Source organism: Scyliorhinus torazame, chromosome 9, assembly GCF_047496885.1.
Source record: "Scyliorhinus torazame isolate Kashiwa2021f chromosome 9, sScyTor2.1, whole genome shotgun sequence".
Lineage (NCBI taxonomy): Eukaryota > Metazoa > Chordata > Chondrichthyes > Carcharhiniformes > Scyliorhinidae > Scyliorhinus > Scyliorhinus torazame.
Genome location: NC_092715.1, coordinates 262,284,554 through 262,428,732, shown reverse-complemented (window position 1 = coordinate 262,428,732; position 144,179 = coordinate 262,284,554). Strand labels below are relative to the sequence as shown.

General features: G+C 49.2%; 2 protein-coding genes across 2 annotated transcripts; one reads left to right on the top strand and one right to left on the bottom strand.

Moving 5' to 3' along the window:
* Window positions 1–36,817: 36,817 nt before the first annotated feature.
* Window positions 36,818–39,091, top strand: LOC140430104 (transmembrane protein 215-like). The gene has a single exon (XM_072517620.1). It carries the CDS (start codon window positions 37,096–37,098, stop codon window positions 37,717–37,719), a length of 624 nt encoding a protein of 207 aa, XP_072373721.1. The 5' UTR covers window positions 36,818–37,095; the 3' UTR covers window positions 37,720–39,091.
* Window positions 39,092–49,996: 10,905 nt separating this feature from the next.
* On the bottom strand, window positions 49,997–130,653 carry LOC140430102 (atrial natriuretic peptide receptor 1-like). Its single transcript, XM_072517619.1, has 23 exons — window positions 130,292–130,653; window positions 129,845–129,950; window positions 126,693–126,825; window positions 117,234–117,357; window positions 116,580–116,684; window positions 112,705–112,807; window positions 102,355–102,494; window positions 102,154–102,226; window positions 98,420–98,558; window positions 95,362–95,448; window positions 87,217–87,360; window positions 84,268–84,389; window positions 83,568–83,709; window positions 83,009–83,057; window positions 79,222–79,326; window positions 78,994–79,113; window positions 76,438–76,531; window positions 76,183–76,270; window positions 66,418–66,557; window positions 63,847–63,999; window positions 63,603–63,701; window positions 51,880–51,971; window positions 49,997–50,842 (listed from the first exon to the last, which is right to left on the bottom strand). The coding sequence occupies exons 1-23, from the start codon at window positions 130,352–130,354 to the stop codon at window positions 50,642–50,644; spliced, it is 2,622 nt and encodes an 873-aa protein (XP_072373720.1). The 5' UTR covers window positions 130,355–130,653; the 3' UTR covers window positions 49,997–50,641.
* Window positions 130,654–144,179: the final 13,526 nt, after the last annotated feature.

Genomic DNA, 144,179 nt, shown 5'->3' with positions numbered 1-144,179 from the left:
CATTTGAAATGAGATACTGACTGAAGAGGCAATAGATACCGTTTTGAAATCCAATACAAACTTTCAGATCTAAATTGTCTGACTTGTATAAATGTACATGAATGCAGCACTTTGTGTGACCTCAGTACAACCCGAAGTGAGTCACAACCAATTCATTACTATTAAAGCTGTAACATAGGCAAGGCAAAGTTACGAGCAGCAAGGCCCCACACAGTGATAATTAAAAAAAAAAATTAGAGTATCCAATTCATTGTTTTCCAATTAAGGGGCAATTTAGCGTGGCCAATCCACCTACCCTGCTCATCTTTTGGGTCATGGGGGGTGAGACCCACGCAAACACGGGGAGAATGTGCAAACTCCACACGGACAGTGACCCAGGGCCGGGATCGAACCTGTGACCGCGGCGCCGTGAGGCAGCAGGGCTAACCCACTGAGCCACCGTGCTGCCCTCTCGCACAGTGATAATGACCATATACCATTTTAATGATGTTACCTGAGGGATGACCTTTAGCCAGGATTCTTCTCACCTTCAAAAACAGCGCTGTCAGATATTTTACACCAACCTACGAGAAAGATTGGGGCCTGTCCGGTTTAATGTTGCATCCGAAAGTTGGAGCAGCACTCCCTCAGTGCTGCACTGGGAAAGTCGTCCCGGATGAATGCGTAGCGGCCGTCGGGAAGCCCGGCGGAGGCCTCTCCTGGGATATACTGGCCGCGTACAGTCCTTATTCCGGTGGGACCCGGACACTAAATCACGCGCGTCTGCAGATCATGGGTCCAGTCCTTTCGATAGCTAGTCCGGTAAGGTAACCAACCGTCACTGGAAAATGTCACTGTGTGGCCAGTTTTTTCAATGCTCAGTACCATTAGTTTTTTTTTGTGTGGCGGTGTGGGTGTGCAGTTTAGCGGGAACACTGGACAAACCGTTACGTCACCTGTGCCGGCTCTTTGGAAATCTCTTTCGTTCGGTATCTCTGAAGTACCACAAACATTGGAGGAAGGTCTGCAACAGCAGAAATGTGGACGTGTTAACGATGCAAAGCAAATGCGAATCTTTTGACAACCTCTCCTTCCACATCCCAAATCTAACACGATAGGGCATTACACTTACTTATGTAAACAACTGACTACGTTTGTAATCTGAAAACACCCGCGTACTTCAAGATCAGACGTCTTAGGCCTCTGAGGGAATGCAGGGGGAGATTTACCAGGGTGGTACCAGGGTTGAGGGAGATCAGCGTGGAGAGACTGGAGCTGCTGAAGTTGTTCTCCTTAGGGCAGGGAAGGTTCAGGGGAGATTTAACAGAGGTATTAAAAATCAAGAAGGGGTTTTGATGGAGTGGATGGGGGGATGGTTTCCGTTGGCAGGAAGTCCAGTAACCATAGGACACAGATTTCAGAGAAATAGCAAAAAAAGCCACGAGATGGATGAGGAGATTTATTTTTATTCAGTGAAATGCGATGCGGGAAAGGGGATCGAAGCAGATTCATGAGTAATTTCTAAAAGGGAATTGGATACACTCTTAAAAAATAAAAATTTGCTGACGACGGGGCAACAGCAGAGACGTGGGACTAATTAGATAGCTCTTTTGGAGAGCTGGCACAGGGATGATGGACAGAATGGCCTCTGCCTATGATGCAAGTTTCTAAAATTTGAAGCACTGATATGGTCATTCATCTCATTAATGTCGGTGGGATTACACTGTGCGAAAATATTCCTGCAAAATGACCATGGGCTGGATTCGTCCGCCCTGCCCACCGCAAGGTCGGCACGGGCGTGACGCGGACAACGGAAAAGTCCATTGACCTCGGGTGGGATTCTCCGGTCGCCGGGCGGACAAGGCCAGAGAATCCAGCCCTATGTTTCGAAAGTGAATCATTGGCTGTGAAGCACTGTTGGGTGTCCTGAGATTGTGGACGGAGCTACACCATTGGTAGCCGTCCCTTCAGGTGTCAAGGCCTTCATCTCTGGAATTCCCTTCCTCAATCTCTCTACGTCTTGCTCATTCCTCCTTTATAATGATCCTTAGGGTGAGATTCTCCGGCCTGCCCAACTGCGTGTTTTGAGGCGTCGTGCCGTTCAGCGGGAATTCCCATTGGAGTCACTCCATGCTGCCGGGAAACCTGTTGCAGCGGGAATGCGCTGCCAGCGGAACCATAGAATCCCGCCGGTGTGAACAGCTGGAGAATTCCAGCCTTACAATCTACCTCTTTGACTGGGCTATTGGTCACTTGCACCTGTTGGTGCAGGCGCGATGGGCGACAGTGCCACAGTGGTCAGCACTACTGTGTCACAGCGCCAGAGACCGGGTTCGATTTCGGCCTCGGGGTGACTGTCTATGTGCAGTTTGCATACTCTTCCCGTGTCTGTGTGGGATTCCTCCGGGTGCTCCGGTTCCCTCCCACAGTCCAAAGATGTGCAGGTTAGATGGATTGGCCACGCTAAATTGCCCCTATGTGGGGTTACGGGGATAGGGTGGGGGATTGTGCCGAGGTACAGTGCTCTTTCAGAGGGCCGGTGCAGACTCGATGGGCCGAATGGCCTCCTTCTGCACTGTAGGGATTCTGCGATTCGATGACCTACGGAAGGACCTAAAGAGAGAGCTAAGAAGAGCCAGGAGGGGACATGAGAAGTCTTTGGCAGGTAGGATCAAGGATAACCCTAAAGCTTTCTATAGATATGTCAGGAATAAAAGAATGACATGGGTAAGAGTAGGGCCAGTCAAGGACAGTAGTGGGATGTTGTGCTTGGAGTCCGAGGAGATAGAAGAGGTGCTAAATGAATATTTTCCGTCAGTATTCACACAGGAAAAAGACAATATTGTTGAGGAGAATACTGAGATTCAGGCTACTAGACTAGAAGGGCTTGAGGTTCATAAGGAGGAGGTGTTAACAATTCTGGAAAGGGTGAAAATAGATAAGTCCCCTGGGCTGGATGGGATTTATCCTAGGATTCTCTGGGAAGCTAGGGAGGAGATTGCTGAGCCTTTGGATTTGATCTTTAAGTCATCTTTGTCAACAGGAATGGTGCCAGAAGACTGGAGGATAGCAAATGTTGTGTCCTTGTTCAAGAAGGGGAGTAGAGACAACCCCGGTAACTATAGACCAGTGAGCCTTACTTCTGTTGTGGGCAAAATCTTGGAAAGGTTTATAAGAGATAGGGTGTATAATCATCTGGAAAGGAATAATTTGATTAGACATAGTCAACACAGTTTCGTGAAGGGTAGGTCATGCCTCACAAACCTTATTGAGTTATTTGAGAAGGTGACCAAACAGGTGGATGAGGGTAAAGCAGTTGATGTGGTGTACATGGATTTCAGTAAAGCATTTGATAAGGTCCCCCATGGTAGGCTACTGCAGAAAATACGGAAGCATGGGATTCAGGGAGATTTAGCAGTTTGGATCAGACATTGGCTAGCTGGAAGAAGATAAAGGGTGGTGGTTGATGGGAATTGTTCAGACTGGAGTCCAGTTACTAGTGGTGTACCACAAGGATCTGTTTTGGGGCCACTGCTGTTTGCCATTTTTATAAATTACCTGGAGGAGGGCGTAGAAGGATGGGTGAGTAAATTTGCAGGTGACACTAAAGTCGGTGGAGTTGTGGACAGTGCGGAAGGATGTTACAAGTTCAGAGGGACATAGATAAGCTGCAGCGCTGGGCTGAGAGGTGGCAAATGGAGTTTAATGCAAAAAAGTGTGAGGTGATTCATTTTGGAAGGAATAACAGGAAGACAAAGTACTGGGCTAATTGTAAGATTCTTGGCTGTGTGGATGAGCAGTGAGATCTCGGTGTCCATGTACATAGATCCCTGAAAGTTGCCACTCAGGTTGAGAGGGTTGTTAAGAAGGCGTATGGTGTTTTAGCTTTTATTGGTAGAGGGATTGAGTTTCGGAGCCATGAGGTCCTGTTGCAGCTGTACAAAACTCTGGTGCGGCCGCATTTGGAGTATTGAGTGCAATTCTGGTCGCCGCATTATAGGAAGGATGTGGAAGCATTGGAAAGGGTGCAGAGGAGATTTACCAGAATGTTGCCTGGTATGGAGGGAAGATCATATGAGGAAAGGCTGAGGGACTTGAGACTGTTTTCGTTAGAGAGAAGAAGGTTAAGAGGTGACTTAATTGAGGCATACAAGATGATTAGAGGATTGGATAGGGTGGACAGTGAGAGCCTTTTTCCTCGGATGGTGATGTCTAGCACGAGGGGACATAGCTTTAAATTGAGGGGTGATAGATATAAGACAGATGTCAGAGGTAGGTTCTTTACTCAGAGAGTAGTAAGGGTGTGGAATGCCCTGCCTGCAACAGTAGTGGACTCGCCAACACTAAGGGCATTTAAATGGTCATTGGATAGACATATGGACGATAAGGGAATAGTGTAGATGGGCTTTAGAGTGGTTTCACAGGTCGGCGCAACATCAAGGGCCGAAGGGCCTGTACTGCGCTGTAATGTTCTATGTTCTATGATATCTCCTTATGATCACTCTTCCATTGCGCCTTGTGATATTCTGCAACATCAACGGCGCTATATAAATGCCAGCTGCTGTTGTTGGTGGCGACTATTTACGGGGAAATAGGATTGATTACGCAACTACCAGTGCTAATTATGTAACTGGATCAGTCGCAATGATTTTGATGCCACTCCCTCGTACATCTTCAACCTGGTGCGCGTTTAGCCCCAGCTTGAAAACTTAGGTGGGAGAAGGAAGACAGAGTAATGAGTTAGAAACTTGGTGGGGTGGGGTTGGGGGGCAGGGAGGGGTGGGGGGGGGGGGTGCGGCGGAAGTCCTGCCAATGATTAATATTAGGCTATACACAGAACTCGTTGATCCTTTTTTTGTCCTGCTTTTGTTGGGCATGTGTCACTTTGTGGAAGAGCTCTGGCATGAGGAATACCCTCGAACTAATCTGATTTCAGGAACTGGACCGGTGGTGGAGGAACCCTAGACACGGTCCTTCATTTCTCAGGGGCTCGCATGTGTTGCTAAAACAGATGGTGCTGAAAGGGAACTCAGTTTACAGCTCCTATGGCAGCTGTCAGATAACTCAACACAGAAAACTACTCTGCTCTTTTCATCTCTCAACCCGTCGGACTTAACTGATCTTAACACATGCCAGTGGAAATTACAGGGATTCTCAAACATAGGAAGTGAGATATAGCTTTGGCACCAGAGAGTTTGCCCAAAGAACTGTTCAGCTCAAAGGCTGCCACTTACTTTGCGCCCACCAATGAATGGGATGTCTGGCCACATCAACTGATGTGTGATTTTTATTTTTATTTGTAAATCTTCCGTTAATAAAATATCTATCTGGCATTTTAAACTGAAGACAACAACTCGATGGGGGAGATGATGGCTTAGTGGTAATGGCACTGGACCTGTAATGAATCCCAGCTTGGTTCACTGTCCGTGCGGAGTCTGCATGTTCTCCGCGTGTCTGGGTGGGTTTCCTCCGGGTGCTCCGGTTTCCTCCCACAAGCCCCGAAAGGGGCGAGATTCGCCGGCCGCCCCAAAGGTGCGGAATCCTCCGCACCTTCAGGGGCTAGGCCCGCCCCAGAGTGGTTGGCGCTTCGCTGGCCGGCGGGATAGGGGCCTGGCGCCACGCCAGCCGGCGCCGAAGGGCCTCTGCCGGCCGGCGCGAGTCGGCGCATGCGCGGGGGCACCAACGCGTGCTGGCGTCATCACCGCGCATGCGCACATGGAGTCACTTCAGCACCGGGAATGGCGCATGACCACGGCCTCCGGTGCGGAAGGAATAGAGTGCCCCCACGGCACGGGCCCGCCCGCGGATCAGTGGGCCCCCGACCGTGGGCCAGGCCACCGTGGGGGCACCTCCCGGGGCCAGATCCCCCTCCCGACTCCCCATGAACCCCGGAGCCTGCCCGCGCCGCTAGGTCCCGCCGGTCAGGGACCAACTCCAATTTACGCCGGCCGGATCGGCATAGAATGGGCGGGAGTTCGGCCGGAGAATCCGGAATGCCCCGGGGCCCATTGAGTCGCGCCGGACCCGCCATTCTCCGAGGCGGGCGGCGCGACGCCCGCCACGCCGGTTTTTGGGGGGCAGGAGAATCCGGAGGACAGCAGGGGCGGGATTCAGGCCGACCCCCGGCGATTCTCCCACCCGGCAGGGGGTCGGAGAATCCCACCCGTGCTTATTAGGTGAATTGGACATTCGGAATTCTCCCTCTGTGTACCCGAACAGGCGCCGGAATGTGGCAACTAGGGGCTTTTCACAGTAACTTCATTGCAGTGTTAATGTAAGCCTACTTGTGACAATAATAAAGATTATTATTATCATACAGAGGTCCTGGCTAAGGCTCTGGGGACGGGGGGTTCAAATCCCCCCACTGCAGCTACTGGAATATTAACTTCAATTCATAAATCCCGAATGTCTCAGCGATGCTGACCACAAAACTATGATTGACTGTTGTGAAAACCCATCGGTTTCACCACGGTCCTTTAGGGATGGAATTCTGTGCCTTAACTCGATCTGGCCTACATGTGACTCCAGACCCACAGCAACGTGACTCTGAAATGGACAAACAAGAATTCAGGCACTTAATCAGCTCAATGCGTAAGAGTCTAAACCCGTGTAGCACAGTCAATCACTCACGAGACGGCATGAGAAGGAGTCGAACGATGGCTTTATTACGCAGACTTGTTCCCCAGCAGCACAGTTACAGAATGCGGCTGCTGGGAGACCCCGGGCTCTTATACTCCGCCTTACTGGGTGGAGCCAGTAGGCGGCTGATCCAATTGGGACCCAGTGTCTATCCACCAATAGCCTCTCGGCATCACAGGGTACCTTAATACCCCTAATACATACCATCACATTCACCCCTTGTTAAAAAAGAACCCGGCGGAATAGTGGGCCGTATGGTGGTAGGGGTTTACAGAGTCAGTCCTAGGATGCCGCTAACATGGCGGCTGTGCTCCGATATCAACTACTAGTACTACTTACAATGCCGCTTTTACTGAACAACCAAAAAAAAATTATTTACAGAGGCATGCTTTACTATACTGATTCGATGAGTCGAATGGGTGCCCTGGTCATCCTCGCCGATCGTCTTAGCCCCGGTGGCGATGCAGGCGCTGGTTCGGGCCCCGTCGTCTCTGGGAGCGTCACGATGCCTCTTCCCACTCCAAAACCCCTATTCGGGGCTGGGGGAAGGATCGATCCACCCGGGAAGGGGTCGGCTGTGGGGTGCGCCAGTGGGAGGGAGGGGCTGATTGGTGTTGGGGGGAGGGGCGGTGTGGAGCTCCAGATGGGGTGACTGGTGTTGGGGGGGGGTGGTGGATCTCCGGCAGGTGCCAGGTCCCGCAGGGAGACCGTGTCCTGTCGGCCGTCGGGGTACGCCACGTAGGCATATTGAGGGTTCGCGTGGAGGAGATGAACCCTCTCGACCAACGGGTCCGATTTGTGCGTCCGACATGCTTTTGGAGCAGGATGGGTCCCGGGGCTGCCAGCCAGGTCGGAATTGACGTTCCGGAGGAGGACTTCCTAGGGAAGACAAGGAGGCGTTCGTGAGGTGTTTGATTCGTTGTTGTACACAGCAGCGATCGGATGGAGTGGAGGGCGTCCGGGAGGACTTCCTGCCAGCGGTGAAACTGGGAGGCGTCTGGACCGTAGGGCCAGCAGGACGGTCTTCCAGACTGTTCCGTTCTCCCTCTCTACCTGACCGTTCCCCCGGGGGTTGTAGCTGGTCGTCCTGCTGGAGGCGATGCCCTTGCTGAGCAGGAATTGACGCAGTTCGTCGCTCATGAAGGAGGACCCCCTATCGCTTTGTATGTAGGCAGGGAAACCGAACAGTGTAAAGGTGGTGCAGAGGGCTTTAATGACCGTGGCCGCGGTTATGTCGGGACAGGGGATGGCGAAAGGGAACCGGGAGTATTCGTCAATCACGTTCAGGAAGTACGTGTTGCGGTCGGTGGAGGGGAGGGGGCCTTTGAAGTCCAGACTGAGGCGTTCAAAGGGACAGGAAGCCTTTATCAGGTGCGCTCTATCTGGCCGGTAGAAGTGCGGCTTGCACTCTGCGCAGATCTGGCAGTTTCTGTGGCGGTCCTGACCTCCTCGATGGAGTAGGGCAGGTTGCGGGTCTTTACGAAGTGATAGAACCGAGTGACCCCTGGGTGGCAGAGGTCCTCATGGAGGGTTCGGAGACGGTCCACTTGTGCGTTGGCACATGTGCCGCAGGATAGGGCATCGGAAGGCTCGTTCAGCTTTCTGGGACGATACAAGATCTCATAGTTATAGGTGGAGAGTTCGATCCTCCATCGCAAGATCTTGTCGTTCTTGATCTTGCCCCGCTGCGCATTGTCGAACATGAAGGCCACCGACCGTTGGTCAGTGAGGAGAGTGAATCTCCTACCGGCCAGGTAATGCCTCCAAGGCCGCACAGCTTCCACTATGGCCTGGGCCTCCTTTTCCACTGAGGAGTGGCGGATATCTGAAGCGTGGAGGATGCGTGAAAAGAAGGCCACGGGTCTGCCCGCTTGGTTGCGGGTTGCCGCCAGACTTACGTCGGACGCGTCGTTCTCGACTTGGAAGGGGAGGGACTCGTCGATCGCGTGCATCGTGGCCTTTGCGATATCCGCTTTGATGCTGCTGAAGGCCTGGCGGGCCTCTGTCGACAGGGGAAAAACCGTGGACTGGATTAGCGGACGGGCCTTGTCTGCGTAGTTGGGGACCCACTGGGCGTAATAAGAGAAAAAAACCCAGGCAGCGTTTCAGGGCCTTGGAGCAGTGGAGGAGGGGGAACTCCATGAGGGGGTGCATGCGTTCGGGGTCTGGGCCGATCACTCCATTTCGCACTACGTAGCCGAGGATGGCTAGACGGTCGGTGCCAAACACGCATTTCTCCCTGTTGTGTGTGAGATTCAGGGCGTTCGCGGTCTGGAGGAATTTGCAGAGGTTGGCGTCGTGGTCCTGCTGGTCGTGGCTGCAGATGGTGACGTTGTCGAGGTACGGGAACGTGGCCCGCAAACCGTACCGGTCAACCATTCGGTCCATCTCCCGTTGGAAAACCGAGACCCCGTTAGTGACGCTGAATGGAACCCTTAAAAAGTGATAGAGCCGCCCATCTGCTTCAAAAGCCGTGTATTTGCTGTCGCTCGGGCGGATGGGGAGTTGGTGATAGGCAGACTTAAGGTCCACCGTGGAAAAGACCTTGTACTGTGCAATCCGATTGACCATGTCGGATATGTGGGGGCGAGGGTACGCATCCAACTGCGTGTACCTATTTATGGTTTGACTATAGTCTACGGCCATCCTCTGCTTCTCCCCGGTCTTTACAACTACCACCTGAGCTCTCCAGGGACTATTGCTGGCCTGGATTATGCCTTCCCTCAGCAGCCGCTGGACTTCTGACCGGATAAAAGATCGGTCCTGGGCGCTGTACCATCTGCTCCTAGTGGCGACTGGTTTGCAATCTGGGGTGAGGTTCGCGAACAGGGAAGGCGGATCGACCTTGAGGGTCGCGAAGCTGCAGATAGTGGTGATAGTAGTGAGTGGGGGTATAGGGCCGCCGAATTTAAACGTTAAACTCTGGAGGTTACACTGAAAATCCAATCCCAGGAGTGTGGCAGCGCAGAGGTGGGGAAGGACGTAAAGCCGGTAGTTCTTGAACTCCCTCCCCTGCACCGTGAGGTTCGCGATGCAGAACCCTTTTATCTCTACAGAATGGGACCCTGCCGCCAGAAATGTTTTTTGATTACTCGGGTGGATCTGGAGAGAACAACGTCTTACCGTATTGGGATGTATAAAACTCTCCGTGCTCCCAGAGTCGATCAGGCAGGGCGTCTCGTACCCGTTTATAAATACTGTCGTTGTTGCTGTTTGGAGCGTCCAGGGCCACGACTGGTCCAGGGTCATAGAAGCCAGTCGTAGTTGCTGCATCAGGGCGTTTTCTTCAGGCCCCGTGGGGCCGTCCATCTCGGAATCCCGAGACGTCAGCCAAGATGGCGACGTCCACGGGTCGCACACGGTCGGGGGTGGCCAAGATGGCGCCGCCCATGGATCGCACATTGCCGGAGGAGCATGAAATGGCAGCGCCCATCCCTCCCGCATGGAGTCCGGGACCCAAGATGGCGGTGCCCGTTGGCCGCACATGGATTGCTGGGGGGTTTGAGTTTGGGGTTCTCCCCCAGAGATTGCTGCTAACCCCGGGCCTGGCACACTGCTAAAAAGTGCCCCTTTTGGCCGCACCCTTTACAGAAGGCCGAGCGGGCCGGGCAGCGCATTCAGGGGTGTTTCCCCTGCCCACAAAAGTAGCAGCGGGGCCCCCCCGGGTGATCTGCCGCTCTGGAAGCACAGGCCTGTGGGGGGTCCCAGGGGTTTGGTCGCGGAGGGGGTCCTCTTTGAGGTCTGGTGCGTCTCTTTCCAGCAATTGCTGCCGAATTTGGGATGAAAGCATACCTGCCACAAACGCATCTCGGACCAGCAGCTCTGTGTGTTCGTTAGCTGAAACCGATGGGCAGTTGCAGTTTCTCACCAGTATTAACAGCACACTGTAGGATTCGTCCAGCGATTCCCCGGGGATTTGCCGTCTCGTCGTGAGCTGGTGGCGTGCGGACCTGGTTGACGGGCCGAACGTAGATTCCTGTCAGCATGGCGAGCGCCGCCTGGAAATCATCCGTATCCTCTATGAGAGTGTAGATTTCAGGGCTCACCCTGGCATGCAGGACCTGGATTTTCTGTTCCTCTGTAGGTATGCCGGGGGCCGTTCGGAGGTATCCCTGAAAACACGCTAACCAATGTTTAAAAGTGGCCGCTGAGTTTGCCGTGTGGGGGCTGATTCGCAGACACTCCAGAGTGATTCGGAGCTCCATGTCCTTTAAAGTTTGCGTAATAAATTGTAGCACAATCAATCACTCACGAGACGGGATGAGAAGGAGTCGATCGATGGCTTTATTACGCAGACTTGTTCCCCAGCAGCACAGTTACAGAATGCGGCTGCTGGGAGACCCTGGGCTCTTATACTCTGCCTTACTGGGTGGAGCCAGTAGGCGGCTGATCCAATTGGGACCCAGTGTCTATCCACCAATAGCCTCTCGGCATCACAGGGTACCTTAATACCCCTAATACATACCACCACAACCCGTGTTTTATCAACCCAAGAACAGATTTCAGAAGAAGATTCCAAAGAATAGTCATATTGCACTCAAAGTGTTAGCTCCGTCTCCTCCACAGATGCTGCCAGACCTTCTGCATATTTCCAGCATTTTCCGATTTTTATATCAGATTTTCAGCATCCACAGTTTCCTTTTATTTGCTTCAGCTAAAGAGATTACCTGATCCTTGCACTATTTCCATCAACTTTCAATTTAATCTTTGAGGAAAAGATGCAGCGAGGTGGGGGGGCCATCATTTAATCACCAAAGGCGCCTCTTGATGATGTCATTGGGCACGCCATTACAACTACATCCTACGATGTGTAAATGTGTTTTAAAAGGCTGTCGGCAGACAGGTTCTCTGCACCCAGGAGGCCCTCCAGGTTCAGTTCACTAAAGGTTCCTTCTACTCCTCTTGGCCCCACAAGCATGCCATGGCCCTTCACACCCCAGCCCATCCCATCCCCCACCCCTGACTCCAATCTTGACTTACCTTGCCATGGGTGGCTCCTGTGCAATCTCCCTCAATCCCCCCACGCCTCCCTGCCAGTGTCATTCCCAGGGACTCAGTGGCCCAAGACCTAAAATCTCCTCGACCTCCCGTTCTAACGGTGAGGGGATGGTGGTTGCGGACAATGGAGGGATGGGTTAATGCTGTCTGCTTCGCGCCAAACCCCATTGCTAGCACCCTGATTCCCATCCTGAGTTACAATTCAAACTGGCGCGAGGAAATTGGGACTCTGTCCCCCAAAATGCTGTAAGAACATAGAATACAGAAGGAGGCCATTCGGCCCATCGAGTCTGCACCGACCCACTTAAGCCCTCACTTCCACCCCATCCCCGTAACCCAATAACCCCGCCTAACCGTTTTGGACACTAAGGGCAATTTAGTGTGGCCAATCCACCCAATCTGCACATCTTTGGACTGTGGGAGGAAACCGGAGCACCCGGAGGAAACCCACGCAGACACGGGGAGAACGTGCAGACTCCGCACAGACAGTGACCCAGCGAGGAATCGAACCTGGACCCTGGCGCTGTGAAGCCACAGTGCTAACCACTTATGCTAGCGTGATGCTGGGGACTGATTGAGAATTTCAAAGCTGAGGTCGATAGATGTATATTCAACAAAGTGCATTGAAGATTATAGAACCAAGGTTGATATGTGAAGTTAAAATACCGATCAACAATGATATAACTGAATGAATGAACAAGCACGAGGCACTGAATGGTCCCCTCCAGAAGTGGATGAAATAGTTTTGCGAATGAAACATCAATACTTTCTATTAAATATCAAAAAAGCATGAAAATGTCTTGTAGTTGCAGAAAGTTGCAGCAAATTGCATAAAATGTTGTTGGATTCTTTACAAAGATGTTCTGATTATTATATTAGTCATTTATGGAAAAGTTACCAATTGTATAATGACTGATTACATTGGTTATAGCGACAAGGGAGCTAAAGGGTTAAGTAGAAAAATGCACATTTTCCACGGGGAGTAACATGAGAATTGAGGATCATGCTGGACAGGAGTCAGCCACACAGACCGTCAAGTCTGCAATTCAATACAATCATGACTGATCTGATCTTGGGCTCAGCTCCACATTCCTTCTTCACCCCCCACCCCCAACGCCCCCTTAACACATTACTCCCTTTTCTTTTTTTTTTAACAAAACAATTTTAATTTTGGCATCACAAACAACAACAGTATAAAAAGTGTACAAAGAACAATAAACAGTGCAAACACTGACACCCGTCCCTCCAAGACCCACCTATCTAACCCCCTATTCTACGCTACCCTAGCCCCACCCCCCTCCCAACGCCGCCCTCCTCTCTGCTGACGATTAATTATCCGCGAAGAAGTCAATGAATGGTTGCCACCTCCGGGCGAACCCTAACACTGACCCTCTCAAGGCGAACTTAAACTTCTCCAGGACGAGAAAGCTCGCCATGTCGGTTAACCAGGCCTCCGACTTCGGGGGCTTTGAGTCCCTCCAAGCTAATAATATCCGTCTCCGGGCTACCAGGGAGGCAAAGGCCAGAACGTCTGCCTCTTTCTCCTCCTGGACTCACGGATCTTCCGACACCCCAAAAGCCGCCACCTCTGGACTCATTGCCACTCTTGTTTTCAATATTCTGGACATGACTTCCGCAAACCCCTGCCAATATCCCCGAAGTTTTGGACACGCCCAGAACACGTGGACATGGTTCGCTGGTCCTCCCGCACATTTTACACACCTGTCCTCCACCCCAAAGAATCTACTCATCCGGGCGCATTACTCCCTTTTCGATCAAATATCTGCCTAACCCAACCTTGAATATATTCAGTGACCCTCTGTGAGAAGAAAGTCCTCCTCAATTCCCTCTTAAATAGGAGAAAACCTTATTCTGAAACAAGTGTCCCGAGTTCTAGGTTTCCCTCACCAGGGGAAATAGCCTCTCTGTATCTACCCTGTCAAGCTCTCTTAGAATTTCATATGTTTCACTAAGTTCACCTCCTATTCTTAGAAACTCCAATGAGTATAGGCCCTACCTGCTCAGCCTATTCTCTTTTTCATATTTTTTATTTTTATTTTTCCAATTAAGGGGACATTTAGCATGGTCATCTTTGGGTTGCGGGGGTGAGACCCACGAAGGCATGGGGAGAATGTGTAAACTCCACACGGACAGTGACTCGGGGCCGGGATCGAACCCGGGTCTTTGCCGCCATGAGGCCGCGGTGCTAACCACTGTGCTGCCCGGCTCAGGCTATTCTCGTAAGACAACTCCCACATCGCCGATAATAAACCCAGTAAACCATTTCTGAACTGCCTCCGATGCAAGTTAATTATGGAGACCAAAGCTGGATGGGGTACTCCAGGAGGAGCAGGGCTCCCTTCTGACCCACACCAGGCCTCTTCCAGAAGTCTGTTATTGCCCACCAATCACCACTTCCCGAACTTCCCTCTAATCCATCTCAATAAGCTTTGATTGGCGACCCTCCCTCTCTACCCCCACCCCCCCTGAATCCCCCTTCCCCCCCCCCCCCCCCCCCCGGTCATGCCAGCAGGATAGGGCCAAGGTTCCTTGGTTGTGCTGTCTTGCTGCTGGTCCATTGAGCTAACCTGCTAGCCAGGAAAGGGGTGGCCAAAAATTATCATGAGGTCCGGCCATAAAATCTGAAAAGATCCTCCGTGTCCTGTAGCCACCCCCCCCCCCCCCCCCGCCTGCCTCCCCCACCCCCTCAGAGCCCCCATCCAGGGACATACAATCTCTCTCTAGAAGGTCTTGAAAAACAACAGCCTAGCCGTCGCTCTGACGATTGGGCGGGAAGTCAGCAAATTCTGCGGAACGATGTGGGATGTTGAGGCCTCCAGTTACTGTGGAGAAGGGAATTCATTTCCACAGGTGGGATTTCCATCCCGCTGCCAGCGAACCTGCCACGGGGCTGGGGGTGGGTGGGGGGGGGGGGGGCGGTTAACCTTCGATGGAATAGGAAGATCCCACTGGTGGGAATGGCCAGAAAAATCCACCCGCACGTTCAGGATGTCTGACGATGGCTTTAAATACATTTCCTTTGTAATTAATTGCAGTTTTGCTTTAATATGAACCAAACTGAACCAAATCCAAATCCCTGATCTAGTGTATCTACTGAATTACAGCTGTCAAAGGAAGCTGTTGTAATTGTACAGCTACGGCAAGCATGTGCTGCCAATTAGAACCTTTCCCAACGACGCTGTCTCAACCTTCCAAGTAATTATCACAGGCTTGTTCAGGTCAGTGCCCAGTCTCAATGAGCAGACTAATTAGTAACTCAATTCAAAGCGAGTAATCATCTATTATCCTCGGTATCAGCTGTGCAGACACTCTGATAATGGGCGCGCTGGCAGTGGCAGGGCAGTAAGTGGTCACCCATCAGAAACTACAATGCAGGCCGGCACTTATAACATCCCTGTGGTTGTCAGCAATTATTCACAGCCAATCAGAGCGCAATCGGACGAGAACTGCGTTTGAGCCCCGCCTGTTTAATGGTGTAAAAATAGGCCCAGCCTGCCCACATCGGGTGCCATACCTTAGAAAGGATGTGGAGGCGCTGGAGAGGGTCAAAAACAGGTTTACCAGAAAGGTTCCTGGGATGAGAAACTTCCCTCATGGGGATAGAGTGAAGAGACAGGGGCTGCCCTTCTTGCAAAAGAGAATGTTGAGAGGAGATCTGATAGACATGTTCAGGAGGGGCCTGGGTAGAGAGATACTGCTCCCAGAAGGGCCCGGAGGACCAGAGGACACCGATTGAAGAGGATTGACGAAAGAACCAAAGGCGACATGAGGAAAAACCTGTATACCCAACAAGTGGGTATACAGATTCTGGAATTCATTGTCTGTGAGGACGGGGGAGGGCAGTTTCAATTTTGGCGTTCAAAAGGGCATCTGAGGGGAAAACATTTACAGTGCTACTGGGAAAAAGGGCCAGTGAGTGGAGCTGGCAGAGTTGCAGAGAGCCGGCATGATCATTGTAATGATATGTAGACAGACATGTTACTAAAGGGTTAATCACAACACTTAGCTGTAACACTACCACTAGAGGGCATTACTAGATCCACTATATAACTGAGTTCCCAGAAGCTCTAGCCCTTTTTCCATGCAGGAGTTACCAGAGAGCAGCAGTGTAGCAGAGGGGATCTCAGCCTAGACACCATGTGTAGCTTAGATACAGTTTGTACAGTTCATTATCCTTACTTTATTGCTAGAGTTAGTTCAGTGGAGTGTCAAACTCATATATTAGTTTTATCGTTACTTAATAAATTCTTTCAGTTTACTTCGAAGACTCGAGTGTTCTTCAACATCATCTACCATTAGTAAAGGCATATATTACATAAACCCAGTAATAGAACATGGTACCAGGAGTAGCGATATAATATAATAATTATGACAGGCTGAATGGTTTCCTTCTGTGCTGTAACCATTCTGTGATTCCGTGTTTCTATAAAGTGACCACCCTCATTACTTAGAACTCTCTAACTCAGCCTTGAACATGTTCCGTGAATCAGCCTCCACTGCTCACCAGGGTGGAAAATGCCACAAATTAGTGGCCCTCCGAGAGAATAAATTCTTCCTCACCTCCGTCGTAAATGGATGACTCCTTATTCGGAAACTGTGTCCCCAGTTCTAGATTTCCACAAAAGGGGAAACACCCTCTCGGTAGCTACCCTGTCAACGCGCGTCGGAATCTCATGCGTTTCAGTAAGTTCACCTCTCGTGCTTCTAAACTCTAACCTGCCCAATCCTTCCTGTTCACCCCAGAAATCAACCCAGTGAACCTTCTTTGAACTGCCGCCAATGCAGGTATATGGTTCCTTAAATAAGGAGACCAAATGTCATGTCCCTGTATGTTTTGAACTTCAAGATAATTTTTATATTTTAAATGAACTACAAACAGTTGCAAAAAGGTGGCTTGCCAAGGATCACCAGACTTCTGGTGTGGATTTAAACACTTCCCTGTCTTAAGAGGGCAAAAAGGAACAATCCAGACTGATCGTGGCTCACGATCTTTTCTGGAAAAAGACTTTGAAATTCTGGAAGTCATCCTTTCTGTTGGCTTTTAAAATAAGAGCAAGGAACTATTCTGCTGAGAGTGTCCCGTCAGAAAGCCATTGAAGCAGCTGCAAGTCATACAAACAGCCAAGGTAATAAACAACAATACCTCAAACGTAGTAAAGGACATCCCCAACCTGTTCAACTAACAACCAACCTGCTGGAAATTCGACTACAAGGAACCTTGCAACTTACAAAGAATCCTTGTGCTTTAAAAGACTTTCACTTCAACTAAAACATCAACCTATCTGAGAAACTACAGGCCTGCCACGAAAGAGACTGAAAACAATCATGAATTGTAATTGTGAGATAATAAATAACTTCTTCTATTTTTAAACTGACAAATTACTGCTGGAAATTATTTAATTGGGCCAACCACTCTGACGGAAGAAAACACACAACCCTTACATACAACCATTTTGATCATAGGCAGTAGAGAGAAACATTCTGTCCATGACAAGAACTTTAGGTGTGGGCTCGCCAAAGCCCTGCACAGTTGTAGCAAGACATCCTTACCTATGTACTCCAGCCCCTTGCAATGAAGGCCAATATTCCATTTGCCTTCTTAATTACTTGCTGTACCTGCATGCTAACCTTTTGCGACTTATAGAATCATAGAAAAGTTACAGCACAGAAGGAGGTCATTCAGCCCATCTCGTCCATGCCAGCTTAGGGCACCTAGGTATCCTTTCTAATCCCACCTTCCTGCATCCGGCCCATAGCCCTGTAGCTTAGAGTCCTTAATGTGCAGATCCAGGTACTTTTTAAAAGAGTTTACGGTTTATGTACCAGGAGACACAGGTCCCTCTTTACAACAACATTCGGGAGACTCTCTATACTTAAATAATATAGTAGCTGTGATCGACAATAGTTGCAAGACCATCTCGCGACCCAGAGATGTTTCAGAACCACCTGAAACCCACGATACCCCCATTGACATTCAAGTTAATTCATCTACTCCCAGTCACTGGGGAAATACCGAGAAGAGGGAGTATATTTTCCAGAAGGTTCACGCTATACTCTGCTGCCACATGAAGCAGCTGAGTGCAAAACAGTTTCAGCATGTAAACACATCATTTACATAGAAAAAGATTCAGCATATTTTATTCAAACTTTATCTGTAATTTTTAATTACGATTTTGCAAAAAAACCTCTTGCACTTTTCACTCAGTAAGAAGTTTTACAACACCAGGTTAAAGTCCAACAGGTTTGTTGCGATGTCGCTAGCTGTCGGAGCGCTGCTCCTTCCTCAGGTGAATGGGAATAGAAATGTTCCCTTCCAGTCGGGGAACACTTCAGCAGTCAAGGGCATTCAGCCTCTGATCTCCGGGTAAGCGTTCTCCAAGGCGGCCTTCAGGACGCGCGACAATGCAGAATCGCCGAGTAGAAACTTATAGCCAAGTTCCGCACACATGAGTGCGGCCTCAACCGGGACCTGGGATTCATGTCGCATTACATTCATCCCCCACCATCTGGCCTGCGAAATCCTACCAACTGTCCTGGCTTGACACAATTCACACCTCTTTAACCTGGGGTTACCCCACCTCTGGGTCTGTAAAGATTTAATCACCTGCTAATGGTTGCATTCCAAGCATTGTTTGGCATCTTTGAATTTGTCTATATATGTGTTTCTGGAACATACCTCTTCATTCACCTGAGGAAGGAGCAGCGCTCCGAAAGCTAGTGACATCGAAACAAACCTGTTGGACTTTAACCTGGTGTTGTAAAACTTCTTACTGTGCTCACCCCTGTCCAACGCCGGCATCTCCACATCACTTTTCACTCAGATCATGGCAAACTGCTTTGTAGCCAACTTTAGTACAATTGAAGTGTATTCGTCTCTGTAATGTAGGACATGCTGGCAACCCATGTGCGCACGGCAAGATCCCACAGAAAAGTAGAATGTTCATAACCAGCTAATCTGTTGAGGGATAAATATTCGGCAGGACACTGGGGAGAGGTTTCCTGCTCTTCCTAAAAGTAGTGGGCTGTGCGATCTTTTACGCACACCTGCCTGTGCAGATATGAAGGCCTTGGTTTCACATTACTTCCAAGACAACCACACCTCCAACAATGCAGCACTCTGTAAGGGTCCTTCCTGTTATTTTCTATGCTCTCAATTCTTTTATTTTATTATTGATATTCCATGGACCCATAATTGGGATGCCCCTTTAAGCAGAGGACTCAAACTGAAGCAACCTGCTTGTCAGGACAGTGTGTTCCAGGTTTTGTATTTTGGAGAGGAGAAACAGACTCATCGGCGGCGTGTGAATCTATAAACCAGTGTTGGAGGAAGTTGGTTCAATTGGTTGGCTGGGGAACCTGTGGGTTGGCCAGACACAGTGTTCTGCCTGCCAACAGTCAGTGATTGGTTCCTGCATGGTGCTCCTGAGAGAGCTGGGCAGAAGTGTATTAGACATTGAAAGGAGAAAGGACAGTCTCCCTCTCTCTCTCTCTCGAGCTGAAGCAAAGAACTGCTTTATTGTTCTAAAACCAGAGAGTGCTTGACACATTTTTTTTCAATAAACTTGAAATGATCCTCAATCTATAGCGAAAGTAGGCAACCTTGCCAGATAAAACCATCTCAAGCTTAGAAGGAAGAAGTACTGACATTAAAGCTTGAATTCCAGAAAGACATTAACTGACAGCCATCCTAGTGCATCAAAGATCCTTTATCCTTTTATTTTTATTGACATTTTCTTTACCTCTCAACCATCCTTTTCCTTTGAGTTGTTTGTTTTGGGTCTGTGTTTCTAGAGAGTGAGGGTAGTTAGAAAGGGTGGGGGTTTGGGAACGGGGTATTAGGTAGTCAGGTACATTTTTGTCAGTTTAATTATAGAACTGTTAAATAATAAAATGTTAATTGTGTTTAACTGTTACAAACTTGGTGACTGTTCAGCAAAGGTCCGCAGGTGTTTTAAAAGAACATCTAATTGCACCTGCGTTGCGACTCCGGGTCAGGTGGGGCTGGAGTTGACCGTGCACTAGCCCAGGGGGTCGTGACAACCCCCTCAGGACTGTGCTCGAATACCAACATGAACAATGTGCCCAGGGTTCTGGGGCAGGGCTACGAACCCACAGCATTTCTTCGAGTTGAAACCACTGAGGCAGAGCATAGGGAGCAAGCTTTGGTGGAAGGAATGGGTTTGTGACATAATTTATAATGTGCAGAGGGTAACGGTGAAAGTTTACTGGGCCGTTACGTCACACAGATTTGGACAGGGCTATTACGTGCATTGGGAAGCACCCTTCGGGCAAAGGTTTGTTTACAGCAGCCTGGTGTGTGACTCTGGCTTTAAAGGCGTTTTAGTGGGAAAATCTTCCGGATCGCTGTCAGCACCCAGCTGTGCCATCAGCTGTCGTTGGGTTTCCTTCTCCACCTATTCCTGGTTTGGTCTCTCTGAAGACCAAAGCAGCACAATGTGCAACAGGCAGAAGGCAGCAACTTGCATTAATGCCTTCAGCGTTCCAAGGGATCTGGCAGGAGTGTAACATCTGACATTTCGACACTTCAAGAGGTATTAAGACATGGGACCAAAGGCTTGGTCAAGCTGACAGGTTTAAAAGAGTATTTTAAAGGAGAGAGAGAGAGAGGGAGAGAGAGAAGCAGAGTGATGGAGGGGTTTAGGGAGGGAATTCCAGAGTTCAGGACTCAGGTAATGGCAACCAGTGGTGGAGTGATTAAATCGGGGGTGAGGGGGCCACGTGATGTGAGCGCGGAGCGGCTCCTTTATCCCGAGTTTGGGCTCTTGTCTTTTAATCCTTTCTTTTATCCGAACCCATAATTACTTATTTTGGAGATATATGTCTTGCACTATGTTTCTGCATGTTCCCGGCTGGATTTTGGCGGTGAAGAGCTGGGTTAAGTCAGAAAGAATCCTCATTTGATTGAGGCAGTCAGAGATGTCTGGGGTGGGGCCTAGTTTGCAGTGGTAGTTTCGCTGGTGTGCGGGCCCAGGCCACGGCAACGCTGTTGGCTTGGGAATGATGGCTGCCATTGCGAACAATGTTCTGGATGTTGATCTCGGCTCCGTGGTACAGGTTATTGGTGTTCACTTTCATGAACTGTGAAATATCCTTGAGAAAATTGTGGACGCCCAGGAGAGAATCCTATTTTTTGAGAGAGCAATTTCCCTGGTGGGCGCTCGCTTTTGGTCCATGGGAATCCGGCTGCATGGTGTATCATCTGTCCTGACTGATGTGGGAAGTAGGAGCCCCGGACAAGGAGCCTGGTCTCTTGTTGGGTGTGAGGCGCAAGTTCCCGACCGACTTTGAGAATTGGCTGCCATGCATTTATTTTTATTTTTTAAATATATTTTATTGAAATTTTTTTTCCCTGAGCAACATTTTTCCCGCTTACAAAACAAGCGAAACGATAACAGTAACAAAACAGAAATTTTAAAACTTTTTAACAATAATAATAATAATAATATTATACAAGTAACAAAACCTCATACTCTATTGACCTATACTCAACTGAGCCTCCTCCCCCCCTCCCCCCTGGGTTGCTGATGCTGGTCATCCGTCTTCCCTCTAACGTTCCCCTAGGTAGTCGAGAAATGGCTGCCACCGCCTGGTGAACCCTTGAGCCGATCCTCTCAGGGCAAACTTTATCTGCTCCAGTTTAATAAACCCCGCCATATCATTTACCCAGGCCTCCAGTCCGGGGGGTTTTGCCTCCTTCCACATGAGTAGGATCCTGCGCCAGGCTACTAGGGACGCAAAGGCCACAACGTCGGCCTCTTTCGCCTCCTACACTCCCGGCTCTTCCGCAACTCCAAATAGAGCTAACCCCCAGCCTGGTTTGACCCGGGCCTTCACCACCTGCGAAATCACTCCTGTCACTCCCTTCCAATACCCTTCCAGTGCCGGGCACGCCCAAAATATATGTGCGTGGTTTGCCGGGCTCCCGCCACACCTCCCACATTTGTCCTCCACTCCAAAGAACCTGCTCAATCTTGCCCCCGTTATGTGTGCTCTATGTAGCACCTTAAATTGAATCAGGCTAAGCCTGGCGCATGAGGAAGAGGAATTTACCCTGCTTAGGGCATCAGCCCACATACCCTCCTCTATCTCCTCCCCTAATTCTTCTTCCCACTTTCTTTTTAGTTTGCCCACCGACTCCTCCCCCTCTTCCCTCATCTCACTATAAATCTCTGACACCTTGCCCTCTCCGATCCACACCCCTGAAAGCACCCTGTCCTGTATCCCCTGTGTCGGGAGCCGCGGAAATTCCCTCACCTGTTGTCTAGTAAACGCCCTCACCTGCATATATCTCAAGAAATTCCCCCGGGGTAACTTATACTTTTCCTCCAGTGCTCCCAAGCTCGCAAAAGTCCCATCTGTGAATAAATCTCCCACCTTCCTAATTCCCAACTGGTACCAGCTTTGAAATCCTCCATCCATTCTTCCTGGGGCGAACCTATGGTTGTTCCTGATTGGGGACCCCACCAGGGCTCCCCGCACCCCTCTCTGTCGCCTCTACTGTCCCCATATGTTCAGTGTTGCCGCCACCACCGGGTTCGTGGTGTACTTTTTCGGTGAGAACGGTAGCGGCGCCGTCACCAGCGCCTCTAGACTCGTCCCCTTACAGGACCTTCTCTCCAGCCTTTTCCACGCCGCTCCCTCACCCTCCATCATCCATCTACGTATCATTGCCACATTGGCGGCCCAATATTAATCTCCCAAGTTCGGTAGTGCCAGTCCTCCTCTGTCCCTGCTGCGCTGAAGGAACCCCCTCCTTACTCTCGGAACTTTCCCTGCCCACACAAAGCTCGTAATGCTCCTATCTATTTTATTAAAAAAGGTCCTGGTGATTAAAATAGGGAGACATTGAAATACAAATAAGAACCTCGGGAGGACCATCATCTTAATTGCTTGCACCCTGCCTGCCAGCGATAAAGGCTGCATGTCCCACCTCTTAAAGTCCTCCTCCATTTGTTCTACCAGCCGTGTCAGATTAAGTCTGTGCAAGGTTCCCCAGCTCCTAGCGATCTGAATCCCCAAGTATCGGAAGTTTCTTTCCACTTTCCTTAGCGGTAAGCCTTCTATCTCTCTACTCTGGTCCCCTGGATATATCACATATAATTCACTCTTCCCCATGTTTAATCTATACCCCGAAAATTCCCCGAACCTCCTCAAGATTCGTATAACCTCTGTCATCCCCCCCGCTGGGTCCGACACGTATAGCAATAGGCCATATGCGTATAACGAGACTCGGTGTTCTTCTCCCCCTCTAGTCACCCCTCTCCATTTCCTGGAGTCTCTCAGCGCCATGGCCAGAGGTTCAATTGCCAGCGCAAACAACAATGGAGACAGCGGGCATCCCTGTCTTGTTCCCCTATATAATCGGAAATACTCCGATCTATGTCGACCTGTAACTACGCTTGCCGTCGGTGCCCCATAAAGTAGTCTAACCCAGCGAATAAATCCGTTCCCAAACCCAAACCTCCTTAACACTTCCCATAAATATTCCCACTCCACCCTATCAAATGCCTTCTCTGCGTCCATTGCCGCCACTATCTCTGCCTCCCCCTCCACTGAGGGCATCATTATCACCCCTAATAGCCGTCGCACGTTAACATTCAATTGTCTCCCTTTTACGAACCCTGTCTGGTCTTCGTGCACCACCCCTGGGACACAGTCCTCTATCCTCGATGCCAGCGCCTTTGCTAGCAGTTTGGCGTCCACGTTCAATAGTGAAATAGGTCTATAGGACCCACACTGCATCGGATCTTTGTCCCTCTTCAAAATTAGCGATATCGTCGCCTCCGACATTGTCGGGGGTAGTGTCCCCCCTTCCCTGGCCTCATTGAGCGTCCTCGCCAACAACGGGGCCAACAAGTCCACATATTTTCTGTAGAATTCCACCGGGAACCCGTCCGGCCCCGGGGCCTTCCCTGCTTGCATGCTTCCCAGTCCCTTAATAACCTCGTCCACCTCAATCGGCGCCCCCAGGCCTGCCACCTCCTGCTCCTCCACTTTCGGGAACCTCAACTGGTCCAGGAACTGCCGCATCCCCTCCTCTCCCTCTGGGGGCTGAGACCTATACAGTTCTTCATAAAAGGTCTTAAACACCTCATTTATCTTTCCTGCCCTTCACACAGTGTCTCCCCTTTCATCCCTAATTCCTCCTATCTCCCTCGCTGCTGCCCTCTTTCGCAGTTGGTGCGCCAACAGGCGACTAGCCTTTTCCCCATATTCATACCTCCTCCCTTGTGCCTTCCTCCACAGTACCTCCGCCTTTCTGGTGGTCAGAAGGTCAAACTCGGTCTGGAGTCGTCTCCTCTCCCTGTACAGCTCCTCCTCCGGGGTCTCTGCAAATTCCCTGTCCACCCTTAAAATCTCCCCCAGTACTCTATCCCTTTCCTTGGCCTCTGTTTTCCTTTAATGGGCCCCAATAGAAATCAGCTCTCCTCTGACCACCGCTTTTAGTGCTTCCCAGACCACTCCCACAGGGACCTCGCCGTCGTCATTGACCTCCAGGTATCTCTCGATACACCCCCTCACTCTTGCACACACTCCCTCATCCGCCATCAGTCCCACATCTAATCGCCAGAGTGTTCTCTGCTTCCTGTCCTCTCCTACTTCCAGGTCCACCCAATGTGGGGCATGATCCGAAACCGCTATGGCTGAGTATTCAGCTTCTTCCACCCTAGAGATCAACGACCTTCCTAAAACAAAAAAATCTATCCGGGAGTACACTTTATGGACGTGGGAGAAGAAGGAATACTCCCTAGCCCTGGGTCTAAGAAATCGCCATGGATCCACTCCCCCCATTTGGTCCATAAACCCCTTAAGTACCTTGGCCGCTGCCGGCCTTCTTCCAGTCCTTGAGCTGGATCTATCTAGCCCCGGGTCCAGCACCGTATTGAAGTCCCCTCCTAAAATCAAATTTCCTGCCTCCAGGTCCGGAATACGCCCCAGCATCCGTCTCATGAACCCCGCATCGTCCCAATTTGGGGCATACACATTAACCAACACGACCTCCATTCCCTCCAGCCTACCACTCACCATTACATATGTACCTCCACTATCTGCTACGATGTTCTTTGCTTCAAATGCTACCCGTTTCCCCACCAAAATGGCCACCCCTCTGTTCTTTGCGTCCAGTCCTGAGTGGAACACCTGTCCCACCCATCCTTTCCTTAGCCTAACTTGGTCCGCCACCTTTAGGTGCGTCTCTTGGAGCATAACCACGTCTGCCCTTAGTCCTTTCAAATGCGCGAGCGCTCGGGCCCTTTTTATCGGTCCATTCAGGCCTCTCACGTTCCACGTGATCAGCCTCACTGGGGGGCTACCTGCCCCCCTCCCGTGTCGACTAGCCATTACCTTCTCTAGGCCAGTCCCATATCCCGCCTCCGCGCTCCCGCTCGCTCCCCCAGCGTCGCATTCCGCCCCCGACCACCCTCTCTTTAGCCATTTCCTTTTGGATTTCCCCAGCAGCAGCCCAGTTGTGTTCCCCCCCCCCCCCCCCCCCCCCGCTAGATCCCTATCTAGCTTGATTGCTCCCCCCATATCACTTCCGTAAGTCAGCTGACTTCAACTGACCCAGGCTACTCCTGCTCGCTCCTCGGCCCCCCCGGTATGAGGGAACTCCCATCTGCCTTGCGCCTGTTTTCCCGCCTTATTCTTTCTGGCGCGGGAACATCCCTTTACCTGATCCGCCTCTTATGGCGCAGCTCCCCTTCCCCTCCCCCTCTCCTTCCCCATTCTCTGACTATGTCCCGCCTCTCCCCCCTCACCGGCGCCCACATTTCCCCAGTGTCCCCCCCCTTCCCTGTTTACTTCTCGATTAACTTTCATCATCCCATTAACAAAAACAATAATAACAACAATAACAGTTCCCTGAAGCATCAGTCCCTCAGTTCCAGTCCAGTTTCTCTTCATTGATGAAGGACCATGCTTCCTCCGCCGTCTCAAAATAATAGTGTCTCTCCTGATGCGTGACCCATAGCCTTGCCGGCTGCAGCATCCCAAACTTCACCTTCCTTTTGTGCAAAACCTCTTTGGCTCGGTTGAAGCTCGCCCTCCTTCTCGCCACCTCCGCACTCCAATCCTGGTATATCCGTACCACCGTATTCTCCCATCTGCTACTCCGCACCTTTTTAGCCCATCTCAGGACCTCTTCTCTGTCCTTAAGGCGGTAGAATCGCACGATTATCGCCCTCGGTGGTTCTCCCGCTTTTGGTCTTCTCGCCGGGATCCGATGTGCCCACTCCACCTCCATGGGGCCCGCAGGGGCCTCAGCACCCATCAGTGAGCTCAGCATCTTACTTGCGTACGCTCCACAGTCCACTCCTTCCACACCCTCCGGGAGACCTAGTATCCTGAGGTTCTTCCTTCGCGCTCCATTTTCAAGGGCCTCAATCCTATCAGCACACTTTTTATGAAGTGCCTCGTGCGTCTGAGTCTTGACCGCCAGGCCCAGGACCTCGTCCTCAATACCTGATACCTTCTGCTCCACCACGTGAAGTTCAGTCTCCTGGGTCTTTAAAGTCTCCTTAAGCCCCTCAATTGCCTGTAACAACGGGGTCATTACCTCCTGCTTCAGCAGGTCCACGCACCGTCTCACCACCTCGTCCTGCTCAGGCCCCCATGTCACCTGTGGTTTCTCCGCCGTCATTTTGCGCCACTCCCTCTGACCTTCTGACTGCAGATCCTTCGGGCTGCAGCCGCCGCCGCCGTTTTTTCCCTCCGTCGTTCGGGGGGGACTCCCTTCCCTCGCGCCTCGCACCGGGTTTTACGGCCGTCCAACCGTCTTAAAAGAGCCCGAAGTTCCGTCGGAGCTGGAGCCGCCGAAACGTGCGGCTAGCTCATCCCTGCCGCAACCGGAAGTCTGCCATGCATTTATAATCTCTATTAGAAGGCGGGACATTTCGACAGGGCACATTGTATCCCGTTCTCGAGGCCAGGGGCCGGTTGGAGGTCCCGACCAATGGTATTATGTTGTCCTGTCCTCGATGCTCATCATGATGGGTTGGAGATGGCTGATCATGTTGAGTCATTCATCCCGATCTTGGCCTAGGTTCCTTGTTGCCTGGGAGACAGAACGACGGCTTGGCGTTTTGCTCGATGGAAGTCGACACTGGAGCAGCCGTATCAGTGATAGGGGAAACAGTATTCAATAAAATTTGTACTGGACTCCAACCCTTATTCCTAACCAGGACCTCGGCAAAACTGAGGACATACACAGGGGAACCACTGAGAGTGTTGGGCACAACGCATATAACTGTGGCTTATGGAGAGCAACTGGTTCGGCTGCCTTTAATGGTAGTGAAAGGTGTGGGGCCAAGCTTATTGGGACAAAACTGGCTAAAAGAGATCCAGCTGGATTTGGGTAAACATTTTCCAGCTGGAAAATGGCCGCCTGAGCGAACTCCTGTGCAAATACCCAGAGGTTTTCTGAGAAGGGCTCGAAACAATAAAGGGAGCAAAGACGACATTGTATGTAGATCCAGAGGCAGTCCCAAAATTCTACAAGGCCCGACCAGTACCCTTCGCATTAAGACAGAAAGTCGAAATGGAAATAAAACGATTTAGGGTGTAAGGGAATAATAAAACCGGTCCTGTTTGCAGAGTGGGCGGCACCCGTGGTGCCTATCCTTAAGCCGGACGGCTCAGTCCGCCTTTGTGGAAATTTCAAACAAACAATTAATCACGATTCACAATTGGACAAATACCCAATTCCCCGGATTGACAATTTGTATGCAAAGCTGTCTGGAGGACTCCTTTTTTTAAAAACTATTTTATTGAAAATTTTTGGTCAGCCATCACAGTACATTGTGTATCCTTTACACAATAATATAACAGTATAAATAACAATGACCTGTTTTATAAACAAAGAATAAATAATATATAACAACGAAAACTAAAACTAAATGGCAACTGTCTTGTCTCAGATAAACACTCTCCAAAAATATGATTTAACAGTCCAATATACAATTATTTATAGCAACGACCTATACATATTATACATATATGTTAATAACCCTGAGACTCCTTCTGGTTCCCCCCCCTCTCTCCCCCCCCCCCCCCACCCCCCCGGGCTGCTGCTGCTGCCTTCTTCTTTTCCATTCCCTCTATCTTTCTGTGAGGTATTCGACGAACGGTTGCCACCGCCTGGTGAACCCTTGAGCCGATCCCCTTAGGACGAACTTAATCCGTTCCAGCTTTATAAACCCTGCCATGTCATTTATCCAGGTCTCCACCCCCGGGGGCTTGGCTTCCTTCCACATCAACAGTATCCTGTGCCGGGCTACTAGGGACGCAAAGGCCAAAACATCGGCCTCTTTCGCCTCCTGCACTCCCGGCTCTTCTGCAACCCCGAATATAGCCAACCCCCAGCTTGGTTCGACCTGGACCCCCACTACTTTCGAAAGCACCTTTGTCACCCCCACCCAGAACCCCTGTAGTGCCGGACATGACCAGAACATGTGGGTGTGATTCGCTGGGCTTCTCGAGCATCTCGCACACCTATCCTCTACCCCAAAAAATTTACTGAGCCGTGCTCCAGTCATATGCGCCCTGTGTAACACCTTAAATTGAATCAGGCTTAGCCTGGCACACGAGGACGATGCGTTTACCCTACTTAGGGCATCCGCCCACAGCCCCTCCTCAATCTCCTCCCCCAGCTCTTCTTCCCATTTCCCTTTCAGCTCATCTACCATAATCTCCCCTTCGTCCCTCATTTCCCTATATATATCTGACACCTTACCGTCCCCCACCCATGTCTTTGAGATGACTCTGTCCTGCATCTCATGCGTTGGGAGCTGCGGGAATTCCCTCACCTGCTGCCTCGCAAAAGCCCTCAGTTGCATATACCTGAATGCATTCCCTTGGGGCAACCCATATTTCTCGGTCAGCGCTCCCAGACTTGCGAACTTCCCATCTACAAACAGATCTTTCAGTTGCGTTACTCCTGCTCTTTGCCATATTCCAAATCCCCCATCCATTCTCCCCGGGGCAAACCTATGGTTATTTCTTATCGGGGACCCCACCAAGGCTCCCGTCTTTCCCCTATGCCGTCTCCACTGTCCCCAAATTTTCAAAGTCGCCACCACCACCGGGCTTGTGGTGTATTTCTTCGGTGAGAACGGCAATGGGGCCGTCACCATAGCTTGTAGGCTAGTCCCCCTACAGGACACCCTCTCCAATCTCTTCCACGCCGCTCCCTCCTCTTCTCCCATCCACTTACTCACCATTGAGATATTGGCGGCCCAGTAGTACTCACTTAGGCTCGGTAGTGCCAGCCCCCCCTATCCCTACTATGCTGTAAGAATCCCTTCCTCACTCTCGGGGTCTTCCCGGCCCACACAAAACTCATGATACTCTTTTCGATCCTTTTGAAAAAAGCCTTCGTGATCACCACCGGGAGGCACTGAAACACAAAGAGGAATCTCGGGAGGACTACCATTTTAACCGCCTGCACCCTCCCTGCCAGTGACAGGGATACCATGTCCCATCTCTTGAAGTCCTCCTCCATTTGTTCCACCAATCGCGTTAAATTTAACCTATGCAATGTACCCCAATTCTTGGCTATCTGGATCCCCAAGTAACGAAAGTCCCTTGTTACCTTCCTCAGCGGAAAGTCCTCTATTTCTCTGCTCTGCTCCCCTGGATGCACCACAAACAACTCACTTTTCCCCATGTTCAGTTTATATCCTGAGGATTCTCCAAACTCACGAAGTGTCCGCATTATCTCTGGCATCCCCTCCGCCGGGTCCGCTACATATAACAACAAATCACCCACATACAGAGATACCCGGTGTTCTTCTCCTCCTCTAAGTACTCCCCTCCACTTCTTGGAACCCCTCAATGCTATTGCCAGGGGCTCAATCGCCAGTGCAAACAGTAATGGGGACAGAGGGCATCCCTGCCTTGTCCCTCTATGGAGCCGAAAGTATGCAGATCCCCGTCCATTCATGACCACACTCGCCACTGGGGCCCTATACAACAGCTGCACCCATCCAACATACTCATCTCCAAAACCAAATCTCCTCAGCACCTCCCACAAATAATCCCACTCCACTCTATCAAATGCTTTCTCGGCATCCATCGCTACCACTATCTCCGCTTCCCCCTCTGGTGGGGGCATCATCATTACCCCTAGCAGCCTCCGTATATTCGTATTCAGCTGTCTCCCTTTCACAAACCCAGTTTGGTCCTCATGGACCACCCTCGGGACACAATCCTCTATCCTCATTGCCATTACCTTGGCCAGAATCTTAGCGTCTACATTTAGGAGGGAAATAGGTCTATAGGACCCGCATTGCAGCGGGTCCTTTTCCTTCTTTAGGAGAAGCGATATCGTTGCCTCAGACATAGTCGGGGGCAGCTATCCCCTTTCCTTTGCCTCATTATCGGTCCTCATCAGTAGCGGGGCGAGCAAGTCCACATATTTCCTGTAAAATTCAACTGGGAATCCATCCGGTCCCGGAGCCTTCCCCGCCTGCATGCTCCTAATTCCTTTCACTACTTCCTCTATTTCAATCTGTGCTCCCAGTCCCACCCTTTCCTGCTCCTCCACCTTGGGAAATTCCAGCCGGTCCAGAAAGCCCATCATTCTCTCCCTCCCATCCGGGGGTTGAGCTTCATATAATTTTTTATAAAATGCCTTGAACACTCCATTCACTCTCTCCGCTCCCCGCTCCATCTCTCCTTCCTCATCCCTCACTCCCCCTATTTCCCTCGCTGCTCCCCTTTTCCTCAATTGGTGGGCCAGCAACCTGCTCGCCTTCTCCCCATATTCGTACTGTACACCCTGTGCCTTCCTCCACTGTGCCTCTGCAGTACCCGTTGTCAGCAAGTCAAATTCTACGTGTAGCCTTTGCCTTTCCCTGTACAGTCCCTCCTCCGGTGCCTCTGCATATTGCCTGTCCACCCTCAGAAGTTCTTGCAGCAACCGCTCCCGTTCCCTACTCTCCTGCTTTCCTTTATGTGCCCTTATTGATATCAGCTCCCCTCTAACCACTGCCTTCAACGCCTCCCAGACCACTCCCACCTGGACCTCCCCATTATCATTGAGTTCCAAGTACTTTTCAATGCACCCCCTCACCCTTAGACACACCCCATCATCTGCCATTAGTCCCATGTCCATTCTCCAGGGTGGGCGCCCTTCTGTTTCCTCCCCTATCTCCAAGTCCACCCAATGTGGAGCGTGATCCGAAATGGCTATAGCCGTATACTCCGTTCCCCTCACCTTTGGGATCAACGCCCTTCCCAAAACAAAAAAGTCTATTCGCGAATAGACTTTGTGGACATAGGAGAAAAACGAAAACTCCTCACTCCTAGGTCTGCTAAATCTCCACGGGTCTACTCCTCCCATCTGCTCCATAAAATCTTTAAGCATCTTGGCTGCTGCCGGCCTCCTTCCAGTCCTGGACCTCGACCTGTCCAGCCCTGGTTCCAACACCGTATTGAAATCTCCCCCCATTACCAACTTTCCCACCTCTATGTCCGGGATGCGTCCTAGCATACGCCTCATAAAATTGGCATCATCCCAGTTCGGGGCATATACGTTTACCAAAACCACCGTCTCCCCCTGTAGTTTGCCACTCACCATCACGTATCTGCCCCCGCTATCCGCCACTAGAGTCTTTGCCTCAAACATTACCCGCTTCCCCACTAATATAGCCACCCCCCTGTTTTTCGCATCTAGCCCCGAATGGAACACCTGCCCCACCCAACCTTTGCGTAGTCTTACCTGGTCTATCAGTTTCAAGTGCGTTTCCTGTAACATAACCACGTCTGCCTTAAGTTTCTTAAGGTGTGCGAGTACCCATGCCCTCTTTATCGGCCCGTTCAGCCCTCTCACGTTCCACGTGATCAGCCGGGTTGGGGGGCTTTTTACCCCCCCCCCCCTTGTCGATTAGCCATCCCCTTTTTCCAGCTCCTCACCCGGTTCCCACGCAGCTGTGTCCCCCCCCAGGCGGTGCCCCCCCGCCCATCCCACCCCATACCAGCTCCCCCCTCTCCCCAGCAGCAGCAGCCCAATAATTCCCCCCCCGCTAGATCCCCCACTAGCGTAGTTACACCCCCCATGTTGCTCCCAGAAGTCAGCAAACTCTGGCCGACCTCGGCTTCCCCCCGTGACCTCGGCTCGCACCGTGCGACGCCCCCTCCTTCCTGCTTCCCTATTCCCGCCATGATTATCATAGCGCGGGAACCGAGCCTGCGCTTCCCCCTTGGCCCCGCCCCCAATGGCCAACGCCCCATCTCTTCCACCTCCTTTCCTCCCCCCACCACCTCCTGTGGAAGAGAGAAAAGTTACCACATCGCAGGATTAATAACATAAAACTCCTCTTTCCCCCCTTTTTACCTCCCTCTTCGCCCCCCATACTCGCCCCACCACTTTGTTTCAAACGTTCTTTTTTTAATAACCCGCTCATTCCAATTTTTCTTCCACGATAAAAGTCCACGCCTCATCCGCCGTCTCAAAGTAGTGGTGCCTCCCTTGATATGTGACCCACAGTCTTGCCGGCTGCAGCATTCCGAATTTTATCTTCTTTTTGTGAAGCACCGCCTTGGCCCGATTAAAGCTCGCCCTCCTTCTCGCCACCTCCGCACTCCAGTCTTGGTATACACGGATCACCGCGTTCTCCCACTTACTGCTCCGAGTTTTCTTTGCCCATCTAAGGACCATCTCTCTGTCCTTAAAACGGAGGAATCTCACCACTATGGCTCTAGGAATTTCTCCTGCTCTCGGTCCTCGCGCCATCACTCGGTATGCTCCCTCCACCTCCAGCGGATCCGCCGGGGCCTCCGCTCCCATTAACGAGTGCAGCATCATGCTCACATATGCCCCGACGTCCGCTCCCTCCGCACCTTCAGGAAGACCAAGAATCCTTAGGTTGTTCCTCCTTGCGTTGTTCTCCAGCGCCTCCAACCTTTCCACACATCGTTTATGGTGTGCCTCGTGCATCTCCGTCTTCACCACCAGGCCCTGTATGTCGTCCTCATTCTCGGCAGCCTTTGCCTTCACGACCCGAAGCTCCCGCTCCTGGGTCTTTTGCTCCTCCTTTAGCCCTTCGATCGCCTGTAATATTGGGGCCAACAGCTCCTTCTTCAATTCCTTTTTGAGTTCTTCCACGCAGCGTTTCAAAAACTCGTGTTGTTCAGGACCCCATGTTAAACAGCCACCTTCCGACGCCATCTTGGTTTTTGCTTGCCTTCCTTGCCGCTGCTCTAAAGGATCCACCGCAATCCGGCCACCTTCCTCTCCTTTTTTCATCCGTATCCAGGGGGGATTCCCTTCTGGTTCACCGCACAGTACTTTTAGCCGTTAAAATTGCCGTTGGGGCTCTTATTAAGAGCCCAAAAGTCCGTTTCACCGGGAGCTGCGGAAACGTGCGACTCAGCTGGTCATCGCCGCACCCGGAAGTGTCTGGAGGACTCTTATTCTCAAAGCTGGATATGAGCCACGCATATCTACAGCTGAAGCTCGACGAAGAGTCCCAAAAATTCTGAATGATAAACACCTTTTTCAGTCGACAAAATTACCCTTTGGGGTATCGTCAGCTGGTGCGATATTCCAGAGGACAATGGAGAATATATTGCAAGGGCTACCACAAGTCGCCATTTACCTGGACGACGTCCTCATTACGGGAAAAGCAAAGGCAGAACACCTGCAAAACCTGGAGGAAGTCCTTGTCCTTGGGAGGTTTTCAGCAGCAGGCGTGCGCCTAAAGAGGGAGAAATGGGTTTTCCTAGCACCTCAAGTAACCTATCTGGGGTACAAGGTTGACAAATCAGGGCTACACCCTTTGGAGGATCGGGTGAGGGCAATTAAAGATGCCCCAGCCCCCACCACAATCCAGGAGTTAAGGTATTTTTTTTAGGACTGGTGACATATTATGGAAAGTTCATACAGAACAGAACTACACCAATTACTAAAAAAGGGGCAAGCCTGGGAGTGGTCCGCCCGCCAAGACAGGGTTTTATAGCAGATAACAGAACAGCTTTCCTCAGAGATCGTCTTGGCACACTACGACCCCAGGAAAGAGTTGGTGCTCACGCGCGACGCGTCTCCATAAGGCATTGGTGCAGTTTTGGCACACAGAGGGCAAAACAGACAGGAACGACCAATAGCATTTGCTTCCAGGATGCTGGCAGCAGAAGAACGAAAGTACGCCCAAATCGAAAAGGAAGGACTGGCTGTGATCTTCGCAGTGAAGAAATTTCACCAGTACTTGTACGGGCGGAAATTCACTATAATTACAGACCACAAGCCATTGCTGGGTTTGTTGAAAGAAGATAAAGCAATACCACCAATCGCTTCGGCCCAGATCCAACGCTGGGCCCGACTACTGGCGGTGTACCAGCATCAACTGGAGCATCGGCCAGGAACCCGGGCGGCAAACGCCGATGCACTAAGCAGGCTGCCGTTACCGGACACCCCACCATTAGTACCCAAAATTGAGGAAACGGTAATGACGTTACATTTCCTGGACATCCTTCCAGTGGCCGCACAAAACATTCGTTTATGGACCCAAAGGGATCCGGTTTTCTCAAAAATAAAACACATGGTGCTAACGGGGGAGATGGAAAGACCGGTCCAGGTGGAATTCCACCCTTGCTGGAGCAGAAGAGAGCAGATCACCATGGAAGACGGGATCCTGCTATTGGGGGGTTCGAGTAATAGTCCCAAGTCAAGGCCGTCGAGCCATACTGGCTGAACTACATCATGGGCACCCTGGTGTCTCAAAAATGAAGATGCTGGCCAGGAACTATGTCTGGTGGCCGGGCCTGGACACAGACATAGCGGCATTGGTAGGTCGGTGCCAAGAATGCCAATAAGGGCAGAAGGTGCCACCCGCTGCACCCATGGGGATGGCCAGGTAGACCATGGTTCTGCCTTCATGCCGATTTTGCATGCCAGTTTATGGGTTCAATGTTTTTTCTAATAGTAGACGCCCATTCCAAATGGCTGGACGTCTACAAAATGAACTCTGCAAATTCAAGAACTTCCATTGAAATACTCGTGGTATCCCGGAGGTGTTAGTTTCGGATAATGGATCGGTTTTCACCAGCCAGGACTTCACAAAATTTATGAAGTCGAATGGCATTTGGCACATAAGGATGGCACCATACCACCCGGCATCGAATGGTTTGGCGGAGAGAGCCGTCCAGACCTTGAATGTCGGGTTGAAGAAGCAGTCAGCAGCAACATTGGACACCAAACTGTCGCGCTGGCTATTTGACTACAGAACAACCCCACACGCCACAACGGGAATAGCAGCGGCAGAGCTACTCCGGGGCAGACGACTCCGAACCCGGCTGAGTCTACAATTCCCGAATTTAGGTGGCAGAATAGAGCGACACCAAGATGCCCAATGCAGGGGCCACGACACCAAGGTGCCCAATGCAGGGGCCACGACAACACTCGCTGAAAAAACACGAGTAAAAATTTATGAGTCAGAAATGATGCGAATGGCCCCACATGGATAGCAGGAACAGTCAAGGCCAGGACAGGACCTGTGCCGTATGAGATACGTGTGGGGAAAACATGTAGTAAGGAAACACCTGGACCAGGTGCGGGCCTCAGATTCGATCCTCCTCTGGAGCTGACTCAGACCAGCATACCAAGGACCGTGGAGAGTCCTCCCTGACAAACTATTCATGCCCCAACGACACCACCAGTGAGGACATCGGACTCGGATATGGACACAGTGGATGCTGCCGCAGCTGTACCCCTGTTGCCGGAGGAAAGGGGCGAACCGCCCCTCAGGAGCTCACATCAGAAAAGACGGGCGCCTCATCGTGATAACCCCCCTACGTCGGAGACCGAAGTGGAGGAGCCGGACCCAGCGCAAAAACAAAGCAGGAGACCCGTGAGGCACGAGGACCATGGGGGCTCCTCGGACTTTGCGGGGAAGGGTTGTAATGACTTAGGCCAGGCCTTTGAAATTGGCCAATTAGAATACGAGTTCCCTGATTAGTGGCCCAATCAGGGAACCCCTTTCTGTGTACATAACAGGGAGAGTCAGATCCTCTGCACTCCCGGTGTAGACAGCAGACTGAATGGTCATGGTTGTTCAGCTGTTGAGATTGTAAATAAAAGGAATTCTGGTGACGGGACTTATGCCTCCGTGGACTTATTACATCCACCTAACCTTTTGGGGGTAATTTAGCGTGACCAATCCAACTAACCTGCACACCTTTGGACTGTGGGAGGAAACCGGAGCACCCGGAGGAAACCCGCGCAGACACGGGGGGAACATGCAGACTCCGCACAGACAGTGACCCAGCGGGGAATCTAACCTGGGCCCCTGGAGCTGTGAAGCAACTGTGCTAACCACTGTGCTACCGTGCCGCCCCTTTTTATTACCTTGCTAATATAAATGAAATAGCTGTTGTTGGAATTCCTCTACTTCTCATTCCTCGCCTCCCGCTGGACATGTTGGAAGCTGGAAAACACACACACAAACACAATACACGGAAACTTCCATTAACTTCTCATAGGCTGGTGCAGGAATGTCCAGAATCCATTTAGACAGCAGATAGAGGCGACGCGGGCTCCCTGGGTGGGGTTTCATAACGGAAGTGTTTGTGATCTTCAGGGAAGTTGCTTTCCTGAGATACTTCACTCGCATTCCTGGGAGAAGCCAGATCCGAGTTGAGGAAGTGCTGAAAAGGGAAAGGGGGGGGGGGGTTAGAAGTATCCAGCCCAGTGCATCTTGAGTGTTTTGTTTACTGCATTTGAAAGATAATCGCCTCTCACAGGGGCATTCGTCATCCCTGCTTCCAGAAAACTTCCTACAGCAGTGAAGCTGGCAATGCATAACTCCACACTGGGGATTGATAATTCATTACACAAATATTTCACTTCACTTCAATGTCTTTGTTGTTGAACTGGCCAATGCCTTTGTAATATAACCCAGATACAATTGAACATCCACGAATTCCCCCTCACCAAAGACAATCAGTTTCTAAAACAGGCGCACATCATTGTATAAACACTGGATATTGATGGTGACAGCAGGGGAGGTGTAAATATCTCACTGCACTGCCCTGTCCAAGGCTATGTATTTAAAATCTGGAGTTTAGCAGCCTCCTGCATCAGGGCGAGGACAGACTGTGTGACTTGGTCGGATCTGTGAAAGCTATTCTGGAGTTGTGGTTGGATGTAAGAGGATATCTCGATTCAGGGGAGTTGGACCATCCTCTCTCTGTGTCTGTGGCACTCCACACAGGCAGGAACACAGAGCTCTCCAATGCCCCAGTTTCAGTGGGGTTTCTAATGACCCCCCCCCCCCCCCCCTTTGTGGGTCTGTCAGTTTCACTGACACACACTCCACTCCCAGAGTAACAGGAGCCGGACTGCAGGGGGCAATTCATCCTGTTGGACAGAAGGAGGAAGAGGCTGCAATCCCAGAGAGAGAGGGGCAGCTATCCCAGTGATAAGGAAGATCCCAGTGTTGCCAAATGAGAGCTGACAACATCAATCCCAGGACAGGGCTGGTGGTGGCTCTGGTGAGCGTCTTCCTGGTTTTTGGATTTATGTTTACAATGTCCGGAGTCAGGGGCGAGACCCTGGGGGATATCCCCCTCATCGCCATCGGGCCTGCCATCTTCCTCCCCGGCCTGGCTGCCATCATGTTGGCCAAGAAGACAGAGGGTTGCTCCAAGTGGCCGGCTTGCTGTTGCCCCCAGCCCAAGGGGGAGGCAGGGGACGAGCTGCTGGCCGGACAGAGCGTGGCAGGGAGCTGGCAGGACATGTCCAAGACCTCCACCCGCAGCCAGACCCCCGAGGTGGAGGAGGGGGGCCTCGCCCTGGACTCCAGGAGCCTGATCAGGAAGAGGGAGCAGGAAGCTGCCAGGAAGTACCTGGAGACTTACTACCCCTCCGGAGTCTTCAACTACTGCGCCTTCTCCCGGCTCTGCTCCAACCGGGACAGCGCCTTCTACACCAGCGTCTACTCCACCCGGGACAGTGTGGTCTACTGTCCCCGGGACAGTGTGCCCTACGGCAGGTATTACTGCTGCTACCCCAGCCCGGGGGAAGCCCAGCACGTTAGACTTTGCTGGGATTACGAGACAATAGTGTGAAAGGCGGGGGAGGGAGGGGGGAAGGTGGAACAAATGTGCCGCCCCCACAGCCGAATAGCAAACCTCCGCTCATCGTTGGATTATTATTTTTCCCCTTATGGACAAACTGACTGATGCTGAAGGTGGTAGCAATAGAAACACAGCGACTGTGTTTTGTTGTGGGATATGTTTCAGTGTTGCCACGTGTCAGTTGCAAAATGCTACATTGGACAAGTAACTAACGTCGCTAAACTTTGCATTGTTTTATGGTGTTTCAATGTCTCCTTTTATTCCTCAGCAGCGCCTAGATCTTAGACCAGCGCCTGATTTGCAGCAACACATTTGCAAATTATATCTGAAATATGCGAGAAGGAGGATAGGGCATTTTGTAAATGTATCGAGTTTGCACAGGCAATGACTAAACCGCCAAAACATTCAGGTTTTGCATTTACCCGTTTTTATTTACTGCAGGGAATGTGAAGGAAAAGAAATGTAAAAATGTTCAAATCCAAGTAAAAATTGGGAATACTGACGCCAGTAATACCGGGGTCCCGCGATCCGGTTCACCAGAACAGTTTGGACAAGCTTTACTGGTGGCCCTCATTTCCAAGTTTGTTGGTTTTTTTTCTTCTGTTTCAATCTGTGAATGGAAAATGGCATTAAAATGAGAGGCGAGTTTCTTTTTTCTCTTTCCTTGCTCGGTGGAGTCAGGATCGAATGAATGGCCTCTTTCTGCACCATGACATTTCTATGGTTCCACAAAAGAAGACTTAAGGTTTACTCGGGAATTCACTTAAAGGGGCACCTAAATGGGGGAGGGGTTACGTTATTTAGTTAGCACGATGCTTAGCACTGTTGCTTCACAGCGCCTGGGACCCAGGTTCGATTTCCGGCTTGGGTCACTGTCTGTGCGGAGTCTGCACGTTCTCCCCGTGTCTGCGTGGGTCTCCTCCGGTTTCCTCCCACAAGACCTGAAAGACGTGCTGTTAGGTGAATTGGCCATTCAGAATTCCCCTCAGTGTACCTGGACAGGGCGTCGGAGGGTGGCGACTAGGGGCTTTTCACAGTAACTTCATTGCAGTGTTAATGTAAGCCTACTTGTGACACGAAAGATTATTATTATTATTTAGGCAGAGAAATAGGTCAGTGATGGGGATTGTTACAAAATCACATTTTCGTGTGAGTCACAACTTGTCTATCCTTAAGAATAAGCTTTTGTTTAATAGACTTGGCTCTTTTAATAATAATCTTTATTAGTGTCACTAGTAGGCTTACATTAACACTGCAATGAAGTTACTGTGAAAATCCTCGATTCGGCACATTCCAGCACCTGTTTGGGTGCACTGAGGGAGAATTCGCCGAACAGCACGTCTTTAGGGACTGGGGGGGGAAACCGGAGCACCCGGAGGAAACCCACGCAGACACGGGGAGAACGTACAGACTCCGCACAGTGACCCAAACCGGGAATCGAACCCGGGTCCCTGGCACTGTGAAGCGATGGTGCTAACCACTGTGCTACCATGCCGCCCCATAGAATTGCTATTGGGTGGAGGGTTGAGGTGAATGTCTGATTTTTGTGGTGGTGATAACAGTCAGCATTCGCTGTCATTATGCTTCTGAAACTGATAGCCGGTTCCGTAGGCCACACGTGCGTAGCTAAACGCAGAAGTCCAGAGGCTGTGTCAGTGATTCCACACTTTTCCAGAGAGTGACAGAGTAGATGCTCTGGCGGGAGAATCTAGAACACAGAGACATGGGCCCGCATTCTCTGGCCACGTCCGCCCGGTGACCGGAGAATCCCTTCCGAGGTCAATGGACTCTTCCATTGTCCACATCTCGCCCATGGCTATCTTGCAGAGGGTGTGGCGGAAGAATCCAGCCCATTGGACGAGATTCTCCGGTTTCCTAGCCGTGTGTTTCTCCGCGGTGTGCCGTTCGCTGGCAACGGGATTCTCTCTTCCCGTCGCTGGTCGACGGGATTTACCATTGAAGCCCCCCCCCCCCCCCACTCTGCTGGGAACCCCGTGGCCGAGGGGATGGGAGAGGGGGGGGAGGGCTGCCAGCAGGAAAAGGGAATCCCAACAGCCCGAGGATTCCGGCCACAGATTCAGGATAAGGGGACGATCAGTTAGGACTGTGATGAGGAGAAATTACTTCGCTCAAAGGGTTGTGAATCTTTGGAGTTCTCTATCCCAGAGGACTGTGGATGCTCCATCATTAGACAATTTTAAGTCTGGGACAGACAGATTTTTGGATCGGGGAATCCAGGGATATGGGGAGTGAGCGGGAAGGTGGAGTTAAATCCCAAGATCAGCCATAATCATATTGAATGATGGGACAGGCTTGGTGACCCAAATGGTCGACTCTTGCTCTTATTTATTATGTTCTTATGCACTTCCACTATAATGCTCTTAGTCTCACCATAAGAATCCTCCAAAAAGTTACACCTTGTTGAGTAAGGTGTAACTGGGTTTGTAAATGGTGCATTATGTTCATAATTTCTGTTAAGCGTGCATTAGCTCTGACAGTAATTTTATATTTGTTGAATATCAAATTTCCCCATTATAGTTGGAGATTCTTCATATTTTAGAGTAATAAACATTTTTAAAATGTTGCCTATGCTTTTATTGTAGTTCTTTGCTGTCAGTAAACTTTTGAAATTAACAGTGATGGGATTCAGTTGTTTTTATTTCCTGGTTTGCTGACTATGAGAATACTCCAATGTGATTAGCTGTTGCGGGATGCCTGGAGATTCCTTTGATTTTGCACCAGGCTGGAGAGCCATCAGGAAGGGGCAATCCATACCAGAGTTCTCTAGACCAGTTGGGCAACTTTCTTCAAGGTCAGCGGTGAGCGCTAAATATAGCCCTTCCACTCACATTCCCCTTGTCCCTCCCAACTCCATTCCATCCGTATTTGTCCCTGCAGAAAACCCTCTCCCAATTCATTTACAACAACCTTCAAAATCTCAACTTTCGAGCCTTTGGTGATCCATTCACTGACATTTCTGCAACTATCGCTTTGTTCAACCACATCTTTTCCTCCACGTTAAATGGCCTATTCCTCATTAAAACCATTACTCCCTCTCACCTTGGCTATTCCCCGGTACATCGCTCATCTCCCTTCCCTTCAGCTCAAGAGATGCAGACTGAAATGAATATGGTGCACAACTGGTTCAGCATTTATTGCCAGATCTGGCTGGACCACATGAGGAATTATTTTGTCTTGCTCATTATTCCAGGATCATCTTGGAACACTAAGATAATTCCCATCTATTTTTATCTATTATAAACTATCTCCATAAATACCTCCCTTTTTCTCCTCCAGCGTCACAAGTGTGGACATTTTTTGTCACTAAGATTGGGACCATTTGATCAGTTGCCTCTGTCACTTCCCACGCTCCCTCTAGGTCACTGGATCAAAGTTCCTCTAAAGTGCTCTGTCCCCGAGCCCTGAACTCACATCTTTCTCTAGTTCCCCTCCTATCTTCCCTCATACCCTTTCCAAACTCAACCTGTACAAGAGACCCACCTCCTGCTCCCTCAATCCCAATCCCGCTAAACTGCTGACCATCCAACTTTCCGTCTTGCCCCCCCCCACCATGTTAGTTAATAACATTAATGGTCCTCTCTCTTCATGTACTGTCCCACCTTTTGAACTGTCATCACCCCTCTCCCCAAAAAATAACCTCTGACCATCCCCAAACTTGCAAACTACTTGCCCACTTCCAACCTTCCTTTCCTCTCCAAGATCCTTGAACATGTTGTTGACTCTCAAATCAATGCCATCTTTCCTTTAACCTTGAGTTTGAATCCCTGCAATCAGGTTTCCGCCCCTGCCATGTAATTAAGTAGCTCTTATCAAGGTCACAAATGACATCCTACGTGACTGCGACGAAGGCGAACTATCCCTTTTCCTCCTTCATGACCTGTCTGCAGCCTTTGACATGGTTGGCCCCAAAATTCAGCTCGAACTCCTCCCCACTGGCATCCAGCTGGTTGGGACTGCACTCCGATCTGCCAGAGAATTACTTGCAATGTTTTTTTTCTCTGACTCTGGCATCATTATCCCTGGTTACAAACTTCCATCCCTCGTGCTGCCCCTCAGTGACGAAAGCAGATGCTACTTTTCAAACATATATTCTCGACACCCAACTCTACCTCAACACCATCTCTCTTGGCCCCTCTGTTACCTCTAAACTGTTAGACTTCTTGTCTGACATCCAGGACTGGTAAACAAAAAATTCATCCAACTAAATATTGGGAAGGCAAAAGACATTAGTCACAAACTTTGTTTCCTTGCTTCTGACTCCATTCCTCTCACTGGGGAACTATCTGAGATTGAACCAATCACATGTCTGCGCTACCACTAAGACTTCCTATTTCTCTCCTCATAACATCACTCGACTCCATCTCTACCTTAACTCAACTCCTGCTGGACCCATCATTTGCGCCTTTGTTACCTCCAGACCTGACTATTCCAATGGCTTCTCTCGTCCTAAGCTCTGCCAACATGAGGTCATTCAAACCATTGTTGCCTGTGTCCATGCATTAAGTCCTGCTCGCCCTTCTCCCCTGTGCCTGCTGACCTACATTGCTCACCGGTTAAGCTACACCTCGATTTTAAAATTCTTACTCTTGTTTTCAATTCCCTCCATAACCTCGGCCCCTACCACTATCTCTATGATATTCTCCAGGCCTATAGATCCCTGGGATCTCTGCGCTCCTCCATTTCTGGACTTTTAAGCATCCTCCATTTTAATCGCTCAACCATCGGTGGCCATGGCTTCAGCTGCCGAGGCCCCTAAACTCCGAAATTCACGCTGTAATTCTCTTGCCGACTCTTTCTCTCTTTTTTTCCCCTTAAGTTACTCCTTAAAGCATAGCTCTTTGACCAAGCTTTTGGTCGCGTGTCCTAATATCGCCGTAGGTGGCTCACTGTTAACATTTGTTTGGTAACATATGTGAAGTGTTTTGGGGTGTTTTGGTACATTAAAGGTACTGTATACATGAACTGTTTGCTTGATGTTCTGGAATAATGCAGCATTGACATGAATCATGGTGCCAGAAGATAGCTTTGGCCACCCAGGAGTCTGGTTGCTTATAATGATGATGGGACTATGGACTCACGCATAGAGAAGGCATCAAGATGTCATCCATGGACTCGCCCTGTATAATCACATTAGATAGACAGATAGATCAGTGTTACATATTTTGCTTCCAATTCCCACTCCTGACTCTCACGGTCCTTCTCCGAAATGTCCCTTCCCTTCCTTTACTTATTCCAATGCTAACCTCCAAAACTACGTTTCTGACATGGCTTTCCTTTTCCTGAACCTAACGTACCGCTACTGTGGATGACAGGGCACTCAACCATGTCCCACCCAACTCCCGCACCTCTGCCCTCACCCCTTCCACCCCCTCTCAGAACCATGATATGGCCCCCCTGGTCCTCACGTTTCACCCCACCAGCTCCCACATTCAAAGGATCATCCTCCACCATTTCCAACTCCATCATGATGCCACCACCAGACACAACTTCCCCTCATGCCCCCTGTCAGCATTCTGCAGGACCGTTCCTCCTGTGACACCCTATTCTATTCCTCCATCACCCCCAAACTCCTCATCCCTTTCTCGTGCAACCGCAGAAGATGCAACACCTGCCCCTTTACCTACTCCCTCCGCACGGTCCGAGGCCCCAAAAATGCCTTTCAAGCGCAGCAGCATTTCAATTTGGTCCACTGTATTCGCTGCTCCCAATGGAGTCCCCTCTATAATGGGAAGACTAAATGTGGACAGGTGGCCGCTTTGCGGAACCCTTCTCTCATCCTGCAGGCATGGCCCCAACCTTACTGTCACCTGCCTTTTCAACTCACTGTCTTACTGTCATACTCATGTTTCTGACCTAGCGAACTCCAACACATACTGGAGCACCTCATCTTCCACTTCGGCACTTTACAGCCTTCTGGGTTTAACGTTGACTTATTTGCTCCATCTGGATCTCCATTTTTAATACAATTTTTTTGTCCCAATGACACCCCCCCTCTCCCCCACATGGCCATCTATCACTTGTTAAGTTTTGTTTTTTTAGAGCACTGACCGTTGTTCTGCTATTAACACATTCCGCAATCTTACCTCAATGACACTATCAGCACCTTCTTTCATCCTTAATGCTACCATTAACACTCCCTTTGTATTGTGCCCATGACATCCTTGTCAATCTCTCTTGAGCTCCCACTAACTAGAGGGACGCCCCCCCCCCCCCACAGAGACCCCCTAACTAAAGAACCCGGCCCCCTCCCCACACGCCTGTGATTGGAATGCACTTACCTTTCTTTGATGTGGCTGATGTTTATGAACATTGGGGTTTCACCACTTAGAGTCACTCATCCATGAAGGGAGATGAATGAATCAAGGCTGCAGCTGGTTTGTGGAAGCTGCCAATCACAGCCCACTACTAGAAATGAATGAATGGCTTGCAGCCACGGGATCTGAGCGGTTTAAACACAGGTCACAGCTGTTCGCTTTCCAGGAATCGGCACGCGGAGCTTCCAGGTAAGTCTTACAGCTGTAATTTATTTCACCATCCCTGTCTGGACTATTCCCTAGCTTCCAGGGTATCTTTTCTGGGGGCGGTCTGTGGGGGGGGCGGTCTGTGGGGGGGGGGGGAGGCGCTCTGTGGTGGTGGGGGGGGTGTCCATTTAGTCAGAGGGCCCTGTGGAGGTCCCTTTAGTTAATGCGTCTCTGTGGGGGTTCCGTTAATCAGGAAGCCTCTATGTGGGGGGGGGGGGGGGGGGTCCCTTTAGTTCAAATATCTTTGTGGGGGGGGGGGGGGTCCGTCTAGTTAGGAGCTCGTTGTTGGGTGTTCCAGTTAGTTAGGGGGTCTCCGTGGGGGTGAGGGAGTCTTTCAGTTAGCGGGTGCCCGGGGGGCCTCCCAATTAAGGAGGTCCCTGGGGGTTTCCCTATTAAGGAGAGGTCCCTGGGGGGGGGGGTGTCTCCCTATTAAAGGGGTGTCTTTGGGTGTTTTCCCATTTTCAGGGTGTCTGGGGAGGTCTGATAGAGGAGGGGTGGACAGATATTGTATTGTGGGGGGGGGGGAGAGGGTATCCCTTTGATGGAATTTGGGGGCAACACCCATAAGGAGTTACCCACTTGGTCCTCCGTGAGATGCACCACGTCAGACTCACAGTTGGTGAAACCCGTAGTAATCTCAGGGTAGCGGAGAATCCCGGAGAGCTGGAGAATAGAATGCCGGGCCCGCTAAGTGGATGCAGATTGGTCAATGTGACCCATTTGCATTAAGTTACATCTTCCCGCTGGCACGCGGGTGCGAACCCTGACCCAACCACCAGTGGGGGGGTTGGAGCATCTTGATAGGATCAGCTCCCGCCGACAGCGGGGGGGGCGATCCCTATTTTCCGATTTAGGAGACCCCGCTATCAGTGGCGGGCAGCTGGAATCCCAGTCATTAATTCTGTTCCTCTCTCTGCAGATGCTGCCAGACTTGTCGAATTATTCCAGCATTTCCTGCTTTTATTTTCGATATTGCAAGTGTTGCCGAATTTTGATAGGGGGTGGGATTCTCCGACCCCCCGCCAGGTGGGAGAATCGCCGGGGGTCGGCGTGAATCCCGCCCCGCAGTCCTCCCAATTCTCCCGGCCCCCAAAAACCGGCCCTGCGTGAGTCGCGCCGCCCGCCTCGGAGAATGGCGGGGTCCGGCGCGACTCAATGGGCACCGGGGCCGCCCGAATTCTCCGGCCCGCGATGGGCCGAAGCCCTGCCCGTCTGTAGCCGGTCCCGCCAGCGTAAATTAAGAGTAGGTCCCTTACCGGCGGGACCTGGCTGCGCGGGCAGGCTCCGGGGTTCCTGGGGGGTCGCGGGGGGATCTGGCCGCGGGAGGTGCTCCTACGGTGGCCTGGCCCGCGGTCGGGGCCCACCGATCCGCGGGCGGGCCTGTGCCATGGGGGCACTCTACTTCTCCGCATCGGTCGCTGTGGTCCTCCACGATGGCCGATGCGGAGACAAACTCTCCCGCGCATGCGCGGGGATGATGCCAGCACGCCGTGCGTGCGCCGACTCACGCCAGCCGGCGGAGGCCCTTCGGTGCGGGTTGGCGTGATGCCAAGCCCCTATCCCGCCGGCTGGCGGGGCGCCAACCACTCCTAGCCCCTGAAGGTGCGGAGGATTCTGCACCTTTGGGGCGACCCGACGCCGGAGTGGTTCATGCCACTCTGTCCCGCTGGGACCCCCGCCCCACCGGGTACAGGAGAATCCCGCCCAGGGTGTTGATTGAGATAAATCAGGGCAGCATTAATGTCATTTTAATACTCATCCGTCTCCGATTCTCTGAACTTATCTGTCGACATAGTTCCAATGAGGCCCAGTGCAAGTCTGAGGTTACAACCACCTGGTCTCCACAACTTTAGATCATGACCACTTCTCCAATGTTTTCACGCAGCAGCTCATGGCACAGTTTCTGTGTTTGCCATTAGCACATCTTTGAGATACGTCTTTTTATTTCAGATTTCCAGCAGCTGCGGTATTTCGCTTTTATTTTGTTTCTTTATTTGTCCCATCACCACCCACTCTTTCCCTGCACCATCATTCCTTTTGTCATTTAATAATAATTTTCATTAGTGTCACAAGTAGGCTTACATTAACACTGCAATGAAGTTACTGTGAAAAGCCCCTAGTCGCCACACTCCGGCACCTGTTCGGGTAAACAGAGGGAGAATTCAGAATGTCCAATTCACCTAACAAGCACGTCTTTCAGGATTTGTGGGAGGAAACCGGAGCACCCGGAGGAAACCCACGCACACACGGGGAGAATGTGCAGACTCCACACAGACAATGACCCAAGCCGGGAATTGAACCTGGGTCCCTGGCGCTGTGAATCAACAGTGCTAACCACTGTGCTACTGTGCCGCCCTCTCCATCCTTCCCCCTACCACAGATCTCCCCTTTGCTCCTATTCTGTCCAGGCCTCTGTACGTGCTGATAAAACGGTCACATCTCTCATTTCTTCCAGAGCTGATGAAAGGTTACTGGCCTCGATTGTTAACTCTTTTTCTATCTCCACAGATGCTGTCTGACCAGCTGAGTATTTGCAGCACTTTCTGTTTTACTTTTAGTATGAATGTACTGGATTCAGACAGCAACCTCCTGCAACCAACAAAACATCCAGCAAGCTCACAATGCACTAATTGAGTGGTGACTGAGCGTTATGGGTCTCCACCTTATTTCCAAATAGATTATGCTGACTTTACCCCCAAAATTCACATGCAGTAATCAAAAATGTGCCTACGTCAGGGTCAGAATAGAAGAATAGTGTAAGCCTGGCACTCCTTTTTAAAAAGTTTTATTTAAAGTTTTTTTTTAGAGTATCCAATTCATTTTTTCCAATTCAGGGGCAGTTTAACGTGGCCAATCCACCTACCCCGCACATCTTTTGGGTTGTGGGGGCGAGACCCACGCAAACATGGGGAGAATGTGCGAACGGACAGTGACCCAGAGCCGGGATCGAACCTGGGACCTCAGCGCCATGAGGCAACCGTGCTAACCACTTGCGCCACCGTGCTGCCCTTGACTGGCACTCCTTACACCACTTTCAACATTGAATCCCTCAACAACCGTAGTTGCTTTTATCGACCATCAATATGAGGCACGGCAGCAACTCGTTAAAGGGCCTTCGAAAGTACCTTGAAAACACCACTAAAAGACCACAAGATATCGGAACAGAATTAAGCCATTTGGCCCATTGGGTCTGCTCCGCCATTCAACCATGGCTGATATTCCATTTGCCATAAAAGGAAGGAGGGCAGACGATGGATAGGAACACCATCCCCTGCAAGTTCCCCATCCAAGTCACACACCACCCTGACTTAGAACTGTTTGGCCACTGTTCCTTCGCCATCACCTAGTTAAAATCCTGGATTGCCCTCCCTAACAGCACGGTGGGTGCACCTACACCACAGGGACTGCAGCGGATCAAAGAGTTGGCTCACCACTACCTTCTCAAGGACAATAAATGCTGGCCTAGCCAGTAACATGCATCTACCATGAATGAATAAAAAGGAATCGCTGGGACCACTCATTATTGTTTGTAGGAAGAGGAAGCAAAATAAGTATTCTCTACTCCGCCTCTAATATCACTAAACGCGATGAGCACAAATATTATATCATTAAAAAGCCAGATGGAGAAAGACATTTTTTCACTAATGGTTGATGTCCATTACATGTTACTGGTTTTGGAGTGTATTGGTCATATGGAAAAATGTATTGGGATTGGGACATTTGCCATGCAATGGCCTATAGTTCACCCAAACAGCGCCGGATAATTTTGACTTTAATTACTTCAGAGATAAACTGGCCCTCTTGTTGTAGAATCCATCCAGTTTTCACTTCCAGCAGAAATTAATATCAACTGGAGTAATAATATGGGATGATCCCCTAAAATAGAGGAGGAATTTCTTCAGCCAGGGGGTGGCGAATCTGTGGAACTCTTTGCCGCAGAAGGCTGTGGAGGCCAAATCACTGAGTGTCTTTAAGACAGAGATAGATAGGTTCTTGATTAATAAGGGGATCAGGGGGTATGGGGAGAAGGCAGGAGAATGGGGATGAGAAAAATATCAGCCATGATTGAATAGCGGAGCAGACTCGATGGGCCGAGTGGCCTAATTCTGCTCCTATGTCTTATGGTCTTATTATGGGATATGGGGCAAAAATGGATATATAAAATTAGGTCACTGATCTCAGTGAATGGTGGAACAGGCTCAAGGGACTAATTGTCCCCCTGCTTCAATGCTACTATAGGTGGGCAATGATAGTTGGTTTGCCGTCTAAGGTGCCCAATGAGTTTCCTCTCTTAGCTGTGCCGTCAGGAACAGACGTCGAAATATTTGGCAATTCCCAGATGGATGAAATGAAAATTGGCAAATGAGTCAGCTCAGACCCAGCCAACCTTGAATATCCAGGGAGTAAATCGTCCTCTCTTGACAGTCGGAGGCTAAATAAATCCCACTCGTTACTTAAATACAAAACTATTATTTATGGGTGAGTCTTAACTCAAGTTACTGATGGTATGGGAGAAATCTTTGGGCCTCCCGCTTGGCGACAACTGGGCAGTAGGCAGCTGAAGATCATGGAGATGTGACTTATCACCATGTTCCCGACATTGTTGCAACCACTTCAAATTTCCTGAGAGTAGGAAGATTAAAGTGGCCACTGTAGTCAGCTGGCAGGTCACTTGGGAATGCAATTTGGAATCCAAGGGACAGAATCTTCAGGAACCCAGTGTAGCTAAAGACGCAAAGGAAATGTTTAAAAAATGGATCAGCTCTGCCTGTTGTAGACAAAATGACTGACGGTTTCAGCTTATGTCTACTATCATATGCCTACTGTGTTTTCAGTTACGGGCAGCAAGACGAAATCTAGGATTTGAGCAGATAATGTAAGCTGACACTTCAGTGCCCCTTTGAGGATGTGCTGAAGTGTCAGTGGTGGAGTCTTTCAGATGAAACATTAAACCAAGGTGCCCGTCTGCTTAGTCGGGGAGATGTATAAGATTTCATAACACCAGCAAAAAAAACGCATCGAGCCCTTCCAGTGTTCTGATCAACACGTGTCTGTGAATCAATGCTACTCAAAAATTAACGCTGCTCGTTTATCCTTTTTACCGTTTGCGGGGCCGTGATGCGTGCAAATTGGCTGCAATGTTTGATTGTGTAATAACAGACTCGCTGTAAAGGCGAAAGAATCATAGACTCCGTGCAGGGCACAGCACAGAAAGAGGCCACTTGGCTGCTCCTTGAAAGAGTTATCTAGTCAGTTCCACTCTCCTGCTCTTTACCCATAGACCTGCAAAATGTTTCCCCTTCAAGTTGCTCTGCAATTCCATGTTGAAAGTTATTGAATCTTCTTTCTCCACCCATCCAGGCAGTACTCACTGTGTAACCTTTCTGCTCATCTGACCCCTGGTACTTTCGCCAATGACCTCAAATCTGTGCCTTTTGGTTGCTGACCTGTCTGTCATTGGAAAAGTGCGATAGAAATGCCAATCTTCCCCCATTTTGTTTCAGTTCCATCAGTTTGCTTATTGGTGGGTTCTATTGAGTTATTTACTTGCAATTAAAACTTTGGCAGATATTATTGTGGGACAAACACCTGACTGCACATATCCAGGCTGCAGAATCTACCTTCTGCCTTTGACTGCTTGGTTGGCCGAGTCCTTCAAGTAGAAACTTTGACAAAGGTATTGCAAGACATAGCAGATAATTCAATGAAGAAATCCCATCACGCTATTTTCAGTTTTTCCAAGTTTATTATTTTTGTTTAAAGCCTTATTTTGTACATTTGAAACGTCACTATTGGGTACAATAAAGGCAGAGTCTTCTTTCACCAAATGTATTTGGAGTGATTCCATTGGTTCATCAACAGAGTGTGACAGTAAAATGTTGACATGGAGATTTTTCCTTTGTGACATGTTGACAAATGGGAATTCCAGTATAGGAAGAGGATGGAATGACAAGGTGGTCAGGGATGGTGAGGCAGTCACAAAGTTTTCAACAATATTTAGAGACGCTTTAAAATGTATATGGAACCCAATATATGACAATTACATCATTTAGATCCTAGGTAATAAGTCACAACTCCTTGATTTCTCTGCTATTGAGCGGCAAATACTGCAGGGGAAGCATAGGATAGAAACAGGAGAAGGCCATTCAACCCCTCGAGCCTGTTCCACCATTCAATTAGATCATGGTTTATCTGTACCTGAACTCCATTCATGAGCCTTTGTTCCGTAACTCTTAAAACCCCCTCACCTATCAAAATCCTACCAATCTTCATTTTGAAACTTTCAATTGATTTAACCTCAATCTACAACACAAAACGCCGAAAATATTAAATGAGCTCTACTTGTTGATCTTAAATGATAGATCTGCGGGCTAGCAGGAATTCGATTCAAAATCGTTGCTCAACACTCCGGGAATGATGCTATATGTTTCCTTCTCCGTCTCTGCGATGGGGCTGTTTTCTGTCTGTGCTTTTCTCAGCACCGACACTGTTTTTTTTGGTGTATTCACTGATGTGCTTGATGATGAGCTTTGCTTCCCTTCAAGCCAGTAGGTCACCATGTCACCCTTTCCCTGCAAATGATGGAAGATCCAAGGCAGATTACATGGAATTTGCAGCAGAGAAAGAGACCATTCAGCCCAACAGGTTCATGCTGGTGTTTATGTTTAAAATGAGCCTTCCCTCACCCTACTTCATCTCACTCCCATCAGCATAACCTTCAATTCCTTTCTCCTTCCCGTGTTTGACAAACATCCCCTGAAATACATTCATGCTCTTCAACATTTTGTTTTCCTTTATCCTTCCAATGGGCTTTGGGCATTGTTGGCAAGGCCGGCATTTGTTGCCCAACCCTAATTGCCTTCGCATTGAGTCGCTTGCTTGGCTATTTCAGAGTCAACCACATTGCTGAGGGCCTGGAGTCACATGTAGGCCAGACCAGGTGAGGACGGCAGATTTCCTTCCCTACAGGGCATGAGTGAGCCAGATTTGTTTTGTTTGTACAACAATCAACAATTTTTTTGGTGGTCGCCAAGACTGGTTTATAATTCCAGATTTATTAATTGAATTTAAATTCCACCAGCCGGCTTGGTGGGATTTGAACCGCATGTCCTCGGAACATTAGCCTGGGTCTCTGGATTACTAGTCCAGTGACAGTCCCACCACACCACTGTCTCCTCAAACCACTCCTTGTGGTAGCGGGTCCCGCATTCTCACCACTCTCTGAGTAAAGACGTTTCTGTTGAATTCCCAATTGGATTAATTTGTGACCATCTTATATTGATGGCCCCTAGTTTTGTATTCCGCTATGGCACTGCACAGAACTTCTCACGCTCTCACGGTTGAAAGCCATTCTGAGCAAACTCTAGACAGCCCGACTCTGTTTCCCAGAGTTATGCGCACTCAACCCAGAATGCGAATTACAAATAGCTTTAACAAACGGAAGTAATAGCCTGGTCAGGGGATTAAATTCACTCATGAATCACATTTATTTGATACTGTGGCAAGGCCAAATATTCATTAGAAAAATTAATTTTTTCACCTCATCATCATCATGCTTGTTTTTCATTTATTCCGCTAAAACGCAACATAAATAATGTGATTCAATTACCTTTATTTGCAAGGTGCCACGGCATATTAAGACATATCCTCCAAACTGCTCCAGTAGGCTGTTTGTGCTCGAACTGCACTGTATCTTTAGTGCTAAAATATAAGCAACGGAACAGTCCAGTACTTAGAATCTGACGGCAGAGGGAAGATGGCCAATTCAGCCCATGATTCTTTGAAACGGCCATCTAATTAATTCCACTGCCCTTGCTCTCTCTCTCTCTCTCTTTCTCTCTCGCTCTCTCTCTTCAGGTACCAAGCTCTGAAAGACTCTCAGCGACTCTGGACTTCTGTCTCGGTCCGTAATTATGCTTGGCAAAGTACTGTAGTGTTCTCGAATCGGCCTTTGCAGATGACTGACCAGGACACTCTCCCACTCCTATTGCCCATCCGCTTCAGAAAGATTTACAGATTGAAAATCACCTTGTTTGGCTGTGATGTGACACACCTTCCATGGCCATCAAGCCCTGAAGTGGGATTTGAACCAGGAAGTAGGTAGTCTACCAATGCACCATAAGATCTCCTCTTTCTCCCTAGCCCTGAAAGTATTTCCTATTCAATTCTTCAGACCCGTCTCACATCATCTCTGACGTATTATTTCAACCAGACTCAAAAGCAAGATGGTTTCTTTTTATAAATGTGCATTTTCCCCAGCCTTTTTCCTACCATTTCACTCTTATCTCTGTGATTACTTACCTCTTTTTGTGCAAACATAGGAAAATAATGGGTAGGAAAAGACCAACTGGTGTCTATTGAGCTTTATCACACACATATGATGCCTGGAGCATGTCCACGGTTATCACCATCAATAACTTCTAGTCTTTAGCTTTGACTGGCAATTCATGGTACAATCTTGCCTATAACTGAGAGGTGTAGCCTTTGACATTCTCTCTTCCATCTCCCCCTCTTGTTTAACCTTTTCATCAGATGTAGGTGTTGATAACAGTAACTTCATTGAAGCCTACTTGTGACAATAAGCGATTATTATTATTGCCCAGTCCGAATTGCCCTTGAACTGAGTGGCTTTTCTGGCCATTTCAGGGGGCAGTTAAGAGTCAACCAAATTGCTGTGGGTCTGGAGTCACATGTCGGCCAGACCGGGTCAGGGTGGCAGATTTCTTTCCTCAAAGGGCATTAGTGAACCAGATCGGATTTTCTTTTGCACCAATCGATGATAGTTTTATGGTCACTATTACTAAAACAAGCTGTCAATTCCAGATATATTAATTACATTTAAATTCCATTAGCCGCTGTGGTGGGATTTGAATCTGTGTCCCCACAGCATTAACCTGGGACCCTGTGTTATTAATCCACTGACATCACCACTGTGCCACCGTCTCCGCTAAACTGAGCTGACTATTGCTGTCCCTCTTTATTTTCCGCAATACCGGTAGTAAAGAATGTCTAACTGTCTAACTGGGCAGCATAAGTGGATAGCACTGTGGCTTCACAGTGCCAGGGTCCCAGGTTCGATTCCCCGCTGGGTCACTGTGCGGAGTCTGCACGTTCTCCCCGTGTCTGCCTGGGTTTCCTCTGGGTGCTCCGGTTTCCTCCCACAGTCCAAAGACGTGCAGGTTAGGTGGATTGGCCGTGCTAAATTGCCCTCAGTGACCAAAAAAGGTTAGGAGGGGTTATTGGGTTATGGGGATAGGGTGGAAATGAGGGCTTAAGTGGGTCGGTGCAGACTTGATGGGCCGAATGGCCTCCTTCTGCACTGTATTTTCTATGTTGTCAGCGCTGATGGTTTAATACAAGGGGCAAAATTAGATTTGACAGTGCCCTGTCAACCAGCGGGTTACGGGTGTGTGGGGCTTATGGCAGGACTCACAGTAAACAGACTATGTTACAGCAAACAAAGTCTATTTTGTCAACAAACAGAAAACAGGATCCATTTAAACAGCACACTACAGCAACCAGTCTACAGAGTCTATAAACAAAGTGATTCCTCAAACTACAGCAAACAGAACTCATGGCTGAAACCACAGCAAATGCTCCCAATAAAAGCGAGATTATTTATCTCGCAAAATGAGTGGAGGGAGGTTACATAGTACAAATGATGTGCTTAAATTTAATCTCAGTCTTGCTGCAGTGGGGTCTCCAGGCAGGGGGAGGTGAAGGGAAAATTACTCAGTCATCTCCATTCTGAACGGGACTTGCTGTGTTACATCATAGAATTTACAGTGCAGAAGGAGGCCATTCGGCCCATCGAGTCTGCACCGGCTCTTGGAAAGAGCACCCTACCCAAGGTCAACACCTCCACCCTATCCCCATAACCCAGTAACCCCACCCAGCACTAAGGGCAATTTTGGACACTAAGGGCAATTTATCATGGCCAATCCACCTAACCTGCACATCTTTGGACTGTGGGAGGAAACCGGAGCACCCGGAGGAAACCTACGCATACACGGGGAGAACGTGCAGACTCCGCACAGACAGTGACCCAAGCCGGAATCGAACCTGGGACCCTGGAGCTGTGAAGCAATTGTGCTATCCACAATGCTACCGTGCTGCCCCATTCCTACCCATTAGTTGCTGTTACAACAGGCAACTTCCCATAAAACAGGAACATCCAAGGGAAGACCTTTGGCCGAATGTAGGCTGTGAGCTTTTTTGTTTCAGAAACCTACCCCCCCTCTCCCCCCAACCACCTTGTATGGAAAATTGACTGTGATTCCTTTTAAAGCTGTTGATTAATGTTCTCAGATTAGACATCTGGAAAAGCTTACTTCCTGCTTGCTGGGTTTTGATTGATCAGGGAAGAAGTCTTGGCTAATCCTTCAAGACCCCCAAATGTAGGGAACTGATGTGTTCTCTCCCCCCACTCTCTTGCTGTCTTTAGTATTTATCTATGCACCTATTAAAGTTCAGAACACAGTGTCAAAACAGCCAGTGTGCATGAGGGAGGGGGCAGAAATGATTTACGAGAATGGCTCCGGGGATGAGGGACTTTGACGAGGCAGATGGATTGGTGAAGAGTCTGGGGCTGTTCTCTTTCATGTGACAGTACCTTTTAAGAAAGGGGGGTTTATCGAATAGCTGCCATGGGTGTACCTTTAAGAAATGGGTGTATATTAGAGAGCTGCAGTGATGTCAGAGAGTGGGTGGAGCTGGGCTGTCTGCTTTACTTTCGTTTTAGGCTGTTTGCTGCAGGGTGTGGTTAGTTTTGTTTTGAGAGCTGGATAGCTGCAGACAAAGCAAGAAGCTGTATAAGGATCTCTCTCTGCAAACTAAAGGCTATCTTCAGATCGATTGGGTGATTTCAAAGTGCTGACTGCTCTCAATAGTGAACTTAACCTGATCTCTGTGTTAAAAAGGGTATTTTGTCTTCCAGATGTTGTTTGGGAATTTATTAAGAGATACATATCGAGTACTGTATTCTTTGGGGATTTATTGGTGTTGATAGTTGTTAAGATGTTTACTGTGGGTTTATAAAGTGTTAACTGGTGTTAAAAAGGGTCTTTTGTCTTCCGGATGTTGTTTGGGAATTTATTAAGAGTTATCTATCGAGTACTGTATTCTTTGGGGATTTATTGGTGTTGATAGTTGTTAAGATGTTTACTGTGGGTTTATAAAGTGTTAACTGGTTTCATAAATAAACATTGTTTTAATTTAAAAGTACTGTAGAGTTCTGTTTGCATCACACCTGCAGAGTGGGCCCGTGTGCTCCCTATAACCACAATCTATCAAAAGTTGTGGGTCAGGTGAACTCCATGATATACTTTGGGGTCCTCTAAACCCTGGGCCATAACAAATTGGGGGGCTCGAGTGGGATAAAAGTCTATCTATTGGATTGGCTTAGTGAACTTAAAGACAGTGAGGGGTGAGCATATTGTGGGCGCTTTTCAGGTGTGGTATTCCAGTTTAAGTAGCGAGTGTGTTGTGGGCAATGGCTCTTTCAGAGGCTCAGAAGTTTTTGGGGGTGGAGATGGTCACACGCAGTACCTTACGGACAGAAACTAAAGGCAGACTGTTAGATTTGGCAAAAACATTGCAGATAACATTACCTGACAAAATGCGAAAAGATGAGATACTTACGGCGGTAGCTGAGCATTTAAAATTGTCTGAGATACAATCTGACGCATTAGAAATGGCAAAACTTCAGTTACAAATCAAGCAACTTGAACATGAAAAAGAATTAAAGCAGCTTGAATACGAAATGAGAGAAAAAGAAAGAATAGCCCTAGCAGAACAAAAAGAGAGAGAAAGTGAAATACAGATCAAGGACAAAGAAAAAGAGAGGAAAGGGAAAGAGAGAGAGAGTTTCAACTTCGGAAAATGGCCATGAAACATGACAGTCAGTTAAGATTGGCGGCTGGAAAGAAAAATGTACAGTTGGAGGATAGTGATGAGGATGAAGCGAAAGAGCGTCATAGTCGAAGGCTTGGTGGAGATCTATTTCAATATGTCCAAGCATTGCCAAGGTTTGATGAGAAGGAGGTAGAAGCCTTTTTTCATTTCATTTGAGAAGGTAGCTAAACAAATGAAATGGCCACACGACATGTGGGTATTACTGATTCAAACAAAGCTGGTAGGTAGGGCTAGTGAACTGTTTGCATCCCTACCGGAGGAGGTACCTGGGATGTATGAGGAGGTGAAAACATCCATCTTGGGTGCATAAGAACTAGTGCCTGAAGCCTACAGACAAAGGTTTAGAAATTTAAGGAAAGAATTTGGTCAAACATACATGGAGTTTGAAAGGATCAAACAGAGTAATTTTGATAGGTGGATAAGGGCTTTGAAAATAGACCAAACGTATGAAGCTCCTAGAGAAATTATACTTTTGGAGGAGTTTAAAAATTCAATTCCTGATGTAGTGAGAACTCATGCAGAAGAGCAGAGGGTTAAAACTGCGAGATTAGCAGCAGAAATGGCAGATGATTATGAATTAGTTCATAAATCAAAGCTTTGATTCCGACATCAGTTTCAGCCTGTGAGGGATAGAAACTGGGGACACGAGAAAAACTCAAGTGGTAAAGGTAAAGGTGACCTGATGGGAGATAATAAGGAGAGTGTACCTCAGACTAAAAAGGAAATCCAGAAGGGTGGAAGAGACATGAAAAGTTTAAAATGTTTTCGCTGTAATAAACTAGGCCATGTAAAGTCACAGTCTTGGTGGTTGAAGAAAAGCACTGGGAAGGCTGATATGGAAAAACAGGATAAGACAGTGGAGTTTGTTAAAGTGGTAAAGGAAAGCCCAAATGAAGCGAAGGAGGTGCAAAAGATTGTACAGCCTGATCAAGAGGTGATTGATAAGGAGGTGCCAGATCTCTTTAAAGAATTTACTTGCGTGGATAAAGTTTACTCATGTGTATCAGGAGGAGCAGGTATAGAAGTCACAATGTTAAGAGATACGGGAGCTAGTCAATCTTTAATGGTAAGAGATGAGGAGTTATGCAGTTTGGGAAGAATGTTGCCAGAAAAGGTGGTAATATGTGGAATTCAGGGTGAGAACAGAAGTGTTCCATTATATAAGGTAAGGTTGGAAAGTCCAGTGAAGAGGGTTAAGTGGTGGTAGGAGTAACAGAGAAATAATCTTGTCCAGGAATACAGTTTATCTTGGGTAATGATACAGCTGGATCGCAGATGGGAGTGGTGCCTACTGTGGTTGATAAGCCAGTGGAAAATCAGACAACTGAAGTGTTGAAGGACGAATATCCTGGGAGTTTTCCGGATTGTGTAGTAACAAGGTCGCAAAGTCACAGGTTAAGGCAAGAGGAGAAATCAGAGAGTGAAGATGAAGGTGAAGTGCAATTATCAGAAACGATTTTTGATCAGATGGTTGGAAAAGAACAGGTGGAGGATGAGGTGGATATTTTTAGTTCAGGAAAATTGGCGGAGTTACAACAGAAATATATAGAAATAAAAAGGATGTATCAGAAAGCATACACAGAAGAGGAACCTGAGTGCATACCAGAGTGTTATTACTGTAAAAATGATGTCTTGATGAGAAAATGGAGACCTTTACACATGCAGGTGGACGAAAAGTGGGCAGAGGTTCATCAAGTAGTATTGCCGTTAGGGTATAGCAAGGAGGTGTTGCGAGCAGCACATGAGGTACCAGTGGGAGGTCATTTGGGAATAAGGAAAACTCAAGCTAAAATCCAAAAACATTTTATTGGCCTGGACTACATAAAGATGTAGTTAAATTTGGGGTTCTCTAAACCCTGGCCCACAACATCTCCTTGGAGAAGAGAAGGTTGAGGGGATATTTGACAGAGGCAATCAAAATCAGAGGCAGCACGGTAGCATTGTGGATAGCAAAATTGCTTCACAGCTCCAGGGTCCCAGGTTCGATTCCGGCCTGGGTCACTGTCTGTGTCGGAGTCTGCACATCCTCCCCGTGTGTGCGTGGGTTTCCTCCGGGTGCTCCGGTTTCCTCCCACAGTCCAAAGTTGTGCAGGTTAGGTGGATTGGCCATGATAAATTGCCCTTAGTGTCCAAAATTGCCCTTAGTGTTGGGTGGGGTTACTGGGTTATGGGGATAGGGTGGAGGTGTTGACCTTGGGTAGGGTGCTATTTCCAAGAGCCGGTGCAGACTCGATGGGCCGAATGGCCTCCTTCTGCACTGTAAATTCTATGATAATCTATAAAAACCACGGGGGGTCTGGGCAGAGTGAGAAACTGTTCCTGTTGTTGAAGGATCAGAAACTGAGTTATGATGAATGGCAAAAGAACCAAAGGTGACATTGAAAAAAAAAATCATTTTTTTTTTACACAGCAAGTGGTTAGGATCTGGAATGTACTGCCTGAGAGTGTGGTGGAGGCAGATTCAATTGTGCTGTCAAAATGGAAGTGAACTGGATAATCATCTTGTGTGGAAACAATGGCAGGGCCACAGCGAATGGAGGGGGATTAGCTAAAGTACAGTTTACAGAGAGCTAGCATAGACGTGACAGGCTGAATGGCCTGCTTCTGTGCTGTAACCATTCCGTGGATTCAGAAGGTCCTTCCTTCATCTCTCCAGCAAAGTAATGTGGATGATGGCAAACTCAATCTTAACAGCACTAAGGCAGTAGCAAAGTGAGCCAGCTGTTCTCCTTCAGAGATCCCATTCAATTTTCAGGGCAGCACGATAGCACAGTGGTTAGCACTGTTGCTTCACAGCTCCAGGGTCCCAGGTTCGATTCCCAGCTTGGGTCACTGACTGTGCGGAGTCTGCACGTTCTCCCCGTGTCTGCGTGGGTTTCCTCCGGGTGCTCCGGTTTCCTCCCACAGTCCAAAGATGTGCAGGTTAGGTGGATTGGCCGTGATAAAGTGCCCTTAGTGTCCAATAAAAGGTGGGGTGGTGTTAGGGGGATAGGGTGGAGGTGTGGGCTTGGGTGGGGTGCTCTGTCCAAGGGCCGGTGCAGACGCGATGGGCCAAATGGCCTCCTTCTGTACTGTAAATTCTATCTATGATTTACTTTGTTTACATCAGTGGTCCATTTCCAAAGGGCTTTTCTAACCTTTTACCTCTTCCATGCTTAACATTCCAGGCCCAAAACACTCATTCCAGGTTAAGTAGCGTTTCACTTGCATCTCTTCCAATTTGGTCTACTGCATTCGCTGCTCTCAATGTGGTCTCCTCTATATCGGAGAGACCAAACGCAGACTGGGTGGTCGCTTTGCTGAGCATCTTCGGTCTGTGCGCATTCAGGACCCTGACCTTCCCGTTGCTTGCCATTTTAACAAAAGACCCTGCTCCCATGCCCACATGTCTGTCCTTGGCCTGCTGCAATGTTCCAGTGAAGCTCAACGCAAACTGGAGGAACAACATCTCATCTTCCGGTTAGGCACGACACAGCCTTCCGGTCTCAACATCGAATTCAACAACTTCAGATGATCAGCTCTATCCCACCTTTGTTTTCATTCCATTTCATTTCAACTGTCTCTTACCATTTCTATCTTTCTTAATATATATTTAACCCTGTGGTAGTATGTATTGGGGGTCATGCGGGACTGGAAGCCCTAATGTCATTGGCTGACAGATCCCGGGTCCTGGTTGGCCGTTGACCCCTAGCTCCGCCCTGAAGGCGGAGTATAAGAAGCCGGAGTCTTCCCCCGCAGGCCAGTTTACTATCGGGCTGCGGGGGAACAGACACGCTTAATAAAGCCTCATCGACTTCACTCTATTCGTCTCACGGAGTCTTTGTGCGCTACAATTTATTAAGAGTGTCTGTTCCCCCGCAGCTCGATAGTAAACTGGCCTGCGGGGGAAGACTCCGGCTTCTTATACTCCGCCTTCAGGGCGGAGCTAGAGGTCAACGGCCAACCAGGACCCGGGATCTGTCAGCCAATGACATTAGGGCTTCCAGTCCCACATGACCCCCAATACATACTACCACAGGGTTAAATATATATTAAGAAAGATAGAAATGGTAAAAGACAGTTAAAATGAAATGGGATGAAAACAAATGGGTCGAGGTGGGGTAGAGCTGATCATCTGAAGTTGTTGAATTTGATGTTGAGACCGGAAGGCTGTAGCGTGCCCAACCGGAAGATGAGATGTTGTTCCTCCAGTTTGTGTTTGTTGCCGGCGGACACGGTCTCCCTGCGGGATCTGGCGCCCGCCGGCAACACGCACACCCCCCCGACACCATCAACCCAACCCCCCCCTTCCTGCCACCGCCGCACCCCGCGACCGCCCCCTTCCCAGGAGGATCGGTTCCCCTCCCCTCAGCACCGACCAAGAATAAAGCCCAAGCTGAAACCGTAAGGCTCCTGGAGGCGACAACACCGGTACAAGCACCACCACCACCGGGGCCGAGGCGATCGACACGGACGACCAGACCACCCGACCGACTCGTGGCGTCGATCTAAAACTAAATATGGACTTTTCACAAGAACATTTTGCTTTTCTTCCTATACCCTCTGTAAATAGTTGCAACAGGACAAAAATTGTACAATACTGTATTGCCATGTGAATGTTTTTTCCTCCCAGGACCAGCCCTGTAAGCCCTTACCACCATACGAAGCATCACCCCGCCGGGTTCATTTTTGACAAGGGGTGAATGTGGTAGTATATATTGGGGGTCATGTGGGACTGGAAGCTCTAATGTCATTGGCTGACAGATCCCGAGTCCTGGTTGGCCGTTGACCTCTAGCTCCGCCCTGAAGGCGGAGTATAAGAAGCCGGAGTCTTCCCCCGCAGGCCAGTTTACTATCGAGCTGCGGGGGAACAGACACGCTTAATAAAGCCTCATCGACTTCACTCTATTCGTCTCACGGAGTCTTTGTGCGCTACAAACCCCCACCCCCCAATCTTATCCACCTTTCCTTAACCTTATTCCTCTTTGCTTCCCCCTTCCCCTCCCTCCACACCTACAGTTCAGCCTCGAATGGTAGTTTCCCTGCTGTTTGGCCTTTCACATCTTTTGTCCTCTCTGGGGGCTGCCATTAACACTCCTTCCCCCTGGTTTCTGTGGCCATTAGCACCCGGTTTCCCTGGGTTTCTGTGGCTATGACTCATCTTTCATTCTCACTCCACAGTATAAATATTTCCCACTCTCTCTGTCAGTTAGCTTTGACAAAGAGTCATCAGACTCGAAACGTTAGCTCTTTTCTCTCCCTACAGATGCTGCTAGACCTGCTGAGATTTTCCAGCATTTTCTCTTTTGTTTCTAACCTTTTAGTGTGGGCGAGGAGGGAGGGAAGGAGGGGTGGGGGTGGGGGTGGGGGGGGGGGTGCTTTTCAATTTATTTCCTCACTCAAAGGGCCGATGAGCAAATTTTGGAAAGATAATGTTCGTCACGACATTAACTAACTATGAATTTCCCCCATAAAAATGAAAAGCTGACGTGGGAAAAATAAAAAAAGCCGCTGAGCAAAAGGCTGCCAAAACAATCAGGGAAGGTGGACTTGCAGTGAGGCTTGAGGCCTGAGGCATCTGAAAGCGGCTGTACTCCAAGGCGCGTGAGCCTATCAGCAGCAAACATGTTCTGCTTTTTTTTTACAAGTTTGGGTGGTGGTGTTTGAATGAGGAGATTATTGCGAAACCTGAAAACAGGCTCTCGATTATAAATCAAAACAGAAAATTCTGGAATTGCTCAGCAGGTCAGGCAGCATCCGTGGGGAGAGAAACAGGTGTAACGTTTCAGTTCGATGACATTTTCATTCAGATCAGTGCCACCAGCAGAGCCAGAGCTGAATAATTGTTATAACCTGCCCGAATCCTATTGGTTGGGGACAATTGGTTATCCCATGATGTTGTATTTTAGGGCCAATCAACTAAATAGAAGAACAGAAATTAACTGAGGGGTAAATTGAAAGGGGCCGTTCCTAAAAAGAGCACAGCCCAAAACGAACAGAGAGGAACGTAAACTTAAAAAACATTCAATCAAAATGTGAAGACTGGGGTCGATTCAGGAATCGAACCCCTGCGGTGCCCACCGGGCACGGAATGCCTTGATGGTGCCCGTGGGCACCCCATGCTCCATTTCCAGGGACACCGGGCTGCGAATGAAGCCGCGAAAGAGGGGCAGACAGTTGGTTATCCCATGATTCTTGAGGAGTATGAGCTCCCCCAATGAGGGGGGAGGGGGCGGGGCAATGACTGGTAGTTCACAGCTGTATAAATAGAGTTGGCCAGTGTGGCACTGGCTATCGAAGGAAGCAGTGGTGAAATACTGCTGTTGTATACATATTGTTGTAAATAAAATTACTTTCTGTTTGATTCTACAAACACGTGCTGGATTCTTCGTGGCTCTCACAAAAATAACATCGACATGTTTAAGGGAAAATTACACAAGTACATGGTGGAGAAAAGAATGGAAGGATACGTTGACAGGATGAGGTGACGAGAGGTGGTGCGAGGGGCCTGCAGAGGATACACACTTCTTCTATACTGTTGAATTATCTGTAAGAGTGGCAAATCCTCATGAAGCGTGATTCCCTCATTTCCATCACTTAGGATTTAGTAGAGGACTCGAGCCGCTTCAGAAAGGGTTCCGAAGACGCCTGTTTCCCTCTTCACAGATGCTGCCAGACACCATGGGGTGGGATTCTCCGAACCCCCACTGGGTCGGAAAATCGCCGGGGGCGGGCGTGAATCCCACCCCCGCTGGTTGCCGAATTCTCTGGCACCGGATATTCGGCGGGGGCGGGAATCGCGCCGGTCGGCGGGCCCCCCCCGGCGATTCTCCGGCCCGCGATGGGCCGAAGTCCCACTGCTGGAATGCCTGTCCCACCGGCGAGACTCAAACCACCTCTCTTACCGGCGGGACTTGGCGGCGCGGGCGGGCTCCCGGATCCTGGGGGGGCGCGGGGCGACCTGACCCGGGGGGGTGCCCCCACGGTGGCCTGGCCTGCGATCGGGGCCCACCGATCCGCGGGTGGGCCTGTGCCGTGGGGGCACTCTTTTCCCTCCACCTCGGCCACAGCCTTCACCATGGCCGACGCGTAATGAAGATCCACGCCCCCCCTGCGCATGAGCAGGGATGACATCAGCAGCCGCGGACGCTCCCGCGCATGTGCGGACGTCCGCCGGCCGGCAAAGTCCTTTCGGCCCCGGCTGACGGCGCGCCAACCACTCCGGCGCGGGCCTAGCTCCTCAAGGTGAGGGCTTGGCCCCTAAAGGTGCGGAGAAATCCGCACCTTTGGGGCGGCCTGACGCCGGAGTGGTTCCCGCCACTCCATCCCGCCGGGACCCCCTGCCCCGCGGGTAGGGGAGAATCCCGGCCCATGTTTTTTCATTTCGAAAGGATTTGAACGGGGAACAGAGTGGGAGAATAAACATTCACAAGATTCTACCTTGACTTGTTGACTCCATCCTCGACGCGGTGTTTACGGTGTCACCAAATAAGCAGTAACGAGGCATTTTTGTTCCGACCACCCCGGCGACCACAGGCCCTGCAGTTGCCCATGTTACAAAGTAAAACAGTGCTTTAGCGTCATCGCAACTTGTTAGTAGGTACAGGCACACAGCTCAGATGAGGTGAGGCAGTTAAATGTATGCACTATGTCAAAACGATAAATTATTGCAGGCCCTCATTACCTGAGTGAATGCCAGCCCGGATCTTTAGTTTCGTCTGCGGCTTGTGTGGAATTTTGAAAGTGTTACACACGGCGACCAAATCCAGAGCCATGCTTGCTATCTCACTGGCATGGCCAATGCCATTTTCTTTTGGCACCCCGGAGACCACCATATCTGCAAAATACCAAGAAACACAGACTACTCAGCACCTTCACAATCTTTTCTTGTTGAACCTTTTAAAAACACTGGCATCTTGGAAAACATGTTCCTCCTTGGATCAGTGTTGGGGCACAGGGCCAGTGGCGGGATTGGAAGGATCTAACTGGATGGAACTCTAACTTGTGCCAGTTTCGGTTTCCCCTTACGTGATGCAGGCATAACGAACAAAGGACAAAGAAAAGTACAGCACGGTAACAGGCCCTTCGGCCCTCCAAGCCTTTGCCGACCATGACGCCCCACCTAAAAACAAAACTTTGTCATTACTCGGTCCGTATCCCTCTATTTCCTCCCTATTCATGTATCCATCCAGATGCCTCTTAAATGTTGCTAATGTGCCAGCTTCCAGCACATCCTCTGGCAGCGCGTTCCAGACACCCACCACTCTGTGGAAAACTTACCCCGCACATCTCCCTTAAACTTTCCCACTCTCACCTTGAACCTGTGCCCCCTCGTATTTGATACTCCCACCCTTGGAAAAAGCCCCTGACTATCCACCTTGTCTATGCCTCTCATAATTCTGTAAGCCTCTATCAGGTCTGCCCTCAGCCTCCGTCTTTCCAATGAAAACAATCCTGGTTTATTCAACCTCTCCACATAGCCAACACCCTCGAGACCAGGCAACATCCTTGTGAACCTTCTTTGCACTCTCTCCAAAGCTTCCGCGTCCTCTTGATAAGGTGGTGACCAGAACTGCACGCAATACTCCAAATTGGGCCTGAACAAGGTTTTATACAGCTGCAACATAATTTCCAAACTCCTGTACTCAATGCCCTGGCTGATGAAGGCAAGCTTGCCATATGTATGGCAGGTTCTGATGGGGGGGGGGGGGGGGGCCACGGTAGCCTGGCTTGCGATTGGGGCCCACCGATCTGCGGGCGGGCCTGTGCCGTGGGGACACTCTTTCCCTCCGCACCGGCCTCTGTAGGGCTCCACCATGGCCGGCGCGGAGAAGAACCCCCCTGCACATGCGCAGGAACACGCCGATGGTTCTGCGCATGCGCCAGAACACGGCGGCCCTTCGGCTCCGCAACTTCCGGGTGGCCCGACGCCAGAGTGGTTCGCGCCGTTCTTGGCGCCAGCGTCGGGCCATCCTGCCGATTGCGGGGGAATCCCGCCCCTGGTGTAGCCAAACAATGTTTCTGGACTAGAGAGGCTGCAGGGTATTTTTTTTCCCTGGTTGCTCACAACAGCTTCACCGTTAATTGCTGGACATTCCTGGAGCGTTGGCAACCAGCACAACTCCACATTAAGATTTGACCAACCTGACTTTTCAATGGTTGTAGTATGCTTGTTTTCAAATCCTTCCACCATCTCACCACTCACACCTCTCTTTCTCTGTAACCCCCTCAACCCCTTAAACTCTCAGAGATGTTTGTGCTCCTTTGGTCTCTGTGCATAGAGTTATTGAGTTATACATCATAGAAAGAGGCCCTTCGACCCACATGTCTGCATGGGCTATCAAGCACCTATCTATTCTATTCCCATTTTCCAGCATTTGATCCGTAGCCTTGTCAGCAATGGCATTTCAAGTGCTCACCTAAATGTTTCTTAAATGTTGTGAAGGTTAACGCCTCCACCACCCGTTCAGGATTCCCACCACTCTCTGGGTGCAAAAGGTTTTCCTCAAATCCCCTTTAAATCTGCTGCCCCTCACCTTAAATCTACACTCACTGGTTATTGACGCCTCTACAAAGGGGAAAATATTCCTCCTGTCTACCCTATCTGTCCCTCATAAGTTTCAATATTTTGTGGGTGAGACCATGGAAGGATTCCCAATATTGCCATTACTCCATTGCTGGATTCTAAACTCTGGATTTTCCTCCCTAAACTCTCCACCTCTCTCTCTCCTTTAAGACGCTCCTTCAAACCTGTCCTAATATCTGCTCATACAACTCAATGTCCAATTTTGTTTGATAATTCTCCGGGGCAGTTTTTACTCTGTTAAGGGTTTTGCTGTTTCCATCTACATACCTAATGGTGCACAAGGCAGACTTTAATATATTCCTATTGCGAGTTTTACCCAGAAAAGGTTATTAGTGTGTCATCAGAATCTTATAGCTTAAGGGGCACCACCCCACATCAAGCGTTGCTGACCAGAAGTCTCTCCCGCTCTTACTGCCAGTCATTGGCGTGTTGGAAGGAGTTTGCAGGTTGACATACTCAATCGGTTTGGCTGTGTTACAAACGCAACTTCCTTGGCCACCGAGTGCTGGGATGGGTCTTGAACCCGGAGTTTCTGGCTCAGAGACAGGAAAGCTACCCACTGCGCCACCACGACCTCCATTCTGCCAAGGGCGCTCCGTATAAATTAAGTGGTTGCAAAAGAAACAATGAATAACTTTGATTTTTAGAAAATCCACACAAAATACTTACACGCGTCTCCTATAGTTTCTACTTTGTAGACGTCATGATTGTCTATAATTTCATCGAAGGTTGTGTATAATTTGTTTAACAATTCTACCACTTGATATGGTGTACTCGTACTGGACAACTGTGTGAAGCCTTCAATATCACTGTGGAGCAGAAAGAGAAATTAATTCATAAAAACATAGGCTGTGGCCTGGCGGCTGGCACAAGCTGTGGGTTCAAATCTCGTAATGGCCGCCAACTCTCCTGAGAGGCCAAAAATGGGATTTGCGACGGAGGGATTTCCGAACACGATCCTCCCAACCCCCTCCCGGTGACTTAATCAGGTTGATTAGCAGAGATTAGAATAGATTTTAATATCATTAGCAGGGCTAATGCTGCCATTTAGAATTATGGACTCCCTACGACGCAGAAGGAAGCCATTTGGTCCATCGGGTCTGCACCGACCCTTTGAAAGAGCATCGTACCCAAGCCCACTCCCCGGTCCTGCGCCCATAACCCCACCTAACCTTTTGGACACTAAGGGGCAATTTAGCATGGCCGATCCACCCTAACCTGCACATCTTTGGACTGTGGGAGGAAACCGGAGCACTCGGAGCATACGCGGAGAAAGTGCAAACTCCGCACAGACAGTGACCCAAGATTGGAATCGAACCCGGGTCCCTGGAGCTGTGAGACAGCAGTGCTCACCACTGTACCACTAAGCTGCCCATATTCCGCCTTCTTCGTATCGGTCCACCCAGCCGGTGTGACGTCACGCCGGCCCAAATCACCACTGGTTTTCAAAAATAAATACCGGTTGTGATGACCACAAGTACACAATTAAGTGTAACCCCCTAGTGGTGTCATTGTCATTGCCCCCCTGCAGTGCCAAGCTGGTAGTTCCAGGATTGGGACCTATGGGGACCCCCTTTTGGGAGGGGCTCCCCTTATGTGTGGTGGGGAGTAAACACCGGAGTGTTTCACGCCGGTGTCAACGGGCCTCTTGGCCCAGCGGTTCTATGGCCCACAAGGGGCCAGCACGGCGCCGGAGTGCTCCGCGCTGCTCCAGCTGCCGATACGTGGCCCAGCACTCCCGGCTGTGGGTCCGCGCATGCGCGTGGCGGCCAGCTGCAGCGCCGGGCCCACGCAACATGGCGGAGCCACACAGCGGGCCGGCGCGGAAGAAGGTAGGCCCCCCCCCCCCCCCCAGATCGCGCGGGCCCGCCGATCGGTGGCCCCCGATCGCGGGCCTGGCCATCATGGAGGCCCCCTCCAGAGACTGATCCCCCCTGCCCCCCACCAGGACATCACTGCAACCGCGATGCCGAGCTCCCACCGGGTGGAACCATACGTGAACCACGCCGGCGGGAACTTGGCCAGTTGACCGTGGAGAATCGCTGCGGGGGCCTCTTTCAACGGCCCTCGACCAGCGCCGCGTTGACCGCACAAGCGCGACTGCTGCCGATTTCCTGGACGGCGAAGGTTCGCGTCCCGGCATCGGGCCCGAGCCTCATACTCCGCCCCCGCGCCGAGTGCGATTTCGGCGCGATGTCTCGGAGAATCACGGCCAATATCTCCTTACGTCGCTCGATGTTAAATTTTAGGCTCATCACTCCTCTGTGATGCACTTTGGGATGTTTTATTATGTTAAAGGTGTTACATAAATGCAAGTTGTTGGTACTGCATTAAACAAATTTATTGCAAACATAATAAATGACATTGGTTTTCATAGCAGAGGAAGGCTAGCATCTTTTAATGGATCACATGTACATCACAGATTAATCTTGTATCACATGGGAAGTCCACACTTGACACACGGATTAGTTGCCAGCTCATACGTTAAGACAGAACTTAAAGCGACACTTAGTCTTCCAATACCAGGAAATGTTTGTAGCATTCTTCAAATGAATGAAACGTTAAACAGTTTGCCTGTCATCTCAGTGGGATGTCAGAGATCCCATGGCACGATTCAAAGAAAAGCAGTGCAGCTCTCCCTCGGCGTCCCAGCCAAGATTTATCCCTCAACCAACGTCACTAAAACAGACAATCTCATCACCATCTCCTTGCTGTTCATGGGAGGGCTTGCTGTGCACAAATTAGCTGCTGAATTTCCTGCCTTACAACACATCATAAAAAAGTACATTACTGGCGGAATACCACTTTGATTTAAAAAAAAAAGCATTCAGGAGATGTGGGGCTGGATTCTCCGCACCCCGGCACCGAAATCGCGTTCGGCGACGGGGCGGAGAATCCAGTTTCTCGCACAAAATCAGGCCCGGCGGGCGGTTCCGCGATTCTACGCCCCCCAAAAAGCAGTGGGAGCACGCCGCGCCGAGTATCCGAGAATTCCCGATGGTGTGGACCACTCATGGTCCCACCGTCCGTGATACTCGCGTGGCGGCTACAGACTCAGTCCGGGACTGGCTCAGTCGGGGAGGGCCGATCGGAGGGCAGTGGAGGTGGGGGGGCCTCATTTTGGACTGGGGTTGTTTTATGCGGGCGGTCCGGGTCGGGCGAGCGGTCGATCGGGGGCACTATTTCCACGGTCCAGGTCTGTGGTCTGAATGCGCCATGGAGCGTGGCGCGGCCGCTGGAGGCCGTCGCCGTGCACATGCGCGGCCTCTGACCCGGAAGTGCGGGGGGCCGTATCGGCAGCTGGAGCTGCGAGCTCCACGGCAGCTGCCTGCTAGACCCCCGCAGGGCTATGAATCTGTGGCCTTTTGACGCCGGTTTTCCTGGCACAAAAGACCACAGTTTTCACGCCGGCGCGGGGACATAGTCTCAAAAACGGAGAATCCACCCCTTGGGCTTTGCTGGCTATCGGTCAGTATTTATTGCCCATCCCTAATTGCCCTTTGAGAAGGTGGTGGTGAGCTGCCTTCTTGAACCACTGCAGTGCGTGTCTTGTGGGAATACCCACAATGCCGACTTCCTTTAATAAGTAAAAGCGCTTCTATTTTAACCACATTTATTTATAACAAGTGCTGTAAACACACTTTAGCAAACAGCTCATCATTTTACATAGATATGCTGAGCAGCAACATAAACACAACAAGGTGAGAAGCTGTGTGACATGTACAAGGAATCAATTTTCCTTTCATTTGTTGTCAGGCGTTTTTGAAGTACTCCCAAATGACCTGCAATTTCCCCCCCCAAAATACTTTGGATTTGGGAATTGGGAGTATCACTCCAAAATTTGCAGCCTACACCAAATTGGGGGTGCCGTTAATACAGAGGGAACTGCAGCAACATGCAAGGGAGTCATTCATAAAATATCAGAATGGGCATGTCATTGTCAAATGTATGTGGCTAACAGGCGCCTTTTTATACCCTTCACCCTGATGGTGAAGCTCGATTTGGAACATTTACCTTGCTTCCAAACAAGTGCTGAAAATAAAACCTGGTGAACTGTTTGTCATTCACAAAGAGGCGCAATTCCTGTTTAATACATCACCGACATTGTCAGGGTCATTCACTTGCTAAGCAGGAAGAGCCGCTGACAGTGGCAGCAAATATACACGTACAGCTTAGCTCCCCATCGCTCAGATTGAAGACATAGTTCGATAATAGCTTGCTGACACTTTGCTATTCACTTTGCTCGATGTAAGTTGGTTCTTTTAATAGAATGCCTCTCGCCTTACAGCACTCTGGCCTTTTTAGCTAGTACGGTGTGTGGTCAAAACCCTTGAAGTGCACTTTGCAATCTGGGTTGGTGAGGAAGACTGAAGGAGTGTCCAGTTGTCGCTCATTCCAACTATTCCAATGCACTCCAGGCCGGCCTCTCACATTCCCACCCTCTGTAAACTTGAGGTCATTCAAAGACTTTGCTGTCCATTTCCTTACTTGCGCCATTCATCGTTCACTCTTCACCCCCGTGTTTACTGACTTGGTCAAGCAACATCCTTATTCTAAAATTCTCATCCTTGCTTTCAAATCCCTTTGTGCCTTCGCTATCGCGCCCTATCTCACATCGCTCCAACCTCCCATCCCGGCGCGAACTGTGCACCGCGGGATCCGCGCATGCGCAGTGGCGCCGGCACCAACGAGGACATGTGCAGCGGCGCCGGCGCCAACACCGCATGCGCGGTGGCCTCCCTCATCGCGCTGGCCCCGACGCAACATGGTGCGGGAGTTCAGGGACCGGCACGTAAGAAAATAGGCCCGGGGAGCGAGAGGCCGACCCGCTGATCGGTGGGCCCCGATCGCGGGCCAGGCTCCATCGGAGGCCCCCCCCCAGGGTCGGAGCCCCCCTCTCCCCCCCACAGGCCGCCCCCCCGACCCTGTGCGCAGAGTTCCCGCCGGCTGCGACCAGGTGTGGACGGCGCCGCCAGGACTCTGCCTTTTTAGAGCGGCCGCTCGGCCCATTCGGGCTGGAGAATTGGCGGCCCGGCCACGTAGAGCGACCCGCGACTGGCGACGTGCCAAACGCGCCAGCGCCAAGGGCATCGGTTCTCCGCTCTACGGAGAATCGCGTGCCCGCGTCGGGGCAGCGTGACCAGGTCGCGCGGATTCTGCGGCCCGGCCCCGGGCTGGGAGAATCCCGCCCCTGTACTCACCCAATTCCGATCACTCAATTTAATCTTTTAGCCGATTGGTGGCCATGCCTTCCGCTGTCTGGGCCCAAACCTCTGGGATTTCCTTGCTACGCCTCTCTGCTTCCCTCACTTTCCCCGCTCAAGCTGTTTAAAACCCACCCCTTGGACCAAGTTTTCACCATCTTCTCTAATATTGTCATATGTGACTTGGTGTTCTACTTGTTTTATAATGTCCCTGTGAAGTGCCTTGGGCATTTTATTATATACATGTATTTTTCAATTTTTTTCCAATTAAGGGGCAATTTAGCGTGGCCAATCCACCTGCCCTGCACATCTTTGGGTTGTGGGGGCGAAACCCACGCAGACACTGGGAGATGTGCAAACTCCACACGGACAGTGACCCAGAGCTGGGATCGAACCTGGGACCTCGATGCCGTGAGGCAGCAGTGCTAACCACTATGCCACGCTGCTGCCCACTCTATTACATTAAAGGTGTTTTATAAACAAACGTTTTGGTTGTGGTATGATGCACGATCAATGACTACTAAAGCGAGGTTGTAGTCCAACTGAAGGCTTTAATAAGCTAGATGTTTCCGCCAGCAGCTCAGGTACAGAATGAAGGTGCTGGGGCGGCACGGGCTCTTGGAACGCCGCCTTGCAGGGCGGAGCTACCATACAGCTTGACCAATGGGAAACATACAATATCTACCAATGGTGTTCCAGCATTACTAGGTACCATAATACCTCGACACAGACTACCACATTCACCCCCTGTTAAAAAAGAGTCCGGCGGGGGTGGTGGCTTGGTATTACAACATGGTAACGTGGTAGAAGTTATGGTTACGGAGGTACCGTAATACCTCCGTACTGCGTTTTGTCTTATTGTCGTAACTATTTACAATTTCACAATTAACTATATACACTTTAAGATGAAGCAATCAGTTGATTGGGGGCCCTGGTCGTCCTCTGTGATCGTCGAAGCTTCGGTGGTGACGCCGGTGGAGGCTCGGGCGTCTGTGACTCTGGGAGCGTGGCCTCGAACTCTGTGGCAGCTTCAACACCCCTAGACGGCGCTGGTGGGGAAGCCAATTGACCTGGGAAGGGAGCGTCTGCGGGGTGCGTCGGTGGGTGGGGGGGTCTAGACGGGGCCGGCGGAAGAACCGATCCTCCTGGGAAGGGGGCGGCTGTAAGGTGCACCGGTGGGAGGGAGGGTGGGACTGGTGTGGGGATCCAGCGGGCGCCAGGTCTCGAAGGGAGACCGTATCTTGTTGACCGTCGGGGTACGACACGTAGGCGTACTAGGGGTTAGCGTGGAGAAGATGGACCCTCTTGACTAACGGGTCCGACTTGTGCGCCCGCACGTGTTTTCAGAGCAGGATGGGTCCAGGAGCTGCCAGCCAGGTCGGGAGCGAGGTCCCAGAGGAGGACCTCCTGGGGAAGACAAGGAGACGTTCGTGAGGTGTTTGGTTGGTCGTGGTACACAGCAGTGACCGGATGGAGTGGAGGGCATCTGGGAGGACTTCCTGCCAGCGGGAGACTGGAAGATTCGTGGACCATAGGGCCAGTAGGATGATCTTCCAGACCGTTCTGTTCTCCCTCTCTACCTGTCCGTTACCCCGGGGGTTGTAACTGGTCATCCTACTCGAGGCAATGCCCTTGCTGAGCAGGAATTGACGCAGTTCGTCGCTCATAAAGGAGGATCCCCTATCACTATGTATGTAAGCGGGGAACCCGAACAGCGTAAAGATGCTATGGAGGGCCTTGATGACGGTGGTTGTGGTCATGTCGGGGCAGGAGATGGCGAATGGGAACCGGGAGTACTCGTCAATCACGTTCAGGAAGTACGTGTTGCAGTCGGTGGAGGGGAGGGGACCTTTGAAGTCCATACTGAGGCGTTCAAAGGGACGGGAAGCCTTTATCAGGTGCACTTTCTCTGGCCGGTAGAAGTGCGGCTTGCACTCCGTGCTGATTTGGCAATTCCTGGTGGCTATCCTGACCTCCTCGATGGAGTAGGGCAGGTTGCGGGTTTTGATAAAGTGGAAGAAGCGAGTGACTCCCGGGTGGCAGAGGTCCTCGTGGAGGGCTCGGAGGCGGTCCACTTGTGCGTTGGCACATGTGCCGCGGGACAGGGCATCAGAAGGCTCGTTTAGCTTCCTGGGACGATACAAGATCTCGTAGTTATAGGTGGAGAGTTCGATCCTCCACCGCAGGATCTTATTGTTTTTTATCTTGCCCCGCTGTGCATTACCGAACATGAAGGCGACCGACCATTTGTCAGTGAGGAGAGTGAATCTCCTGCCGGCTAGGTAATGCCTCCAATGTCGCACAGCTTCTACTCTGGCCTGGGCCTCCTTTTCGACTGAGGAGTGGCGGATATTGGAAGCATGGAGGGTACGTGAGAAGAAGGGTATGCCCGCTTGGTTGAGGGTGGCCGCCAGAGCTACACCGGACGCGTCGCTTTCGACCTGGAAGCGGAGGGACTCATCGATGGCGTGCATCGTGGCCTTTGCAATGTCTGCTTTGATGCAGCTGAAGGCCTGGCGGGCCTCTATTGACAGGGGAAAACTGTGGATTGGATCAGGGGACGGGCCTTGTCCGCATAGTTGAGGACCCACTGGGCATAGTAAGAGAAAAATCCTAGGCAGCGCTTCAGGGCCTTGGAGCAGTGAGAGAGGGGAAACTCCATAAGGGGGCGCATGCGTTCAGGGTCGGGGACTATAACTCCATTTCGCACTACGTAGCCGAGGATGGCTAGGCTGTCGGTGCTAAACACGCATTTATCCTTGTTATACGTAAGGTTAAGGATCTTTGCGGTCTGGAGGAATTTTCTGAGGTTGGTGTCGTGGTCCTGCTGGTCGTGGCCGCAGATGGTGACATTATCGAGATGTGGGAATGTTGCCCGTAAACCGTACCGGCCAACCATTCGGCCCATCTCACGCTGGATGACCGAAACCCCGTCAGTGACACCGGAGGAAACCCTTAAGAAGTGAGCCGCCCATCTGCCTCGAAGGCAGTGTATTTGCGGTCACTAGTGCGGATGGGGAGCTGGTGGTAGGCGGACTTAAGATCCACCGTGGAGAAGACCTTGTAATGCGTGATCCTGTTTACCAGGTCGGATATGCGGGGGAGAGGGTACGCGTCCAGCTGCGTAAACCTGTTGATGGTCTGACTGTAGTCGCTGACCATCCTATGCTTCTCCCCGGTCTTTACCACCATTACCTGAGCTCTCCAAGGACTGTTGCTAGCTTCAATGACTCCTTCCCTCAGTAGCCGTTGGACCTCTGACCTAATAAAGATTCGATCCTGGTGGCGACGGGTTTGCAATCCGGGGAGAGGTTCGCAAACAGGGAAGGCGGATCGACCTTGAAGGTCGCGAGACTGCAGACAGAGAGAGGGGGTAGAGGGCCGCCGAATTTGAAAGTTAGACTCTGGAGGTTGCACTGGACGTCTAACCCTAGGAGTGTGGCCGCGCAGAGGTGGGGAAGGACATAGAGCCGGTAACTTTTAAACTCCCTTCCCTGGACCGTGAGGTTTGCTACACAAAACCCCTTTATCTCTACTGAGTGGGAACCGGAGGCCAGGGAGATTTTTTGATTAACGGGGTGGACGGGGAGAGAACAGCGCCTTACCATGTCGGGGTGTATGAAGCTCTCCGTGCTCCTAGAGTCTATTAAGCAGGACGTCTCATGCCCGTTGATTAGTACTGTCGTCGTAGCAGTTGAGAGTGTTCGAGGCCGGGACTGGTCCAGGGTCACCGAGGTTAATTGCGGCAGCAGTTGAATGTTCTCTTCGGGCGGTGTGTGGTCAGCCGAGCTGGGGTCCTGGAAGTCCATCCAAGGTGGTGGCGCCCATTGGTCGCACATGGCTGGGGGTGCACAAAATGGCGGCGCCCATCCATCACCCGTGGCGTCCGCGGGACAAGATGGCGGTGCCCGGAGGCCGCACGTGGCCCTGGAGGAGGAAGATGGCGGCACCTGCTGGCCGCACGGGACCGTGGAGAGGATTGTGGTGGCGGACCGCATTCGCCACCGGAGACCGCGGCAACCGCACGGGCCTGGCATACCACCACAAAGTGGTCCTTTTTACCGCATCCCTTGCAGGTGGATGCGTGGGCTGGGCAGCGCTGTCGGGGGTGCTTGGCCTGCACGCAAAAATAGCAGCGGGGCCCCCCGGGGTTCCCAGACTGTCTTGCAGTACAGCTTGTGGGGGGCTGGGCAATGTCTCGGGGTCGGCCGCGGGGGGTTTCCACACTGCCCAGGGGGCTGCCGCGCGGTCGGGAATGTAAGCGCAGGCGTTTCGGGAGGCCACATCCAGGGAACCGGCAAGGGCCTAGGGTGTCTTTCTCCAGCAATCGCTGGCGGATATGGGAGGACAGAATACCTGCAACGAAAGCGTCCCGGATCAAAAGTTCTGTGTGGTCGCTCGCCGAAACTTGCGGGCAGCTGCAGTTTCTCCCCAACACCAGGAGTACACGGTAGAATTCTTCCAGCGATTCCCCAGGGAACTGGGGTTGGTTTAGCACACTGGGCTAAATCGCTGGCTTTGAAAGCAGACCAAGGCAGGCCAGCAGCACGGTTCAATTCCCGTACCAGCCTCCTCAAACAGGCACCGGAATGTGGCGACTAGGGGCTTTTCACAGTAACTTCATTGAAGCCTACTTGTGACAATAAGTGATTTTCATTCATTTCATTTGTCGCCTCGTCGCTAGCAGATGTCGGGCGTAGACCTGGTTTACCGGGCGAATATAATGTCCTTTTAGCAGCTCCATTGCTGCATCAAAGTCGTCCGCATCCTCGATGAGGGTGTAAATTTCTGTGCTCACCCTCGAGTGCAGGACTTGCAATTTCTGTTCTCCTGTGGGTGTGTTTTCGGCCGTTCCGAGATATCCGTTAAAACACGCCAGCCAGTGCTTGAAGATTGCCGCTGAGTTGGCCGCGTGGGGGCTAAGTTGCAGACACTCCGGCTTGATTCGGAGCTCCATCCTTTTAAATCTAGCTCATTAAATTGATGCACAATCAATGACGACTAAAGCGAGGTTGTAGTCCAACTGAAGGCTTTAATAAGCTAGATGCTTCCCCCAGCAGCTCAGGTACAGAAAGAACGCTGCTTGGGTGGCCCGGGCTCTTATACCCCGCCTTGCAGGGCGGAGCTACCATACAGCTTGACCAATGGGAAACATACAATATCTACCAATGGTGTTCCAGCATTACTAGGTACCGTAATATCTCTACACAGACGACCGCATGGTATTTACCTGAAGAATATTGTTGCGCTCGCATAGTTCTGAGCTTGAGTCATGATTCCTTGCCTTAGGTCATCAGCTACTTGTTTGGGTAACATACCTAAAAGAGGGACAAATGTCTTAGCTGCGTGCAAAACCTAAATGGAAACATAGTGAAATCTGTCAGCAATTTTGTGTTTGTTGAAACCACAACGAATAACCATTGTTCTATTAGATTGTTGGAATGCAAGTGGGTTTTGTTGACGGTGTTGCCGTTTTGGGACTCACTGTAAAGCAGGCGGTCCGTTTTCTGTTTCTCGTGAACCAGGTCTTGTGTCCTCTCAGCGACCAAAGTTTCCAGGTGTTTGCTGTACTTCTCCATCTTAACACAGACATCCATCAGTTACCGAACTAACCAGTCATGTGACAGAATCTGGATGAGTCCTAACTTCGTCACATCAGCACAGTCAGGGATAAACATTACCAACCTGAACTTAGGGGCCAGGTGTGCTGACCCCGATTTAGCCACAGGTTTGGACCTAAGGTCATATCATTTTCATTTTTTTCCCCTGCAAACCTACTTGGACCAATTTCCACCAGGTCATTGTCATTTACATATCTGTGAATGGTGCAGGGCCAAGGGGCAAAACTGGGAATAGAACCAGCCAATTACTGCCAAAATCCCTGCCGCTTAACAGATGCCTACTTACTGGCAGAGGCCACACATAATTCCCACTGGAAAACCTGCCCGCTGACAGCCAGAGACTGCGCCCACTTACAGCCAGAGGATCTGCCCACATTCCACTGGAGACTCCGCCCACTTACAGCCAGAGGACCCGCCCACCTCCAGATGGATGCTCCGCCCACTTACTGCCAGGTGGCCTGCCCACATTGCACACACCTTTTTTTTTGGAACCAACTTTAATTTAGAGAGATCCTTCCATCCCTCTGGAAGTCAAGCCGACAAATGAGGAGAGATTATTATTTCTCCAGCGAGCACACAAGTTGGCAAGTCCAATTCCAGTGGTGGAGATGCAGTTTGCTGCTCTTCCACTGAACTTCAGTCACTAGTTGGGGTTTTTAATTGTTTGATGCCTATTTTATTTTATGCTTTGGTGAGGGAGCGTGCCTGTACACACTTACCCAGGGAAAACCAAGTACCTGGCACATTGAATCCAACAGCACAGATGGTGGCCATTCAGCCCATTGCTCTGTGCCAGCTCTGTGAAAGGGCTAAACAATTATCATCTTTTAAAAAAATAATCTTTATTGTCACAAGTGGGCTTACATTAACACTGCAAAGAAGTTACTGTGAAAAGCTCCTAGTCGCCACATTCCGGCTCTTGTTCATTACACAGATCAGGAATTCAGAATGTCCAATTCACCTAACAAGCACGTGTTTCGGGACTTGTGGGAGGAAACCGGAGCACCCGGAGGAAATCCACGCAGACACGGGGAGGACGTGCAGACTCCGCACAGACAGTGACCCAAGCCGGGAATCGAACCTGGGACCTTGGCGCTGTGAAGCCACAGTGCTAACCATTGTGCTGCCGTGCCGCCCATGTTGCACCCAGTTCCACTTTTCAATTATTACTATATTAACATTTTATTTGAATCTGCGGCCAGCGCCCTTTCAGACAATATTTGTTTGTCATGACAGCTTGCTGTTTAAACACATTCCTTCTCCTTTGCCCTTTGGTTGTTCTGCCAATTCCCCGGCATTGATGGGTCCCGTTTCTCTCTATCTACTCTACCTAATTGTGAACACCCCCACTAAATCTCCTCTTAACCTTCCCTGTTCTAATGAGGACAACCCCAGATTCTCCAGTGTCTCCATTCCTCTTGCTGAGATGCAGCTCTTGGTCAATTACCCAAGTTGACGCACAACTACCTCAGGCTCAGGATTCCAACGGGATACCTTGGGGGATCCGTTTGGATTCCGCTGTCTGCCAAGTGGATTGTACCCGAGTGTCATAGTTTCATAGAATTTACAGTGCCGAAGGAGGCCAATCGGCCCATCGAGTCTGCACCGGCCCTTGGAAAGAGCACCCCACTTAAGCCCACCTCTCCACCCTATCCCCGTAACGTAGTAACCCCACCTAACCTTTTTTGGACACTAAGGGGCAACTTAGCACGGCCAATCCACCTAACCTGCGCATCTTTCGGGACTTGTGGGAGGAAACCGGAGCACCCCGGAGGAAACCCACGCAGACACGGGGAGGACGTGCAGACTCCGCACGGACAGTGACCCAAGCCGGGAATCGAACCTGGGACCCTGGCGCTGTGAAGCAACAGTGCTAACCTCTGTGCCACCGTGCCGCCCAGTGTCTGAGGGAGACTGGTGTATATTATAGAATGACAGAACTGAGAGCGGAGCAATTCAGTCCGCCACCTCTGCGCTGGTTCTTTGATGAGAAGCCCTCTTCCACTTTCTGAGAGCCGTTTAGAATGATGGTCCAACATTACACTAGCAAAAAGGCAAGGTAATCAATCACCTGAAATCCATTCCGGAATTCAGGAGAATGTGGAATTCACTCCCGCAGGGGAGTGGTACGGATACATTTTAAAGGGATGTTGGATGAGGATATGAGAGAGAAAGGAATTGGAGGTTAGGGCGAGGTGAAGAGGGGTGGGACGAGGCTCATGTGGAGCATAAATACTAGCATAGACCAGTGGGGCCAAATGGCCTCCTTCTGCGCTGCATATTCTATACAGCTAAAAAAATACTCTATGTGACATTTAACTTTGGATTTTGCAGAAGCTGGGAAGATACTGGCACTTGCACATGCTGTGATTACACTGTTTTAAATAACAGATAGTTAAATTCCAATTTTCCAACAGTACCAGGGTCATCATCATGTCCACAGGGCTGACTTTATTGGGGTTAATTTTATGCAGGTATTTCTTTACTTGTTCAAAGGTGGGTCGATTGGTTGGTATCTTCGCCTGGCATTTCCTAATCAGCTGGGGGCAAAAGGGGAAATATGTTAAAAAAAAGAGGTTTTACTCACAAAGTTATTGATCAATTATTTGCTGGGAAGTTGATTTCTTTGTCTGCGGCAGCTTCCTTACCATGACATATTCGGCGGGGCAAGGACAGGCATTTTCCGATTTCCCACTTATTAATTCTGGTAGAGGTGGGCATCGGCCACACTCGGTAGAATTTCCGTCTTCCTTCTACAGTGCAACATAAGGACACGTGTTCAGTTTTCTCGTTTGATTGAAAGCCGCATCACAATTTTCTCAGTGTCATGGAATCACAGAATCCCTAAAGTGCAGAAGGAGGCCATTCGGCCCATCGAGTCTGCGCCGACCCTCCGAATGAGCACCCCGCCCTGGTCCACTCCGCCCATCCCCACCCCCACCCCACCCTATATCCATAATCTAACCTGCACATCCCTGGACACTGAGAGACAAGTTAGCATGGCCAGTCCACCTAACCTGCACATCTTTGGAATGTGGATGCACCTGGAGGAAACCCAGGCAGACACGGGGAGAACTTACAGGGAAACTCTGCACAGTCAGCTCCCCCCCGCACCCCCAAGGCCAGATTCGAACCTGGCTCCCTGGCACTGTGAGGCAGCAGTGCTCACCACTGTGCTCCCTGTCAGACTGGAGCATTTTCCTGTTTCCCTATCGATGTTGACCATCCACGCGTAAGTCATTTCTCGTCCCTCAAAGTTGCACAAATTTTCCAACTCACTGCCTGAGTCATGCTGTCGCCATCTGGGATGGCCACTTCCAGAATACAAAATGGATGCTCGCAAAGAATGTAGGGAACTGTGGACAATGTTAGGAAAGCAAGCAGGCACAGAGCCTGTATGCATATTGGGACGGCAGCTCCCAGACGAGACTGAAACTGTAGGTCAATTAACATATTGATGGCCCATCTCCGGGAACAAAGGAAAGACACTCAAGCAACCAATACTGTTTCAGACGTCCCGGCGCCAGTTCCCCAAGCCGAAAGCGCAAACAAAGCAAGGCCAGCGGCCACCTAGGACACGCCCAGCCATCAGGGCACCCACCCCTTTATTGGTCAAGATCAATACCAGTGATCGAGAAGCGGCCCAATTAATTGGGGCCAAGTTTAAGGCCCGCCCAAAAGCGCGCGACGCCCCTCCGGGTATAAGAAGAAACCCCCGCGAGAGATTCGCTCTCTTGGACTTGGCTCTCACAGCGGAGAGACCCGTCCACCAGCTGCACCAGAAGCAAGTAAGTCCAAGGTCAACCCTCGCTACCAGACGGACGACCTTAGCTGTTCTCCTGTACACCTTCGAACCCAGCAACCTCAGATCCGAACAACGGCCATTGTTCCTCCGACTGAGTGGGCTCCCGAAGCTAAGTATAGGCGTTAGCATTAGAGATAGTTTAGTTTGTAGTACTGTTGTGCATGAGTAGATCTTACTGTGTGTGTAAATAAATAGTATTGACTTTGAACTAACTAACTGGTGTATTGGCTCTTTGATCAGTATTCGGGTTTGAACCTTGTGGCGGTATCGAGAGATACCTGGCGACTCTAAAGCAAACATAATTAGGATTAAGGAAGGCGACCATATTGACCGCCATATTTAGAACCAGAGAAACAGAGCAACAACGCGTGTCAGACAGCCTGCTGTGATCATATTGATGCTTCTTGCAGCCTCTCGATATTTGTAGAGGTAAAATTGCAGCTTTGAAGCTGTGCCTCAGGAAACAAAAAATGAAGATTCAATAACAAAATCATGACACCTGACGACCTCTAAATAATTTATTGCAGCGGCGCCAGGGAAAGAAACATTTTGAGGGATTTTCTCGAACTCCGCCATCTGCCTAATGGATTGCACCTCGATATCTGCGGGAGAGTTGTGTAAATCATAGAATGGTGGAACACAGATGGAGTCCATTTGACCCATCAGAGCAGTGCTGGTTCTGTGGAGGAGCTTCCCAGTTAGTCCCACCCTCCCCTGCTCGTCCCCCACAGCCCTGAAAATGTTTCTCTTCAAATATTTGTTTCTGTTTTGCTCTGAATATTACTATTGGATCTTACTATTGAATATTGTTATGGGTCTAGACAAAAACTCCAATTTTGGTTAAGATCCCGGACTAGAAACCACCTATTTGCATTTGGTTAAACGTTAAGGAAATGTTACTGCACCACAGGAGTGATAACACTGACCAGTAAACAGCTTTTATATGAAGGCAAACTTTAATTTGAACACAGTATTAAGCACATTAGCAACAAAGAACTAGCTTTACAGTTAACAGGTACAACATCTTAACTTGCTTCCTGAAACCTGCCTCTATGTTCCAATTAAGCAACCCATATATTTAAAATACCACTTATGTATAAAGTTAACAATCAGGTTTTACTTCCTTATCTTGGTGCAGAGACCTTGGAGAGAGAAACCTTTTCTTAGGACTAAGCTGAAAACCTTCTGCTCAGCTTAGAGTCCTGGAAGCAACTCCTTTGTCCAGACACACATGGCCCTCCCCAATGGTTACATCAGTTGCACACAAAGCACACGGCATTCTTTTGTCTTTTGTTACAAAACGAGCCTCGATTTGTTTAACCAGGCTCAAACTGTTACAACATTACACTGGTTCGCTGCAAAAATCACTGCTGACCTAATTTTAATCACAGCTCTAACAGGCATACTCTCTGTAAGTATTTAAACCGAGGTTTCAATAACATTGCTGCAAAAATACAAACTATAAAATGTGTCCAATTCTGGTCACTGCACTACCAGAATGACGTGGAGGCTTTGGCGAGAGTACAGAAAAGGTTTACCAGGATGTTGCCTGGTATGGAGGGTATTAGCTATGAGGAGAGATTGAATAAACTGCGATTGTTCTCCCTAGAGTGACGGAGGCTGAGGGGCGACCTGATAGAAGTTTATAAAATTATGAGAGGTATAGATAGGGTGAACAGTTGGAGGCTTTTTCCCAGGGCGGAAATGACAATTACAAGGGTGCACAAGTTCAAGGTGAGGGGGGGGAAAGGTTCAGTGGAGATGTGCGGGGGAAGTTTTTTACACAGAGGGTGGTGGTGGCCTGGAATGCGCTGCCAGGTGAGGTGGTTGAGGCAGATACATTAGCGACCTTGAAGACTTATCTGGATAGGCACATGAACAGACGGGGTCTAGAAGGATACAGGTGGTTGGTCTAGATGGGACCCGTGATTGGTGCAGGCTTGGAGGGCCGAAGGGCCTGTTCCTGTGCTGTATTGTTCTTTATTCATTATTCTATATAACCATTTCTTATATTCATCACAGTATTGCTGTTGAATTTTGCAACAGAATCTGCTCCCACAACCCTTTCCGAATAACTACAGAAAATGGTCTAAAACTATTCTGCATACGGTGGGGAAAGTGCAGTCTTTCCTCAAGATGGTATTGCTGAAGAGAGACAAGGACAATAGTCCAGTATTGAGGGCGGTACTACATGTGCTTTTCATACTGCAACCAGTAATTGCATTGGGCTAAAAAAGAAAACTGAACGACAACCGAAGATATGGCGAAGTCACGGCAGTTGTAGGAACATGTGGCCTGATTGGGGCAGTTCAGGATGATATCAGGAAGCACTTCTTCACGCAGAGAGTCCTGGACATCTGGAACTCTTGCCCACAGGAAATAAAAAGGACCTGTGGCCAATTAAAAATGTCAAAACTGTGATTAACGGATTTTATCTTTCAGGGCAAGGTTTACGGAACAAAAGCGGGTAGGCGGAGTTAAGCTACAGAGCAGCCATGAGTTAAGTTGAAAGATAGAACAAGCTGGTGGGGCAAAATGGCCTCTTGTTCTTCCTATGTTCAGAACAGGAATATGATTATGGAGCCGGTTATCAAAGGATCGGCCTGGATTCCGTTTTGAATTAAACTTACCGGCACAAGATCGCTTCTGGTTGCAATTTCTAGTAGAATGATGCCATAGCTGTAAGAATCACAAAGTATTTCTTCAATACTCATTTCCAGAAAAGATAGGTGCCGAGACAAAACCTCAGTCTCGGGCATAAAGCTACAAAAATCTCCATTTTACTTCAGTATCACACATGCTTCAATATATTTATTCAAATCTTTTTCCCCTTCCTCCGATGGTACTTCACTGACACGGGTTTGACACAGGAGACTGAGCAAGGTTGGCACTTCTGGTAGGACGTTGGGCTAGATTTCCATGTTGGTTCTCTGGGATTTTAGCTCAGTTCTCCAACATTGTTTTCATGCCCCTTATCCCTCAACCCAACCCTCACATACCCCCATTCCCCCTCACCCCACATCCACCCGAAATATCCCTCATAATCTACCCCCATCACCAATACAGTATTTTTGTGGTGAAATCTCTGGAGTGGGATTTGAACCCACAACTACTTTATTCAGAGGCAAGAGCATTAACCTACTGGGCCACAGTTTAAATGACACTCATTGGTTTTATTCTCCAAGTTACCTGTATACATCTGTCGTAAGGGTGGGGTCAAAATGTGGCATCATCTGGGCCTCAGGAGGTAAGTACACTTGGAGTAACCTCTGATGGTACAGTGTAGGGGGCTCTGCAAAGTCTTCCTTCCTGTAGGTTGGCAAGCAGAAATCTGGTGGGGAACACAGGATGCAAGACACGGATTTAAGACGATTGAAAGGACAACCAGAAAGGGCAATAGAAGCAGATTCAATGGTAACTTTCAAAAGGGAATTGGATAAACATTGAAAAGGAAACATGTTATAGGTCAATGGGGAAGAGCAGTGGCGAGCGGGACTAAACCGGCACAGGTGGTTAGCACTGCTGCCTCACAGCACCAGGGACCCGGGTTCAATTCCGACCTTGGTGACTGTGTGGAGTTTGCACGTTCTCCCCGTGTCTGCTCCGGTTCCCTCCCACAGTCCAAAGATGTGCAGGTTAGGTGGGGTTACTGGGAGAGGGTGAGGGAGTGAGCGTTGGTAGGGTGCTCTTTCAGAGGGTCAACGCAGACCCGATGGACGGAAAGGCCTCTTTCTGCACTGTAGGGATTCTATGATTCTATAATTAATTGGGGGGCTGTTTTAAAGAGCCAGCGATGGGCTGAACGACCTCCTTCTGTGACATACGATTCTATGATGAGAATCTTAGGCCAGCTGGCTGCGTGCTGCCGTTAGACACTGCCATTCCTCACCTGTAAGTTTGCAAACCCAACGGTCATCAATCACTGTATTGGTGGATTTTAACTTGCCGTGGTACATTTTATGCTGGTGAAGGTAAGCCATTCCCCTGGCAATGTCAGTGGCAAAGGAAAATCTGTGGTGAAACCACAAAGGGTTAACCAACATTTAAGCCACACAAGACTGAAATACAATTGTATCATTTGAAATTGGGCCAAGTCGTCAATGTTAAGTTCAATTCAAAGGGTTATCATCGTCATGACAGAGTATCCTTGCCAAAATAACTTTGGTTTCTTAAAAAAAAACGACACAATTTTGAGCTTGATTTTATTGTCAAAGTAATAGTGAAGCTAATGGTGCTCTCTACTTTGATCGACATGGTGGCACAGTAGTTATCACTGCTGTCTCATAGCGCCAGGGACCCGGGTTCGATTCCGGCTCATTGTCTGTATGGAGTTTGCACATTCTCCCCATCTCTACATGGGTTACCTCCGGGTGCTCCGGTTTCCTTCCACAGTCCAAAGATTTTCAGGTTAGGTGGATTGGTCATGAGAAATTGCCCCTTGGTGTCCAAAGATTTGCAGGTTAGGTGAGGTTACGGGGATAGGGTAGGGGAGTGGGATTGGGTAGGGCGCTCTTTCAGGGGGTCGGTGCAGACTCGATGGGCTGAATGGCCTCCTTCTGCACTGTAGGGATTCTATGATTCTATGATCTGAAAATGGTGCAGCAACGTCAGGCAAGGGACAGTTAATCACAGGTAAGCACTGTGGTGATACCAGGTATTGCGTTACCTGAGAGGTGGATGACCATTGGCTAGACCCAGGAGTCTACCATTGGCTGATGTACATAGCTCCGCCCTGAGAGGCGGAGTATAAGAACCGATGCCTTCGCAGCAGCCTTCACTTTCTGTATCGAAGCTGCTGGGGAATAGTTCTAGCAGATTAAAGCCTATTAGTTATGACTCACCCTGTCTTGAGAGTAATTGATTGCGCATCAAGCACGGAGACCTAAATGTTGCTGTCCGAATTGCAACACTCTGCTGTTAGCTTCACAAAAACAGCAGCCTGGACTTTGTGCCTGCTGGGAACGAGCATTTAGATGGCCCAGAAGCAGACGCAAAATGCGCCTCTGGCTGTGATCTGCCCCAGAATGCGATTTCACACTAGCTGGCTAATTGCCAGGCAACCAGCGTCAAACGCACCCTGAGAAAGGCTCAGTGCTGCCGACAGGCGCGGGAAGAAGGTGGGCACTGAGATAAGAGATGGAATGGGCGGGCGCTTCTAATTGGGTGCCCTCAATGTGGACAGCTGCTGCGGAGCTGTCTCTGGGAGCTTCAAATTAAACTACTCTGGGAGCGACAGCCTCCCCTGTGAGTTCAGGTCTCTGGAGTGAGACTTCACCCAAGAACAACCTTTTGGTCCAAGAATCGAAGCAGCTTAATTGATCAATAGAATCATCACAGAATCATACAGTTTATAGTAGGGGCATGTTAACTTGGGACTTCATTTGGAAATGAACTCTGTCCAGCTCCATTACTAGAGAATACATTTTCTCACACCTGTTGATCTTCCAAGGTATTAGTTGGAGGATAACTCGCTTCTAATGAAAGGAACCATCAAACCATGTTATGCACACCTAACAGCAGAACTCGGAAAACCTCAGTCCCCAGACATATTTAAAAAATGTTATTTCTGTCCTGACATTTAATCCCGCTCTAGATCGAGATAGTAGCTAAATGCCCGTCTGGCCAATCAGACTGCCTGCCGACCATAAAAGCAGGTGGGCCGTGTAACACAGGCTATCAATTGGCTCTTTAATGGGCTTAATTGTCGCTTAATTATCTTCTGTCGCGTAAGGCGCACATCCACCAGAGCAACGTAGAATCTGGCAAGGATCTCGTTGTCTGTCTCACCATTGACATGCAGCGAGTTCCATGAATTTGCATTGTTTACATAAACTAAACCCCATCAAAATAAACACCTTGTCCACTCCAGACTAAGTACTGTGTTAATAACCTGTTCAGAATCAATTACTTACAAAAAGCCTCTCTGGCACTGAAAATTTGCCTTTGTAAGTGTGAAGATTATTTCCTTCAGCTTTTAATTGGTTGGTGGAGATTTTCAAACTGTATCTAAAAGTGGTAGAATTGAGCTTTTTCTTTTCCATTCCATCTCTCTTCTCCAGTATTCATCTTTTCTTTCCCTCTTTTTATTTCTCTCAACTAATTTGCCATTTAATTCACCCACCCTAATTTACATTTCCTCCACAGCTTTTGTGTTGTTTATTTCTCAATCCTTCAATCTCATTTTTTCAGAAGATACCCAGTTTCTGACGCTGTTCACTCAGCTCCTCTCTCCGGCATCATCAGCTGTGAGCGGGCGTGTTTACCTGTATGTGTGTGTTTGTGTTTACGTGTGTACATGTAGACTGTGGATAAGTAGCACAATGGATATGCCTGCCATACATCCCAGGTTTAAATATCTAAGTAACATTCACATGTTGTACGGTTGAGATACAGGAGGATGATCTTCACTCCTGGCATCTCCAGCCAAGCATCATAGAATAAAATTATAGAATCCCTATAGTGCAGAAGAAGGCCATTCGGCCTATCGAGTCTGCACCGACACTCCGAAAGAACATGCTACCTCGGCCAACTCTCCACCTTATCCCTGTAATCCCCACACATTGACTATGGCCAATCCACCTGACCTGCACATCTTTGGACTGTGGGAGGAAACCGGAGCACCCGGAGGAAACCCACGCAGACACGGGGAGAACGTGCAGACTCCACGCAGTCTCCCCAGGCCGAAATTGAACCCAGGTCCCTGGCGGGGTAAGGCAGCAGTGCTAACCACAGTGTCACCATGTAGATGAGGCAGCAACTTAATAACTAAAACATAACTGGGGTGGGGAGTGCAGTTATAAGGTAGTGGAATCCTCCACTCTAAACTCTAAACTCTTACCTGAAACCCCAGTTCAATGGGATGTCTTCATTGAGGAGGACATCATTCAAGCTGCCTTTTGGACAATACTCGGTTATTATCGCCACATTTGGAACTTCAGTACAACCTCCAATAAACTTGCAGAGATTTGGATGGTCAAGTTCACTGTCAAATCCGAACAGGCACAGATTAAAAAGTTAACATTAAACTCTGGTTAACAGTGTACGTGGCAGAGAAAAAAAGTCCTTCATTTCTATAGTGCCTCGCACACACCTCAGGATATCCCAAAGTTGATTACAGCCAATGAAGTACTGTTGAAGTCACTGTTGCACAGCAAGATCCCATAAGTAGAATTGAAATCATGATCAGACAATCTGTTTTTTCATGATGTGGCCAGAGGGATACTTTTTGGTCTGGACCCTGGGGAGAACTACTTGTTCCTGCACTACGGTTCAAAGGGTCTTGTGCTGCTTTTGCCAAATGTTCTCAGAATGAGGCAGGCATTTGGGGAACTTCCCTTCCCCCTCGTTGTTTTATTTATTTATTTATTTAGACATCTTTTTTTAAAATTAAGGGACAATTTAGCGTGGCCAATCCACCAACCTGCACATCTTCGAAATAGTGGCAGTGGCATCTTTTATAGCTGTTTGTGAGGGCAGCCAGGTCCTCATCCAAAAGACAATGCAGTACTACTCTGGAAGTGTCAGCCTTGCTTGTACGTTCAGGTCTCTGGAGTGGGATTTCAGCCAAGAACAACCTTTTGGTCCAAGAATTGAAGTGGCTTAATTGATCAACAGGGGCATGGTAACGCTGGGCTTTGGTTAGAAATGAATTCTGCCCGGCACCATTTTTGCAGAATACATTTTCTCACACATGTGGATCTTCCACGGCATCATTTGGAGGACGACCTGCTTCTAATATCAGGAACCATTAAACTATGTTCTGCACAATATATGGTATGTGAGATAATGATGTAAGATAATTATGCAAGATCAAACCTTTACATCCACTCTCACTGCATTTTCCGGGGTCGCTTTTGTAATGTGTCATGTGTGCATGGTCTAGTGGGCAGCACGGTAGCATTGTGGGCAGCACGGTAGCATTGTGGATAGCACAATTGCTTCACAGCTCCAGGGTCCCAGGTTCGATTCCCGGCTTGGGTCACTGTCCGTGTGGAGTTTGCACATTCTCCCCGTGTCTGCGTGGGTCTCACCCCCACAACCCAAAGACGTGCAGGTTGGTGGATTGGCCACGCTAAATTGCCCCTCAATTTAAACATTTTTTTATAAATAAATAAATAGATGAAACAATGAGGTGGAAGGGAAGTTCCCCCAAAGCGTGACTCATTTCAGATATTAACAGAGAAAGACAGGGTAGATAAAGATAAACTATTTCCACTGGTTGGAGATTCTAATAGGGGCAGCATGGTAGCATAGTGGTTAGCACAATTGCTTCACAGCTCCAGGGTCCCAGGTTCGATTCCTGGCTTGGGTCACTGTCTGTGTGGAGTCTGCACGTTCTCCCCGTGTGTGCGTGGGTTTCCTCCTGGTGCTCCGGTTTCCTCCCACAGTCCAAAGATGTGCGGGTTAGGTGGATTGGCTATGCTAAATTGTCCTTAGTGTCCAAAATTGCCCTTAGTGTTGGGTGTGGTTACTGGGTAATGGGGATAGGTGGGGTTACTGGGTAATGGGGATAGGGTGGAGGTGTGGGCTTGGGTAGGGTGCTCTTTCTAAGAGCCAGTGCAGACTCGATGGGCCGAATGGCCTCCTTCTGCACTGTAAATTCTATGATTCTGTGATCCTGCGAACATTTGGCAAAAGCTTTGAACCGTAGTGCAGAAATTATTTCCCATGATCAACATTTTAGGGGTTAGCATTGACAAGAAACTGAACTGGACCAGGCATATAAATACTGTGGCTACAAGAGCAGGTCAGAGGCTGGGAATTCTGTGGTGCTTGACTCACCTCCTGACTCCCCAAAGCCTATCCTCCATCTACAAGGCACAAGTCAGGAGTGTGTTGGAATTCTCTCCACTTGCTTGAATGAGTTCAGCTCCAATAACACTCATGAAGATCGACACTATCCCAGGCGAAGCAGCCCGCTTGCCTAACACCCATCCACCAACCTACAAGTTCACTCCCTCCACGACCGATGCACAGTGGCAGCCGTGTGTACCATCTACAAGATGCATTGCAGGAACTCAGCATGATTTGACAGCATCTTCCAAACCTGCAACGCTACAAGGGCAGCAGATTCATGGAAACACCACCACCTGGAAGTTCCCCTTCGAGTCGCTCATCATCCTGCCCTCAAAATAGAATCATAGAATCCCTACAGTGCAGAAGGAGGCCATTAGGCCCTTTAAGTCTGCATCGACTCTCCAAAAGAGCACTCGACCCAGGTCCACTGCCCTGCCCACACCACCCTATCCCCTTAACCCCATAACCTAACCTGCACATCCCTGAGCACTAAGGGGAAATTTAGCGCGGCCAATCCACCTAACCCGCACATCTTTGGACTGTGGGAGGAAACCGGAGCACCCGGAGGAAACCCACGCAGACGCGGGGAGAACGTGCAAAGTCCACACAGACAGTGACCCAAGGCCGGAATTGAACCTGAGTCCCTGGCGCTGTGAGGCAGCAGTGCTAACCACATATATAATATAAACATTATGTAAATATTTTGAAAAATATGGCATTCATTCACTGTCGATGGGTCGAAATCCAGGAACCCCCTCGCTAACAGCACTGTGGGTGTACCTACACCACAACACTGCAGCGGTTTAAGAAGGCAACTCATCACCACCTTCTCAAGGGCAACTAGGGACGGACATCAAATGCTGGCCTAGCCAGCGATGCCCTCATCCCGTGAAAAGTCAAAGAAAACAATGAAAAGGTCGGGTAGCAATTTCTTTTTAGGAACTTTTGCCAAATGTCTGTAGACCTCTGGTGCCTTCCTGCGACCATCCTGCAGGAGTTAGAGAGTTCCATTGGCAGATGTGGAGATGTGAGGCCTAGCTGGGTGATGAGCCTGCACCACCAGTGAGCTTGTGCTTTACAACAGACCTTTGGCCAGTGTAGCGCACAAAGACTCCGTGAGACGAATAGAGTGAAGTCGATGAGGCTTTATTAAGCGTGTCTGTTCCCCCGCAGCTCGATAGTAGAATGGCCTGCGAGGGAGGACTCCGGCTTCTTATACTCCGCCTTCAGGGCGGAGCTAGAGGTCAACGGCCAACCAGGACCCGGGATCTGTCAGCCAATGACATTAGGGCTTCCAGTCCCACATGACCCCCAATACATACTACCACATTCACCCCTTGTCAAAAATGAACCCGGCGGGGTGATGCTTCGTATGGTGGTAAGGGTTTACAGGGCTGGTCCTGGGAGGAAAACATTCACATGGCAATACAGTATTGGACAATTTTGTCCTGTTTCAACTATTTACAGAAGGTATCGGGAGAAAAGCAAAATGTTCTTGTGAAAAGTCCATATATTGATTTAGATCGACGCCACGAGTCGGTCGGGCGGTCTGGTCGTCCGTGTCGATCGCCTCGGCCCTGGTGGCGGTGGTGGTGCTTGTACCGGTGTTGTCGTCTCCGGGAGCCTTACGGTTTCAGCTTGGGCTTTATTCTTGGTTGGGCCTGAGGGGAGGGGAACCGATCCTCCTGGGAAGGGGGCGGTCGCGGGGTGCGGCGGTGGCAGGAAGGGGGGGGGGTTGGGTGAATGGTGTCGGGGGTGTGTGTGTGTTGCCGGCGGGCGCCAGATCCTGCAGGGAGACCGTGTCCTGTCGGCCGTCGGGGTACTCCACGTAAGCGTACTGCGGGTTCGCGTGGAGGAGGTGAACCCTTTCGACCAACGGGTCCGCCTTATGTGCCCGCACATGCTTTCGGAGCAAGATAGGTCCTGGGGCCGCCAGCCAGGTCGGCAGCGACGTTCCAGAGGAGAACCTCCTAGGGAAGACAAGGAGACGCTCATGAGGCGTTTGATTAGTGCTCGTACATAATAGTGACCGGATGGAGTGGAGAGCGTCCGGGAGGACCTCCTGCCACCGTGAAACTGGGAGGTCCCTGGACCCTAGGGCCAGTAGGACGGTCTTCCAGACCGTGCCGTTCTCCCTCTCTAATTGCCCGTTCCCCCGGGGGTTGTAGCTGGTCGTCCTGCTTGAGGCTATGCCCTTGCTGAGCAGGAACTGGCGCAGCTCGTCACTCATGAAAGAGGACCCCCTGTCGCTGTGGACGTATGTGGGGCAACCGAACAGTGTGAAGATGGTGTTCAGGGCTTTAATGACTGTGGCCGAGGTCATGTCAGAGCAGGGAATGGCGAATGGGAAGCGGGAGTATTCGTCCACCACATTAAGAAAGTATGTGTTGCGGTCGGTGGAGGGGAGGGGCCCTTTGAAATCGAGACTAAGGCGTTCAAAGGGGCGGGAAGCCTTAATCAGGTGCGCACCATCCGGCCTGAAAAAATGCGGTTTGCATTCCGCGCAGATGTGGCAGTCCCTTGTGACTGTACGGACCTCCTCTAAAGAGTATGGGAGATTGCGGGACTTGATAAAGTGGAAAAACCGAGTGACCCCCGGGTGGCAGAGGTCCTCGTGGAGGGTTTGGAGGCGGTTAATTTGTGCGTTGGCACATGTGCCGCGGGATAGGGCATCAGACGGCTCGTTCAGCTTTCCGGGACGATACAAAATCTCGTAGTTGAAGGTGGAGAGCTCGATCCTCCACCTTAAGATCTTGTCGTTTTTGATTTTGCCCCGCAGTGCATTATCGAACATGAAGGCTACCGACCGTTGGTCAGTGAGGAGAGTGAATCTCCTGCCGGCCAGGTAATGCCTCCAATGTCGCACAGCTTCCACTATGGCTTGGGCTTCCTTTTCCACTGAGGAGTGGCGGATTTCTGAGGTGTGGAGGGTCCGGTCTGCCCGCTTGGTTAAGGGTGGCCGCTAGAGCTACGTCGGAGGCGTCGCTCTCGACCTGGAAGGGGAGGGACTCGTCGATGGCGCGCATCGTGGCCTTTGCGATATCCGCTTTGATGCGGCTGAAGGCCTGGCAAGCCTCTGTCGATAGAGGGAAGGTCGTGGTCTGTATTAGGGGGCGGGCCTTGTCTGCGTACTGGGGGACCCACTGGGCGTAGTCCGAAAAGAACCCCAGGCAGCGTTTCAGGGCTTTTGGGCAGTGCGGGAGGGGGAATTCCATGAGGGCGCGCATACGTTCGGGGTCGGGGCCTATTATCCCATTGCGCACTACGTAGCCCAGAATGGCTAGCCGATTGGTGCTAAAAACGCACTTGTCCTCGTTTTACGTGAGGTTCAAGGCTTTGGCGGTCTGGAGGAATTTTTGGAGGTTGGCGTCGTGGTCCTGCTGGTCGTGGCCGCAGATGGTTACATTGTCGAGATACGGGAACGTGGCCCGCAACCCATGTTGATCAACCATTCGGTCCATCTCCCGTTGGAAGACCAAGACCCCGTTTGTGACGCCAAATGGGACCCTTAGGAAATGGTATAATCGCCCGTCTGCCTCGAAGGCTGTGTACTTGCGGTCACTTGGGCGGATGGGGAGCTGATGGTAGGCGGACTTGAGGTCCACGGTGGAGAAGACCTTATACTGGGCAATCCGATTGACCATGTCGGATATGCGGGGGGAGGGTACGCGTCTAGTTGTGTGTACCTGTTGATGGTCTGGCTATAGTCTATGACCATCCTTTGTTTCTCCCCTGTCTTCACTACTACCACCTGCGCTCTCCAGGGACTATTGCTGGCCTGGATTATGCCTTCCTTTAGTAGCCGCTGGACTTCGGACCGAATGAAGGTCCGGTCCTGGGCGCTGTACCGTCTGCTCCTAGTGGCGACGGGTTTGCAATCCGGGGTGAGGTTCGCAAACAAGGATGGGGGTTGCACCTTGAGGTTTGCGAGGCCGCAGATAGTGAGTGGGGGTATTGGGCCGCCGAATTTGAACGTAAGGCTCTGTAGATTGCATTGGAAATCTAATCCCAGTAAGGTGGGGGCGCAGAGTTGGGGAAGGACGTTTAGTTTGTAGTTTTTGAACTCCCTCCCCTGCACCGTTAGGGTAACTATGCAGAATCCTTGGATCTGTACGGAGTGGGATCCTGCAGCTAGGGAAATCTTTTGTACGCTGGGATAGGTGGTCAAGGAACAGCGTCTTACCGTGTCGGGGTGGATAAAGCTCTCCGTGCTCCCGGAGTCGACTAGGCATGGTGTCTCGTGGGCGTTTATTAGCACCGTTGTCGTCGTCGTCTGGAGTGTCTGGGGCCGAGCTTGATCGAGCGTAATTGAAGCGAGACGTGGTTGTAGTAGTGGAGTGGGGTCCGTTGTTGCCGTCCAAGATGGCGTCGGGGATGAACAAAATGGCTGCCCCCATACATCGCACATGGCTGGGGGGTCACAAGATGGCAGCGGGGGTGGACAAAATGGCCGCCCCCACGCGTCGTACAGGTCTGGGGTGGTCCAAGATGGCGGCGCCCTTCCTCCCCTCGTGGTGGCCGGGACCCAAAATGGCGGCGTCTGCGGGTCGCACATGGGGCGCTGGGGGGGTTGGGGAGCGTTAGGACCGCGCGGGGCTCCCCCATCTCTGGGGACAGCAGTGGTCAGGACCCAAGTTGGTAGCGCCGGCGGGTCAGACGTGGGGCGCAGGGGGGGGGGTGGTTTGGGGGGGCGTTAGAGACGCGCAGAACTCCCTCTTCTCCGGGGAGAGTGGTGGTCGGGACCCAAAGTGGAAGCGCCGGCGGGTCATACGTGGGGACGGGGGGGGGGGGACGGGGGGGGGGGGGGTTGGGGAGCGTAAGCGGCGTGCAGGGCTCCCTGTTCTCCCAGGACCGCGGTGTTCGGGACCTAGAGCGGCTGCGCCTGCGGGTTGTACATGGGGCGCTGGGGGGGTTGGGGAACGTAAAGGCTTGCAGGGCTCCCTGTTCTCCCGGGACAGCGGCGACCTCGCGGGACCGGCACACAACCGCGAAATGGCCCTTTTTCCCGCAGCTCTTGCAGATTGCTGCGCGTGCCGGGCAGCGCTGCCGGGGGTGTTTCGCCTGGCCGCAGAAATAGCAGCGGGCGCCCCCGGTGCGACTTGGCGTTTGGACCGCGCAAGCCTGTGGGGTGTCCGGGGGGGGGGGGGTGGGTTTGTCGCAACGGGTATGTACGGAGCCCAATGGGCTGCCGCGCGGTCGGGGCCGTAGGTGCGGGTATTATGCGCGGCCACGTCTAGGGAGGCTGCTAGGGCCCGGGTCTCTGAGAGTCCTAGCGACTCTCTTTCTAGAAGTCTTTGGCGGATTTGGGAGGAATTCATACCTGCCACAAAAGCATCGCGCATTAACATGTCCGTGTGTTCATTTGCGTTCACCGAAGGGCAGCTGCAGGCTCGTCCCAAAATCAGCAGCGCGGCGTAGAATTCGTCCATCGATTCTCCGGGACCTTGCCGTCTCGTCGCGAGCTGGTAGCGAGCGTAGATTTGGTTAACTGGGCGGACATAGAGACTTTCCAGTGCTGCGAACGCCGTCTGGAAATCCTCCGCGTCTTCGATGAGGGAGAAAATCTCCGTGCTCACCCTCGAGTGCAGGACCTGTAGTTTTTGGTCTTCTGTGACCCGGCCGGTGGCCGTTCTGAGGTAGGCCTCGAAACAAGTCTGCCAGTGCTTGAAGGCTGCTGCCGCGTTCACTGCGTGGGGGCTGATCCTCAGGCATTCTGGAATGATCCTGAACTCCATAGTCCTTTTTAGGCACGCTTAATAAATTGTAGCGCACAAAGACTCCATGAGACGAATAGAGTGAAGTCGATGAGGCTTTATTAAGCGTGTCTGTTCCCCCGCAGCTCGATAGTAGAATGGCCTGCGGGGGAGGACTCCGGCTTCTTATACTCCGCCTTCAGGGCGGAGCTAGAGGTCAACGGCCAACCAGGACCCGGGATCTGTCAGCCAATGACATTAGGGCTTCCAGTCCCACATGACCCCCAATACATACTACCACAGCCAGGAAACCACATGGTTCACCTTCATGAACAGGTGCGGCACAGCTGAATTGCATCAGTTTCTGTGGGTCAGGATGAAGCAGATGGTGCGAATGGCCTCTTTTCATATTCACTTAACAGGTTGACTGGAGCCAAAACATTTATAACACCGCACCAGTTGAACAAAGATCCCATTTACCGCCCGTGACTCACCGCACAAGTTTCACCTCTTTGCGAATGGCTTTCGAAAGGCTAAAAGTTCTTTTCTTCATTTTCTTAATGGCAACAGTACGACCATCACTGCAACGACAAAGAGAGTTGAGCGTGGTGCGTTTTGAAATTTTATCATCAAGGATTACTAAAAATAATTACGGATCGTCAATTCAACCAAATGGATTCACAGCGAAGCATCTATTTAGTACAATGTTTACATCATATAAAGCACAGAGGGGAAGGAGTGGGGTGGTGGGCAGGGAGGGTAGGGGAGCAAATTCCTAGACAAGCAACTGCAATGTGTGCACATGACTTCAGCAGTGGAGCAGCAAGCGGGCCCTATATAAATGCTTGTTGTTGTATTTATCCTTTGTTATATCACAATGACAGCAGCTGACATTTATATAGCGCCTGTGATGCGAGGAACTGATTTAACGTTTCGGGATGATGACCTTTCATCAGAACATGGGTGGCACGGTAGCTTAGTGGTTAACACTGTTGCTTCAGAGCGCCAGGGACCCGGTTTCGATTCCCGGCTTGGGTCACTGTCTGTGCGGAGTCTGCACCTTCTCCCCGTGTCTGCGTGGGTCTCCTCCGGGTGCTCCGGTTTCCTCCCACAGGTCCCGAAAGACGTGCCGTTAGGTGAATTGGACATTCTGAATTCTCCCTCTGTGTACCCGAACAGGCGCCGGAGTGTGGCAACAAGGGGATTTTCACAGTAACTTCATTACAGTGTTAATTTAAGCCTACTTGTGACAATAATCAAGATTATTTTTATAACTGGAAAAAGTGAAAGATCTAACAGGTAACAGGACGACCGAGAATTGGAGGCGGGGGTAGAACAAGAAGAGAAGGGGCTGGATTCTCCTTCCCACTGTGCCACACTGGTGGGATGCTCCATTGCGCCAGCTGGTCAATAGGATTTCCCATTGTGGGGCAGCCCCACACCGTCGGGAAACCCCCAGGCGCCGGCAACACGGAGCATCCCGCCGGCAGAGAATCCAGCCCAGGGTCTGTGATTGTGCAGAAGGCAGGAGGGGGGACGGGGCGGTTGAATGACAAAGGGGCTGATGGTACAAGTCAAAAGGGGATGATAATGGGACAAGTAAAAAACCAAAAGATGGGTCTGGAGGAGGTGTTAATGGCAACAATGGGATCGCCACCAACTGCTGTCTGAAAAAATGGTCTGGTCTGAAATTGCTGAACTCAATGTTGCGGTTGTAAAAGCGTCTAATCAAAAGGTCAGCTGGTGTTCCTCTAGTTTATGTTGAACTTCACTAAATCAGCAGAGGGGCCCGAGGACAGAGAGGTCAGAGTGGGAGTGAGGCAGAGAATTAAAATGACAGCTGGCGGAAACTCACAGTCATGCTTGTGGACTGAACGGACATATCCCGCAACGTGGTCGCTCCATCCACCATTGGTCTCCTGTACCAGTGTACAGGAGAACACATTGTGAGCGGAGTACACCCTATACTAACACAGAGGAGTACAAGTAAATCACTACTTCACTTGGAAGGAATGTTTTGGGCCCTGGAAGGGGGTTGAGGAGGGGGATTGGGGGAGGGGGGTGTGTTGGAGATGACAACATTGCTGCTACATACTGAGAATCTCCATTAAATTGCTCTCCAATTCACTGCCTGCTGAGTGAGTGGAACAGAGATTGTTCGATCTCTCTGCCAGGTCACTGGCGAGCAGCCTTGCTTTGCTGCTAACTGCAAAATTCAGGATAAATATTTGCATCTCTATCGTGCCTTTCATGACCTTAGCATGTTCCAAAGTGCTTTACAGCCAATTAAATACTTTTTGATATGTAGTCGCCATTTTATTTGGGAAACACAACAGCCAATTTGCACAAATAGAGATCCCACACGCAGCAATATGATGATGACAAGATTTTTGTTTTTTATTTGTGATGTTGGGTTGAGATTTAAATGGCATCCCGATCTCTCAACCCCACCGATGCAACCCCCAGACCCTCCAACGTCCCAACTTGTCTATAAGAGGGTCTTCGAGCCTCACCTCAAGGGGGAAGGACATGCCCAAGCCCGATCCTGGTGCAGGCAGAATGCCAGCCTGGTACCATGGCAGTGCCCATGCCAGTCTGGCAGTTCCACCTGGGCACCCCGGCAATGCCAGGCTGGCACCCTGGTGGCACTGCCAGGGTGCCAGGTTGGCAGTGCCATGGTGCTCGGGTGGTATGAGCAATGCCAGGGCGCCATCCTGCCCATCCTGCCACTCGGGGCCCTCCGATCACCTGGGAGACCTCCCCAGGTACCGTTCTGCCTCCTCCCCGCTTGTGGGACCCGGTACTGAACGGCGCCTGGCTGGGCTTTCCTCAGCGAGGCCGGCATGTGGCAGGTGGACATTAGATCAGCTCGAGCACGGCGAATTGGATTCTTAAACTCATGTAGCTGTTCGAGACTGGGTCCCGCAGGACCCAGATCACGATGTCTTGCGAGATCTGATTAGATCTCATGAGGCGTAACGGCAGTCCAGAATCCTGGAGGAAACCTCTCCCGGAATCTATTGGCCGAATCGCGCCCGGTTCTGGCGGTACATGGCCGGTAGATCACACCCCTTACCTCCATTTTCCTGCCTCTCCATAACCCTCGACTCCATGGTCAATCAAAACTCTGTCCACCTCAGCCCTGAATATATTCAGTGCCCCAGCCACCACCGCTATCCGGGGTACAGAATTCCAAACACTAATAATCTGAGAGAAGAAATTCCTCCTCATCTTGGCTTTGAAGCTGTGACCTCTGGTTCCAGGCTCCCCCAATGAGGGGGAAATATCCTCTGAGCTAGTATATCCCACCCTGTCAAACCCCCTCAGAATCTTACACGTTTCCCTAAAGTCACCTCTCATTCTTCTAAACTCCAGTGAGTATGGAACCAACCTGCTCAACCTTTTCTCACAACTCACATCTCTCATACCAGGAATCCGCCTCGTCAACCTTCTCTGTACTGCTTCCAATGCAAGAATGTCCCCCCTTGAGTAAGTGGCCAACACTGTACACAGCACTCTAGGTCTAGTAATGGATATATTCACTTCACTTACAACATGCCCGTCTGGGTAAAGTGCTGTTTTCTGGATGCATTGAGGGCTGCTGTGCAAGAGCTGACCGTGGTGATACAGCTGGTATTGGAATCGCTGGCTCCATTTTGAACGCTGACCGCACTGCCCATCAGGGTATGATCTGCAAGGGAGTTCAGAAACATCACATCAAGATGGGTGGCTTGGGAGTGGACACAAAGTCATGAGATCTCCTCCGTCCCACACCACTGAGCGGGGCATGGCTTTGTCAATTGGCTACACGTCATTGGTCAGTGTTTGTTGAAGAGAAAGGAATGAAAGGCATAAAGAAAGAATGTTTACACGGCCTTTCATGGTTTCTGGAGGTTCTAAAATGCTTTACAGCCAATGAAATAATTCTTGAAGTGTAGTTAGTCACTGTTGTAATTGGGAAATGTGGCAACCCTGGTGGCTCACACAAATAGCAGTGAAATAAAATTATCATGGAGAGAGGAGCTCCCTTCTCTCTCCACAGATTCTGTCAGACCTGCTGAGATTGTCCAGTATTTTCTGTTTTTGTTTCAGTTTCCAGCATCCACAGGAACTTATCTGTTTGGTACACACACAGAACACAGAACATTACAGCGCAGGACAGGCCCTTCGGCCCTCGATGTTGCGCCGACCTGTGAAACCACTCTAAAGCCCATCTACACTCTTCCCTTATCGTCCATATATCTATTCAATGACCATTTGAATACCCTTAGTGTTGGCGAGTCCACTACTGTTGCAGGCAGGGCATTCCACGCCCTTACTACTCTCGGAGTAAAGAACCTACCTCTGACATCTGTCCTATATCTATCTCCCCTCAATTTAAAGCTATGTCCCCTTGAGCTAGACATCACCATCCGAGGAAAAAGGCTCTCACTGTCCACCCTATCCAATGCTCTGATCATCTTGTATGCCTCAATTAAGTCACCTCTTAACCTTCTTCTCTGTAACGAAAACAGCCTCAAGTCCCTCAGCCTTTCCTCATAAGCTCTTCCGGGTAATGGGACAATTGGCCAGGGCATTGGGAATTCCTCCCCTGCTTTTCTTCAGAATTGCACCATGGGATGCTTTACATCCAGCTTGAGAGGGTAGCAGATACACCCCACCCAAAAAGAATCATTGCCTCTGACAGGGCGGGAGTGTCAACTTAGATCATGTAGGCAGGTTTCTGGAGGGGAAAGTCAACCCACAGCTTTGCCGTTCAGAGGCAAGAGTGCTACCCATTGAAAACAAAGCTGACACCAGCACATGACCTGTCATTGGTTACATGCATGCTGCTTGTTCCAATCCTGCTAAAGTTTACAACAACAACAATCACTTGCATTTATATAGCATCTTTAACATGGTACAAAATCCCAAGGCACTCCATAAGGCGATCAGACAAAATCTGACATCAAGCCATATAAGGAGGTATTAGGAGAGAGGGATAGCACAATTGCTTCACAGCTCCAGGGTCCCAGGTTCGATTCCTGGCTTGGGTCACTGTCTGTGCGGAGTCTGCACGTTCTCCCCGTGTGTGCGTGGGTTTCCTCCGGGTGCTCCGGTTTCCTCCCACAGTCCAAAGATGTGCAGGTTAGGTGGATTGGCCATGATAAATTGCCCTTAGATTCCAAAATTGCCCTTAGAGTTGGGTGGAGGTGTTGACCTTGGGTAGGGTGCTCTTTCCAAGAGCCGGTGCAGACTCAGTGGGCCGAATGGCCTCCTTCTGCACTGTAAATTCAATGATAATCTATGATTAATCTGGGACAAAGGTTCGGCACAACATCGTGGGCCAAAGGGCCTGTTCTGTGCTGTATTTTTCTATGTTCTATGTTCTATGAACAAAAGCTTAATCAGAGATGGATTTTACGGGGCATCGTAAATGAGGAGAGAGAGATCGCAAGGTGGAGAGGTTTAAGGAGGGAACTCCAGGGCTGAGGGCTCAGGTAGCTGAAGGCACGGCCGTCAGTGTGTGAGCCACGGGAAGTGGGGATATGGAAGAGGTCAGAATCAGAGGAGCACGGGTATCTGGGAGGGTTGTGGGGCTGGTGGACATTTCAGAGATAGGGAGGGGAGAGTCCATGGAGGGATTTGCAGACAAGGATGTGAATTTTAAAATTGAAATATTGCTAGACTGGAAACCAGTGTAGATCAACGAGAACAGGGTCATAGGTGAGAAGGAATTGTACGAGTCAGAATACAGGCAGCTGAGCTTTGACTGAAATCAGTTTGACATTTTTAATACTCCATGAATTAAATAATCCAGGAAGTTACTGAATAGGGTGGGATACATTGATCTTTGAATGTTTGATCATTATTTTCCCTGTTGCTACCTCTTCCAGTCATGAAAATAATATTTTTCGATGTTGCACAAATGGAACACAGAACATACGCTCCTCAGTATTAATAATACAGACCTGATGCACTTGACTGTCACACTAATGCATTTGCTTCAATGTATGTCAAATGTTTCAGACAGCAAACAGCAAACATCCCGTCAACTCAGAAACCAAGGAATTAAGATCAGCCACGATCTCACTGAGCAGCAGTACAGGCTCGGTGGGGCTGGATGTCCTGCTACTATTCCCCAATTCTTAACTCGAGGTGCCTGCTTGTTCCATTTTCATAGGTTTACGTAAGTGCCGAGGAACACACATCTTCTTTCATGTTCCTTATGGCCAATGTGTTTCCATTTCCCATCTGATTTGAGGAAAATGCTGTATTTAATGGCTCGGAAGGAACACATTGATTGGACCAGGTTCATCCTCGGCTCTTTGTCTTGTGCATGAGGAAAAGGCACCGGGATTCTGAGCTGGAGGAATGGAGGGAATGGGGAGTTAGAGCATGGGAGCCTTCCTCAAACCCATAGAGGGTATCACCCTTTGATGTCATCTCGTGACTCATTCATTCACACTATTATGGACAGGCATACCTACAGGAGAACATGCCGGAGTATTGTACCACCCAAGCTCCATTACAAAGGCTCAAAACAACTTAAAAGAAAAAAAAAATTTAGAGGACCCAATTCATTTTATCCAATTAAGGGGCAATTTAGCGTGGCCGATCCACCCACCCTGCACATCTGTGGGGGCGAAACCCGCGCAGACACGGGGAGAATGTAGGCTCGAAACAACTTTAACCTTTGGAATTTTCCTTGAATTAATTTACTCTGATATAATCATGGAAACGGCTGTTTTGTGGAATTTGCGTGAAGTGGGAGTTTCTGAGGACTGTAAGTATCCAGGAATCGGGCCTCAATGACCCCACACAAACTCGCTTGAGGTCCACGATACAGAGTTTGAGTTACTGAGTTGGAAAGATGGGAGACCCCACTCCAAGAACACTGGGGTTACTGTGGCAACCGGATTGATATAAACTAACAATGCCACAGCAAGCAAAGAATTTACCCAGACCAATGTGGCAAGGGATTCAATTCAAAAATAAATATCCTGTAGGGTTCTAACGGCGCATGCTTGACAGGCAGCTTCATTTGCGTGGATCAAATGTTGCTCTTTTGAATTTTGCGGCTGGCTAATCTTCCGATGCAATTAAGAGCGAGGCGGTTTGTGTTCGGGAATATCATCGTGGAACGATTGCAGTCAATCTGAGGCTGCAAACAAACATTTGCATAGCTGTGCCTTCACCGATTCTGTGCACCTGGCATAGCCAATTTAAACACGTGTGCAAACAGCAAGCAAATGGTCCATCAAACTTTCATCCACAGCTGCCAACTTTACAAGAAACGTACAAACCTTGCTTAATTTGGTTGAAGTCAATTATCCAACTTTCATCCCACAACATCTTTTGCTTCTGGTACTGGAACCACTGAGAGGAAAGAGAGACAGAAAGTTTCCCAATGATGTTGCACGTTCCACGCTGAGCTCTATTATGTTTGCGTCTTGTTTTTACGAAAATAGGCAGAAGGTTGCAAGAAACATCAGAAGAAGGCCTACCACCACAGTAATGATGAAGCCAACACATGCCAGTGAGATGGGGAAGCTGATGGCAATTTTGATGGTGGCAGTGCAGTCACCACAATCTGCCGGACAAGTGGAGCACGTTTCACCCTCGTCGCAGTTACCATCTCCGCACACTCGAGGCAGGGAGAGAAAGATGCCATTAGTACATTGTTACAGTGCTTGTCAATGCTGTAGATCATTTATAACAAAGAAACAGGCCATTCGGCCCAACTAGCATTTACCTTACACATGAGCCCCCTCTTCATCTCCACATCATCTTTTTGTCCTGAACATACTTATCAATTTTCTCCTTAAACACATCGATGCAATTCTGCTCGACATTCTCAGGACTCCCAGCATAAGGCGAATTCTCTTGAATTCCCATTTGAATTTATTGGTCGCTTTCTTTCATATTGTATTTTATGTTATCTTCGATTGACAGGTTTTTGCTGTTGAAAATAGTCACCATCCTTCAGATAGCTACAAAGGTAATTGGGATTGGAAGTTGCCCACAAGGGAGGATCTGTCTGGTTTATTTTGTGAACTCAGGGAGTCACAGAGACCCACTGGGGAACCATAGCCAAGGCCTGTGTCAATGTCCTATTAATCACTATGTACGTCAATTACTTTATTAAGGGAATTACTAGACAAACATGTGACATTGATTATCCTATAAGACCATAAGACATAGGGGCAGAATTAGGCTACTCGGCCCATCGAGTCTGCTCCACCATTCAATCATGGCCGATATTTTTCTGATCCCCATTCTCCTGCCTTCTCCCCATAACCCCTGATCCCATTATTAATTGTAAACACAGACAGCTGGAATACTTCTGTGTGAGAGTTTATTGTGGGTTATTAGCTGTAGTGTTGGATGCGGAGAAGGTGTTTGATCAGGTGGAGTGGGGCTATCGGTTTGCAATGTTGGAGAAGTTTGGGATTGGCCTAAGATTGTGGCTTGGGTGAAATTGTTGTAGAAGGATCTGATGGCATGTGTACGAATTAATGAAATGAATTTGGGGAACTTTCCGCTGCAACGGGTAGCAATGCTCATGTCCCCTTTTCTGTTTTCGCTGGCGATAGAGCCCTTGGCCATTACTCTAAGGTGCTCGGATTTATGGAAGGGGATAGTGGGGAAGGGGCGTCGAGCACAGGGTGTCCTGTATGGAAATGTTTCACAAATAAACCAAACTTGAACCTAAAAGACTAGACTGGATTGATTCTTCTACCGTAATCCTTCATCTCCTTTAGCCCTCTTTCTTCCCATCCCCAAAATCTCGTATCCATCTTCCCCAGCTCAAATCCATGATTTGCCCCGGATCGGATCAGTCTTGATCAGGGACCCCGCTCACTGAAGTGCTGCCGAAATTGCCACCAAATCATCCGCGTGGCAACCACCTCAGGACTTCCCAAATGCTACCCTGCGGCAAACAGAAGTGATGCCAGCGCCCGCAACCCCGACCCCCGACAAGAAGCCGTCTCCGTCCTCACCCGTAAAGCCTCCACCTTCCTTTTTTCAAAATGTATTTTATTCCAAAATACAAAAAATATAAATAATCTGGGGAGCATTCTCCCTAACTCACAATTTTACAGTCTGTAGAAATTTTCATCCTCCACCCCTCCCCCCAGCCTCCACCATCCAACTCCTCCCCTGCACCTTCTCCACGTTCGCCACCCAGTAATAATACAACTTGTTCAGAAGGCAACCCCCCCCCCCCCCCCCCCCCCAATCAACTGCTGGCCCCTCTGAAGTGCCACCTTCCTTATCCTGGGCACCTTCCCTGCCCAAACAAAGAGGAAACCAGCCTATACACCCCCTTAAAAAACGACTTCGGCACAATGTCCGGCAGGCACTAGAATAAGAATAAAAAACAGAGAAACATGTTCACCTTAACTTCCTGTACCCGACTTGCCAGGGTCAGAGGGAGACTATCGCACCGCAGTAAATCTGCCTTCACACTCCTAACCAGACTCGTAAAATACACTTTACGAAGCCGTGCCCAAGATCTCTTTACAAATGGTTGGGGGGGAGTGGGGGGAGTACGTCCATACCTGTTGGTGTACCGAAGAAATCCAATGTTACTTTCCGAGCTATCAGATGTTCCCTGCTTTAGAAGGGATGAACATTGGTTCTACGTTTTCTGTTCTTCTGAATGCCTTACACGAAGGCAGAAAAGGTTTAATTAAAGTTGAGCTTTCAGAGAGAAATCGACGAGCCCCAGGGCGCCGCACAAGGCCATCTGGGATACAGTTTTGATCCCCGGCTTGGGTCACTGTCTGCGCGGAGTTTGCACGTTCTCCCCGTGTCTGCGTGGGTTTCCTCCGGGTGCTCCGGTTTCCTCCCAGTCCAAAGATGTGCGGGTTAGGTGGCTAAATTGCCCTTAGTGTCCAGAAAGGATAGGTGGGGTTACTGAGTTACTGGGTTACGGGGATAGGGTGGAGCTGTGGGCTGAAGTAGGGAGCTCTTTCCAAGGGCCGGTGCAGACACGATGGGCTGAATGGCCTCCTTCTGCACGGTAAATTCTATGTTCTATGTTGTATGGTTGGACTGGAAGTACCTGCTTAAATAAAAAGGAGGTATGGTATATTGTAAAATGGAAGGCCAAAAAGAGTGGAAAGGGCTGGCAAGGTAATGGGGAGTCTTGGGAAAGTAGTAATGGTACAACATGCGAATCACGGGTCCAATCTTCACGGTTGATTGGTGCGGACTATATATTCACCAATCCGGAACAGCACATAGAAAGTAAGGAGGCATCATGCACTTCACATACACACGTACCGAGTAGTCATGAGGAGCAGATGATGGGAGACACAAGGGGCTTGATTCTCTGCTGCCCGCTGCCAGTAGCGGCGTTCCCAATACGGTGGAGAATTGGGTGTTCAGGGTGAAAAAGGGATCAGCGGCAGGCACCGATCCGTTTGTGATGCTCCCCCCACCGCCCCTCCCACCACTGGCGGCGGGATCAGGGTGCGTGCCCCCACATCTACAGGAGAATGTGAACGGATGCAAATGAGTCTTACTGGCCCATTTGCATCCACTTCGCAGGCCGGGCACCACAATCTCCAGGCCCTTGTGATTCTCCGGTCCGCTGGGCTCATGGAATGATGTGGGCGGGATTTACTACTGGTGTTTCCCAGCGTGGTCCTGACATGGTCAAGAGGGTAACCCCTTCAGGGAGTTGCCCCCAATGTCCATCCGGGGGCCACCACATCCCCCACAATGCCAGGCCTGCCCACCCCAGCTCCATCCGGTCCCTCCCCATGCCAAACCCCAGAAATCCCCTAAATAAAGAGACCCCCAAGGACCCCCTAAATAGGAGGACCTCCCACAGAGACCCGCTTAATTGGAGAACCCAGCCACCGATCCCCAGAAATGAGACCCCTGTCAGGGCACATTCAAGTCAGATGGGGGCAGTGTGTGGAGGGAGGTTAATACAATAGGGAGAGCAGGGAAGACCTCTGGAAAATACAAGAATTGGTTAAATGTGCAGGAGGATGGACGAGAGGCAAAATCTAAGGATTGGCAAAGCAATGTGAAAATGTGGAAACCCAAAAAATGGATTCTCAGCTCTGACACTGAATCAGAAAGTGGCATTGACCCCAGAAATAAAATCACAAACTTGCAGACAAGATTCTGCTCGTACGGGAGAAGGATCATATAGAATCCAGAAAGGGACAGGGATGTAAATAGAGGCCACAGTTTCATGAGAATGGGGCCGAGAGAGCAAGCTAGAAATCTCAGTAGAAGTAGAAGCCTTCATGACTGAGAGATTTTAGCAGCTGATAAATTAGAAAATAAGCTAAGAAGGAAGCCAAAGAAAGAGTTAGGAAGTTGGAAGGAATTTGGTCTATATACTGAGGTACCTGTCAGGAGAATTCAAGACGGCACGTACCAGGCCAAAGCAAGATTTGTAGGCTTTGAAGAGCGATGAGAGGATCAGGATGTTAGGTTGGACTCCTGTACTGCAGGGAAAATAAGTTTGAGGATTTTCTTTTGGCTATATTGGTGTTGACATCAAATTCCTGGCAATGCAAATCCATTGACATGGCAGCATGGTAGCATTGTGGATAGCACAATTGCTTCACAGCTCCAGGGTCCCAGGTTCGATTCCCGGCTTGGGCCACTGTCTGTGCAAAGTCTGCACATCCTCCCCGTGTGTGCGTGGGTTTCCTCTGGGTGCTCCGATTCCCTCCCACAGTCCAGAGACGTGCAGGTTAGGTGGATTGGCCATGATAAATTGCCCTTAGTGTCCAAAATTGCCCTTAGTGTTGGGTGGGGTTGCTGGGTTGTGGGGATGGGGTGGAGGTGTTGACCTTGGGTGGGGTGCTCTTTCCAGGAGCTGGTGCAGACTCGATGGACCAAATGGCCTCCTGTAAATTCTATGATAAATCTATGATAAAGGCTGCGTTATAACGTAGGGAAAGGCGGTGGCTAACTTGGTACAGTAGGATTCCGCAGAGAACAAGGTGACAGCGACCAAAACATCCGTTTCATTTACGATGTCGGCTGAAGGATATTATTGATCAAGCAACGTCTTTCAGATAGTGTCTGAGGGATCTTTTTGGTCTCCTTGAGAGGGCACACACAGCTTCACTTTAAGGTTTCCCTCAAAAGGTGGCGCCTCAAACAATGTTGCGCTCCCTCAGTACTGGTGGGGTGTTAGAGCAGTACAAACTATATTGTGGTTGACTCTGATCAAACTCAGCCCTTGGGGTTTGTAAGTGTCATGTGAGAGTACCTTTAAGACATGGATGTTTAAGCAATGTACCTTGAAGAAAACAGTGATGTCAGAGAGTGGGTGGAGCTGGGCTTTAGATCAGCCATTTTGCAGTTTAGTTTTGCAGTTTGAAAAGAGCTTGGGAGTGTCTGTGTTTGCAGTGAGCTGGATCTCTGCCATGAAAGACTATCTCTAGATCATTTGGGTGATTTAAACTCATAATAGTAAAGCCTGTAACCTAATGTGATTCTGTTTAAAGGTGTTAAGTCTCTTGGAAGTTTGAAGTAACATTTTGAGGAATTATTTACTGTTGCAATATTTTCAAAGTTATCTTTGAAGTAAGGGGTGTTAAGAGATCCAATGTTTATTTAAGATGTTAAGTTGAGTTCATGGAATAAACAGTGTTTTGTGTTTAAAAACCGACGTGTCCATAATTGTAATCCCACACCTAGGGACAAGCCGTGTGCTAGAAAAAGCAACAGATACATTAAAGGGTTGGTTGAACTCCATGATACATTTTGGGGTTCTGAAAACGCCTCGCCCATAACAATTGGGGGCTTGAGGGGGGTAAAAGTCTATCTATTGGATTGGCTTTTGTGAACTTAAAGACAGTGAAGGATTGTTACTTTTCCGGTGTGGTATTTTAGTTTAAGTGGGGAGTGTGTTGTGGACAATGGCTCTTTCAGAGGCTCAGACGTTTTTGGGGGTGGAGACTGTCACACACAGTACTTTACGGACAGAGACGAAAAGCAGACTGTTGGGCCTGGCAAAAACATTGCAGTTAACATTATCTGACAAAATGCGAAAAGATGAGGTAATTATGGCGGTGGTTAAGCATTTAAAATTGCCTGAGATAGAGTTTGACTCATGGGAAGTGGCAAAAATTCAGTTGCAAATTAAACAAATGGAACATGAGAAAGATTTAAAGCAGCTGGAATACGAAAGAGATAGAGAGTAAAAAGAAAAGGAGAGAGAAGAAAGAAACAAAGAAAGAGATAGAGAGGAAAGGGAAAATGAGAGAGAGTTTGAACTTCGGAAAATGGCTCTGAAACATGAAAATCAGTTAAAATTGGCAGACTCAAAGGGACACGTACAGTTGGAGGAGATGGATGAGGATAATGAGACAGAGCGTCATAGTCGAAGACGTGGTGGGGATCTATTTAAATATGTCCAAGCATTGCTAAGGTTTGACGAGAAGGAGGTTGAAACCTTTTTCATTTCATTTGAGAAGGTAGCTAAACAAATGCAATGGCCACAGGACATACGGGTATTACTGATTCAAACAAAGCTGGTAGGTGGGTCTAGTGAAGTGTTTGCATCACTACTGGAGGAGGTATCTGGAATGTATGAGGAGGTGAAGAAATCCATCTTAAGTGCATATGAGCTCGTACCTGAAGCTTACAGACAAAGGTTTAGAAATTTAAGGAAAGAATTTGGTCAAACATACATGGAGTTTGAAAGGCTCAGAGTAATTTTGATAGGTGGATAAGGGCTTTGAAAATAGACCAAACGTATGAAGCTCTCAGAGAAATTATACTTTTGGAGGAGTTTAAAAGTTCAATTCCTGATGTAGTGAGAACTCATGTGGAAGAGCAGAGGGTTAAAACTGCAAGATTAGCAGCGGAAATGGCAGATGATTATGAATTAGCTCATAAATCAAAGATTGGTTTCCGACATCAGTTTCAGCCGGTGAGGGATAGAAACTGGGGACATGAGAAATACTCAAGTGGTAAAGGTAAAGGTGATCTGATGGGAGACAATAAAGAGAGTGTACCTCAGATTTAAAAAGAAATCCAGGAGGGTGGAAAAGAAATGAAAAGTTTCAGATGTTTTCACTGTAATAAACTAGGCCATGTAAAGTCAGTGTTGGTGGTTGAAGAAAAACACTGGGAAGGCTGATGTGGTAAAACAGGATAAGACAGTGGGGTTTGTTAAAGTGGTAAAGGAAAGCCCAAGTGAAGTGAAGGAGGTGCAAAAGATTGTACAGCCTGATCAAGAGGTGATTGATAAGAAGGTGCCAGATCTCTTTAAAGAATTTACTTGTGTGGGTAAAGTTTACTCATGTGTATCAGGAGGAGCAGGTAAAGAAGTCACAATTTTAAGAGATACAGGGGCTAGTCAATCTTTAATGGTAAGAGATGAGGAATTATGTAGTTTGGGAAGAATGTTGCCAGAAAAGGTGGTGAAATGTGGAATTCAGGGTGAGAGGAGTAGCGTTCCATTATATAAGGTAAGGTTGGAAAGTCCAGTGAAGAGTGGTGAAGTGGTAGTAGGAGTAATAGATAAACTATCTTGTCCAGGAATACAGTTTATCTTGGGTAATGATACAGCTGGATCGCAGGTGGGAGTGATGCCTACTGTGGTTGATAAGCCAGTGGAAAATTAGACAACTGAAGGGTTGAAGGACGAATATCCTGGGATTTTTCCGGATTGTGTAGTAACAAGGTCGCAAAGTCACAGGTTAAGACAAGAGGAGAAATCAAAGAGTGAAGTAAAGTGCAATTATCAGAAACAATTTTTGATCAGATGGTTGAAAAAGAACAAGAACAGGTGGAGGATGAGGCGGATATTTTTAGTTCAGGAAAATTGGCGGTGTTACAACAGAAATATGTAGAAATAAAACTGATATATCAGGAAGCATATACGGAAGAGGAACCTGAGAGTATACCAGAGTGTTATTTCCGTAAAAATGATGTCTTGATGAGAAAATGGAGACCTGCACATATGCAGGCGGATGAAAAGTGGGCAGACGTTCATCAAGCAGTATTGCCGGTAGGGTATAGAAAGGAGGTGTTGCGAGTTGCACATGAGGTACCAGTGGGAGGTCATTTGGGAATAAGGAAAACTCAGGCTAAAATCCAGAAACATTTTTATTGGCCTGGACTACATAAAGATGTAGTTAAATTTTGTCAATCATGTCACACATGTCAAGTGATAGGGAAACCTCGAGCAGTGATAAAACCAGCACCCTTAATACCCATTCCAGCATTTGAGGAACCTTTTACGAGGGTCATAATTGATTGTGTAGGACTGCTTCCTAAATCAAAAAGTGGGAATCAATATCTTTTGACTATAATGGATGTATCTACTAGGTTTCCAGAGGCCATTCCAGTACATAATATTACAGCTAAAAGGATTGTGGAGGAGTTACTTAAATTCTTTACTAGATATGGACTACCCACAGAAATTCAATCGGATCAAGGATCAAATTTTACTTCAAAGTTATTCAAAGAAGTTAGGGATAGCTTAGGAATAAAACAATTTAAATCAACTGCGTACCATCCAGAATCGCAGGGAGCATAAGAAAGTTGGCATCAGACATTAAAGACAATGTTGAGGGCGTATTGTCAAGATTATCCAGAGGATTGGGATAAAGGAATTCCATTCGTATTGTTTGCAATTAGGGATGCACCTAATGAGTCTAACAAATTTAGTCCTTTAAACTAATTTTTGGTCATGAGGTAAGAGGACCACTTAAATTGATCAAGGAAAATTTGGTGGGTGAGAAATCAGAAATTACACTATTGGATTACGTGTCAAATTTTAGGGAACAATTAAATAGAGCAGGTGAATTGGCTCGACAACATTTGAAAGTTGCACAAAATGTGATGAAACGGGTAGCGGACAAGAAATCCAAAGTTCGTAGTTTTGCCAATGGGGATAAAGTTTTAGTGTTGTTACCAGTGGTAGGTGAGCCTTTAAAAGCTAGGTTTTGTGGACCGTATTAGATTGAAAGGAAATTAAGTGAGGTGAATTATGTGGTAAAAACATCAGTTAGAAGGAAGACTCACCGAGTGCGTCATGTGAATATGCTTAAAAGGTACTTTGAAAGGGAGAGAGAAAAAGGAGGTTTTAATGATTCAAACTCAAAGTGACGAACCAAATCCAGATGACTGTGAATTTGACATACCTCAAATTAAATTGGAAAATGAGGATGTTCTTAAAAATTGGGATGAATTGTTAAGTTACCTTCCAGAGGAAAAACAAACTGACCTGAAAGAGTTATTGATATCACATGGGCAAGTTTGTAGAGATAAATTGGGAAGTACTAAAATGGCTATACATGATGTAGATGTGGGAAATGCTGTTCCTATCAAACAACATCCATATAGACTTAATCCTTTAAAATTGGCACAGGTTAACAAAGAGATTGAAAGTATGCTTAAAAATGGCATAATTGAAGTGGGTTGCAGCCAATGGAGCTCACCCATAGTGATGGTACCAAAACCAGATGGTACCCAACGGTTGTGTGTGGACTATAGAAAGGTGAATGCAATTACAAGAACGGACATTTATCCTGTCCCACCATTGAAGGATTGCATGGAGAAAGTGGGACAATCTACTTTTATTTCCAACTTCCAGACATGGAAAGAACATTTAAACCATCGTTTGGAGTTCTTCAATCGACTTCAGGAGGCGGGTTTGGTGATGAACCTAGCCGAAAGTGAATTTGGAGAAGCCCGAATCACTTTCCTTGCGGAGTTTCCGATACCCTCAAAACGAAGGGAAATAATTTCTTAGCATGAGTGGATTTGATCGAACAGCTGTACAAAAGTTTTGTGGCGTGATTACTTCACTGATGGAATTGCTGAAGAAACGTAAAAAATTTCAATGGACAGCGGACTTTCAACAGGCATTTGACTGCCTGAAAGCTGTGGTAACCAATGCTCCTGTATTGGAGAATTGCAAGGGGCTCTGTGGTCAGATTGAACTAAATTATCTGATTCTGAAGAGAAATGCCGAGGAGTAGAGGAGTGGATGGATCGTGCAGAGACTTTGTTCAAAGAGACTGTCAATCGAGAAGGATTTTGGTTGGATGAGAACGAACGAAGAAAAATGGACTATATTATTATACCTGTTTGAGTGTGTTGTTTTCTTTAAATAAAAATGTATATTTACTGTGTGCATTTCTTAGTGGATGGTGCAAAAGTGAAAAGTGAAACCATCTTGAAGTTGATGGTTTTTTTTCTTATTTTTTTGTCATGTGAGAGTACCTTTAAGACATGGATGTTTAAGCAATGTATCTTTAGGAAAACAGTGATGTCAGAGAGTGGGTGGAGCTGGGCTTTAGATCAGCCATTTTGCAGTTTAGTTTTGCAGTTTGAAAAGAGCTTGGGAGTGTCTGTGTTTGCAGTGAGCTGGATCTCTGCCATGAAAGACTATCTCTGGATCATTTGGGTGATTTAAAACTCATAATAGTGAAGCCTTTAACCTGATGTGATTCTGTTTAAAGGTGTTAAGTCTCTTGGAAGTTTGAAGGAACATTTTGAGGAATTACTTACTGTTGCAATATTTTCAGAGTTATCTTTGAAGTAAGGGGTGTTAAGAGATCCAATGTTTATTTAAGATGTTAAGTTGAGTTCATGGAATAAACAGTGTAGACGTGTCCATAATTGTAATCCCACACCTAGGGAACAAGCCATGTGCTAGGACAGGCAACAAATAATTAAAGGGGGAGGTTGGTTGAACTCCATGATACATTTTGGGGTTCTGAAAACACCCATAACATAAGTGAGAGGGATCTATTGAGATGGCATAGTCCCTGTATAAGTATTTGAATTTTGCAGTGCTCTTTTACTGGAATCAATTCTTACATTGATGCATAGTGCATTTTAGTGTGAATTACCTCTCGCAGGTAACACTGTAGTTTTAGCTTCCAGTGCAGCTTGCATTCGACCCACTTTGATGTGAGCTATTAAAGAAGTTACACCAAGATGGACAAGGACCACCTATATTCAGAAAACACCAGAAAACAAGTTCAGTATAGTCTTAAACCTGCACACTGCGTCACACATTGACATTTTCTCTGATAAAACAGAAAATGCTGGATAAATTCAGCAGGTCAGGCAGCATCTGTGGAGAGAGAAAGAGTTAACATTTTGTGCCTATCTCTACAGGACTGAAGAGATGTAGAAATGTGATGAATTATATACTTGGGGAGGTGGGTGGAGGAGGTGCGGGCAGAATAGAAGGATAGGTTGGAGCTCTGGAGAGATGGACAAAGGTGTCACGGACGTAAGACAAAGGGGCTGTTAATGGTGCCATCAGGGACTGAAGAGTGTTAATCGTGGCAAAAGGTAGGAAAGCAGAACGTGTTAATAGAAGAATAAAGGCCAGTGCTCGATGGGAGCAAAACTGAAAAACATGGGACAGGTGGCCATGTGGGGAAGGGTGGGGTTGTGTTGGGACAAGACAAGGGAACGGAATAACAAAAAGGAGGGGCCAAGGTGGAGGGGAAAGTTCACAGTCTAAAGTTGCGGAACTCAATGTTGAGTCTGGGAGGCTGTAATGTGCCGAATCGGATGATGAGGTGTTGTTCTCGTTGAGCATCACTGGAGCATTACAGTAGGCCGAGGATGGACATGTGGGCATGAGAGCAGGATGTTGAGTTGAGGTGGCAGGCAATTGGAAGTTTTGGGCCATGCTTGTGGACGGACCCAAGTTCTGTCCAAATAACTTAGTTCTCCTGGTACTATCTATCAAATATAATTGTATCCCTTTTTAAAGAGACAAATCTTAACCAGAGAAAAACAGAAAGGAATCTGATAAACTTAAGTCATAATATTATTGCTGATGTCCAGTGTGCACCCGAATCCTTAGTTCTGAAAGGATTCAAATGCCAGCATTGTTGGTATTCCCTCTCTGGCTGTCTCCCACTCTAATGAGCACTAATCAGGCTCTGTTTAGCACCCACCAATCCCACCAACCCCACGGTCCTGTGGGATTTCCACCCAGCACACAAGGCCAAAATTGTTCCTTGTTCACTGTTTCACGCTCCACAGACACTGCTTGAGATCAGCCGAGTGTTCCCAACATTATTCTCTTTTTTATTCCCCATTTCCACCTCCTGGCTCAAACATAACTGCACCTGCTCAGACGTCTAAAAGGAAATGGGACACTAATTGGTTAGGTCTGCCGGGGGGACTCATTTGAAAGAACAGTTCTATGATGCGGTGATCTCATGAAGCCAAACAGCATCTCATTAACGGCGACGAATATTCATCGGCCTGAAAAAGACGATTCTTTTTTACAAGGGGTGTTGGCATCGCTTACTAGGCCAGCATATATTGCCCAACCATGCTTGAACTGAGTGGCTTCCTCGGCCATTTCACAGGGTGGTTAAGAGTCAACCACATTGCTGTGGGTCTGGAGTCACATGAAGGCCAGACCGGATAAGGGTGGTAGATTTCCCTCCCGAAAAGACATCAGTGAACCAGATGGGAATTCACGACAATCGGTGACAGTTTCATGGATACCGTCACTGAGATTAGCTTTCAAGTCCAAATTGAATTCAAATTCTACCAGCTGCCATGGTGGGATAATGAACATATTAGGCCAAAATTGTTCCTTGTTAACTCTGCCTATCTCTCCACAGACACTGCTTGAGATCTTTTGAGCATTTCCAACATTATTCTGTTTTCTCTTCCTCATTTCCACCGCCTGGTTCAAACATTACTGCACCTGCTCAGATCATCAGTGCTTTCCAACCATTTCTAACCATTATAACCATTAACAGGTACATAATAATAATAATGATCTTTATTATCACAAGTATGCTTACATTAGTGAAAATCCCCTAGTCGCCACATTCCGGCACCTGCTCGGGTGCACAGAGGGAGAATTCAGAACGTCCCATTCACCTAACAAGCACGTCTTTCGGGACTTGTGGCAGGAAACCGGAGCGTCCGGAGGAAACCCACGCAGTCACGGGGAGAATGTGCAGACTCCGTACATACAGTGAGCCAAGCCAGGAATCGAACCTGTGACCCTGGAGCTGTGAAGCACCGTGCTAACGTGCCACCCGTATGAAGGCTCACTGGGTAACTTTTTTAATTCGGAGCCCAGTTATTCTTTGTGCGATGTGTCACAAAAGGCCGGCATTTATTGCCCATCCATAATTGAACTTTGGCCATTTCACAGGGTGGTTAAGAGTCAACCACATTGCTGTGGGTCTGGAGTCACATGTAGGCCAGACCAGGTGTGAACTGGTGGTTCAAATACTTGTTTTCAAATTCCTTCTTTGGACTTGTCCCCTACCTATGTCCGTAACGTTTTCCAGCCATAAATCCCTCCAAGGTAGACAATGCTCCTCCAACTGTGGCCTCCCGCCAATCTTCATTGTGCCCTCATTCCATGCCTTCAGCTGCTTGGATCCCTACACTTTGGAGATCCTTCGCTGGGCATGAACCAGTCTCGCATATTTAAATGAGTATTCAAACTCATTTATGTATGCATTTCTGGGTTTTAGCCGGAATCTCCCGCTCCCGGGATTCACTGCCCCCTGCTGGCGCAGTGTGAGACCGGCAGGAATTATTGCTGGTCTCCATTCACAGAGTCCAGATGTGATGATCATGCTGGGGGGCTCAGAGTCTATCGGAGCCCCCGAATGGTCGGGGACAGAGGCACCCTGGCACGTGCCAGGATGGCACTGCTGGTTTGCCATGTTGGCACAACAGGGTGGCATTGGGTCATGCTACAATGGGGTCATGCCAGGGCACTGCCAAGGGGAGGGCCTGCGAGGAGGCATGGACGTGAAAGAAGGGGATAGGGGGTCCCGAAAGGGGGGGACTTTGTGGACCCCAAAACGAATGATGCCTGAGTGGTGGGGAGGTTCTCTGCCGATGAGTGCGGGGATCTGCTGTGGGGCCGTCTGGAGATTGGGGAGCTCTTTTCATAATAGGCGCCCCAACCTCCGAGGAGCCGACCAGACTGGCTTCTTTGGGTCCTGCACATCTGTTTTCCGGCGGCAATCTCCGCAGGCTCCAAAAATAATGATAAGTGGGGGTGGATTGTGATGGGAATCGCGGCAGAACAGCTGGCAGGATTCTCACTGGCTTTCCCGCCCGAAATGACACTACGGGCGGAGTTCTCCGGTTACGCCTGCCCAGCACCTGGAAATCCCCGCCGGAGGTCAATGGGCCTTTCCATGGTCTGCGTCGTGCCCATGGCGATCTTGCTGTCGGCGGGGGCGGAAGAATCCAGCCCTTAGTCATTTTCTGGGAGAATTACACCCAACAATTCTGCACAACTGCCTGGAAGGACCTTGGAAACATAGAACGTTAGAACACAGAAGGAGCCCATTGTCCCTTGCCAGCTCTTTGAAAGTGCTATCAAATCGGCCCGGCATCCCCACACTTTCCCACTTGTCCTGCCATTTTTCCCTTCAAGTATTTATCCAATCCCCTTTTGAAAATCATTATTGAATTTGCTGCCAAAACCGTTATTTATTTTTTCCTCGGGTAACCGACTGTCCCACCAGCGGAAACAGTTGCTCCTTGTTCACTTTATCAGTTAGCCTTCATGATTTCTAACACTTCCGTTAAATCTCCCCTTAACCGTCTCTGCTCTCAGGAGGACAACTCCAAATTCTCCAGTCCCTCCACTGAAGTGAAGACTCTCATCGCTCCAACCATTCTGATAAATCTCCTCTGATTCATCTCTGAGACCAGGGGTTCTTATTATATCCATCATTGCCCATATTTTCATACGTTCCTATGTTACCTTGGCAGTCCAATTGATTTGACTGATTTTCCCTGCCGTCGATATCGTGTGGGTAACTATCTGTCCATCATCAGGGATCCATGGTCCACATATCCCCCCTTTCACCTTCATTGAAGAAAGAAAAACATATTGTACATCAGCACCAGGCAATGACTTTGATTTAATCAACTCGAAAATAGAGAACAGATCACCGATCCACCAACTGCACTGTTGCTCTTGCAAAGAAAGGGACACACAAGCAAGAGTCCAATAATTTATACACACTGCTGAAAAAAAAGAGGCATTTTACTGAAGATTTTCATCAGGGCAAATGAAAGAATGGCAAATTTCAAAGGGAGCAATAAATTATACGACAGAAGAAAAAGTGCTGATTGGTCGGCAAATTAACTCTGATTGGTTAAAACGTTGACATGGAGACCAATCAGAATTGACTTGCCAACCAATCACCACCCTCTCTGCATGCAGTATAGTTGTTGCTCCCTTTGAAATTTGACATTCTTGCATCTGTCCTGATATGTGCAAGGCAAAAAGCTTTGACTGTCTGTCCCTTTTTCCCCCAACAATACTCAAGTTCTGTATTGTCAAATTACTACTTGTATAGAGTATATTCCTACCCAAAAGAGTCCCAGACAGGGCAGAGGTCTGATCACTAACCATGAAAGCAAGTGGGCAGGAGTGAATGTTGGCATGATGCACACAGCAGTTGTCTTCATTTGCATTCTTCCAGTCTGAGGGACACTCCTTCTCTTCACAGAATGCTTTGGCTTCGGTTGGATTGCTAGATTTTAACAAAACAGATCAGAGTTAATGACAAAGATGGTGAGCTGCCTTCTTGAACCGTTGTAGCCCATGCAGTATTGGAACACCCACAGTATTGTGAGGAAGGTTGTCCCAGGGTTTTGACCCAGCGACAGTGAAGAAGTCAGGATGGTGTGTGGCTTCGAGAGGAACTTGCTGGTGGCGATGTTCCCATGGGTTTCGATCCCAGTTGATGTTACCACAGAACAAGTCAGATCCCAGGAAGAAACCTGACTTGATAAATCGTAACTTTTATTCTTCTGTTTAGATAAGTGGATGAAATGAATGAAAATGAAATGAAAATCGCTTATTGTCACAAGTAGGCTTCAAATGACGTTACTGTGAAAAGCCCCTAGTCGCCACATTCCGGCACCTGTTCGGGGAGGCTGGTATGGGAATTGAACCATGCTGCTGGCCTGCCTTGGTCTGTTTTCCAAGCCAGCGATTTAGCCCTGTGCTAAACAGCCCCTGCTGATGAACAGACTGCTGATGAACTTCTAACAAAAGAATAACATATTTATTGTAGAAGGGACTTTAGTTGGCGGATTAGTTGCCTTAATACCCTGTATTCTTTCTTAACCGGCTGCTTGACTATATTTCTTGGCAATACGCACTTGGCAAAGCATGATGGGTATATTAGCTTTATTTCAGTCAAGATGTTCTGCATGTAATAGGCAGAAGGTCAGACTATGTAAACAAGTGCACAGCTGCACATTGTTTCTGACAGTAGACAATTATTATTGTTCTTAGGCTAGGAATTCAAGGCCTGTTGTTCAACTCCGCTCGCTTTTCTGTCTCTGGGCTTATCAAAGGAATGCCTCATTTTTCTAAATATTGCTTATTGTACCATATAAAGTACTGCTGTACTCTTGTAAGGTGGGGACAATTAGAAGGACTGTGGTCACTCTAACTCCCTCCACGAACATCGTGTTAAATAAAGGACCTTTGCGAAAACTCGAAGTGCTGACTATTTTTTCCTCAACATTTATTAACTAAGAAAAGATTAATTATAATACACTATGTCTTCTCCCTGACTGAGATGAGGAGGAACTACTTCTCACAGAGGGTGATGAATTTGTGGAACTCGCTGCCCTATAGTGCGATGGAGTCTGAGTCTTTAAATGGTTTCAAGAAGGAGATAGATATATTTCTGAGTTTAAAAATGGGTTAAAGGAATATGGGGAACAGGTGGGGAGGTAGATTTGAGACCAGGACGAGATCAGTCGTTGGGGTGCCGCGCGAATTGTGGGGGCCAGAATAGGTCGTGCCCGGGCCCTGTTCATCGCGTTTCACGACGGTGCGGGCACTTGGTCCGTGCCGCGGAAAATCGCCCCCTACACCTTTGCAGGTATATGTAGATCTGTAAGGGTTACTCAAGTTACAAAATGTATCTTGTACTCTAATGTTCTCAGTAAGTATATGGTCCATGCAAAGCAATGGGCGAAATGTGGTCAGACACCCCACACTCTGAAACCATATTACAGATGACACCCAATACAACTTTTGTTGATTTCACATCAAATCCCGCAGATGCTTGCCATGGATACATAGATACATAGAAGATAGGAGCAGGAGGAGGCCTTTTGGCCCTTCGAGCCTGCTCCGCCATTCATCACCATCATGGCTGATCTTCCAACTCAATAGCCTAATCCTGCTTTTTCCCCATAGCCTTTGAACCCATTCTCCCCAAGTGCTATATCCAGCCGCCTCTTTTTTCATAGAATTTACAGTGCAGAAGGAGGCCATTCGGCCCATCGAGTCTGCACCGGCTCTTGGAAAGAGCACCATACCCAAGGTCCACACCGCCACCCTATCCCCATAACCCAGTAACCCCACCCAACACTTTAAGGGCAATTTTGGACACTAAGGGCAATTTATCATGGCCAATCCACCTAACCTGCACATCTTTGGACTGTGGGAGGAAACCGGAGCACCCGGAGGAAACCCACGCACACACGGGGAGGATGTGCAGACTCCGCACAGACAGTGATCCAAGCCGGAATCGAACCTGGGACCCTGGAGCTGTGAAGCAATTGTGCTATCCACAATGCTACCGTGCTGCTCTTGAATATATTCAAAGTTTTAGCATCAACTACTTCCTGTGGTAATGAATTCCACAGGCTCACCACTCTTTGTGTGAAGAAATGAGTCCTTATCTTTGTCCGAAATGGTTTACCCTGAATCCTCAGGCTGTGACCCCTGGTTCTGGACACACCCATCATTGGTAACATCTTCCCCCAGACTTCCTTCCTTCCTTCACACTAACTCTGACATGAAGGTTTCTAATTTCTGCCCTCAAGGAACAAACCTTGGAATCTTCTCCTAAATAACGCTTTCTCTCAGATGCGTTCACCAAGGATCCACCTCCAGTGTTTCAATCTCTCCTTTCAGTGTTCCTCTGCCCTGGATTGCCATATGTATTCAAGCTTCCACACAATATCTCAGATATCCAGCCACACCGACGGAACACCACTGCTTCACATACTGTATTAAGGATCACCTTTTGATCACCTCGAATATCTAGCTTCTTGCAAGCCGACATCTCGAGGTTTGCGCCTTGCAGCTCTGCTTTTAACTGGGAGCCTCTCGCTCTGCTCTTGACTTCAGAACCTTTTCCCCAGGTTCCTGTTTTTTGTTCCTTTGCCTTCACAGTCCTCCTGGAACTTTCTTTTGTCCCATTACCTGGTTTCTGGGGCTTTCTTCTTTAGTTCATGGGACTTGCTGTCTGGCCTGTATTCTCCAGTCTGTACTGGCAGTGCCTGTGGAATGCTCCTTGCCTCTGAGTTACCTCATTCCAAATGAGGTAACAGCTTAGTTTTTTATACCCAGTGTTTGCTTTAGAGGTTGCAAAACCTCATTACGAGGCAGCCAAAGTTTAAAGTGAAACTAAAGCTGAAGTTCGTAACCCTTTCTTAACACATCTATACAGAAACACAAATTAAGTTTAAACTTAAAGCTATAGCTTATTTCTACTCCCACAAACACAAATATAAATTACTTAAAACTATACCTATTTCCTAATACGCACGGTAGCACAGTGGCTAGCACTGCTGCTTCACAGCGCCAGGGACCCGGGTTCGATTCCCGGCTTGGGTCACTGTCTGTGCGGTGTCTGCACGTTCTCCCCGTGTCTGCGTGAGTTTTCTCCGGGTGCTCCGGTTTCCTCCCACAAGTCCTGAAAGACGTGCTTGTTAGGTGAATTGGACATTCTGAATTCTCCCTCTGTTTACCCGAACAGGCGGCAGATTGTGGCGACAAGGGGATTTTCACAGTAACTTCATTGCAGTGTTAATGTAAGCCTACTTGTGACCATAGAATTTACAGTACAGAAGGAGGCCATTCGGCCCATCGTGTCTTCACCGGCCCTAGGAAAGAGCACTCCACTTAAGCTCACGCCGCCACCGTATCCCCGTAACTCAGTAACCTCACTTAACCTTTTTTGACACTAAGGGCAATTTAGCGTGGCCAATCCATCTACCCTGCACATCTATGGACTGTGGGAGGAATAAAGATTATTAAACTTTATTATGACACTAATAAAAATGATTAAAATAATACCATGAGCCTGTTGCCCTTGTCTTTCCGGGTGGTAGAGGTCACAGATTTGAAAGCTGTTGTCAAAGGAGGCTTGGTGAGTTGCTGCAGTGCATTTTGTAAATGGTCCACACGGCTGCCACTGTGCTGGAGGGAGTGAATATTTAAAATTGGTGATTGGGTGCCAATCAAGTGGATTGCTTTGTCCTGGATGGTAGGGAATGAAACACATCCATTTCAAACACCCAACCTAAAGCAATTGCAGGCCTGCTGTAGAAGAGTAAGGTACAGAGCAAGCTCCCACCACTCTTCTCAATCAATGCACATTGACATCAACGGAGGACTCTTGATCAACCCAGTCTGGCACTTTTCCTCCAGTTCCCACCATTGGCTCTTTCAGTCTGACACGGGCAATTACAGTTGGTTTCTATTATAGATCCATGCCCATTGCAAACCCCCGACACAGACTGCAGAGCATCCTCATAGACAGCCGATGGAGAGGACGCTGGCTATGAACACAGGGCCCAAAAGGTGACGATAGTTCAATGTCCAATTCACAATACCATCCCACTTCCCTTGTATAGGGAGTGTCAAAAATAAAATTAATATTACAAATAAATCTTAACTAAGAAGTGTCTTAATATCTATTGGACACCCAAAGATTCTATGTGCACTTGATCTGTAATTTATGATTTATTCATAGAATGTTTTGGGAGCTGGTTAACGCTAGTATGTGGTTCAGAATAACATCAACAGTGTGGGTTCGATTCCCGTTCCAGCTGACTTGGGACTCGCCTCCTTGCCTTCCCCATGTTTGATGCTGAGCGATGCCAATTGTTTCTCCCTAATAGAGAGAGAGAGGTGTCTGCAGTCCCTCATGGACTAAGACTAATTACCTACCTTTGGTAAGTTTTAAAAAAATGTTATGTTTATTCAGAATTTCCTGACAAACATAAAACATAAAGAAGTCTTACAACACCAGGTTAAAGTCCAACAGGTTTGTTTCGATGTCACTAGCTTTCGGAGCGCTGCTCCTTCCTCAGTCAACACGATCAATCCGGGTGATGAATGGAGTGCCACCCTGACGGTCAACCGATCACCGATAACATTCCGTCTGGACACTGGCGCCTCCGCCAACCTCATAGCATGGTCAGCCTTCTACGCCATGAAGGTCAGACCACCAATTCGGCCGTCCCGGTGCAGGATGGTCGACTACAATGGGAACGTTATCCCGGCTATGGGATCCTGCCAGCTCCAGGTGACACGCAACACACACACGGCCGCACTCTCATTCGAGATAGTCGGCTCATCGAAGGATTCCCTGCTAGATGCACAGGCATGCAAGGCTCTCCACCTCGTGCAACGAGTCCACTCTCTCTCTCCAGACGGCACACCATGGAGCTGACCCACGGCGTGGGCTCTGTGACCCTCCGTGACCCTGGATAGGACCCTGGTCTGACTTCCCGGATGCAGAGTTCAACGCACAGCTCCAATCGCTCCTCGCCCACAACCAGGAGGCATTCGAGGGCATGGGAACACTGCCATACACCTATAGAATTTGGCTCAAACCAGACGCCACCCCGGTCATTCATGCACCTCGCAGAGTCACTGCGCCACTCAAAGACCACCTCAAGCAGCAGCTGCAGGATCTCTAGGACCAAGGGGTCCTATCCAGGGTCACGGAGCCCACGCCGTGGGTCAGCTCCATGGTGTGTGTCAAGCCCTCCGGCGAGCTCCAGATCTGTATTGACCCAAAAGACCTCAATAACAATATTATGAGGGAACATTACCCCATACCCAAACGGGAAGAGATCACGCGCGAAATGGCCCAGGCGAAAATATTTACGAAACTGGATGCCTCTAAGGATTTTTGGCAGATCCAACTCGATCCGTCCAGCCGAAAGCTGTGCACCTTCAACACCCCTTTCGGCAGGTTCTGCTACAACTGAATGCCATTTGGCATCATCTCGGCATCCGAGGTCTTTCATAGGATCATGGAGCAGGTGATGGAAGGCATCGAAGGGGTGCGCGTATACGTGGACGACGTCATCATCTGGTCCACCACACCACAGGAGCACATCTATCGTCTTCAACGCGTCTTTGCATGCATACGTGAAAACGGCCTGCGCCTCAACCGAGCCAAGTGTTCTTTCACCCAAACCGAGCTGAAGTTCCTGGGGACCACATTTCCCGGTCAGGGGTCCGTGCGGATGCAGACAAGGTGAGCGCCATCACAGCCATGCCGCAGCCGGCAGACAAGAAAGCAGTGCTACGCTTCCTAGGCATGGTCAACTTCCTGAGGAAGTTCATTCACAACCTTGCCTCCCACACGACGACTCTGCGCCACCTCGTCAAAAAGTCCACGGAGTTCCAGTGGCAGCACACACACCAGCAGGAATGGGAGGAGCTCAAACTCAAGCTCACCACTGCACCGGTATTGGCGTTTTTCGACACGTCTCGTGCCACTAAAATCTCGACTGATGCCAGCCAGTCAGGCATTGGGGCAGTGCTCCTGCAGCGGGATGACACTGCATCATGGGTCCCGGTCGCCTATGCATCGCGGGCCATGACCCCCACAGAGCAGCGCTATGCGCAGATCGAAAAGGAGTGCCTGGGCTTGCTAACCGGTTTAGACAAGTTCCATGACTATGTGTATGGTCTTCCCCGGTTCACTGTTGAAACTGACCACCGCCCCCTGGTCAGCATCATAAACAAGGACCTGAACGAGATGACCCCTCGCCTCCAGCGTATCCTACTTAAACTCAGGAGGTACGACTTCCAACTGGTCTACACCCCAGGGAAGGACCTCATCGTGGTGGATGCCCTATCGAGAGCAGTGAGCACGCCGCCAGATTCGGAGGCGTTCGTCTGTCAGGTCGAGGCGCAGGTGGCTTTCACATCGGCAAATCTGCCAGCTGATGACTCCAGTCTGGCCCGTATTTGCCGAGAGACTGTGGCTGACCCCCTTCTACAACGTGTAATGCGCCACATGACGGGAGGGTGGCTCAAAGGGCAGTGTATAAACACTGTTCTACAATGTCCGAGACGACCTGGCTGTCATTGATGGTGTCCTTCTGAAGCTGGACCGGATAGTGATTCCGCACAGCATGTACAAGCTGGTCCTCGACCAACTACACAAAGGCCATCTGGGGTTCGAGAAGTGCAGACGGATAGCACGAGAGGCGGTATACTGGCCGGGCATCAGTGATAATATTGCCAATATGGTGCTCAACTTTCCCACCTGCCAAAGGTTTCAGCCGGCGCAACCTCCTGAGACGCTTCTGCCCCAGGAGCTGGTGACGTCCCCCTGGGCGAAGGTGGGTGTGGACCTCTTTCATGCGCTCGGCAGGGACTATGTCATCGTCGTTGACTACTTCTCCAACTACCCAGAGGTCATATGCCTGCACGATTTGACGTCGTCCGCTGTCATAAGGGCCTGCAAAGACACCTTCGCTCGCCACGGAATTCCGATGACTGTCATGTCGGACAATGGGCCCTGTTTCGCCAGCCAGGAATGGTCATAATTTGCTGCCTCGTATGGCTTCACACACGTGACGTCTAGCCCTCTGTCCCCCCAGTCCAATGGAAAGGCGGAGAAGGGCGTTCACATTGTCAAGTGGCTCCTCTGCAAGGCTGCTGCTGCCGGATTGGATTTCTGCCTCGCCCTGCTGGCCTATCGCTCGGCCCCACTAGCCACTGGTCTCTCACCAGCCCAGCTGTTGATGGGTCGCGCCCTCAGACCACTGTGCCACCCATTCTGGAACCCATAATCGACCATGCTCCGGTACTGCACAGGATGCAACTGCAGCGCGGTCGCCAGAAGAGGTCACATGACACACGGGCAACTGATCTTCCCGCCCTGGCCCCTGGAGACGAAGTCCGCATCCACCTACCAGAAGGTGGCTGGTCAGCACCTGCCAAAGTTCTCCAACGCGTGGCTCCCCGCTCGTTCCTGCTTGATGGATCCGTTCGTAGGCGCAATCGCCGGGCTCTTCGCCTACTTCCACGCTCGCTACGAGACCTTACACTGACACCGTGTCCTCCTGTTGTTCCTGATATCGACTTCGTGGAGCTGCCTGCTACCATGCCCCTTACATCGTCGCCCGTGGCCAGGCCCGTTCCTCAGCCGGTGGTTCCAGACCTACCCTTGAGGCGGTCAACCCGAATTCGTCGCCCACCTACTGGACTGGACTTACGAGACTGTTTGTACATTGAACTCATGCAACCACTGTGTTAATATGTTTATGTTCTTATCGTTACAGGAATTCGTTTTATCGTTCAACATTTCCCCCGTTCTTTGTTATGGTACAACCTCGTTATTATGTCACACCCGACATCGCCCCTTGTATATAGTTAAGCCCCATGTACATGCTGTAAATAATTACACACACACACATTTAGCTGCACTCAGTACACATCTCTATTTATAACCACGTAGGCACATAATCTTGTAAAAAAGGGAGGATGTCATGATATTCAGGTGAACATCATAGCAACATGGTGGAGAGCTTCAGGGTCCCGGCGCGGAGTAAAATAGGCCTCCACCAGGAGAAGCTGGCCCGCCGATCGGTAGGCCGCCCGGGGTCGGATCCCCCCACCCCCCGCACCAGGCCACCCCCCCGCAGATGATGACGGCGAGGTCCCGCCAAGTAGGACCACATGTGAATGGCGCTGGCGGGACTCGGCCTATATCGGCAAAGTGGTGTTCACACTCCTGTCAGCATCAACGGGGCCCAGGTGGAGATGGTTGACAGCTTCAAATTCCTAGGTGAGCACATCACCAAAAATCTGTCCTGGTCCACCCACGTCGATACTACAATCAAGAAAGCACAACAGCGCCGATACTTCCTCAGGAAACTAAGGAAATTCAGCATGTCCACACTGACGCTTACCAACCATTACAGGTGCGCCATAGAAAGCATCCTGTCTGGCTGCATCACAGCCTAATATTGCAACTGCTCGGCCCAAGACCACAAGAAACTTCAGAGAGTCGTGAATATAGCCCAGTCTATCACATGAAACTGCCTCCCAGTCCACTGACTCCATCTACACCTCCCGCTGCCTGGGGAAAGCGGGCAGCATAATCAAAGACCCCTCCCACCCGGCTTACTCACTCTTCCAACTTCTTCCATCGGGCAGGAGATACAAAAGTCGGAGAATACGGAGGAACAGACTCAAAAACAGCTTCTTCCCCGCTGTTGCTAGACTCCTAAACGACCCTCTTATGGACTGATGGACTTATGGTCTGATCTGATCTCTTCACCCCATGCCTGTGTCAATGTATTTACATTGTCTATTTTATGTTTACCCTTAAATGTATTTTCTTTTCATGTACGGAATGATCTATTTGAGCTGCACGCAGAGCAATACAATGAACCAATCCAATCCAATCCAGATGAAGGGAGGATGACTGCCTCTTAGTGGAGATTTTAATTATTTAGGAAGTGACAATTTTATTGGCAGCTCAGAACAGGGACCAAATGTAGCACTTCCCTGAATGAATCATAAGTTGCTGACTGACTGGAAGAGCTTCAACCCCCTGCCCGGCCTTGAACACTTCATTAGCATGTCCAGCCCTTTGCACGGAACAGGCAAGCCCCCCCCCCCCTCGCTCAGTGGGGAGCGTCAGGCGGAAGGATAGAAGGTGACAGAGAATTGGCGCGATTGTGCCTGCAATTTGGTTTCTCTTTCATGTGTGGCTCCCAGCCGGGGCTGTGTGACCAATGAACGTGCCCATTCAAACGTCAGCGCAAATAACTGCGGCAGGAAAACAGTACTCACGTGTGGGAGAGGATGCTGTTCTCCACCGCCCAGCGATAAAAATGATCTGTCACCGTTACTGCATAGGTCACGTTGAATTCTTCACCACTGAGCACCTTCTCCGAAGGTCTCTGCACCCAAGCCATCTCTAGACCTGGGGAAGAAAGAAATATGTTTATTAAGCAAGCAGTGCTGAGGGTTTGACACGAGCTGGAAAAAGGTTGTCAAACTCACTAAAGACATGCTCTGCCTGGACTATTTGAAAAGAAATCTTGTATCTCATCTCCCATTGTCACTATCTCTTGCTGCAATGTAATTATGAAGAAAAGACACTATTCCACAAATAAGATATAGAATGAATAGACGATGAGACTGACTATAAAACTCATAATTAGTACGCAAATCAGAGGACATTATCTTGGGTGTGCATGTCAAAGGTGGCACGTGACATAGATGACTGCCCAGTCCGAGCCGCCAGCGTCGCAGACCTGACACGGCGACTTTAAAATAAATCCGAGCCAGATCACTAGCCGAGAGTTCCCCATTGCTTTCTCGAGGGCAATATATTTGGCCAATCAGAATTGATTTGCCAACCAATCAGCATTGTTTTTTCCTGTAGTACAAACTTTGAAATTTGGCATTCTTGTGTTTGCCCTGATGAGTGGAAGTTGAAAAGCTTCAGCGACATCTCTCTGTTACCAGCAAAGTTCAAGTTCTGTGCTATGAAGTGACTATTTTAAAAATGACACCAAATCTAATCTGTTCACAACTCACCCCATTTGCCAGTAGGTCGCAGTGAAACCATTGCATTTACATGCTGTAAATGTTTCACAAACGAAGGGCGGTCCACGATGGGCCGAGTGGCCACCCGTTTTCGGCCAGTCCCGCCGTCGTATGTTACACCAGATATTTGCCGGCGGGACCTGGCAGCGCAAGCGGCCTCCGGGGTCCTCAGGGGGGATCTGGCCCCGGGGCGTGCCCCCATGGTGGCCTGGCCCACGATCGGGGCCCACCGATCCGCGGGCGGGCCTGTGCCGCGGGGGCACTCTATTCCTCCGCACCGGCAGTTGTAGCGGTCCACCATGGCCGGTGCGGAGACGAACCCCTCTGCGCTTGCGCTGGGATGATGCCAGCACATGCTGGCGCTCCCCCGCATGCGCCAACTCGCACCAGCCGGCGGAGGCCCTTCTGCGCTGGTTGGTGTGGGGCCAAGCCCCTTCCCCGCCAGCCGGAGCGGCGCAAGCCACTCTGGCGCCGGCCTAGCCCCTGAAGGTGCGGAGGATTCCGCACCTTTGGGGCAGCCCAACGCCGGAGTGGTACACGCCACTCCTCGGCGCCGGGACCCCCCGCCCCGCTGGGTGGGGCAGAATCCCGCCCAATGTCGTACATATCTACAATACCATATGTGTAGGATCACACAGGGAGAGGAAGTCTAGATATTGCATGGTTAATCCTCACATCGCCCTCTCCTCACTCTCAATTTCTTTATTTCCCAGGAATAAACGTTTACTTCTCCCACATCTGGAATACTGTGTACAGTATTGATTGAAGGAAGGGTGTAAATGTATTGGAAGCAGTTCAGAAAAGATTTGCTTGACTAACACCTGTAATAGCAGAGTTGTCTTATCAGGAAATATTGGACAGACTAAGCTCCAATCCATTGGAGTTTAGAAGAGTAAGAGGTGACTTGATTGAAACGTATAACATCCCGAGGGGTTATTGACAGGATGGACGTGGAGAGGATGTTTCCACTTGCGGGAGAATCTAGAAGCAGGGGCTACTGTTTCAAAATAGCGGGTTGACTGTTTAAGACAAAGATTAGAGGGCAGCACTGTGATCCCGGCCCTGGGTCACTGTCCGTGGGGAGTTTGCACATTCTCCCCGTGTCTGTGTGGGTTTCGCCCTCGCAACCCAAGGATGTGCAGGGTAGGTGGATTGGCCGCGCTGAATGAATGTGGAGCAGGCTCGAGGGGCCGGGTGGCCTACTCCTGCTCCTAATTGGCATGTTTATTTCCAATGTTTAGTTCCATCCTGATTTGTTCTTTGGTACTTTTGCCTTCCCCTTGATCGTTCAGTCCCACTCTCATTCCTCACCCTCTGACCCGTTAATCTGATCACCAGTTTTGAGGGGAGACAATGTCACTGGGCTAGTAATCTGGAGTTCCAAGGTAATGCTCTGAGAACACGGGTTCAAATCCCACCCCTGCTGGGATGAATCAATCTGGAATGTAAAGCGGGTTTGACCATGTTGCAAAAAATCCATCTGATTTGTACAAGACAGGGGAAATCTGGCTACATGTGGCTTTGGGTGGAGGGGTGTGGAGGGTGTTTGTGTGTGTGTGTTGGGGTGTATGTGTGTTGGGGTGTATGTGTGTGTGGGTGTGTGTTGGGGTGTGTGTGTGTGGGGGTGTTTGGGTGTGTGTGTGTGTGTGTGTTTGGGTGTGTGTGTGGGTGTGTGTGGGAGTGTGTGCGTGTGTGTGTGTTGGGGTGTGTGTGGGGGTGTGTGTGGGAGTGTGTGTGTGTGGATGTCTGTGTGGGGATGTGTGTGTGTGTGTGTGGGGATGTCTGTGTGGGGATGTGTGTGTGAGTGTGTGTGTGGGGATGTGTGTGTGTGGGTGGAGGTGTATGGGAAGGGGGGTGGGTGGAGGGTGTGTGTGTGGGGAGGGGTGTGTGTGGGGGAGGTGGAGGGTGTGTGTGTGGGTGGGGGTGTATGGGGAGGGTGTGGGGGGTGTGGAGGGTATGTGTGTGGGTGGGGGTGTATGGGGAGGGTGTGTGTGTGGGGGAGGGGGGTGGAGGGGGGTGTGGGTGGGTGGGGGTGTATGGGGAGGGGGGTGTGTGTGTGTGGGTGGGGGTGTATGGGGAGGGGCATGGGTGGCTGTGTGGGGAGAGGGTGGAGGGTGTGGAGGTTGTGTGTGGGGGTGTATGGGGTGGGGGGTGGAGGGTGTTTGTGTGGGGGGAGGGGGGTGTATGGGGTGGGGGGGGTGGAGGGTGTGTGTGTGGGGGAGGGGGGTGTATGGGGAGGGGTGTGTGTGGGGGAGGGGTGTGTTATGGGGGGGGGGGGGGGGGAGAGAGAGAGAATGTGGACCGGGGTGGTCCTGTGCCTCACCCTCTGGTTGCGATTTGCTCAGGGGGGCGGCTCAGCTGTTCACAGTGGGGAAATCCGAGCAACTCACCCCCGCAATCTATCATGTTGTATTCATGCGGCTTCTCCAAGGGCCAGCAATCGTACTCGGTGTTGTCCAGGTCATGCCATTCCCGCGTACACCTGGTCAGCATCGCCTTTGCAAATACATCGGGAGCAAGAGAAATCGATCAGAACAATCTGGTCAAAAATGTCACTTTTTCCACCGGTAACCTCCCTGTAAAAACACCGAGTTCAAAACTTCCCTTTCACCAATCGATGCCTGATTTAAAGATCTATAACTGCGTTGCACAAACGAATATTATTTTATTCCTGCAAATCTCAACAAGCTGTTTTGTCCTTGTGCAAGCCACTCATTTCTGAATTGCATTTTACACACAGACACGGAATTAACATGCTTCGTGTTATCGAATATATAAGCAGATATATGTCATATACAAAATACACATGAGTAATGTTTCAATCTTAAAACACCTACCAGCAAATAGCAACCAACAAAATGAGCCAATCTGCCAGATTTCAAAGCTGACATAATCCTCATGCAGCCCAGTACGATGGAAAATCAGTCCAGTCTCCAGCAACTGGGCATTTTAAATTGTTTTAAATATATAAGAGTCTGTGATTCCCCCCCTCCCGCTGATGTCTTCTCTGAAAGTCTTTTTTTTTAAACACCGGGATTTCTGTGAGCATGCGTTGAACTCTGGAAAGGGGGGAAAAGAGCGAGAGGCAATGAGCAGGTCAGCCCAGGGGAACTGCACAGGTTGAAGCTTCTTACTGAGCCAAACCTGGGGACGTGGGACTAAAGGTTATTAAATCCCCCAACCAGCGCGGCAGGCGTACTGAAAGTGAGCACAAATTCCTGACCCAGCCCCTTCCCTCCAAAGGTAGAATCTGGTTGTACTGAAGTTTTTTTTTGTGAATAATTGATGCATCAGATAACGTTTAAGGTGCGCTTGGGTTTCAGTATTTTGGGTCCTGTGTGTGTGAGAGAGAGAAAGGGAGGCGAGTAGAAAAATCTAAATCTCAGCCCCCACCCCCCAGACTGCCTCAGCAGCCCATTGGGAGGAGAGTTTCAGATTTACTCAGCTAGCAGGCAGACACATTTCTATAAGGCTGATGGAAGCCACTCGCCATCCTCTCTCCCTGTGGGAATTACAGATTGGCACTGTTCATTCCCAAGGAAGCAAAGTCCTTTAACACAACCTCATTAGGACGGACTTCCGGTGACGGCGGGCGGGAGGCAGCCGCACACTGGGGGGCTCCCACTCGGGAATAGGAATTTCGGGGTTTTAACGCCCGGTCCCGGGGGCAACGGAGGCTGAAAAGGCTGTAAGAAGGCACAGGGAGGAGAAATGTCCAAGTTTGGGAGAAAAACGGCCGTGAAAAAGGGGGTAACGGAAGTCTGCCGGGGAGTGAAAACGTCAGCGCAGGAACTGTAAGGAAAGCAGAGGCTGGAGCACCAGGAGAGGCTGCATCGCTCACAGCAGAAGAAATGACCAAGGTGATGGCTGTGGAAGTTGAAAAACAGTTCACAAAACACATGGAAGCGATGAAGAAGGAGATGGGGGCGGTATTGAAAGTGCTGGTGGAGGAGGCGATTTCCCCGGTGAGGGCGGTGGTATCGAGCGCAGTGGCGGAGGTGCGGGAGCAAGGTGAGACACTGAAGGAAGTGGAAGAGGCATTATCGCAGCACAGTGATCAACTCACCTCGGTGGGGAAGGAGTTGCGGAGGGTGATAGAGACCAACAAGGGTCTGCGAGCCAAAATGGAAGACCTGGAAAACAGATCCAGGCGACAGAATCTGAGGATTGTGGGTCTTCCCGAAGGGGTGGAAGGCCCGAGGCCGATGGAGTATTTTGCCACGATGTTGGCGAAGCTATTGGGGGAGGGGGACAATCGCTCCCGTTATGAACTGGATCGGGCTCATCGGTCATGGATGCCTATACCAAAGGAGAGTGAGCCGTCAACAGTAGTAACTCTGTTTCCGCAGGTATAGCGTGAAGGAGAAAGTCCTGTGCTGAGCAAAGCAGAAGCGGATGGTGCAGTGGGCTGGAGCTGGTATACGCATATGCCAGGACTTTACAGTGGAGCTGGCGAGGAGGCGGGCTGCCTTCAGCCGGGTGAAGAAGGCACTGTACATCAGCAAGGTGCAGTGCAGCATAGTGTATCCAGCTAAGTGGAGGGTGACCTACAAATCCAAGGACTTTTATTTTGGGACGGCGGAAGCAGCGGAGGAGTTTGCGAAGGCAGAAGGACTGTGGCAGAATTGATAAATGGTCGTGTACCGATGTAGCCTCATGTAACTTTATTTTTTCACTGTGTGTTGGTGTATGTACTAAATGAGTCGACGCTGTATATATTTGGTCAAGGGAAGAGATGGGACTTTCATTTGCAATGATGGTTTTTTTGGGCTTGGGTGTGTATGCGGGGTTGTGTGCTAAAGGGGATTTCTTGGTTTTCCTGGGACCGGGCAAGGGGGAAGGTGACCCGGGCGGGGGCCTTCATGCTGGCTGGTTTAAGCCTGCCAGTGAACAGAGTGAGGTGGGGGGAGGGGCTGCGGCCATCGGAGCCTGGTAGAACAGGTTTCGGTGAGTCTAGCCGGGAATGAAAAGTTGGGGACGGAACCGAGGTTGGGGGGAGGAGTTTCTAAGAGGAAGTGGAGGGGGGGGGGTTTCTACAATTCATGGGTGTCATTCACAGTACTCTTTTGAGGATTGGGTGGCATTGAATATTAGGGGGGGGGGGCGTTGAGGGTGGACTCTATATGCCAATGGTCACCATAGGCGATTCCTGATTCCTTTTTCTTTTTTCCTTTTTTTCCCCCACCTTGGGAGGGTTTGTTTTATTTGATGCTTATATTGTCAGGTGGGTATTTGTTTGGGGGGTGGTGGGAGGATGGGATCGTTGTTGTTAATAAGGGGATTGACATTGTATTCCTTACCGTTTACTGTTTGTTGGTGGGGTGTAAATTCTGAAGAAACTGTGAAAATGGAGAATAAAAATCTTTAAAAAAAAACACAACCTCATTAGACATACCGAATAATGTGCACCCTATTCTTAAACTCTTCCTCTTGGTTATGTTTTCAGACCTTCTCTCTCCCCATTTCCATTTTTAAAATTTGCTTCTCTCTCTCTCTGTCTCTCTGCCTCCATCTCCCTCTCTGTCTCTCTCTTTGTCTCTCTGTGTCTCTCTCTCTCTCTGTTTCTGTCTCCATCTCTCTCTCTGTCTCTCTGTGTCTTTCTCTCTGTCTCTCTCTCTGTTTCTGCCTCCATCTCCCTCTCTGTCTCTCTGTGTCTCTCTCTGTGTCTCTCTCTCTCTGTTTCTGTCTCCATCTCTCTCTCTGTCTCTCTGTCTCTCTCTGTTTCTGTCTCCATCTCTCCCCCTGTTTCTCTCTCTGTCAACCACTCTTCTATTCCTACCTCTGTGTCCTGCAAATTCCTCCTGACGACATCCTGCTACCCCCCCCTCTCGATTAATGGGCATCATTGGCAATTATTGTCCATCCCCCAGACAAATATTGCCAGCAACAAGTAACGTGAACATCACTTTAAGCCAGTTTAAAAAGGATTGTAGGTCAGTAATACTGATATTAGAAGTGGTCCTGGGGTGAATGCTATTTCCCCAGACAAACGGGGAATCTGCTAAATCCCTGCTTAATCAGGCTTCATGTTTGCTCCCTGTTTTCCAATGAACTGCTATTTTCATTTTTCACAAAAAGTGTCACAGCCCAGAATCTGGATCACGGGATAAAGACCCCTGAGCTGGTGTGCACTGGAAATAAATGACCACTTTCCTTTTTGTTGGACGAAAAATAAATCCCCCTTTCTTTAATAAGTTGAAACTCTTGGGGCAGAGTTTTCAGCAGGCAGGCTGTGACAGCCTGGAAAAGGGAAGAATATCGATCCCAGTCTGTGTCGTGGAAATGGAAAGTCAGGTGTATTCACGGCAGAGCTGATGAAAGGATGTGAAGTGATTGTACTTTGAGCCGTGGGCTGCAGCCATAGAAGGTTAAATACAAACCTGAATTCATAGTCCGAGAGTTTTTATAGCATGGATAAAGGCCCGTTGACCCAGCCTGTCCGGGCCAGCCATCAAGCACCTATTTACTCTAATCCCATTTTCCAGCACTTGCCGCGTAGCCTTGTATGCTAGGCCGTTTCAAATGCTCATCTAAATACTTCGCAAATGTTCTCAGGGTTCCTGCCTCTACCACCCTTTCAGGCAGTAGGTTCCAGATTCCAACTACCTTCTGGGTGAAAAGGTTTTTCTTAACATCCCCAGCCAATCTCCTTGCCCCATGGTTATTGACCCCGCCGCTAAGGACAGAAGTTCCTTCCTGAATGCACCCCATCTATGCCCCTCATAATTTTGTACACCTCGATCAGGTGTCCCCCCTTCCGCCTTCTCTGCTCGAGGAAAAAATGATCCCAGCCTATCCAATCTCTCTTGGTCGCAGGCAACATGCTGGTGAATCTCCTCTGCACCCTCTCTAGCTATGGCTAGAGTACTATAAACCTTAGCTCTCTCTCTCCACAGATACTACCTGACTAGTTGGCTAGACAGCTGGTTTGTGATGCAGAATGAGGCCAACAGCTTGGGTTCAATTCCCGTACAGGCTGAGGTTATTCATGAATGAAAAGATGAAATGAAAATCGCTTATTGTCACAAGTAGGCTTCAAATGAAGTTACTGTGAAAAGCCCCGAGTCGCCACATTCCGGCACCTATTCGGGGAGGCTGTTAAGGGAATGAAGGCCCCACCTTCTCAACCTTGCCCCTCGCCTGAGGTGTGGTGATCCTCGGGTTAAATCACCACCAATCAGCTCTCCCCCCTCAAAGCGGAAAGCAGTCTATGGGTCATCTGTGACTATGGCGACTTTATCTTACCTGACTAGCCTTTTCTGTTTCGACTTCACAGTCAGGGCTCGGACTCCACCTGAGTAAAGCAGAGTGAAACCTCCTGGAGGAATTAATCTCAGCCCAGGTCAAACTTCCACAAATCGCTTCAACACTTGTGTTGCGAATGCACAGCGAGGAGATCATCCGCTGTCACACTCATCGCCACGAGATGTCAATGCTGCATTTGCACATGGCTGCTCCTCGCTTTCAGTGAGCCTGGCTAATCTCTGTCTCAATGGGCAATAAATCACTGTTAACAGTTATCCCAACCCATTGTGAGAGTTTATATGCAACTTGCAACTCAGTGGCAACAGTGGTGTCACATGATTTTTAAAAAATGCCCTCCATTTTTACTCAAAATGTTTTTAAAAATTGGCTTTCCAATACACCAGATACATCCTGGGAACGTGAAAGGGCAAATTCCTCTCCAAACACATGACTAAACAAGAGGTTTAATTGAAGTGTTCGAAGATATGAAATGTTTCGATAAGAGTACCCACGGTTTCCAATTGGCAGAAGGGTTGGCGACGCAGAGGGCAGAGATTTATGTGGATTAGAAAAGGGGCCAGAGAGGGGGGATAAGAAGACATTTTCGCTCACGCTCCGGTTGTCGTGATCTGGAAGGCCTTGCCCGACATGGCGGTGGGAACAGATTCAATCAGAACTTTCAAAAGGGAATTCGATAGATATTTTAAAAAGAGAAATAATGCAGTACTTTGGGGAAAGAGAAGGAGTGGGACCAATTGGATACCTCGTTCAACGAGCTGGCGCAGGCTTGATGGGCCAAATAGTCTCTTTCTGTGATGCATGATTCTTTTGAAACAACAAAAACAGAGTCTGACCCTTCTGAGGGTTGAGGACGAATAGCACAAGTGCCACATAAACCTCTTCCTCATCTCTAATTTATACATTTCCATTCAGTATTCTGCTAAATTAAGTGAGGTGGAAGCGTGGAAAATGGAAACCTGTTTTTATTGCTTGCACTCCAGACTGGTGGAAAATAAATGTGGGGTCTCTCCCGCATGGGCTGGCAGTGATGTGGATAAAATGCAGAGTGGAACTCCTGCCATTCTGTTTCACAGTGATACCTCAACACTAACCTCAATAGACCCACCTATCCCACCATTGCCCACAACATCAACCCTTTTCGACTCCAAAGAGAGTTTGTCAAAGGTCAAAGCACTGCCAAGTGCACAGGACCTGCTGTAGAATCCTACCATTAGCAGAGAAATGATACTTTCGCCCCTCAGAGTGAAATGGTGGGCAGATATTCTTAGACCTATTTGAAGTGGTCAAGTTTCTATTGATAACAATTTTAGACTGAAGAAGAGTGCTTCTGCTAAGCTGTGTTAAATTAACATTGTTTCAATCACGCAGCTCTTCCTTAAGGCTTTCCCCTGCTTGGTTGATACTTTGTAACTACAAAGCTGAAGGAAGACAGCTTTTTACTCAGAGCTTTCATCCCACTGAGGAGGCTTCAAATCACTACACATCCAACAACCTGCTCTGAAAACTCTGCACACATTTGGCTAGCTGTGACAAATTCCACCACAGCAGCTGAGACAATCCATAACATTCTAAAACAAAAGTCAATGCACTCTGTATCCCAAAATTAATGGATCCTTTTAAAAATGCCAGGATCCAGACCCCCCCCCCCCCACCTTGGCCAAATATTAATAATTTCTTCCTTGGGCCATAACCTCATCTATTAACCAAGTTTTACTGAAACCCATCAATTAGTTTTGAGATATATATCCTACAGGAGAACACGCACGGGTGAAAACATTAGTTCCATCCACTTTCAGTGATGGAGACATTTAAATTGGACGTTCTACATGTTTTGGTTATGGTTAAATTTGTTTTAAAATTACATGTAATTTAAGAGAATCCCTTTAGTTTATGCTGTGGGTGAGTGAATTGTTATAACCTAGAGGCTCTAGTGTATCATCTCCCAGGGTTTTGGAGTGGGAAATAGCAGAGGAAATTGCTCTCACCTCTTAAGCAGCTTGAAGTTAAACTAATTTCCCATTGGTTTGTGCTGCATTTGATCTGTTTATCTTCCATTTACCCGTGCTGTTTATATACACACATGGACGGAAATTAAAATACAAAAATGAAAATGGGTTGTATTTAATGTTTATGCAACTTCAAGTTTGCTGTTTTAGCAAGGTTTCAGCTAATACAACACACACCTTGCTCACTTATTACTAACCCTCGGGTAATAGTTTTCTGCAAGGGCTGTTGGTTCTGTGCAGAGAAAGAGTGAGTTAGCATTTCAAATTAATGTCCCTTTGTCAGACTGGATCAGGTCAATATATAACTGGCTCTGACGAAATGGTCATCAACCTGAAACATTAATTCTGTTTCTCCCTCCACCGATGCTGCCAGACCTGCTGAATCCTCCAGCAATCTTCTCTCTTCATTTCAGATTTCCCGCATCCGCAATATTTTGATTTTTGTCAAGTCTGTTTGTTCTGGTCTATGATTATGGCAATATAGCAAAGTGAAATGCGCCGGTAGTTCTGTAACCTAATTCCATCGACCAGCGGTTCCGTAACCCGTAAACAAGACAAAACGATCTCAATTTTGAAAATTTCTATTGGCTCCACGTCATTGGGGGGGGGGGGGGGGGGGGGGGAGGAGTGGGGGGGGGGGGGGGGGGGGAGAGAAATTTCCAGATTTTTGCTCCCCTTTGTGTGAGGGTATGCTTCCTGACATCAGCCCGGGATGGTCTGGCGCTAATTTTGACGTTATGACCTACTGCCCGACTCTCCCACCAGAGGAACTCATTTCTCTCTATCTACCCCCATCAACCCTTTTAATCTTCAACATCTCAGGAAGATCATCCCATAAACATTTATGTTCAAAAGATCATGGGGTGGCACAGTGGTTAGCACTGCTGCCTCACAGCGCTAGGGACCTGGGTTCGATTCCAGCCTTGGGTGACTCTGTGTTCTCCCCGTGTGTGTGGGGGTTTCCCCCGGGTGCTCCGGTTTCCTCCTACAGTCCAAAGATGTACAGGTTAGGTGGATTGGCCATGATCAATTGCCCCTTATGTCCAGGGATGTGCAGGTTGGGTTACAGGGTTATGGGTATAGGGTGGGGCAGACTCGATGGACTGAATGGCCTCCTTCTGTACTGTAGGGATTCTATGATTCGAAGATTCTATGAGCCTTGCCTGTGCCACCAGTCCCATTATTTTTAAGTTGCCACAATTCACAGGAGATAGCTTGTTTATTCTAATGTGAAAATATCTTGCTCTTCAGAAAACGTTTGTTCAAAAATATATTAAAAGGAACAGTAACCAAAAAGCAGGTGAATAATTGGGGAAATTGCCCCTCAGGTTGTGGGTGTAACTTGGAGTGTGCAATACAGTATCCTTTTCAACCTCTACTTTAGGCCAGCCTGACACACTCCGGAACCTCTGAAGTAAAACACACCCAGCGTGCGCAGGCCAGAATCTCCGAGTGTTATAAAACTCTTGGGCATTGGGACTATTTCACATCCTGACCCTTTTTTACGTCAATTTTGAGGATGGGTCAGGAAATTGGGTCGTCAGCGCGATTGAGAGCACCATATAAAAAAGGGGCATTAAAAATAGACACAAAGTGCTGGAACAATCTCAGCAGGTCTGGTAGCATCTGTGGAGAGAGATAAAAACAGAGTTAATGTTTCGAGTTCAATATGACTCATCTTCAAAAGGGATATCTCCACAAAGAAACCATTGGCCCATGTAACGGCTCCCTCCAAACGACTCACCAATGCTTTGTCCAGCTTCTACCTCGCCTCCCTCGGTATTCTGAGAAGTATTCGTGGAGAATCACTTGTTTGGATGAGGAGAGATTGGGCCGACCGGGCGTGTATTCACTGGAATTTGGAAGAATGAGAGAGGATCTAATTGAAACATTAACTTCTGACAGGGCCGGACAGAATGGATGCAGTGATGTAGTTTCCTCTGGCTGTTGGGTCTAGGACAAGAGGTCACAGACTCAGGATACGGAATGGGCTCTTTAGATTTGAGATGAGGAGAAACCGCGTCTCGATATAGGGGCTGTTTAGCACAGGGCTAAATCGCTGGCTTTGAAAGCAGACCAAGGCAGGCCAGCAGCACGGTTGAATTCCCGTAACAGCCTCCCTGAACAGGTGCCGGAATGTGGCGACTAGGGGCTTTTCACAGTAACTTCATTTGAAGCCTACTTGTGACAATAAGCGATTTTCATTTCATTTCATTTCACTCAGAGATTGCCTGAGGAATTTTCTACCACAGGAGGCTGTGGAGATCAAGTCACTGGATATATTTAAGAAGTAAATAGATTTTTAGATTCTGAAGGTGTCAAGGGGTATGGGGAGAGAGCGGGAGTGTGGTGGTGAGATAGAGGATTAACCATCATCGTATTGAATGGCGGAGCAGGCTCGAAGGGCCGAATGGCCTCCTCTTGCTCCTATATTCTATGTTTCTATGAGCCCTGTCAGTCTGTCCCAGGCTTCCAGCTAATTTATGTTGAAGTTAGGAGTATAATAGTGAGGAAAAGTATGGAGCACAATATTCTCTCCTAGAATTCACTTATTTTACTAACTAACCTGGACTCACATTCACCTTTAACTTTAATCACACCCCTTCACCTACATTTTTAAAAACTGTTGTCCTGCTGAAACACTAACTTACTGTTGTCTTTTCTATCTTTAGTTGTTTTATTGAGGGTCCTGCGTTAATTCTCGGTGCATTCTCCTGCCAGGTGTACATTCTGTATTCATCCCATGGAACTCCTTCACCTCACTCCCCACAGGGTTAATATATGTTAGTCTTGCTTCTGACCAATTAGTTAATTTATGCAGCCCTGCTGCAAATCCTGTAGCTTTGTTCCTTTGTTAATCTGTCAGTTGCAGGCAATGATGTGGTCTCGCCTCCTCTGAGCTGATGATGCTGTTTGGGATGCGGGTCACCTTTGCAAAACATCACTGCACTTGGTGAAATAAGGGGGCTAATTGCACATTTAATGACCAGAATTGCTTTCCCGCCGTTGCGAGTACGCCTCTGGTAAAATGGCACGGGGGGGGGGAGCGGAGCGGACCGCCCGCCTGCTGCTTTCCCGTGCCTCGGTAGCCGCATCCACGGGCTCTACGGATATTCGGCAACGGATTCCCACTGGACGGGACTGAGACTGATAAACTTGCTCTGCGTTTGGGGATTCTGGCTCCGTTGCAGAGTCATCTGGTGGAAGTGACGAGCATTACAACAAGCGTCATTATGATGGAGATGTGTAGAATTTTGCAAGTTGATCTGCCGACCATTTCAGCAGTAACATCACCTACAGCAGCAAAGGGACAGACTCCCTCACGCCTGTAAAGAGTTTGTTTTAACCGTCAGAATCAGAAAGACCATAATCAAAGGTTATGGGGGTAGACAGAAATGTGGAGTTCAGCCATAATCTTTTTGAATAGTAACAGGCTCAAAGGGTCGAATGGCCTACTGCTCCTAATTCGTTTTTAAAAAATAATCTACGGGAAGTAGGCGTTGCTGGCAAGGCCAGCATTTATTGCCCATCCTTTTAAAAAAATAAATAATTTAGAGTACCCAATTCATTTTTTCCAATTAAGGGGCAATTTAGCATGGCCAATCCACCTACCCTGCACATCTTTGGGTTGTGGGGGCGAAACCCACGCAAACACGGGGAGAATGTGCAAACTCCACACGGACAGTGACCCAGAGCCGGGATCGAACCTGGGACCTCGGCGCCGTGAGGCAGCAATATTATGGGCCCGGGTTTAGGGAACACCAAAGTATATCATGGAGTTCACCTGACCCATAACTTTAAATAGATTTGGGTTATGGGGAGCACAAGGGTCCATTTTACAGGTGTGATGCAACAGAGAGCTAAAGTATGTTTAAAACAAAACAAATGTTTATTCTATGAATCCAGTTAACATTTTATCAACACACAGTAAACAGTTTATCAACTACCAATCCTGACCAATAGATACAGTACACAAAAGATAACCCTTGATACCTTTCCAACCAACATCCACAGTTTCATGATATGCACTCATGCACATAATGAGATGCAGACAGGCAGTGACAGACACCCAGTACAGCCAATCAACACACAGGACAGAACACAACCAATCACCAGGCAGAACACCAGAGGGGGGGGTTTCCCACTATAAAACACACGAGGCATCAGCACTCTGCCTCTTTCCACTGGTGACAACTGTAGTGACAGTCAGGGTGTATGTATCAGTTAGCACCTTCTACATGTGGCTCAGAGCTAGTCTGGTCTAGTTAGTTATAGTTAGCATACTTAGAGTAGTAGAGTGTCAACCCACAGCAAGTTGTGTGCACTGTTACAGAAGTTCAGTAAATCGTGTTGAACCAATGTCTAAGTTTGAAGTCTACTTTCCAATACAACTGCATCCAGTTGCAGTCCGTGTTACCCCAGGGTGGATAACACAGCACACAGGTTAAACCATTAAAAAAAAAATAAAGACAGCAGATTTAAATTCTCTACTGAGAGCAGTTATCACTTTTAAATTAGCAAGTGATTTGAAGACATTCTTTTCATGCAGTGAGATCAAAATTACACCTTGTTTGGCTGGATGCAGCTCCAACTCTGAAAACGAAACTAAGTAAAAACAGACAGACAGCCCAGCTCCACCCACACTCTGACATCACTGCAAGTATTGGATAAACACCCTTTTCTTAAAGGTACATCCACTACAGATATTTGATAAACACCCATTTCTTAAAGGTACTCTCACGTGACAGCAATGCTAACCACTGCGCCAGCGTGCTGCCCGTTGTTGCCCATCTTCAATTGCCCTTGAGAAGGTGGTGATCAGTTACCTTCTTGAACCGCTGCAGTCCATGTGATGTAGGTACACCCACAGTGCTGTTAGGGAGGGATGTCCAGGATTTTGCCCAGCGACAGTGAAGGAATAGCGATAGGTTTCCAAGTCAGGGTGGTGAGTGACTTGGAGGGGAACCTCCAGGTGGTGGGGTTCCCAGGTATCTGCTGTTCTTGACCTTCTAGATGGTAGTGGTCGTGGGTTTGGGAGGTGCTGCCCAAGAAACCTTAGTGAGTTTCTGCAGTGCATCTTGTAGATGGTATACGCGGATGCCATTGTTTGTCGTTGTGGAGGGATTCTTTGTCCTGGGATGGTGTTGAGTTTCTTGAGTGTTGTTGGAGCTGCACTCATCCAGGCAAGTGGAGAGTATTCCATCACTCTCCTGACTAATGCCTTGTAGATAGTGGACAAGCTTTGCGGAATCAGGAGGTGAGTTACTCGCCATATAATTCCTATCGTCTGACCTGCTCTTGTAGCCACAGTATTTATATGGTTGGGTCCAGTTCAGTTTCTGATCAATGGTAACCTCTAGGATGTGGATTGTGGGGGATTCAGCGATGGTAATGCCATTGAATGTCAAGGGGCGATGGTTAGATCTTCTCTTGTTGGAGATGGCTATTGCCTGGCACTGCAGTGGAGTGAATGTTGCTTGCTACTTTTCAGCTCAAGCCTGAATATTGCTCAGGTCTTGCTGCATTTGGGCATGGACTGCTTCAGTATCTGAGGGGCTGGTTTAGCACAGGGCTAAAGAGCTGGCTTTTAAAGCAGGCCATGGCAGGCCAGCAGCACGGTTCAATTCCCGTACCAGCCTCCCAGAACAGGCGCCGGAATGTGGCAACTAGGGGCTTTTCACAGTAACTTCATTTGAAGCCTACTTGTGACAATGAGCGATTTTCATTTCATTTCATTTCAGGAGTCGCGCAAGAACCAACATTAAAACTAGAGATTGGTTCCTTTGGCCACTTCCTACTTGCAAAATCAAGATACAGGTGGAAATATCGTACATTACACGGGCAGTCCAGTCCAAGCTGAAACAACTTGCAAAATAAAATAAATCACTATTAGAAAATAAATACTGTGGGCTGGATTCTCCATTATTGAGATTAAGTCCACATGCCGGCGTCAAAACGGTGGAGTTTTACACCTGAAAATCCTGGATTGAAGGGACACGAATTCCCAGCCCTGCAGGGGGCCAGCAGGGACCGGGAGTAAATCTCGCAGCTTTTGCTGCGGATACGGGCCCCCGCAATCCGGGTCAGAGGTCGCGCATGCGCACGGCGGTGGCCTCCAGCGGCCGCGCCGTGCTCTATGGTGGACTCGGACCGCGGAGCTGGTCCTGGAAAAGAGACCCCCCCCCCCCAATCGGCTGCGCGCCCGACCCTCGAACCCTGCACAATCATTCCCCGGCCGCCTATAAGCCCCCCCGCCCCGGCCTCCAATTGGACCGCCCCCGACCAGGGCGGCCGCGGACTGAGTCCGCAGCGGCCACGCGGGTATCCCGACCGGCAGGACCATGTCAGATCCACGCCGTTGGGACTTCGGCCGGTCAGGGGCGGCGGATGTCGGAGCACGCCTCTGGCAATGGTCCCGGTGGTGCGCCGTACCCCCCGGTGACGCTGCTTTTCGCTGCCCGGAGAATCGGCGAACCGGCACCGGTCCTGATTTCGGGTCAAACTGGATTCTCCACCACGGCGCCGGCCATGATTTCGGAGTCAGGCTGCAGAGAATCCAGTCCTGCATATTTAAGTACGTTAGGATCTCAGCAAAAACATTTTAAGTTGAAATGCTGTACTCCTTTATGCCTTCATTCAGAATTCAAATAACCTTTAAAATAAAATAAATTTTAAAAATAGAAAAAGAATGGAATAGACAGCATATGTAAATAAATATTAAAAATACACTCAACCTGGTTTTTGATTGACGAGGCTCCATCCAGTGGTAGAATTTGTTCAGGGCAAGTAGCAGCTGAAGTCCCAGGTCTTCAATGCGGTCTCAGAGCGGGAACGGGAGCCAGGAGAAGAGAAGCGGCTGAAAAGGTCTCCGGTGGTGGCAACAGACACGGGAGATTTTAAAGGTCAAAATAGAGTGTGGTAACAGGAGCCAGGGTGGAGAGACACTTTAGCACTGAGGGTAGGAGCAAGAGTGAGCGTGAGGGCAAGAGGGGCTGCAGTACTGAGGGCAGAACGGTCCTGGAGTGTGCTTATTCCATCAGCATTCGCTCATTACCATAGAATACCATTGTCGTAGAAGGAGGTCATTTGGCCCATCTGCTCCGACCCTCCGAAAGTGCACTCTACGTAAGTCCATTCCTTCAGCCTCCCCACACTATCCCCGCAACATAAGTTACACATCCATGGACACTAAGGGGCAATTGAGCATGGCCAATCCATCTCTTCGAATAAGAATCGGTAGTCCGGCTGATGGAGGTGTCAAAATTATGACTTTATTCTTGGTTACTCACTGGTATACTCTTAAACAGGAACTGAATAAAACTCAGAAACAAAATATCAAACAATATATAAAAGTCAAGCACATGGCAAAAGCATAAGCACAAAATAAATCACTAAACACAAACAGATAGATGATTCAAGGATTCAGGAACAAAGATCCTTGACCACGAGATCC

Coding starts and splice junctions, on each gene's coding strand:
- LOC140430102 (XM_072517619.1), bottom strand. CDS start 130,354: ATGAGGATTATGTCAGCTTTGAAATCTGGCAGATTGGCTCATTTTGTT. Junction 84,390..87,216: donor CCATTGAACTGGGGTTTCAG/GTAAGAGTTTAG, acceptor GTTTCACCACAG/ATTTTCCTTTGCCACTGACA. Junction 51,972..63,602: donor GATGGAGTCAACAAGTCAAG/GTAGAATCTTGT, acceptor CTTATATTTTAG/CACTAAAGATACAGTGCAGT.
- LOC140430104 (XM_072517620.1), top strand. CDS start 37,096: ATGAGAGCTGACAACATCAATCCCAGGACAGGGCTGGTGGTGGCTCTG.